General features: G+C 41.4%; 2 protein-coding genes across 4 annotated transcripts in view; both read left to right on the top strand.

Annotated features, from left to right (window-relative positions):
- Positions 1-33,847: 33,847 nt before the first annotated feature.
- On the top strand, positions 33,848-117,634 carry CHST9 (carbohydrate sulfotransferase 9). Its single transcript, XM_059815740.1, has 3 exons — positions 33,848-33,947; positions 98,014-98,051; positions 116,537-117,634. The coding sequence occupies exons 1-3, from the start codon at positions 33,848-33,850 to the stop codon at positions 117,632-117,634; spliced, it is 1,236 nt and encodes a 411-aa protein (XP_059671723.1).
- Positions 117,635-135,243: 17,609 nt separating this feature from the next.
- The window catches only part of AQP4 (aquaporin 4), a 9,277-nt gene continuing 341 nt past the window's right edge, over positions 135,244-144,179 (top strand). Inside the window, exons 1-4 of one of the 3 annotated variants that reach the window (XM_059836369.1) lie at positions 135,244-135,317; positions 139,655-140,069; positions 140,994-141,158; positions 141,528-141,608. In XM_059836369.1, coding sequence (XP_059692352.1) covers positions 135,244-135,317; positions 139,655-140,069; positions 140,994-141,158; positions 141,528-141,608 — 735 coding nt within the window. Of the gene's footprint in view, positions 135,318-135,446; positions 135,479-139,654; positions 140,070-140,993; positions 141,159-141,527; positions 141,609-144,179 lie in introns of those variants that run through there. The other 2 variants (XM_059836370.1, XM_059836371.1) reach the window with 2 other exon arrangements.

Below are 144,179 nucleotides of genomic sequence, written 5' to 3' on the forward strand. Positions count from 1 at the left end.
GGAGCATATTATTAGATCTTAATACTTAACTGCATTTCCCCACAAACATTTATTTGCTGTTGTTATTATTGTGACTGCATCCAGGTGGTCATATAGTTTGAAAGAAATATTCAATTAAATTGATATCACAAAATTATACTTGGTTTATTTGTGTCTGCCTAGGTCTCGGACTCAAAAGCAAGTCATCTGATTTTTCTTCAGAAATGGAAAACTCAATTTCCTCTTATGAACTCCTTGACTGTTAACAACAACCAAAAGTGATAGAGAGAAAGGCTGCTTCTAACCGAGAGACTTGATGGGGGGCAGGGGGCTCTTCCAGTTCTTCAGCAGCTGCCAACAGCATGGGAGACATCCCATTTTAGATTCCCACACACATCTCAGGGAAGTGCCACAATCACCAGGCATTGTTTGGGTTGGGGGCAAGAAGGGAGCGCAAGGCAGAGGAGCTGGAGGAAGGTACTGTCCCACTCTAAATGTCCCTCTCAAAGTGCTTCCCACTGCAGCCCAGGAGTCTGGGCACACGTCTCTGAGTCTGAGGTTCAGGTCCCTTGACGAAATGAGCTATAGCAAGGACTTGAGCCTTTCTATGACTCCTCCCCAGTGGGGCCTGTAGCCAGTGGATAATTGGTTGTACATGCACTCTGACCAGAAATTCTTTCCACACGGAAACTGTATATAAAGTATTGTAGAGAGCTTTCTTTCATAAACTGATTTTTCTGTCTGAAAAATGGCTTCCTCTAAACATGGCTAGCCAGCTCCATTGTGTATTTGCTAAAGACATGAATACATATGCATTTTTGCTTCATTATTACTGTGTTTTTCTTTCCATTGGCCTTTATTCTGTGTCTGTTCTAATATCAGAATCACAAAGACCATGTGATGTGAATATTAAAGTATCCTACCTAGAACACATTAAAAGACCCTGATTTTTAGAACATCGGGTCCACAGTTTCCCAACATCAGCCGTATTTAGAAGTTCTGCTGTCCATTTGAGCTTTTAGGCAACTAGTCACTCCATACATTTTTACACCTGTTGCAGCAAGGACATGAATTTTAATTTTCCTTAAATATCCCCATGAATTTTAATTGCACAGTAGTAGGAATGTGATATTCTTTCTTCTGAAAGATTTGTTCCTACACATGAAAATTCATTGCAGTCAACAGAAGCCTTGTCCAAGAAACTATCATTTAAACCAGGCCTTAGCTCTGTGGTCTCTGAATGACAACATTGCATCTTGTTATTGCATCTTGTCTTTCATCTGCTAGTGCAGGTGATCTCTGCTGACACTGAAGAGCGGTGGGCGCAGATTAGCTTTTGCAGAATGAAACTCCGTGCAAACTCTTCGATTTTGTTCTTACTGTAGGATTATGCCCCTGCTTATAGACCGCTCTCTGTAGTGCCACAGCTGGACACTTAACAGTCCATGAGCAGGGATGGGTTACACTGAACAACTGTGTCGGTACTACCCTCAACCGTCCATCCTGGCCATGGCAAAGAGATAGTTCAGCTTCTCACGAGGCAGCTGCTGAATGGCTGCAGTTTGCCACCTGGCCCGCTAACGAAAATGGGCTCCATTAACATGGGCAGGTCGCGTGAGCTGAGGTATCGATGGCCGGGCAGGCAGATGGGCAGGAAGGTCGATCACTCCGGCTCATGGGTCTGGGCACGCAGCGACCACGCTTGCAGCTAGCTGGAGTACATCACGCTTCCTGGCAGGGCTTCAACTTGCAGAGTTAACTTTACTCAAGAGAAAACTATGCCAGATTCTGGCCTTTGAAGATTTCGGTAAACTTCTTTTTTCAGGGAAAAAGGGTTGCCAACTGGGATTTTTCACGAGTTGACTGCTTTTCAAAGATCTCTCTGAAAAGGGCTTGGTTAAGGGCATTGCTGGGGGAAACCAATTATAATTTTCAAATATGTTAGACTTAAATAAACATTTAATTAAAATAAGACCATCTCTTTCAGCCTCTGCCTGTCTTCTCCTGTTTGTAGAGTTGGGGAGTTCTGGGGAATTCCTGATACTACACATTTTTTGACAGCATCAGCAAACTTTTCAAACTAACCTTCAGTATTTCCTTTCCTTTCTCTTCCCTCCCTCCCAACTCCTTTTCTCAGACATTTTAACCTACTTTTTGGTTTCTTAATTTTCTGTTTTCCCTTATTTCTTGCGATCTCCAATTTTCTTCTAACCTTTCCCTCCTTGCCCATTACTCCTTGGTCCCTTTTCCATGTTTTTTTTTTCCCCACTCCCTCTTTCCCCAGACCAACTGAACCTCACCACAAACTGGGTTATCTCCACAATAGCCTCTGCCTAACAATAGAGAGGAATATTCTGAAACATCAGCTTGCAGCATCTGGGAGTCAGGAGGGTATATGTGACGTAGCTTTTCACCCCCTCCCGATTTGCACCATTCTTCTTCAAATGTCTGTCTGTCTTTGGTAGCACCAAAACGTGTAGCCAGGCTAGCAAGAGGCAGAATGAAAAAAGAGTATTTTGTCACTTGTTGAGCAGTTCCAAACAACTGCCAGGCAGGCCAGGAAGACCCGCGGGGAGCAAGGGGGTGACAAACGGCCAGAGCCAGGGCTGTGGGAGGGGGGCACCACCTGAGTGACATGCAGCATGCAAAAATCTGTTTCCACTAAGGTATCATAATGCTGTATTTATGGCATTATCAGCATTATAACCACAACAGAGCATGTAACGTTAGATGCTGTGCGTGGGTCTTTGCAATTATTAAAACCTATAAATATCTTCAGTAAATTGAAGGGAAAATGTTGGCCACACGATGTTTTTCTTTCAAAAACATCCAACCGATACTAGTTTGCCCCAGGTCTAAAGTTCCCCCAGCCTCCAATATAATTTGATTTCAAATTGTCCTGCTTCTTCTTTTCATTCTTTTTAGCTCTTCCTCAAGGACTTCCAATGCTTAAGTGTGCTTGCTTGGTAGGACATGATTAAGAAGCACGATACGGCATTCAGATAAAGTAAATGTAAACAGTATTATCATCCCTATTTTGCACAGGGACAAAGAAGGTATTGTGCAGTAGCTGGTGACACTGGCTGATAACAGACATGCATTAACGCTGTAAATTGTGACTATTTTTTACATATCTTCAACAATACAAAAAATACATCTTAGCAATCACAGGCAGCAAATACACATGCTTACCACCTACAAACAAATAAACAAAGCATAGCTTTAGCCATTTCTATAGCTTTGTTAGAGTTATGGAGTTATTTGAAAAATAAAAACTAATAATTAAAATAACCCAGTAAAAAGCTCCAATTATATTTAAAAGAATGTGACCAAATTCTTACATACAGCTCCCATATATGTTTCTGCTCAGACATGTCTTTCTCCTGCTCCATGCTAAACACAGAACATGATTTTTCTTTGCTATTTTAAAGTATGCAAACTGTACAACAAAATACTGTAAATTTTGCCTGTCAACCTTAACTTCTAGGCTTTTCTGATTTTTAAATGTTTGATCTCATAAGTCTAGTTTACCATTAATCTCAGCATTCTTTGTCCTTTAACTGTAATTAAAGTTTTGGAGACATTTTCCTTTACATCTGCGGGTATGCTGTGAACAGCTATCACTTTTTCACATGTCAATTCATTCTCAAAAGCAAAAGATCTTTCTAAATTTTCATAATGTAGAAAAGTTACTCTAGGAAGATTCAGCAGACTGAGGATTCAGTGACAGTCTAAATTAATCTGGATCAGGTGAGGAGGTGTTTTCAGAGTCACACCATGAGAGCCAGCCTGCTTACCAATTCTGTTTCAGCTGTGAGCAGACTTTTCAGACTAGAGGCATTTCAAAAGCGAAGAAAATATTTAGATCCTACTGAAGATAAAAAATTTCTAGACTTCAAGAAAAAATGTAAAAACACATTCAAAGTAACAAGTTCCTCTGCTGGTTAAAGTTCTTCAACAGAACTAGAAAGATAAGCTCAGGTGGAGATCACACTCAATGTCTTTCATGTCATGGATTTGGTAACGGTGCTCTGAACTTTGGAAAACAAATAGTTGCTTGATTGGAGGTTTGGCTGCAAGCACATTTATCTTTGTTTTCAAAGAATCACAGAATCATTAAGGTTGGAAAAGACCTGTAAGATCATCAAGTCCAACCACCAACCCAACACCACCATGCCCACTAAACCACGTCCCAAAGTGAAACATCTATATGTTTTTTGAACACCTCCAGTGATGGTGACTCAACCACCTCCCTGGGCAGCCTCTTCCAATGCTTCACCACTCTCTCAGTAAAGAACTTTTTCCTAATATCCAGTCTGAATCTCCCCTGGCACAACTTGAGGACATTTCCTCTTGTCCTGTCACTTGTCACTTGGGAGAAGAAACCGACGTCCGCCTCTCTGCAACCCCCTTTCAGGGAGTTGTAGAGAGCGATAAGGTCTCCCCTCAGCCTCCTCTTCTCCAGGCTAAACAACCCCAGCTCCCTCAGCCGCTCCTCATAAGACTTGTGCTCCAGACCCCTCACCAGCTTCCTCGCCCTTCTCTGGACGCGCTCCAGCACCTCTATGTCCTTCTTGGAGTGAGGGGCCCAAAACTGAACACAGTATTCGACGTGCGGCCTCACCAGAGCCGAGTACAGGGGCACGATCACCTCCCTGCTCCTGCTGGCCACACTGTTTCTGATACAGGCCAGGATGCCGTTGGCCTTCGTGGCCACCTGGGCACACTGCTGGCTCATCTTCAGCCGTCTGTCAACCAGCACCCCCAGGTCCTTTTCTGCAGGGCAGCTTTCCAGCCACTCGTCCCCAAGCCTGTAGCGTTGCCTGGGGTTGTTGTGGCCGAAGTGCAGGACCTGGCACATGGCCTTATTGAACCTCATACAATTGGCCTCGGCCCATCGATCCAGCCTGTCCAGGTCCCTCTGCAGAGCCTTCCTACCCTCAAGAAGATCAACACTCCCGCCCAACTTGGTGTCATCTGCAAACTTACTGAGGGAGCACTCAATCCCCTCATCCAGATCATTGATTACTATATTAAACAAGACCGGTCCCAAAACTGAGCCCTGGGGGACTCCGCTTGTGACCGGCCGCCAACTGGATTTCACTCCATTCACCACAACTCTCTGGGCTCGACTGTCTAGCCAGTTTTTAACCCAGCGAAGAGTGTACCTGTCTAAGCCACGAGTCGCCAGCTTGTCCAGGAGAATACTGTGGGAGACAGTGTCGAAGGCTTCACTGAAGTCCAGGTAGACAACATTGACAGCCTTTCCCTCACCCACTAGGCGGGTCACCTGGTCATAGAAGGAGATCAGGTTGGTCAAGCAGGACCTACCTTTCATGAACCCGTGCTGGCTGGGCCTGATCCCTTGGTTGTCCTGCACGTGCCCTGTGAGCGCCCTCAAGATGAACCTCTCCATAATCTTCCCCGGCCAACTGAGGTCAGGCTGACAGGCCTGTAGCTCCCCGGATCCTCCTTCCGGCCCTTCTTGTAGATGGGCGTCACATTGGCAAGCCTCCAGTCGTCCGGGACCTCCCCTGTTAACCAGGACTGTTGATAAATGATGGAGAGTGGCTTGGCAAGCTCCTCCGCCAGCTCCCTCAGTACCCTTGGGTGGATGTCATCAGGCCCCATAGACTTGTGAGTGTCCAGGTGCCATAGCAGGTCATTAACTGCTTCCTCCTGAATTATGGGGAATTTATTTTGCTCTCCATCCCTGTCTTCCAGCTCAGGGAGCTGAATACCCTGAGGACACCTGGTCTGGCTATTAATGCCAGAAGGCATTAAGTACCTCAGTCTTTTCCTCATCTTTGGTGACAATGTTCCCCCCCCCCCCCCCCATCCATTAAAGGATGCATATTATCCTTGGCTCTCTTTTTCTTGTTAATGTATTTGTAAAAAGATTTTTTGTTATCCCTTACGACCATGGCCAGATTGAGCTCTAGCTGGGCTTTTGCCTTTCTAATTCCCTCTCTGCATGACCTAACGAGGTCCTTGTACTCTTCTTCAGTTGTCTGCCCCTTCTTCCAAAGGTCATAAACTCTCCTTTTTTTCCTGAGTCCCAGCAAAATCTCCCCATTCAGCTAGGACGGTCATCTTCCCCGCCGGCTCCGGCTCTTCTTACGGCACATGGGGACTGCCTGCTCCTGCACCTTTAAGATTTCCTTCTTGAAGAAGGTCCAGCCTTTCTGGACCCCTTTGCCCTTCAGGACTGTCTCCCAAGGGACCCTCTCAACCAGTGTCCTGAACAGGCTGAAGTCTGCCCTCTGGAAGTCCATGGTAGTGGTTTTGCTGACCACCCTCCTTACTTCACCAAGAAATGAGAATTCTATCATTTCATGGTCACTAAGCCCAGGATGGCCTCTGATCATCACTTCTCCCACCAGTCCTTTTCCATTCGTAAACAGCAGGTCAAGCAGGGCACCTCCCCTGGTAGGCTCACTTGCTTACCTTCCACTCACTCCAGGAACCTCCTGAACTGTGTCCTCTCTGCTGTGTTATATTTCCAGCAGACGTCCGGCAAGTTGAAGTCCCCTACAAGAACAAGGGTTTGTGATTGTGAGACTTCTGCCAGTTGCTTGTAGAATGCTTCGTTGGCTTCTTCATCCTGGTTGGGTGGTCTATAACAGACACCCAGCAGGATATCTGCCTTGTTTGCCTTCCACATCATCCTTACCCATAAGCACTCAACCTTTTCATCACAGTCGTTGATCAAAACACTCCCTAATATACAGAGCACATACAGACACAAAGATTCTGTAAAAAAACCCAATTTGATGATAACCTTTTAGCAGATATATGTTTAGCTATAATAAAGAAAAACAAAACACAATACTTTTCATTAATCTTCTTCACACCATAAGACAACTACCAGTTTCTATATAATTCCTGTCCTTCTGATGAGGATTAAATTCTGCCATCTGTTAAAATACAAAATGTAATATAGTTTAAAACCTCATAAAGAACAAGACATGGAGTGTAACTCATGTTTTTCAGTTTCAATTGTAAATTGATCTATAATCAATGTGGCGATTTTCATCACATTCACAGCTTTTCAATTGAAAGAAAGTAATCATTTCAATTTTCTCTGCTTTCTAGACGCCACTAAAATACAGATTCAGTGTTCTGCAAATGGAATAAAATTATTTATTTTACCTATTAATATACATATGCATTATCTTGAATTGCACATATCAGTTATTACACAGTACAGATGAATCACTAAATACTTAGATGAATCACTAAACACTTAATATATTGTATTACTTTTTCACCTATGGAAAACATTCCAATGCATTATATTTACCAAACTACAGATATTTGACACACTAAGTATGTTTGAAAGCGTCTGTCCTGTCTGATCAAATCAATAAATTAATGATGCAATCATGTAAAATGTCTCCTTCTAGTTAAAATTTTCATCGTATCTTAATAGACCTTTTATATGTCATGTCCATCACTGAGAGGGGATAATTTCCATACAGGCCATGAAAAAAAAACATTTCTTCTGCATTTAGTAATGCAGGTCTTCATCTCATATCACCTAGTTCTTGCTACTAGGATTTCATGCATGTGAGCGAAGAATAGCAACCTTACAGTATTTTTAAAACCTTAAATGTCTTCCCCAATATAAGGAATTAATAGCCAGTGGGATTTGCTATATTTTAAAATATGAATAAAGACACAGAGCTCTGCCTGAGGAATTAGACCTTGCAAGCCATGTGCTTCTCTGATTTTTATATATTTCAGTTTTGTCATAAAAGTTCAGAGAATATTATACCCATCTCTGAGGATGTGTTTTGTTTAGCTCTTAAGTGTCTGCACTCATATTTCACTTACAGCACTTTTGAAAAATACTGCCTTCAGCAATCTGAGAGCTGAAGCCTCCTTGCAGCCATAGCAGAGGGGCAGCTCCAACAGCAGCAGTGGGAGTTTACTTTGACTGCCCCACAACTGCAGATATCCTCTCCCCACAATGTTTTTGATGTGTCTTGCAAAGTTGTAAATAACTCTACTATTTGTGACATGGGGCTTTTAGATGCTGAACACTGTGTTAAGAACTACAAAACTGTCTTTATCTAGTAAGAGCTCCACTGGTTGTCAAACTGCACTAAATTTGCGCTAAATTCTGACTGCTGGCAGCAAAGTATCTCAGCCAATGCTCATATGACTCTAGGATTTTGTCTATAAAAGAAAAGGTGAAGTTGGTGTATTGGGTTTGTGTGGCAAGGTTTTGGTAACAGGGGGACTACAGGGGTGGCTTCTGTGAGAAGCTGCTAGAAGCTTCCCCTACGCAAAGTGCACTTGCAGCCCAGAAAGCCAACCACATCCTGGGCTGCATCAGAAGCAGCATGACCAGCAGGTTGAGGGAGGTGTTTCTCCCCCTCTACTCCGCTCTCATGAGACCCCACCTGGAGTACTGCATCCAGCTCTGGGCCCCCCAACATAAGAAGGACATGGACCTGTTGGAGCAAGTCCAGAGGAGGGCCACAAAGATGATCAGAGGTCTGAAGCACCTCTCCTATGAAGACAGCCTGAGAGAATTGGGTTGTTCAGCCTTCAAAAGAGAAGGCTCCAGGCAGACCTTACAGAAGCTTTGCAGTACCTGAAGGGGGCCTACAAGAAAGGTAGAGAGGGACTTTTTACAAGGACATGTAGTGGTAGGGCAAGGGGTAATGGCTTTAAGCTGAAAGAGGGTAGATTTAGATTAGATATTAGGAAGAAATTCTTCACTATGAGGGTGGTGAGGCACTGGAAAGAGGTTGCCCAGAGAAGTTGTGGATGCCCCAACCCTGGAAGTGTTCAAGGCCAGGTTGGACAGGGCTTTGAGCAACCTGGTCTACTGGAAGGTATACCTGCCCATGGCAGGGGGATTGGAACAAGGTGATCTTTAAAGGTCCCTTCCAACCCGAACTATTCTATAATTCTATGATTCTATGTCTGATAAAGCCAATGCCAGCTGGCTCCAAGAAGGACCTACCGCTGGCCAAGGCTGAGACAACCAGTGATGGAGGTAGCACCTCTGGGATAACGTATTTAAGAACGGGAAAAAGTTGCTGCATGACAACAACCTGCAGCCAGAAAGAGGAGTGAGAATATGTGAGAAAGAACTCTGCAGACACCAAGGTCAGTGAAGAAGGAGGGGAGGAGGTGCTCCAGGCAGCGGAACAGAGATTCCCCTGCAGCCCGTGGTGAAGACCATGGTGAGGCAGGCTGTCCCCTGCAGCCCATGGAGGTCCACGGTGGAGCAGATATCCACCTGCAGCCCGTGGAGGACCCCACGCTGGAGCAGGTGGATGCCTGAAGGAGGCTGTGATCCTGCGGGAAGCCCACGCTGGAGCAGGCTCCTGGCAGGACCTGCGGACCTGTGGAGAGAGCAGCCCACGCTGGAGCAGGTTTGCTGGCAGGACTTGTGACCCCGCAGGGGACCCTCATTGGAGCAGTCTGTTCCTGAAGGACTGCACCCCGTGGAAGGGACCCATGCTGGAGCAGTTCATGAAGAACTGCAGCCCATCGGAAGGACTTATGTTGGAGAAGTTCATGGAGAACTGTCTCCTGTGGCAGAGACCCCACGCTGGAGCAGGGGAAGAGTGTAAGGAGTCGTCCCCCTGAGAAGAAAGGAGTGGCAGAGACAATGTGTGATGAACTGACCGGAACCCCCATTCCCTGTCCCCCTGTGCCGCTGGAGGGGAGGAGGTAGAGAATTCAGGAGTAAAGTTAAGCCCAGGAAGAAGGGAGGGGTGGGGGGAGGGTGTTTTAACATTTAGTTTTTATTTCTCATTACCCTACTCTGATTTGATTGGTAATAAATTAAATTAATTTTCCCCAAGTCAAGTCTGCTTTGCCCGTGACGGTAATTGCTGAATGATCTCCCTGTGCTTATCTCAACTCACAAGCCTTTCGTTATATTGTCTCCCCTGTCCAGTTGAGGAGGGGAGCGATAGAGTGGCTTTGGTGAGCACCTGGCGTCCAGCCAGGGTCAACCCACCACAGTTGGCTAAGTTTTGTTTTAGGCATGTGCAGTAGTGGCAGATGTTCTTGGCAATTGTTAAATGAGCTCCAGATGGTAGCTTGGAAGTTTGACCTTAAACATTTTCGAACCTTCAGCTGTAATTTTTAAATGAAGAGATGTGTAGATGCATGGCTTGTTCAGTGTTTCTCCTGGATTTAGACTGAAGATAAAATGATGAGGTTCATCAAGAAGATGGATGATGATATTATCTTGTCTTGAATTCATCGCAAGTGAAGTTTGAAGGAATCATCTGTTCACCATTATCTATAAAAAGATTTTAAGGGGAAAGAAACAGCCCAGCAATTTTGCTCTTTTTTGTCCTCATAGAAACTAAAGAAAAACAATTTTCTGTCTGAATCTTTTATTCATTGTCTGATAAAATATCATCTATTTATGCAGATTGTTTTCTGTTAGGCTGTTCAGAGCAAACCCTAACTTAATGTGTGTATTCTAACAGGTAGCAAACCACTCAGCTTTCAGGTTTAAAGAACTGTCTTAATTTGCGTTCTCCTTGAAAAGATGATTTACATATTTTTAGATAATTTACTACTCTTAGCAGAGTAATCACCAGATAGTTTTCCAGAGACTGTAAGAAAGTTCATCTCCACAGGAAGCTTTATAATTTAGAAAATAACATCTAAAATCATCTAACTCTCCTGCCTACTGGAATTGTTCTCTATGTACAGAGTTAAAGGAGGGTAACTCATTGTTCATTTCCTCATTAGTAAAAAAAACAACCTGTCATTGCAGTAAAACTTCTGTATGTCACTGCCAGAACGGATATGTGTAGTAAGTGGATGATTTTGAATGCACGGTAGGCATGTGCTGTAAAATCATTGCCTGGTTTTAAATTATTTGGTTTTCTCCATTTCTTTCTTTTTGCTCTAACACACACACAATTCTACCATTTACGCTGAAAATTGTACTCTGAAGTCGCACTCCTTCCATCAGAGAGCAGGTAAAAGTCCATCTCGTTCAGGCAGCAGATGCAGGGCAGGAGTTGGGTCCCTTCAGGGCACAGGGCAAGGTCAGAGTGGTGGGGGCACATCGCAGCTGAGCTCTGCACACCCTGCTTCCCTCCCATGGAAATGATTGTGGTGGGAGCAGATGGGGCTGTGTCCATGTCTCATTTCAACATGGGCTTGAAATCACAGGGGACATGCATCCATCAACAGGACTCCAGGGTATTACTGTGTCCAGTAGTTTAGATACAGTCGTAATAATAAAGACATCAGATATGGTCTGGACCTGTAGGTATCCTACTGCTTCAACCACGTTTGGCACCAGAAACGCTGCACCCAAAATAATGAACTTCAGAAGGAAGGAAACAAAATCTAAATAAAGCCTGCAAGTAGAATCTAGGCCTTCAGTTGTAAAACACTTCTAGGTCCTTTTGAATGAAAGCGTCTGTGGAAATATTGACTTGGAAATATTTAAAGGCTGCCATTGATCATATCTTTGGTCTATAGATAATTCAAGAAAATAAGATCTAATAACGTATCTTATTAAAGCTGATGAATGTAATCAGCAGCTTTCAGCCTGACTGAATATTGAATGCCCTTTATATAGCAATAACTCAGAAGAGTAGGGAGCCATTGCCCAAGGTAAATAGAAATAAAACCGTGAGGCTGAAAAGGATTCCCTGAAGTTAATTGTAAAACAGTCGGGCTGTAGTATTGATTTATGCAAATGCCTGTGCCTGTACACAGGGCAGACAGGCAGAAAGACAGATCATTGAGGGAGTGACCCTGGGAGCAGGCAGAGAGGTTTGGGGACAGCCCCAGGTGGCTGAACCAGGCACCTTGCTGCCCATCACCTGTGCCCCGTGGCTTCAGGGCATAAAGGCAGACCCACAGCGCCCAAGTGGCGCCTGGATGCATAATCCGTGTATCTCCCCCACAGACACACACACATGGGCTTCAGCCAAATATTTCCAAAGTGCACAGATCAAAAAGCTGTAATTAAACTTTTTGCTTTTAGTCTTTGCTACGCTTCACACATTGCCTGTTTGTTGGTGGGGGACTTTGCCCCATACACAAAGTAAGGGGTCCCATACACAATTATATAACCAGCACCAACATGTCTTACCTATCTTTAGTATGTATTGCTCGTATTTTGGAGAGTGCAGGTGCAAGATTTTCTTTACTTTGGTGCAATATAGGGAAAGCGATTGAATTTTTGTTTGAAAAAACTAACTGGTACAATGAATTTAATCACAGTTAGCTGGAGACATACTCATCATTGGGTTCAGACAAACAAAATCAACTGTTCTCTTCTGACTTTTCTCCCCAGCAATGTCATGAAGTGAAGCCTAAGGCCAGCTGACCGCTCTGGGTGAGCGCAGTAGAAGCAGAGGGCAAGTTTGGCCTATGCGGAAGGGAGGAAAAGCAGTTTCTTTCTTTTTAAAGTTGCCGTAGAATGCAAGTTTTTCTATTGATAGTCATGACGAATTCATTAAGTGTAATTTTAAACCAGGCTGATACAAAATTGTCCAGAAGTCTGTTAAAATCAATGTAACTATGGAATGAGTAATTAGAATTCAATCAGCAGGGAAAGCTGCTGATTCTTAAGACAGAGAAATCAATATATCGTTTGGCCGAAATCATAAATTGTAATGGCTACATTCAGAAGGCAACCTATTTTATACTTTTAAGATTACGAATCAGTTACATCTTTCACTTATACTCCCTCTGTGGGTCTCTACCCAGTGCACGTGGAGCTCTCTCTAGCCATACATACATTTTTTTCCTTAATCATGGAAATTTGACTCATGATAAGCAATTTTAACGTTCTGATCAACTTAGGAAAAATGTCAATTTAAAACATAGGAGCAGGCAGAGAGACAACTTTCTTCATGCAAATGAAAAATTCACTCAGGCAGATCACTTTAATACTTATGCTAATCATTAAGGTAAATACAAAGATTTAGTCTGAAGACGTCATCTCACAAAAATTATTCTGTTGGTTTTTCAGGGATTTGGAGCCCGATTTATAATAAAGCTGCATAAGGTTCTATAACGGGCCTAGAGGTGTGGAGACAGTAGCTGAAATGGTTACCACCTCACGGTAGAAACTTGGGTATTTGAAGAAAGACATTAGAATTTAAGTACAAAGTATACAACTTCCAAAGCTGTTAAAATGGCCTTCTGAGATTTCAGGGAGAACATGTTGAGAAGCAGGAGGTTTCATCCAAGCTTCACAGTGAAGCTTTCACACGAACTTTAACACAAGCTTCTGTGTTTTATTTTTGTTTCTGTAATACAAACCCCACTTACAATAAAAGCACAGAAAAACAATGTGAAATTATATGCAAATATATTTTACTACCTGGCCACCTCATCAAAGATGAGCATTAACGATTATAATAAAAGCATAGAAAAAAATGAAATCACATGCAAATACATTGTGCTACCTGTCTTAAGTCACCTCCTCAAAGATGAGCATTATTAAATTTAGGAGGCTTTCTGAGCAAGGCCCACCAATTTCAGTTGCTGAAGTTCAGCTCTGGAGCATGAGAGAAAAGCAAGCAAACAACTTTCTGGAACAAAATAAGCAGGAAAGAGATGAGAGAAGAGAGTGACATGCAGTATGTTGACCTAAAAAAATGCTAAGTAATAGATTTTATTTCTGTGATCTGTAGGCAATCCTCAGTTCATCTGCACACAGTCTTGCAATAAAAAAAAATCCATTTCTCAATCCTGCAAGCTAAGCTTAGCAGCTACTCCATCTGTTGAGCTATAGTAGCAGGCAGAGGCCGTACTCTATCACTGGGTGTTATCTGTATCCTGGGTACAGTGTGAGGTTGTAATTGCAAGTGGTGACCTCCTTTTCAGCTGCCTGTATAGGGATTTGTACCGGGGACCTCCAGACCAAGACAACATTTTGTACTGGGCACTGCCGTCATTCATTTGTTCCCTGGGGACAGGGAAAAAGAGATCGGTGGGTTGCAAGTGGGTCCTGTGTTTCTGTCCTGGGCTGGTCAAGAACTTGCTTTCCTTCAGGCCAGAGTATAAAGCCTCACTTCGTTGCAACTCATCAGTCTCCTATTCAGGTCAACTGCGTGACTAGAGGCTGGTCCCTGCAATTGTGGAAAGTTATTGCTGATCCCGGGATGCCCTGGTTTGGCATTAAGAGTAAACCATTTTAATAATCTAGTGTAAATCTCAGTTTTGTGCGTGTCTTCAGCTCCATCCTGCAGAGAAGCTCTTAAACTCTTTATGAGTCTCTGCCATTTAATATTATGCTAGATAGGCTCAGCTTGCAAAAAGGAAAGTACATTGGCACCAGGCTTTCTTTTTTTATCACTGCTAAACATCAGGCTGACAAGACGGATAATCTTCCCTGATTACTTCCTTCACGTTTTATTAGAACATGTTCCCGCATTCATTCAGATATTTAATTTCACTATTGATGGCTGCTTCCTAAAACATAAACAATTCTGTCTTGGTTTGAAAAAAGGTTTACATGATATCCGACAATTGCCTTAAGTGACTGCAACCACCATCACCAGCTCAGTGCATTCTCCAAGGTTACTGTACTCAAGAGCATTTTCAACTTCTAATTGGTTTTCTGCATGCTTCTTTGTTTTTCCCTTTGTCTGATAATCAATTTATTCATTCCTTCCTCAGGTCTTCATGTTCACACACTAATTTTCTTCGTCAAGCTGCTGAAATGTTTTTGTGTACCTTAACCTCCTGGTAGAGCCACTGTCCTCCTGAGCATACACCCGTTTCTTACGTGGGGTTCTGCTGAACGCGGTAACTCTAGAGCTGCCCCATCAGCCTCAGAAGAGTCCCTGCAGATTTACATAGGTATGGCTAAATGTGGGGTTAGCTGTTTACAGATAAAATACCTTTTCCCTTGCAGTTCCTCCAAGCACGTAGCATTTGATTGGGTCTTGCTAGTGTGCAGTGGGAAGCTCAAGATTTTTTGCACCGGCTTCCTGGCCAGCTACCGTCTCGTTGGAGAAAGCCTGAGGAGCTGCACTTTCGTTGCTTGAACAAGGAACTGACAACAGCTAAAGGAAATTTCTAAATAATTATAACATCACCAGGACTTACACTCCCTCTGAGAAACAGTCCTGGAAGAAACAGATGAAAATCTAGACATGCTCGAAGAGGAAGAAGCAAGGAATTGCAGTGGTTGTCAGACTCTGACATGGTTGTCATGGAAATAATGACTCAGCCCCTATGAATAGGGAGGAGGGCACTGGCTTGGGTGATGAAAGTGAGCTACAGCCACCATTACCTTCAGGACTCTCAACCCAAAGTTTTTGGCAGCATCAACATGAGAGTTACTCATGCTCATGCAGAAGAGCACGGACATTCCAGAACAAAACACATTACCAGGATCTTAATCTCCCAGCACCATAAACTGCTACCACTGCCACCACATGCATTCCCCATAGGTTTTGCAATAGCTGTGTGTAAATACTTGCAAATATTTACACTGATTTACAAGATCACTGTATACAGTGGAAATCAGAAATGTGACATTTGTTGACCTGCTCTGATCAGTGATTAATATAATCTCAAATGAAAAAGTGTGCATTCCTGGAATACAGGATATTTTGTTATCTCATTTAGAGGAAAATTTCATGTTATGAAGCATCAGTCTTTGTGGGCCTGTTGACTAGAAGAAAGCCATTCTGTCTGAATAATCAACCTATCCATACACCCAAAGCTACTCTACATTAAAAGGATGGAGAATTCATTTTATCGGTACGCTTGAAGATATTAAATTGCATGTAGTTGATATAGCAGCTTTTCCTGTCAAATTATCCCATTTTTTGGTGGTGATGGTGATGGAGGTAATGGTGGTGGTTCTGGCTTTCTAACACTAGGATAAGGGGAAAAAAAACCTTACTGAAGCAGAAAGTGTGATCGTAACAATGCAGAAATGATAAAGGATGCTCAGGGGCAAGTGTAATACCTGAAAGGTGTTGTAACTCATTTATTGAAAATGACCAGGTTTCATACTACCACCATCTTCTTAAAGGATTGCATTCAGTCCTCTTTGACAGCTTAGAAGTATCTTTTTCTATATAATGCAATCTTTACAGGCAGCTGCTAGAGAATGCAGCATAATGAAGGCAGGTGTTGAATACAAAATACATTTATGTCATAAGGTGAATTTCATACATTTTATTTGAAGTTGATCCATCAATTGCAAACCATGATCTGATGTAGCTAAATGAGAGGCCCCATTTCGCTGGTAGGGTGGCAGAACAGAAATCATATCTATAGCCTGCAGCCCCAGAATAGTATTATAGCACTATGAGTACATTTTTGGGGGATAAGGAGAGCTGAGCAAATGCTGCTGATTCATTTGCTCTGACCTTCTATAGAGGATACCTTACCCTTATATTAAAAAACATACTCTAAAAGCATGTTTGCAGACAGCTGGAAAGAAAAGATGATCTGAAGACAAACTGCCCCCTATGTCATTTACTAAATACCATTTACTTCCTTTACTAAAACAGCTCTCCTCTCCCCCTCCCTCCTCCCCCACCATGTAAATTGGCAGTTGGTGATAGTAAGACTGGTGATTCAGTGGGAGCCTGAATTTTTCCATCTTGTTAGTCCCTGCTGATGGTGTTGGGGCAGTCCTCCATAAAATCTGTTGTTTCACAGTTGGCAGCTAGCAACTGGCTAGTTACTCCACCTGGAAGAAAGGTTGTGGCAATAATTTTCTGCAAGTCCTGGGATGTGAGAAGAGCAATCACAAGTGAAAACTCTGGAGCAGCCCAGGCTGCAGACACAATAGGAGGCGAGTTTCATGTTGTGGAGCTCTGGACTTCTAGGTTAATAAATCCGAACTGCAGTGAGAGAATGTATTTGGTTCTGTGTGGTGTACGGACCTCTGACAGCAGGGTGTCAATGGGATTTGCTGATAATGTTTCCCTGTGAGCTACCTAAGATATGGGATTTTTTACAGCAGACGTTCCTGAAAATCCTGACTGTTTCCATTTATTTGCTTTTGAACACACAGCTTGGTAGTCGGTCTTATTACACTGACACAAGCAGCAGCTGTGTACCTAACACCAATTCGATGTCTGTGAAAGGATTAAGGAAAATGAACAAAAATTCCTGCTACTTCAATTCACTGCTAGAAGTTTCAGTTGTTTCACCATCTCAGTTCCTCAGTTCTTTTTCGTTGACCTGTAAATTTGAAACAAAGGAACATACAAATATATTTATAAATCAAAAGAGTATACAACACCATGTATGCATCTAGACTTAAACATATGTTGGCCTTAACATGTATGTTTAAGACATAAATAGTTTAAGACAGCTGTAGTTGGAAAATGTGGTCAATGACGACCCACAAATGTTAAGGATGCTAAGTGTGTACAGGGCCCACATTTCTTTCAGTTCCTTCTCCTGTCTAACATTCAAATAAAAAGTCTTCAATCTCTGCTGACCAAGAATTTTGCAGTTTATAAGCAACACAATAAATAGTTTTATCCGTGCTTTAGTTCAATCAGTACTGTCAAATATTTGCCACGATGACTGTAAAGCTTTCCTAAACGGTATATTTTGTACCTAACCATTTAGCTTTAAAGGGATAATTACGAAGTAGAGCATTTATTTGTGAAGTCAACAAAAGAATAATAGGCCGCTTTGTTTATTCTACAGCTGTTTTCCCATAGTAATTAAGATAATCCTGAAAATTACAAAGTAAGAAAAACATTTAAGCTTTTCCATTTCCAAAATTTGATTCCCAAGCACACATTTAAAAAAAATAAAAATAAAAATAAAAAACAATCATTCCATTTGTGAAGCCCAGATCAGGTGTGTACTAGGAAAGGCACTTGAGACTATGCTACTGTTCCATTGGTTATTAGCAAGTGCTTAATTGCGCACATATATTCTTTCCTACATAAATATGAACCCTAGAATTATTTTAGATTCTCTCATGGATGGGGTGATAGATCATATTCCCCTCTCCATATATGGAATAACAGTGTCTAGCAATGAAAGCACTACAAGAGTGCACTTACGGAAGTTCATAATCTATCCCAAGTTAATTATCAAGTATTCTTAAATTTCATTCAAAAATTGGAGGATGGAAAATTATGATACCATCTGGAAAAGGTGAGTTCAATAGTCACAAATCTAAAGAAAGTCCTGGCCAGGAGAATGGGTCATTTAAACCATCATTGAGAAAACCACCTTTGTTCAACAGGTTACAATGAGACAGAGACAGAAGAAGGTGGCTTACACTGAATTCATGAATGAGATAAATTCATTGCAGAATTCAAACATAGGATATGGGACAACTGCTTCCTATTAAGGAAACAATTTGCTCTGGGTAGTGATTCCCCTTAGTAGGAAGCAATGATTTACCACGTAACGGGTTACCACAAAGTAGTAGTGAGCTATTTCGTGTCCTTTGGGAAAAGAACAAGAATAAAAGGGCATGAAATCAATGACGGAAAACCAGATTCGTTATGAGGAGAAGTTTCCTAAAAATAAAGAAAAACCTTCCTGTGAAACCTAATTACTAGAGAGAAAGTAAGCCAAATCCTGGTTTGTATTCAATCGAGCTGAGCTGAACCGGGGGAAATTAGCACGAAACCTGTGAGATATGTTAGGATTTCATGATCCTGGGGCTCCATCATGGTGTTCACTTGCACTTTCTTCTACAGCATTCTGCAGTAGCAGAGCCTGAAGGCAGGAAATACACCGTGGGTATGTGATAGGAGGGAAATCGCCTCGGCTAGAGAAATTTCTGCTATCATCCCTGTTTCCAGAATAGCTCCAAGCCTAGTTCCCAGCCTGAGCTGAAACGGTTCTTCCAGGTCTCCTCCTCTTTGACCAGTCCAACATTAGAGGCATATTTAGTTTTCCCAGGCTACTCTTCCTTTTAGTGTGTAAAGCTATGCACTTTAGTGTTTGGAAAGCTTGATTATGCTATTATGAAGATACAGAGTTTAATCGCCCATGCATGCTGCTGACTCCCAAATCCATCTCATCTTGCAGTCTTAACTAAGAGCTTTTAATATGTTCCCAGAACCAGGAGTACACATAATTCCAAACAATGATCCAGCTAGGAGGAGGGATAAGAGAATGAGATGTGCAGCTTTATCTACTCTGCTAGATCTCATGCAAAACAGCACCACGTGATGGTCAACTCCATCAAATACTGCCAATAGATCTAGCTACATTAGCACAGTAATTAGACTAAAAGTTTATAGCTAAAAGAAGATGGCCCACCAGAGCAATTACCGTTGTCTCAGTGTAATATCTTTATCTAAAAACCCAGCTGTGAGAGTATTTTTGGCAGAAAACAGGCAATAATAGGCTCCTTTTAGTTATGCCCCCTCAAAAGCTCTCTTTTGTTTTATATGTATCTCAACTTCCAGCTAAAGGGACGTGTGTGATGAGCAGTGAAATTGCTTCCAAATCTCAGGCTAGCCAGCATGCATCCCACATCCAATATAGTATATGTGACCTCGTTTTCCTTAGACTGCCCCTATAACAATACCTTGCAGAGGTCCAAAGGCACGGGACAGTACTGACACTTGGTCACATGTGAATTATTACACGATGACCAAACACTTGGGACTAATGCCCACCCTAGATTTTTTTAAAAAAAAAATCTGTAGTTCTCTTTCTGTCTCTCTCCTACTATACACTGTCTAGTTGTCAGTCTGCCTAGTCTTTATTCTACTTTCCACCCTCAATTGCCCTAGAATTTCTCAGTAACTTTTTTTTTCTGGCATATGAATACCATAATGTTATGATTTGCTCAGTGTTTGAATCCAGGCTGTCAGAATGGGTTCAAAATACGTCCATTGGTCCTAATAAGCAATGCAAACATTCAACATGTACTACAATGCTGTCACTGGCTAAGAGAACTATATACTGTTTTATTTCATTCAATCCTTCTTTATCTGTACTTCAGGGCAGCTGCCAGACTGTCATGTCACCATATTTCTGCTTTTTATTCCAGGTATTTTAGGATGGAAGAGGAACCATAACACTGGAATTACATGTTTAATGATATGGTGTCTTGTTTCCACAGATTGTGAATCACTTGCGAGGCACACTCAGTTTCATGTATCAGTTTGTTTCTCTGTCGATTTATACAGACAGCTTGTCAACACATGTTGAATCAGTGCAGAACTTTCTACCATCAAGAGTGCTGTTGGGAGTAAGAGAACTTTGTTTGTCTCACATTCAGAGGATGTGTAGAGACCAAAGCACAATATTCAGATTTTACTCCTCTGACATTCAGTAGTCATGTAAAAGATAGTAAAATTGCTCTAAGAGGGGGTTTGGATGGGGTGTTTTTCAGTCTGTGTAATGCCTAAGAACAGTCCATTGTAGCTGAGAAATACAGACTCCACAGTAAGGATGGAGACGATCTGCTGATGTCCCTTCAGTCAAAACTGAAAGACAAGCATGAAGAACATATCCTTCAAGATCTTCATGAATGTCCTTAAGGCATTTAAATCAGTTAAGAAATTCACAATTATGTGTGAACACTGTGATACCGATAACTGAAACACCAAAGAAACTATCTCCCAGCTAGGCACTCTAATACAATACGCTATTCTTTTCCAGGAGGTACCATAAGACAGCATTATTTGGCAGGACAAACATAAATGTTTCCCCTTCTCTACAACTAGGCGAACTAGAAATTACAGTGTTACATGGCTTTTACAAACACTGTTCAAAAGGCCTGGTAAAACAGACCTCCTTTGGAATTTTCTCAAGAAAGTGATAAAGGCTTTCAGAGGAACTTCCTCCTCGCTTTACAAACCACATTTCAACAGAACGCCTTCTGATGCTAGTTAAGGACCTTGTTCATTCACTTGTGGTCTGTTATTCTCTGGTAGGGTGGCAGTCTTCAAATCTCATTTTTGAAGTGAGATGAGACATTTTTGGTGAAAGTGTGACCTCCTAATTTTTAGATGGGCTATCCAGGAAGACAGCATAGGACAACTCACACAGGATGGGATCACAGGAAGCCTGTAGTCCAACCTCCAGCACACGACTAGGTCAGCCATGGTGTCAGGCCAGGTTGCTCAGGGCTTTATCCAGTCTTGTCTTGAAAACCTCCATGCGTGGAGCCTGCTAAACTGGGTATACTTCTATCTAAGGTGTAAACGTATCATATAATAGCATGAGCACATACATACACCCTGCTCACCCAGTGCTAGGGCAGAGAGAGTAAGAGTAGGGGAGCTAATCTTAACCTTCCCATTTACACCTGTGACTGGAAGCCCTCACCAGCCTTTTAAATACAGAATGAATTCACTTTTTCAGAAAATCAATTTTCAGGATATACCAAGGCATTTTCCAGCCCTGCAGCACTTGACAGAGTAGTAGCTGCCATTTGAAGAACATTGTAGAATTGGAGTAAGATAATGCGCTAACCTTCAGAAAAAAAGATTGCAGCTGCTGTTTTCTTTTGGCCGCCTTTTGAGACAGGAACCCATTAGAATAAAATAGTTTCACAGTTAACTCATTGAAGTGTTTAAGTCAAGTTGGGTTTAGTTTTAGAGACTTCTTAAAAACGAAACTTTGTAATAGCTGAAGAACCACAGACACTTTGAATTGCCTAATATTTTTGAATGAGCACGCAACTTGCTCTGAAAGGCTCTGATAATTACCCCAGCATGCCAGTTACTGAGCAAATGAATTTTCTACCAAGTTGCTAGCAGTTTTTTTAAAGAAACAAGCAAATGCCCCATAGCAGTGCTTAGTAGAGGCAAATTTTACCCTCCTAACGGAGAAAAGGAGCATGTTGTAGGTCGTCTATTTCTAGCTAATTAGCTGAAAATTAAAAAAGCTCAAGGAAATAAAATGAAACTACTTGCTGAATGGTTTATGCCCTGGAGCAAAAGACACCTTCATAATGATAAAATGCTTTTAATCACCAAAGGTTTGTCTAATCGGCTCTGTATTGATATATAACACACAGCACTGAAACTGTGCCAGTGTGGCCCGTCCCAAAATTCACTGCAGTAAATGATAATGGCACTTGGAATGAATTTGCCTAATCTAAAAAACCCTCTGAAGGTCTAATCCTTCCCTTTTGCAAAAGGATCAGGCCAAACAGGCACAGTTTTGTCACAGCTGCTATTTGAGTCGTGGTTTTCATATTAAATTTTTCTTCAAACATAAGAATCCCGACTTCTGACTCCTTGAAATGTGTGTATCTGTGTAGGTGGCTGAGTTAGCTTTGCCATAAACTTCGAAAAATGTCAGATGGAAACCTGGGCTGCGTGGAAAGTTCAGCAAGAGCAAGGGGTTTCCTAACAGCTCACAGCGATGGTGCCAGTAGTTTCTGTCGCACCTCTTGTGGGGGAACAGTCCAAGCACCCACAGGGGATTTATGGGGCTTACGCAGTGTGCACTAGCAGTCCAGAGAGAAGCAGTTGTGAGCGTGGGTAACTGGGACCTACCCTCCACACCAAACTTTCCTCCATGGCTGTCGCTGCTAAGCTGAGCTGAAAATCTACACAGAAAACGTGCTTAAAGAGCCTAAATTGGTCTTACTGTAGAGTAAAGGTGGTTTTATTTCAGCAAATTGACCGGTAATTTTTGGTTTCAGTTTCAATTCATGACCTGTTATCTTTCTTCTCTAACAGCACTGACTACTCTGGTTACTGCGAGGAGGCATCACCACCTGAGGAGGCATCACCACCTGGCCGCTGCCCCAGTGCTTTCAGAAGATGACTCTGACACTTTAACCATTGAGCTGCTTGTCTGCCAGAAGACACAGGACACATACAGAAACCTGCCAAGAACAGGGTTTCTGATGCAGGCGCTGGCTCCGTACCAGCCCTGCTGACACAGACAGACTGCCGCCACCCTTTCATAATTCCTTTCTTTTTTGCTACATGTCAGGCTTCAGAAGGTGCAGATTGCATTTATGTAGTTGATGAGCTTCCTAACCCAGTGTCTAATTTCACCTGCATGTTGAATTTTTAGTCTTGTAAAGATTCTTAAATCCATAGCTGGAATATGCCCTCTGCACTGGAAGAACCTGTGGTGGAACAAATATTATATAAGCCAAATGCATGGCGTTTTTTTAATTAAGTTGTAAAACAAGACTTGGCTTTATCCCAAAGCAATTAATTTATTCCTTTAACTGAAAAAAAAAAATCAAGACACCTGATCTTTTCAGTGTAATATATAACTTAAATCAGTTGATGGGTACAGCCCGAGTAGATCAATCTGAGGAAATTTGTTTGCAGCATGTAGTTACCGAGTGAAATTAAATCTACAACACTCAGAAGGTTTATCTGTATATCCTTATTAGAAACTTCAGTGACCTTCTTTACAATCTTCTGAGTGTATTAGCTCAGGAAACTAAAATTCAGTAGGCATGTTGTTTTTCTCTAAAATTTAGGCCATTAGGGAGTTCTAATTTAAACATGAGGTTGCATTTTTTTGTTAGGGCATATGGTTATCTTAGTATCACATGCCTGCCAGGTTGTCTAAAAGGGGAAACGTGCTCAACTTGTGTGAAATAGTAAACAACTAGCATATTCTGCTATCAAACCTATTTCCCTCTCTCCTTCCTCCCCTTTTTTTTCTACTAGGGAACCAGAGAAGCTACAGGTCTAAGGGAGAGCCTTTACTCCCCAGAACTTTAGAAGTGGATCCATGGTTGACTTAAAAGAAGGAAAAATCTCTGCTCCCTGGGTCTGCTCTGAGCTGCTAGCCCCTATAGTGAACTGTGACTAGGGAGATCGTTAAGTGAGATAAAAAGAGGGAAAATGTATAGCATGACGGTGAGGCTGTATGTACTCACACAACCCAAACTAAGCAGGAGCAGGATGACTTAGCACTTGGATTGGAAATCCATAGGGAACACCCCTGCACACAGGTCTTGGCGGCCTATGGTTGCTTCAGATCCTGGAGCACTTTTCAATGAACACGTGTTATCCTCAACATCTAAACTCTGGTTGGGGTAATTACACTCTGCTAAGTTAAGCCCCCCTGGAAATCAGAGCAGCACACAGCTCTTTACTGTCGGTTCTGAACCACCGTCTCGAGCTGGTTGGCGATGCTCAGCTTCACGACGAAGGTGGTTGCGCTTCACTGGCTGGAGAAGCGATCCCTGTGCACTGGCTGTAACAGTGTGTGAGACGATTTGAGACCTGTTAGGGTAAAAGATGTAAAAACACGAAGCGTTACGTTACCTCTGTTCCCAGAAAGGGCTTATGGCATAAGCGAGCGATAGGGCAGTGACTCATGGAGTGTTTCAAAAGTAAGTGCTGGGGTAATTCCAGGGACACGGAACCGCAGCAAAACGCCTAAAGGGGAGAGAGAGCCAGGTAGAAGTGGTTTCAGCGCAGCTCAGGAAAGTCAGAACTCCTCTGTGCTTACCCCACCTTAGCAAGAGCTAGAGCTATTTCTTCAAGGACTTCCTTGAAGAAATGTAAGCAAAGTGATGTGCCCGTTGAAGAGAGATGTCGTCATTTACCTACACGGCTGGTCTCATCACAATAAACTGATAATGTTCGCAGGACACATATGAAGTGCTAATAAGCACTAATTAAATATTCTTCTCCGTCATCCCATTTCCCATAGACGACAATAAAGTTTTTACGCTACCTGTTTTAGTAGCTAATTCCAGCTACGGCTTGCCTCTACCTGGCAGCTTAGACACATTTATTTGCTAGCACAGGGAGAGCCTACCTCTGGGTACGTAACAGCAAACAAAGCGCTTAATCTCCGGGGCGCTCGGAGGCAGGAACGGGCGCAGCTCCCCGCGCAGTGACGCGGGCTGTGCCGACACAGCGGCGCGGGGCAGGCGGGGGAGGAAACGTTGCCTTTACCTGCCCCCGCGGGGACCCGCCCGCCGGCGGGAGGAGGGGGGGGGTCCCGTTCAGGCGGGGGCCCCTCCGCAGCCCGCCCGGCCTCAAAGTTTTGCTGTGGAAGTTTGTGTGCCTCGGTGCCGCTGCAGAGACACCTCCCGGGAGCGGCGGGCAGGTGAGAGGCCGCCGCGGGGGCGGGGAGGGCCGGGGGCCACAGCGGGGCGGGTGAGTGGGTGGGTTTGCTGCGGGGTTTCTTCCCGGCCCCGCCGGCAGCGGCTCCCCCGCGGCAGCGCCCCGTCGGCAGCGCCCAGCCCCGGGGCGCCGGGGGTTTCACGGCGGAGAGCGGGAGGAGGCAGCGCGGCCGCCGCGGTATGTTTTCGCGGACCGCCCCTGGGGAACTGGGGTGGCCCGGGGCGAGCGCCTGCTTCATCCGCCCCTGGCTCTCCGGCGCGGCCGCGGCAAGGGGCTCCCACCCCCGGGACCGGCCGCCGAGGGTCGCCTCCGCTCTGGCAGGGGGGCTGCAGCTTGTCTTGGGAGCCCAGGGCTCTGGAGCGTCCCCCAAAAGTTGAGGGGAATGCTCAGCCCCCGCCGCAACTTTTCCGCGCGCGCACACACACGCACACACAGAGACACACCAAACCCGCACCCCCCCCATCGTCGCATATCGGGGATTCGGGGCACGTCTCCCAAGTGGAAAACTGTCTAGTGGTGCCTGTGCGTTTTCAAGCGGTAGAGTGAATGACTGGGGCGGACTGCAAGTCTGCTTGGCATGCTGGTAACACTTCGGCTCGCTGCAGTCAATAAACAAGAAAGATCGACTAATTTCACCGATGTAAAAAGGGGAGATCTTGCTTTGACACAGTCCTTTCTCTAATCTTCCCCCATCGTAAGAGGGGAAAAGTCCACCTCCAACCCTGCTGGAAGAGTGAGAGCCATCAAGTTGCTGTCTCCTGAGCCCTGTTCCTGTTTAACTTCCCAAATTCCAGGTGACTTCCACGGGACTGCTCGCTGACTTCAAGCAATGCTACAGGCAGGTAAGAGCTAAGCATGCCAAACCTGTCTTTGTCTGCTGAGGTGCAGTAGGGTCCCCCAGTCCTGACTGGGAGCAGGTATGAAGAATAATAATGCTTTTTCCTTTTTAAAGAGTGATGTCCTGCTGCTGTAGAATGAAACCCTTGGTATTCTGGTAAACTGGTAAAATTCCAAACCCATCATTTTTCTGTACAACTGGAGTGTCTTCTGTGGTCTCTTTAAGCAAGCAAAACTTTTCCTGAGGCTGATGTGTTAACCTGCATACTCAGGGGTAGGACAACTCTGCATTCATTTGTTGTTAAGCACAGCTTTTGTTTCTTTCTTTATAAAGAATAATTATTAGAAGTGCAGCTTTAAACTAACCTGCAAGTGGCTGAGGGTTGCTGTGTGGATTAAACTAATATGGTCTGAAGTGCAATAGGTTTTATGGTTGAGGAGCAGGACCAGGTAAGCGGTTGTATTTGTTCATGTTCTCAGAAGCAATGCAGGTGCTATGGACTGCTTTCAGGCACCTGGTACAGTTCCTATGGAAAGATTTAACGGCATCAGAAACCAATAGATGCTTCTTTTCTAAAATGAGTCTTGTTTACATCCGTTGCTTCATTAAGTGGAGTTTTTTCTTTGGAAATATATTAAAAGGATAATGAGGAACTAGTGACTTTAATAGATGAAAATGGCCAAATCAAATGAAAACCATGTTTTCTTTGCCACGTTATTAATTTTGTATAACATGTTGTATGCTATAAAGTGCATTAATAACAAAACATAATTGCTATAACAACATTGCGGTCTGCTATGTAACAAGGGAGAGTGAAGTAGAACAATGTTAAATATGTGCAGCTTGGCTGGGTGGGAAGTTACTTTGGTGATGCTGATGTTTGGAAGTTCCTGATTGCTCCTGAAATTTTAAATTCTTAAGCTCTTTTTTTTTAAAGGGGCTTTATTGTTTCAGGATCTTCAGTGGGTGAGTGAAGGATGCTCATTTCATTTAAACAGCTCTCTCCTTTGAAAAGAAAACCCTACGTATTTCATACAAAAGATTTCATTATTTTTGTCTTACGGAACTCTGCAACAAAATTATCTTAACTTGATTTGCAAGGTTGGTAGGTAGTAATCTTCTGTTATTACCTGTGATAAATGTTGTGCAGGCCAGATGTTGTCTTCAGTTACACTTTGCCACAGCCTTCTTATAAGCAGCTCTTCAGGTGAGGGAGTTACTGATGTGTCAGCAGGACTGATGTACCAGTGGGCCTGGATGCTAGGTATCTCCCTCTTTGGCACCAGGTACCGAAATACTGTCTGCCATGGGGTGAGAGAAAAACGTAACTGCACTGCCCTATCTCTACTCAATCCCTGTGGTGATGCCTGCCAGATTTTTGACCATTCGCCCCCCAGTCCCTCCAGTAGATTCCTATGGACAGGAAAGGCTACATTATGGGAATTTTGGATTGGTTTGGTTTTTTGTTTGGGTGGGTTTTGTTGGTTGGGGGTTTTTTATTTCTACGAACTTTCTCAGCAGCACTGACTTTGGTTATCTTGATCTGGTTACCCACTTAATTCAAATTTCTGTAAGGACTTTGACTTCACCCAACCATAATACTCAGTGTATCTTGCTGGAGAGAGAAAATGGCAAATGTATGTTTATTCCTAGCAACCACTGGAATAAAGCAGAACGAAGAGTAGCGCTGCTTACTATGAGGACCTGTGCAAGCCTTGTTAAGAGCTGGAGCTGTGCCTTGCTCTAGTTGTTGTGAAGCCAGAAAGTTGACATGTGGACAGTGGAAAGGCGATCCTGGAGGATCACCTATGCGTGAAGTAGGACACAAGCTAACAGATGAGAAGTGAGGGAGGAGGGGAGGCATTGAATTGAGAGGATATCCTTGCCTCCTTCCGCTGACAGAGCTGAAAGTAGCCTGGGCCAGTGTCCAGCAGGACATTCCTCATTGCAAAATTTTCTTGCCGTGATACTCCAGTGGAGGCATCAGAAAATGTGTTGCTTCTTGGGGTAAGGAAGGAAGGAGGGAAGAAAAAAAACACATGGGGTTGCAGTAGCTTTCTGTGTCCTTTTTCTCATTTTGCTTTCATTAATTCAGTTGTGTCTAAGGAGATGCTGAGTGGGTGGGAATTAGTGGTAACCCATAGTAATACAAATGCCTTGGCCATTATAAAGAGTATCTGATTTTTTTCATATGTATTCTGCTGGCTAACCACTCATCTGGATGATTTTTTATTTATTTTTTTTTTGCAGGTGAAGGAAAAAAGGTGGAGAGGAATTAAAAAGAAAGGTTTCTAAAAAGTTTGAGACAATCTAATGTTTTGCTTTTATATGTTTTTGATTTTGGGATTAGGTGATGGTGAGGGTAGTCTTGGCAAGGAAATCTTAAGTTAGCCAAACATGCTGTGACTGGATGGCATTGGTTTTGTGTGGTCTGGAATAGGAAGAAGCCAGGAATGGTACCTGAGTGCTGGAGGTGCCTCTCCTCAGCTGCAGGTGTATTTGCTTGGCAGGAAGAGAAAGGTGGACGATGTACTGAAATGAGGAATCATGACAAAAGCAGGAGGTGCACTCTTCCCCATTTTTAGGTGGCTGTGCTATTTCAATTGCTTGTGTTGGCCCTGTACAGGAATGTGCCTCTTTGAACTGGACCCAAAACACAAACAGGGAAAAACGCAATGATTTTACATTAGTGGAGCGTGGATTCCTGAAGCTCTTAAACTTGGCAATGGAGTTAAACAATTTGGCCGCAGAAGCGAATGATTATAAAGTTGTCAAGTTTCTAAATTTTTGCTGCAAAGAGGTCTGTGTTGTCATCTAAGGCGTGTAGTATTTTTGTCTGCTGGATTAGCTGTTTCTCCATGATGGATAAGAACAATATGTAGTAATCTCTCTCCACTACTCAAAAGCACTTGAAATTTTGGAATGCGTGGGTCACTATGACTTTTTCTGTGCAGGCTTGAGTCTAAATGGGTAGGACACTGGGGTCCATGCTTCCAAAAGAGATTGGGGGCGGGGGAGGTTGGGCTAAAGAAAGAATCAAGCTCAGCATAGGTGAGAGGGACACCGCAGTTTCTTAGGCTGCATTAATTTCCCTGTAGCAAGCATCCTATCCGGCAGGATGGTCAAGCTATTGCCCTGTGGGGCCATGCTGCCCAGGACTGGGAGCAAAGAAAGATTTATAGCTTAACTAGGGATGCTGAATCTCTGTCTGGATACAGCTGATCTCTTTTGAAAATACTTAGGTTGAAAGTAATTGCTTGTTGGCTGTTCCTTCACAGCCACAAGAGAGCATTCATCTTGATTAAAGAATATTTGCAGGTATTTCCTCTTTGCCAGGATGCTAGATAGTGTTATCCATGACCATTGCTTTTTAATACTAAAGGAGCAAATTTATCAGTGTTGTATGGCCATTTTTCAAGTTCTACTAGAAGAATTGTAGACACAGACTTTTTTTAATGCCACTATCATTTTTTCATATGTGGGTTACAAATCGCTATGTTAAATAAATTAAACTACTTAGTCAAGCTTAAAAGCCTTTAAAAATCTTATAAGGTAGCAGAATAGCTTCAGATTTTGGGTAGGTTTGACGTATTTAGAGTCTAATCTGGGCTAAAATAGGTAGTCTTAATTAAAACCAATGTTACTCTTGTTTAAAACTAATCTTAAAACTTAGCTAGTACAAACATAGCTAGTATAAACAAAGAATACAGTTTTGTATAAATTAAATTTCAATAAATGAAACTAATTGCAAGTAGCATGAAATCTTTGTATTAAGAGTTAATTGTAGTGACTGTGATGGAGGTGGCTTTAGGGTGTGTTTGGCAGTTAAAAAAATGCACCTTGAACTGCTGTTTCCTTTTAGGAACTTCTGTCCACTTAAAACTGGCTGCTCATGGCTTGGATGGGTGTACACTTCACTGGGTCAAAAACTGGCTGGATGGCTGGGCCCAAACAGTGGTCGTGAATGGAGTTAAATCCAGTTGGTGGCCAGTCACAAGTGGTGTTCCCCAGGGCTCGGTACTGGGGCGAGTTCTTTTCAATATCTTTATCAATGATCTGGATGAGGGGATCGAGTGCACCCTCAGTAAGTTTGCAGATAATACCAAGTTGGACGGGTGTGTTGATCTGCTCGAGGGTAGGAAGGCTCTGCAGAAGGATCTGGACAGGCTGGATCGATGGGCCCAGGCCAATTGTATGAGGTTCAACAAGGCCAAGTGCCGGGTCCTGCACTTGGTTCACAACAACCCCAGGCAACGCTACATACAGGCTTGGGGACGAGTGGCTGGAAAGCTCCCCCGCAGAAAAGGACCTGGAGGTGCTGGTTGAAAGCCGGCTGAAGATGAGCCAGCAGTGTGTCCAGGTGGCCAAGAAGGCCAACGGCATCCTGGCTTGTATCAGAAATAGCATGGCCAGCAGGAGCAGGGAGGTGATCGTGCCCCTGTACTTGGCTCTGGTGAGGCCGCACCTCGAATACTGTGTTCAGTTTTGGGTCCCTCACTCCAAGAAGGACATTGAGGTGCTGGAGCGTGTCCAGAGAAGGGCGACGAAGCTGGTGAGGGGTCTGGAGCACAAGTCTTATGAGGAGCGGCTGAGGGAACTGGGGTTGTTCAGTCTGGAGAAGAGGAGGCTGAGGGGAGACCTCATCGCTCTCTACAACTACCTGAAAGGGGGTTGTAGCGACGTGGCTGTTGGTCTCTTCTCCCATGTGACAAGTGAGAGAACAAGAGGAAATGGCCTCAAGTTGCGCCAGGGAAGGTTTAGGATATTGGATTGGATATTAGGAAAAATTTCTTCACTGAAAGGGTTGTCAGGCATTGGAACAGGCTGCCCAGGGAGGTGGTTGAGTCACCATCCCTGGAGGTATTCAAAACGCATATAGATATGGCTCTTAGGGACATGGTTTAGTGGTGGTCTTGGCAGTGTTAAGTTAATTGTTGGACTCAATGGTCTTAAGGGTCCTTTCCAACCTAAATGATTCTATGAAAACTGAAACTCCCCTAGTAGAAAAACATCTATTTTCTTATTCACAGATTAAATTGCTTGGAAGCTCTCCTGATTTTACGGTGCATCCGAAAGGTGATGATGCAGGGCTTGTAGATGGTGCTGCATGCCACCATGATGGTGTTTGGGCAAGGTCAGCTGTATATCCTATGTCATCATGCATTATGGATGCATGCAATGGCTGGTATTGCTAAAGGAAAAACCATGGGTGCTGTTCATTGGGTATATCCTTTGTGGGCTGTAGTTTGATTAAACCAGTGTCTTCTGACTTCCTTTGGCAGTAGGGTCCCCATTTCTTCTTTCTGGAACGGTTTTTAGCTGGATGAGCTTTCTGAATGTTACTGTGCAGGTGTGTAAGCTTCATGGTGGTGGCAAGAGCTGGGCAGTCAGGGATGAGAGCAAGTGACTGGAGAGGGCAGCAGTGCCAGCCTACACATGTCAGAAATGTTCATGGAGATGTAGTGTGAGATACTTTGCTTTCAGCATCATCCATGTGGCCTGAGAAAGCTTTTATTGCCCAGTCAAAGACACTGGTTTTCAGAAAGGAAGGCTGAAAATGTGAGAGTTTTGTGTAGTCAGAGATGGGAACAAGTGACAAAACCACACAAGTGGGCTTCTTTGAAAGCATGCCACCATTCATTGTGTGTCTGGCTTGCTTGCTTTTTTTATTGTAAGGAAGTTATGAATTCCAAATAACTTTTCCAAAAGAAACGGATTCCTGCTTTCTAGTACCTGCAATTTAATTAGTTTCTTTCAAAGATACTCATTCAGACCTCCGTGTCTTATTTACTTGGCTTTTTTTTCCTAATCCAGATGCTGTTGATGTCCTGTTACATGAACAACACAACTTTTGTGTGGGGGAGAACAGAAGAGGTTTGTATTCTTTTGTCCTTTAACTAATGGTTCTTGAAGCATTGCTTATGCTGGGAAGCTTCTCTCGCAAGCAGAATTATTTCTGAAGACATGCAAACAGTGCATTTGCTGCAGGACTGAAGTTAGGTGCAAAGACCTAAGTAAACCTTTTAGTGTAGATAAGGTAGATTGCAAGTCTGAGAATGCTGAGGGCACTGTAGAAAAACGTGCAAGTGATAACAGCTCATGAAGAGCTGGCTGGAAGGAGGCTCCACTACCCCCACCCTTGAAAAAGGCATTTCACAGAGAATTTCCCAAGGATGTTGCATGCTTTTGCCCTATTTTCCCTGCTTCCTTCCAATCCCATGCATCATGATAGCTGCAAACAGGTACATGTGTCTAATGTGTGGGAAATTCTATCTCTGCAAAATCCAGGTAGAAAGAACTAGATGGAATAATGCACCTACTCACCTTCCTTCCGTGGTCCAGGTTCAAACCAGATACTTCATGACCCCTACAAAAAAGACTTAGGACAGAACACTTACATTCTGTTAATGTCTAGCGATCTGTCTTCTACAGGACAGTTACATATAAAATGATTAATAGTTAAACTGTGGTTTACATTTTCTGCAGGCAAGTTTGTGCTTCAGAGAAGTATATAGTTTTAATGGCACAGAATTGGGGAAAAAAAATCTGTAAAGTTCTGAACACAGTTTTGTTGTTCTTGAAACCTGTCTCTTTCTAAAGTAGTTACTTTGTTCATTCAATGGCTGTTTTTAATGTGAGTTCCTGCTAAGCCTTATGTGTTCTTGTATTTTTAGAAACTCAACAATTACAGATGTAACAGTGCTGAGTTACTTAAAAATACAAACACGCAGTACTTACACGTTTCAAAATAACTGTTAAATGCCTGCATTTTCTTTTTTCTGTTTATTTGGATGCATGTGTACTTTAGCTCTGTTCTTTTAACAGGTTTCTCTTTCAAATATTTTTCAGTAGGCTGTCTTCCTTTAAAAGCTTGAGTTTTTCTTTGCATTCGTTGCAGTAGTTTACCAGACACTTCTATCAGATACTCACTTACAAGGGTGTCCATTGTGTTGAATTTCAACACGTTTTCTCTTGCTGTGCAGGCCACTTTCAACAGCTGCTCTTCAGCTTCTGGTTAACATGCTTTCAAAGTGAACGCGTTCTGATTCAGACTAAGGAGTTGGCTTTTTTATGAGCCACAGTGTTGTCTATGTTCTGTTGTTAAAAACTGAATTTTATGGCCCCTTTATGGCAGGTGCAGGGTATCAGGTAAATTACTTCCTTTTTCTGAGCCCTGTGCTGTGCAAGGAAGTAATCTTTTTGGTAAGGTTTTATGTTTGATCTGACTTCCATTTAAGTTAGTGGCAAGAATTGGGTTCTTGACAAGTCTTTCCCACGTGGCAAAATAGCTGGATAAAAAGATGATCCATTAATTCCCTTTCTGCTGCATTATTGATATCATCCTATGCTGACTTTCTCTAACCCCGCAAAGCTCAATTTGGATTCATGTTTGAGGGTAAACTTCAGAGTATGACACCCGGAACTGTAGGCTGAACCGATGCTGAGGCACTGCGAGCAGAGTCGTCGTGTTGCGGGGGTGACTGCAGGCATCCTTCCTTGGGCACACAGGGTCATGCGGTCCAGAAGCAGAGGTGCTGGCTTGCCCACCACAGCAGGCTGGTAGCACCCGGGCACAGCCCGGCCACCTGGAGGGGCCTCCAGCTGCTGCTGTAGCTTCTCAGCTGCGATGGTTGGTGGGCAGTGGTGTACTGGTGTGACACCCGGGCATCTCATCTGGGGCATCACCTCCCTCCTTTATGGCAGCGGGCAATGCCCAGCAGTGAGGAGGTAGAATGGTCTCAGCAGCCACTTCGAGAAACACTTCAGCTTGGAACTCATCCAGGGGTAGAAAGATTGACAAGATCGTGAACGCAAATCTAAGCGTTGAAAGTAATAGCTTCTAAGAGCTCCAGCTTGTATATAGTATGCTGTTTACACAGTCTCTGGTGAAGAATAAAAATGTAACATGAGAACTAGCTCCATATCTTGTTATTCCAGGTCAGTGTCTCAGGGGAAGTTACTGAAGAAGATGCAGGCATGCTGAAGACTTTAGAAAAGTGAGCCATGCGTCCTTCTGAAAGCTGAAAAGTAGCCCTCTGGTAGGGTCATGAACCTAAGACAAGTCTTTGTGTCCGTACTGATGTTTGGAGTAGCTGGTCTACTCCTCTTCATGTATCTGCAAGCTTGGATTGAAGAACAACATACAGGTACAGTAGCTTTTCTTTCTTTTTTTTTTAAATCTAATTGCATCCATTACTTAAAAGATGATTGTGAAGTCCAAATATATATGAACAGCTGGGGGGAGTCCCCCCATTTGGCAGTAGAATGGCATTGAAAACAGACTTGTTCTAAATGATACACTTCATATAAGCATTAAGAAATTTCTTGAGTCACATGAAAAGATGTCCCCAGCTACCTAATTGCATTGTATCAACCTCATTTGCAAAATCAAGTTTTGCAAAAGCATATTGTGCATGCGTGAAGCCAAGCAAGTCCAGTTTAGAAATAATTCTGTATGCTGATTTTCTCTGGGTTTTGTACATCTTACTTTGTGTGGCAGAGCAATTTTCGGAGAATTACTGCTATGTCTTGTAGACAAAAGTGGGTTCTGAGCAACAATGGTCATGTGGATTTATCCTATCCTGGTTTTTTTGCTTGAGACAGAGTTAGATACTGGATTTAAAGCCTTTTTTTGGATATAGCATCAGAGCGATACTGCAACTTTGGGTAAATCTGTGTTAGCATTGACTCAGGATTACACTTCTGAGTTGAATTTCTGCTACTCCCCATTCACCATATTTCAGTTTGCACCACAGGTTGATCTAGATTCCTCTTTGGATGAAACTAAAACAGACTATTCACCTCAACCTCTAGTGGATGCTGAGTTCATAGGACAGTCTAGAGCTAGTCTGAGGTAAACCCCCTTGGAAATGCGTATAGGGTGGATGTCACTAAGGTCCTTAACGCCCGCTGTTTTGCTCTGCAGATCCACTTCTGTTGTGCCATGTTACTTGATAGCATATCCTTGATTTTAGTTGTATACCTGTTTTGTTTTGGGGTTTAGGGGTTTTTTTTTGGTTAGTTGGTTGTTTAGGTTTTTTCCCCCATTAACGATACAGAATGTTCCGAACTTGTTAAGTCCTGACTTTTATGTCCTCTTGTCTCTATTGCTCAGCTTCCATTTCCTCTGTAAAACTCTTACTTTATAGTATGCTGATACCATTGTGGAGAAATACATCTGTAAAACCACATTAGTCTTCTGGCTTTATTGATCTGTGCTTTTATTCTGTATGAGCTCCTAGGCTCCGGTATGTTTTAGAGAGCAGTGGTGAGGGTGGAATCTAGTGCTTCATTCCTGCAATTGTTTGACAATGACCTTGAGGTTTTTTCAACTAAGTGCGATGATCGCAACATTAATTTTGGCTTGTTAATGTTTCTGGGCTGGTCCAAGGTATTTACAAGCTTGTATTAACAAAACTGTTGAAAGAGGTAGTACAGACTCCCTTCGGAAAGGCTTCCTTGTAATCAGCTGTTGACACAAGGGTGCTGGCAGAAACAGCGGGTGCTGCAGGGGTTGGGGGGGGAGTCTTCCTTGAAGATCTCTACTGTTGTCAGGGCAGATATCCTTGCTTTCAAGGTAGTTCAGGAATGTAGATGATGACTGTAGATTATTGATTTATTTACTTGCTGACATTCTTCACATTCCTTGCGTCTTTTCTTGTGCTGTAATTAACCTTTCTTTCCTTGCAGTGCTCCTTGTTGCTATTTCTCACTGTGTTTTTTCCACTCCTTTCTTTTGTCTGTACCTATCTACCATTAAAAAGAAACAGGAAAAATATAATAAAGGGGGAATTAGAACATACTGTGTTCTTTTGGGCAACCAAATGCTTTCTTTGGGGTTTTCTTTGATGTATTGCCATAATCTTCTTCAGGAGAGAGGCTTCTCCTTGTACACATAAGGCATTTCCATGTGAAAACATTTCCGTAATAAGATGGAAACTATTGGAGAATAACAGAATGGTTAGTGAGCTTAAACTGTGACCACAGTTTTGAGTGCCCTTTTATCTCACTGGACTGCTCTGTGACAGCACTTCAAGATCCAAAAAAATGAATTTTGGTACTCTCTACAGTCGCTAGGTCATACATGTTGGAAAGAGCATGGCAAAAAATCGCTCTTTGGTGTCTGCTCTTGCCTTTTCTTCCAATTTAACATGTAGAGAGCCATTCTTTTTTATTTCAAACACCTGTATCTCCTCTAAACCTTCTGCAGCTAAATTCTCTAATGTTCTCCCCTGTATGCTGCTTAAGAGTCGACATGAAATAAAACATATTTGCATATTCACAATATACATCAGTTTTGCACTTTTTTTCCCCCCTCTTCTGCTGTGTTTTTCATATTGCCATGTGTTGTGTACTGTTGCTTTTTTGGGGATGAGCTGTGTCTGGAGAATCCCAAACTGACAAGTATCTGTACAAGGATTTTATGTGCTCTTTTAATCATATCACTAGTAGCACAGCTGTAAGACAGCTAGTTTTTAATCTGCAAGTGGCTGAGCATGTGATTTGACGTTCTATTAAGAAATGGAAAGTGTGCCTCATGCTTCTCAACTGCCGTGCTATGAGCCTGTAGAGACAAGTGTTTGTTGTAGGCAGAACTATTTTTATCTTCCACGATGACCTGCTCAAGACCTATTTGTGTTTTCATCCTTCAGCAACCAAATACAAAGTTGGATGTGTTTTGAGTTTAGGGAAGTATCTGTTTTGCACCAGTGATGTGCTGCTGCTTACCATGTCATTTCTCTGAATATCTGACTTGGAGCATTTGTAAATCACAATCACTGGAAGAGGTAGTACATTTTACTTGATTGGTGTTTGCAATGTTCATACTTATTTCTCAGGCTCTCCTAGCTGTGGTGTGAATAATTTCCAATCAGATGTAGATTTTGTGGGGAATAGGAAAATTTTATGGTAATTAACAATTTCCTTATTAGTGTTTGTCCTACTATAGTAAAGTCAGACTATTTGCTTTCACACTTGCCACCTTTCCTCTTTCTAGCTGTTCATGATTTTTCACACTAGACTTATTGCCGCTTTTCTTTCATAGTTTGACTTCTTTTTCTCTTTGGCTCTCTTCTTTCTACTTGCTCTTTACATCTCTGAGATCTCAACTGTGATTTGATTCCCCTGTTTGTCTTATTTTCCTCTAGACCTGATCTTATCTATGCGTATTTTTTTTCTGATTTACTTTTGCAAGCTTCCCTCATCACTCAAATTTATCCAGTCCAGGAACACCTTCCCTAATCTTTCATCCTATCTGCTACTTCAGATGCACCCACCAGCTCAGCAGCTGGATGCATGTCTCAGCGCAGCCATGTCTTCTGCTCCCTCCCACTGTGCTTGGACTCTTCAGGTTACTTCTCGTCACATTCATCATCCCTATACCTTAAAAAAGAGAAAATCTTTCATTTAGCAATGTCTAAGAAACAGCTGCTAGCTACATAGTGATCCTCTAATGGCTTTTCAGAGACATTAGCAGCCTGAGAGAACAGGTGAGTTTCTTGGTTTGACTCTATGCATGGAGCGTATAAAGACAGGATGATATATCCTTACTTAGATGTAGCAGAGCCCTTCCGTCAGGTGTCTTCAGTTCACCTCAGTGGAGTAGTGGGGAACAGAGTTGTCAAGAACAGTGTAACATGAGTGTCAACACATGCAGACTTTATCTGGCTGAAAACTTCATTGACCTCAACATTGATAATGTAATACATATGGAGCACTTAAAGTTCTCCATATATAAATAAATTCATATACATAAATGAAGCTTGATGTGAATTCAACTAAATCCTACAGCTTTACTTGACAGTTCTCCATACAGTCTTGAATTCTTCAGTGAAGGCATCAAATATTGCGGCACTGATTAAAAAGGAATTACTATTTATTACATGCTTAGTAATTTCCAGCACTGTTAATCTTATATAGGGGAAACAAACTGCTGGGTCTTGTGAAGCTGCTGTTGAGTTTTATACCATGAATCACCTGAATTAGGGGGTGCGGGGTGCAAAGGACACTTGCATTTTAATCCGTCTATGTTATAGATGTGAACCGGAGTTTTAGCGGTTCTGATTTTGTACTTTAAAACTCTTCTTTTGGGGGGTGGGGGGGAGGGGCTGATAAGATTTAGTGTGACTGATTATGACAAAATAATCTGAGAATGTCTTTGTGAATAGATCTGTATGCTGGGCTTGTGTGGGGTTTTGTTGTCGGTTTTGGAGTGGTTTTTTTCTCCTCTTAAAGTCTTTTTTTTGTGAAGTATGCCTAGTAAATTCATGATTATGAAGGGACTAGTTCAGTGTTTCATGGGGTGCAGTATAACCACTAGTTAATGTGAAGAAGGCTGCACTGCCTCTGTCCTCCCATAGATTTCTGGTTCCTGAGGGTAGGAAAGTCTGCCTCTTCTCTTTCTCAGCAGCTTTGTATCTCACCTTAAGGATACTGGGGGTTTTCTGCATGCTTTCTCCTCCCTTTGCGGGGCACCAGTTTTGTAGTAGCCTGTGGGTGCCCAGGCATCCTTCTACAGCCTGTGAGCCTTCCTGCAGTTTTGTAGTTTCATCATACAGTTTGTCCCCATTCCTCAAGCCACAGCTCTTGTTTTTGTGACTAATCAGAATAAAAATTCAGATGAAAATCCCATTTTAAGAAGAGTTTGAAATTCCATGAACTGTCATGAGCTTTCTCAATTTAGTCTGCTATTGCTGTAGCTATCCAGGCTGTATCCATGCTACTCAGCATAAGCAGGTGGGCTTTTTTCGCTGCTTTGCCAGACTTGGTAATCCAAGGGGATCTTTTGGGTCCCTTGGTAACCTGGTGAGGTATTTTGAGACCATGGAGCCTTCTTCCTTAACTTGACGCTCTAGCAAATGAATGTGTGCATACACACGGTTAATATTTTATCTTTGCTGTTTGTGTGGGTTGATTTATTTTTTTTTTAATTAAACCTTGCCTAAATAGAGCAACATTCATGTGGCTTAAAGGACAGTTCACATGCGATGAATCACAAGGCAACTGTTTACACAGAAGTCATAGTTTTGCCAGACAGGCTTCATTAAATACAATAAACTAATATATTTGTATAAACCAGGTTTGTAAATAAAGGAGAAAAGGGCACTGCTCAATAACGGTTATTAATCATGAATAATTTAGTTCTTCTAGTAACCTTGAAATATTTCTGTTGCAGAAGTCTTGGGTAGCTTATGGGAGTCTTGTGAATTTGGCTGGAGAATGCCATTGGTATAGCAAAGCGAATTTTCCTGGTTTACAATGCCCAGCTATTAATGTTGGGCTGTTCTAATGAGGCTGGGTGTGTTCAGGATTTACCTTTCTGGTCAGAATATGCTGTTTTCTCTGTGTAAAGTGTTTTTGTGTCTTTTTTTTTGTTTTGTTTTAAATCTGCCTTGTTACTGGCTTGAAGTACAAAAGAAAGAGGATTTAATAGGATCAGTAAATGCTGCTTGGTGAGCAGTTATAAAGTTGTTGAAGTCCCAGAAATACTACAAGATTTTATTAGGTGAATTTTACCATATAAAATAAAATGGGTTTGCCGCCGCCCCCCCCCCCTCCCCCCCCCCCCCCTTTTTAAGCAGATGCAAGATGTAGGGAGAGAACAGTTGTCTTTGCACAAAAAATTCTATTAAGAAACAGGTAGAGACTGATACTTGGTCAAACCATAATGATCTAAAAACACAAGTAAAAGCTAAATATAAGAAACTATGGTTTTCAGAGTTAGGGATTGTAGAGTCTCCACCTAACTTCAGCAGTCACCAAAACCAGAAGCTTTAAGAAAAAGAAGTTAAGATTTTATATTGCAGCACATAACATTCAAGACAGTATTTATCTGTTTGAGGAGGTTCTTCCTAGGTCTGGATGTGTAGCAGCCCTCAATCTTGCATCTCACTCATTTTACTTTTATCATTCCTACAGCTAAATTGCATCTAATTTTAGAAATCCTTCTTTCTTAAAAGAAATTCCTGCCATGCTGTTTTCTTGAGGGTAATATGGAATAGCGTTTCTGAGTTGGTGATATGTTTTAATCCTTTGGTATTTAGCTTCCATGTACCAGTGGTATGAAAGAAACTAAATGAGAGAAGGTTTTTGGGGCTCCTCTCAGCTGTATATTCAATAACATGTTTGAGCAGAAGCTGATGACACTTCGTTTATTGTGTATAAACTTTTAACAACCCACCCAACCTTGTTCATATCTAGATGACAAAGGTCTACTTCTAGAAAGCTGTAGCACATATCTTAATTGTACCGAGGACACCTGAACACACTCTTGCCTATTTTCAAACAGGACTTTCAAAAGAGGCCGCTGTAACTTTCTTACAGATATAGGTACGTAACTGAACTCACTTCAGAATTTGTATTGAAGCTACTGCTGGAGGGCTTTTTGGCTTGATACTGGAACACTTACGAAGTGGCGTGTCCTCTGTCCTAGGAAGGCTGAGTGTCAGTCACACTGTCGTCAAAATGCTCTTTTGAATTGGATACAAAACATGCATAGGTAGTCTTCACACTGTTTTGCAGTTATTTGGATCCGTGGAGCAGAACATCTAGATGACATTTGTAAGTGTGATTTTTACATGGAGCCCTTAGCAATCATTCTTTCTGTTAAGTAGCTATACTTTTTTTTCATGAGGTATGAGTTATTCAACTTTTGTATAATTTTCTAACAGATGCGCTGTCATTGAGTTAAGCGGTCAGTTTTCAGTTATTGTCCATCATTGTTGATGCTTTTAATAACTTTCAGTTCATAGCACCTCTTCAGTTCCAGAAAGCCCTTTCCTTAAAAGCTGATCATTCAGGCAATGAAGCCCTGCAGTCTTGTCTCTTCAGTGCACTGATTGTGTGATGCAGTACCATTTAAGACATACAGATAGCCTTACAAAGCAAGAAGGCTGGAGAGGTAATTTTTACCTGGCAGGTCATCATTTAGAAGTAATGCTAGAAAAACTTTGAGATAAAAGTTTCTCTGTTGCTGACTTACTCTGTTTTTCTGAAGTGTACTGCACGCTTTCAGAATAGCAAGCGGTTGCTGCTGGAGTACGTTTAAGGCTGCCTACCTCTGTGTCTGATGTTGAACTGCTTTGATATGTCACTTGATTACAAACAGCCCTGTTAGAGCATGTGATGTGGTTTCTGCAAAATTCCAAGGGAAACCTTTGGTTTCTTACTAGAATTAAATTAGAAATTCTGGTATTTGTTTTTAATGTGTGTATTATACATATATGTACACATGTATGTTTACTTTTGGTATCCTCTTTATTTCCCTTCTTTGTGTAGGAGTAGGGACTGCTGGTAGGAGAAATATTTTAGACAGAAACCTATCTTCTCACCACAGTCAGATATTTGGATACATGGCGATCAGTTTATATGGAAGAATTGTTTCGGTGTTCAGTCTCAAGAGCCTTTGTTTCTGCCTTTTTTTGCTTCCATTTTAGTCATTTTGTGTTACTGTAAACAGGTTATTTCTATAAATTAGGGATATTTCTTGATCATCTTGCAACATCTGTGAAATAAACATTTAAAGATCAGGAGGCTGACAGGTTACAAGTAATGGGAGCCATTTCAGTGTACAGGAATTAATGTCCCTTGATCACGTTTATGATTTAGCTGAAAAAAACGTGATGTATGTCTTGGAGAAAAAGGTTCAAGGAAGAACATTAACTTTTTGTTTTAAACATGGAAAAACTGGTTTTATTTTTGGTTCTTTTTTATTTTTAAAGGTAATCATTATTGCATGGCAGCATGGAGATGGGCTATGCTTTCAAGTTTGGGTCCCTGCTGCCTCAGACAACTGTCTCACTTTTTGTATTTGTTATATTTATGTTAATGGCATATTCAAAGAAAAAGAATGTTTCTACATTTTTACAGTATTTCTGTGGAAGGCATTTCATAACTGTCAGTTTGAAACTGGGAAGGTTTATGTCACATCAGCATATAGTGTTTTACTTCCCAGCTTTTCCAACCTTGAGCTTTGTGGCTATATCTCTGGGAGTGAATGTTACTGTCTTCAGTCACAAAGGAGAGTTAGTTGGGTACTATCAAATGCTATGTTTAAACAGACAAAAAAACCCCACCAAAATCCCCTCCAAAGTTTGTTCATTACTATCTAAAGTCAGGGTCAATGACCAAATCAGCTTAAAGGCTCTTCTTTTTGTAAAACTGTAAATATTTATTATTCAAGAAAACTGCAAAATACGCTGTATTTTAAGCATTGTCCTGTGTATACATGAAACTGGTCACGGGTGTGTGTGAACCTCACTTGATGTAAAGTGATGGGGAATAAAATATCACACACATCCATTTGGTTTGGATTTTGATTGGTTTGACCTTGATTTAGTGAAGATGTGCAGCAGCGTCCTGTACTGCCTGGAAAGCCTTAGCTGGCAGCAAGTGGCAACAGTATTTTGCAGCCTAGAAAATATTATCATCTTCTGCAGTGGTTCTTTAGGAACTCCCACTCCAACTCATCTCCAGCAAAAATGGTTGTTTCCTTACCGCATTGAGAGCCTCCCCATGGTAACAACATCCAAGACTATTGCTGACCTCTGTTAAACCTGTGTGATACCTGCTAGCAAATATAGTTTGTCCCTCACAGCTTTGTTTCAAATGATTTTGTTTATATTGACCTTGCAGCTTTCTATCACATGATCCTGGCAGGAATTCACGGTGCATAGCTCTAGTAAAATCAGGCTGAATAGGCATGGTTTTTGTCTCTTAATCCTCCAGCTTCCTATGAGCTACACTTAGCACCATCTGCAAGGGACGATGACATGAGTTATCAAAATATCTGAGGAATGATAGAAATATTCCTTGTTTTTTTGAGGTGACTAAGGATGCTAAGCAAAGAAGATTCAAGACTTCACATCACATATTTAATAATCATTTTCCTGTTTACAGTTCTGTAATATTCTAATAAAAAAAGCAGGACATTGTCAAAGCTAGCCCTTTCCAAACTAACAGTAGAGGAAGGGCATGTAGAGACAGTTGACTTAAACTTACTTATTCACTCTTTGTTTGTTTGTTTGGGTTTGTTTTTTTTTTTGGCTCAGGGATGCTGCAGCTCAGAAGCTCCTGGAATGGCAGGGGTGGGTGTGGAATTTGGATAATGAGGTGGAACCAAGAACTGTTAAGACTGCCCTTGCTATCTCTTGTGAGACCCAGGGGAGTGGAGACTCACCTGGCTAACACAGGGTGCAGATAAGGAGGGGGCCCTGTGGAAGCAGGACAGCCCTGCTTGTGGTCAGCAAAGATAGCAAGATAACAGGAACCTGCGTGGTTCTTTGTTTCTTTCAAAGGCTTTGTGTCTAAAGATCAGCAGCCTAAGGTTAAGAATAATCAGAATCACTATTAAATTTCACTGTGAGCAAACGCCAGGTGAAAGAAGAGGTGTTAATTGATTTTATATTTAATGTGATTGGAATGGAGCAGGTCATTTCAGTACCAAGTACAATCTAGCAATAGAAGAACTTGGCCCAGCTGTACGTATGTGTGTAAGGGCGTAGATGGAGGAAGACGCTTTTAAAGGTTTGTAATACTTTCTGCTACAAATATATTATAATCTAGGCTTAATACAAGCATGTACTTAGAAACAGCTCAAGTGAACTTGAGGTTATTTAGAGTCATCCAGTTGTGCCCTAGGTATGTGTGTATTGCCTCTTGGTAGATTATTTGCAGGAGAAAAGAGGGTTTGGGGATTGTTGGTTTTGATTATGATCAGCTAGGGAGATGTGGTGCATGAGTTCTATTAGCTGCAGCTGGAAGCACTCAGTTGTATCAAATAGAAACAGGAAAATATCAGTGCCTGATGCTTCACCATTCATCCAAAAAATAGCTCTGTTAAGGAAGGAAAATATGCCTAATAGGAAATAATAAATGTAGTAAACATTGTGTACAAAGGCAGTTTTCTCTCTGACTTTTGATCATACTTGATATTCTTGCCTAAACTTTTAAAAAGAACAGACAGACCCCAGGAAGAGAATGAAACACAGTCATTCCTGAATTCTTCTTTTTGTTACCAAAACCTCATAGTTTTTCTTTTGTTCAGAGGTGTATGCCATGAGAGGTTACTTTGACTTTGCATAATCATACTGTGTTTTCGGAGAATGGTATAGATGGGAGATAACATTATGTTTAAAAAGTATGTTCCTGCTCTCATGCAGCTGTTGATGGTTCCCAAACACACGTCTGTGCAAGCCTTAATGTGAACAAGGGTCTTGCTTTTGTGGGTTAGGATGGGGGCCATGGATCTCCAGTGAAGAGACCCACTTGCTGTGATGTGCAAACTGTGTTCTCTGCATAGCTGTGAGCTGCGGCATGATTCCCACCATTCTCGTTTGCTCGGGAAGCGGTCTGCTGTGGCCGCTCTTGGCAGCGTTTCAGTGGGAATGAAAATAGTGGTGTGTGTGCTATGCAAACTTTGTGGGAGGGTCAGCTACTCCACTGGAAGGGGCACAACGTCAGGTCCATGTTCTTGAGGGACACAAACAGTGACACTGCCAAAAAGCTGTTATTGATGGGCATTGGCAGGGCAAAGGCCACCAGCTTTGGCTTTTGTAGAGGGCTTTGGAGACAACAGTGGAGTAAGAAAAGCTGTAGCCCTGTTGTTAAAGGATGGCTACTGGTTGATGGAAGCTTTTGGTTTCTTCCAAATATCCTTAAACCCTGTTATTTTTCAAATTTATTCTTCCTGACTTTGGAGACAGTGGCAGTTGGAGAGGCTTTAGTTAGCAAAAGCTTAATAAAGCTGGGTCAATAGAATTTCGCTTTTTTCTCCGCTAATCTATACAAAATTATTTCTTTACTCCTGGAAAAACATTTAGTGGCCAAATAATGCAGTAGAATCTGTGTTGCAATAGTGTTATTGTATTAAAAAAAAAGCATACTACAGTATATTAAAGTATTACAGTACACTTTTTAAGGGAAGCATGACAAGATAAATGAAGAAAACATATGTAGATGGATTAATTTTATTTTTGTTTTTCCTTGTTTCTGGCTCTTTCTTGCTATCATTAAAGATTGATTAATGCACAGTATGCCTTGTCCACTACTGTTAACTAATGAGTTACAGTCTGTTGACATGGGTCATGACACTTGAATTGTGTGTAAAATGCAGCCTGTTACTTTAAACATGTTATGTACATAATTAAGTGTCATTGCTTTAAGATGATTCTGCAATTGTGGTCAAGAATTATGGTACACTTTACAGAAAGTTCTGCTGCTCTGTTCTTGATGTAGGGCCAAAGAATCTAGACTTTTCATGAACTTTGTCTTGATTTATAAGCTTTAATTATTAATGCAATAATAAAGTCCATTTGATATGAATAGATTCCTAATCACTAAAGAAATTACTTGTAGGAGCAAAATCATTAGAATGAGAGTTGACTGACTGGCCTCTGGTTAAATGATATCCAATGAAGCAACAAAATGTAAAACAAATGCATTTTTACAAGAATCCTTTGATTTTTCTTCTTTGTGTGTTTGATCTTAGGTAAAAGATTTGCTATTGCAGTCTTGGCACTGGTGGCAGAGAAGGAGATGATAAACAACTCTCAAAAAACCCCTGGTTTTGCCCCTGACTTTCAAATTAGTTTCATTGGGTTGGTGGGCAACACAAAGTATATGTAAAATATAAGAAGCAATATGGACATGATTATTGCACTCCTTGGATTTTTTTTTTTTAATTTGCTTTATCCTCTTACAGATGGCAAAATTAATTTCACCCTACTTCTGCTACAATTTTTCACTTCAGTGTGAAGATCTTGAAGATGAATAGGCAGATGAGACTGGGCTTATGTAGGCTGAGGTAGTTGCCGTGAGATATAAATACTTCATGATTTATTTAACCTTTGAGCAGAAATTCTTTTCTGGCAGAATTAATCTGCAAATAGCTGAGGTGTGCTACCTCATAAGTTATGACTGATCATGCACTATAATGAAACTCTATTGGCATCAGGTTTAGAACTGATATACATATAAATATAACCCAGATAAAACTGCCAGATGCTGTGCCTGACAGGTGGGTTCAAAATATTCTAGGCAAGTAGTCAGCCTTGCCTCCCCAACTACCAAAATATGCATACTGTATGGCTGGCATTAATATGCTGTAAATAAAACATAGTTGAACGACAGTTGGGAGTCAATTTAAGCAAAGACTATTCTGTGATGACCAATGTCACACTACAAATAAATAATCCACTTTCTTGAAAGCTAGAGGTTAATCTTGGTATTTTAAATGGGCTAATCCACATGGACTAGTATCTGCTTAAGGGAATCACATTAATTACTTGGGAGGTCATCTGTTTATTTTGCAAATCGTTGCTATCGTTGTGGCATTCATTTGTGCCTGAAGACTAGGTATTTCCTCTGGGTCAGAAGAATGCCAGAATATCTAACTCCAGAGCTGGTATCAGAGCACCTTTTTAGTTTTGTCCCCCCCTACAAGGGCCAAAGATCGAAGAAAGGATCAAAAAGTTCAGTCTGTTCAATAATGTGTTTCTTAAAGTTGACACATTCACTAACAAATGTGTTTTGTTACTGTTTACCACCTGAGGTAAACCGTAGAAAAATGAGAAAGATTCCAAAAATGACAGAGAAAAGTGAATGGTTTCTTCCTCCTTGATGATAGGAAAGGCGGGTAAGCCAGATTAGTACAGCTGTTTAATTCTAATTTCTGTTATGATTTCTGTTATGAGAAATGTGCTAAACTTACTTTATACTATTACATATTTATTGTACATGTTGATGTTTTTCATCATTACATATTACTTTGGTCCAACTACTTCTTGGCAGTTCCTATCACTAAAATATTTTTTGCTTTTGACTGTGCTGCTTCTCACACATCAATCATTAGTTAAATGCTCGATCATTAAATCATATTCCAGCGACGCTGTTAAAAGAAATCTGTCATCACACAGTAAGCCATTTTGAAGGGTGGGAAATGCAGAATTGATATGGCAGGTGCATTATGACTAAGCTGGCCAAAACTGTGTTTTTGCCTTGAGAAAACTTCTGATATTTCAGGTTTTTCCAGAACTCCAGTTCCCACTGCTATTTCTTTTCGTGCCCTCCAAATATCTGGAAGAAGCTAATGCAGCTGCAGTTTGCAAAGGCTTACGATGGTGAATGTATAGGTCTATCATCTTTTTTTTATGGTGAAAAGTAAAAATACCTTCCTCATGTTAAGATCACCCTGTGCCAAAAAGGTCTATGCTTCAGAAAATGATGATGCTTGTACTGATCATACAAGTGATCAGTAGAATTAACAAGGAGTTTTTTTGTGCGAGGAACACTGAAGTTTGACCAATTGAAAGTACTTAAGTATCTGTTCCTGCAAAGTCCCTAGCCTTCTTTCTAAATATTCTTTCTCTTTGGCTTTTGTTGTTTTCCTCTGATGTAATAATATACTTGTGCAGCAAGTATTTGTGCCATAGAGGTAATGTTTCAGGTAGTTATATTGCTACAGACAGTCACATTTTGTTCTTAAATAAATAGCAATAAAACTGAGCAAATAAATATATTTGCATTTCATGTAATGCCAAATACTTTATCATCAGAAATGTTTGCTTGAAACTGCACCTATCTAGGAATGTTTTCCAGCTACTAATAAAATATTTGTTGTGGGGGAAGGAGGCCTAATCTGATGTCTAAACATCTAACGGAAAGTAGCAGTAAGCATTTGTATGTGGAGGCATTCCCTTGTAATGGTGCTGTGAGCTGGGGAAAGAGAAATGATGGCAGGGAGGGAAGGCAGAGCCTGAAAGGGAGGTAAAATAGGTTTGGTGGTCTGATCTTGGGGAAAAAATGCCTGGGACAGACAAACTAGGTGGGTCCAACTAAAGCAAAAAGCCCAAGTCAGACTCCTATGAGTTTTCTCCTCTGAACAGGAGAGTTTGATCAAGTGGTTCATAAATAGTCTTTTAAATGAGGAATGTTTATAGGACGTCATGAATTAGTCTTAAAATACTGGACTGCCATGAATACCAGTGAGGGGAAGCATTCAGGCTGCTACAAACCTGAAAGCTGTAAATTTCAAAGAGGGATGCTACTTGATCTAAGCAGAGGTTAGTGTGGTAGCGAGGTGATCATCCTCTGCCATGTATCTCAAGCAGACTTAAGAAGCCAGTTTTCTTTGGCAGAGCTGAAGAAGAACTAAACCAGCTCTGCAACAGTGCCTAGAATAGACTATGTAAAAATAAGGTAAGCTAATAATAATAATTCAGAGAATTTTCTTTGCCCTTTGTGATTTATTGTTTAGAGGCTTCCTGGATGGGAGATGTGTTCAGTAGCCCTGGATTATTCCTTCTTCCATCAATTTGTACAGTGTCATCTTGAGTGATATGCCTTTCCCCTGGGATTCCTCTGTTGAGGAGTGCCCAGCTTAAGTGTACTGGAGACTCCTAGTAGCATTTTTTATATGATGCTGTTTAATTCTATGGAAGTATTCACCAGAGTGTGATATCATAGGATCACTAAAACAGATTTTCCACCTGCTGTCCCAGTAAGAATGTCATTTACCAATCTTAAAACAAAAAAGTGACTAATGGGTGGTTGACTCAGCAGAACATCCTGGCTACTTTTTTTACATTTTTTTTCTTTGAAAAGCACTTTTCTGTGCTTTTATTTAGCAAAAACTGTAAGTCAGGAATGACTGATTTTATCACTTCAGCTTTGTACCTTTCAAAGAATTGATAGTAACTTGGGGAATGTTGTTTTCCAATTATTTTTTAAAAGGGGGGGGGGGAAGATATCTATTTAACTGTACTCATGACTGTTCTGGGATTGAGTTCCCCCATGTGTAAATAAACTGTCTTTCAAGGAGAGAGATTTTGATAAAAGCAAGTCAGAGATCTGATAGACATTTGAAGGGAGAGAGGGTTGGGTATAAAGCACTTCTTCTATAAGAGGAAGATGAGCATTTTTTTAAAAGTGAGTAACAGGTGGAACTGCACTTCTCTGCCAATGAGGTCAGTAACAGGACTGAAATAATGATTAGGTTTTTTATTAGATGGATATTTTTTCCATGCTTTTGACAAAACATGCATCTCTTGGTGCCTAAGATTGAGAAGGAGAGAAATAAGTGAGGATTTCTGTGTTTTTGTATGAAACATCAAGTGTTCTGAATGCCACATTTGCTTAACATTGCTGGTACAGTGATTAGAAATGAAGCTGACAGTCTGAGTTGGGCAGAACATTTGCTGGGCATGGATAGCTAATAGAATAGTAGGATAGCTTGGGGTTTTTTATCACCATCTAGAATCAAATTTTAGTGTATCAATCAGCTGCAACACCTTTGGGAACAGAATAATGATTAAACAGTGTTTGTGCAGCTATTGCCATCGCCCTTTTGACTGCTTAGAGGAAAGGACCTGCTGCCACTTCCATCTTGGAAGAGCTGTCTGTCATTAGTGGGTATAGTTATGCCAATTCACCTCTTCAGCTTAGAAAAACTGAGTATCTCACAGCAACTGAGGGTGTTCTAGCTATGAAACTGCTGCCTAAACTTTACCAGACAAAAATTCAATTTTCTTTTCTTAGCTGACAATTAATGAGAAAGGTGACAGTAGTGTCAAATGGTCACAGTTGAGTGAAATTTTTCAGATGTGAGGGATGCATGAATGGAAAAAAGTAACTTTACTAATTTGAAGCAGTTTAGCTAAACACCAATAACCACAAACTTTTTGAGGGAAAAAAACCCACAAGCCTAGGTGGGTCAAAGAAAGGCTCCAAGAGGAATTATGCTTAACACGGAGTAGATGGAAGTAACTACATTAACTTTCATAAAAATTTTCACTTATTTTCCTGACAAGAGTTTACACTTGGTAAAAAAAAAATTGGAAAATGAAATTGTAAATAATTTTTTAGATTTTTGTAAGGTTATGTTTTACTTTGCATCCCAGAAGAATAATGATTAAGTAAATTAAGGTTATCTGAAAATCTTTCAGAATTATTTTTACTAGAAGATACCATTTTATCAAAGTAGAAACTAAATGCAAATAAAAAATAGAGGCTCTTTCTTGTTTATTTCAAAGAACGATGTAATAAAAATAAAAGTTACATTATTGAATCTCTGTGTTTGCCTTTTAAGGAACTGTTTGAATCAAAGTAATATATGATGTGTAGCTTAAATTCCATGTCCTGTTAAAAATGGAAAAAAATTAGAATGTCAGCCTTTCCTTCAGAAGAGTAATTGAGGTTTTTACTACCTGTAACAAAAGCCCCTTAAACTCATAGTGATATATTGGAGATGCGTTATAGGTTACTGTATTTGAATTTAAGAGTGAGAAGGTAAATGATAATGTATCACTTAATTTATTTGACAAATGTACTTTGTTTAACTATGTACAGTACTTCATAGAGTATTAGCAAATATTTTGCAGTCTGTCCTCTAAAGAATGATTTCTCATAAAGGGACCTTGCAACAGCAATCAATTAAGTTTTGATTTGAGATGAAGAGACCTCAGAATTTTGTGAGCAAAGTCTGCCTGTGCAGTTTATTGAAGCATGAGTTGGAGAGTCTGATGGAGAAATCAGTTTTGTCCTTCCTTCACTGAACTTGTGGGGGGTTTATTTTAATTCTACAAAGTTACGTTTTCTGATAGCAACTGTACTGTCATTTGTTGGAACTGTTAGATAAAGGTTGCATTCCTTTTTAATTCAATTCCTGAAAGTAAGAAAAAGGCACCATTCAGTCACAGATTAAATAATCTCCAAAGCAGATCTGATCAAACGTTTTAAAGCTTTCAGAAAGTAATATAAGCCCTCTCACTCTATTATTCCTTTCTTTTATGCATTTGTTGTTTGGAGAAACCTTGTTTGTAACAAAATATATCCTTCTTCAAGAGTAAATTTTCTTGGGGAAGAAGTCCTCAAGAGTCTATTTTTAGTAACTGTCCGGTTAAGAGGTGCAAGAATATGTATTTCGGATTGCTGAATCTCTGCTGCGGAAGCTCAAACACTTTGTTCAGTTAAAAAAAAAAGTCTAGCTGCCGCCTAAGCACATGGCAACTGTTTTGAGGACAACTTCTAACCTGATAGTTTCTATCAAACAGCCTGTCCTAGTGGGTACTATGCTGAAACAGTAAAGGCTCACTGTTGAATATAAAAAAGCATTTGAGAAGATACAGAGAGCCATGCCTCTGTATGTGTCATGCAAATGGATAGGGGAAAGTGACATATGCACTTGCTTTTCATTGATACAGTGACAAGTGGTAGATGGGACTGCAGGTTTATGCATGCTTCATACTTTTTTGCCTGACAGTAGAAATGCCAGTATAAATTTGACTTCTCTCTTGCTTAAATTGCAAAATGTCAGTTAGTAGTTGCAGTGGTTTATGGAAATGAGGGTAATGTCAGTTTACTTCAGTGTTACGATTTTCATGCTGTAAGCAAATAAGACCATTTTCATAGCTCACTTTTAGTCTGAAAAGTTTGAGGTATTTTGGGTTTGAGCAATAACGCATTGTAACATGTTTCCCACATGGTACTGAACATGACATGGCTGTTGCCACCAAGACACCTGAATGCTTTCAGCTCTTGATTATAGAATCCCAAAATGAGCGTCTCTGGATGCCCTTGGGTGTAAATAATCCTGTAGTGGATGGCACTGCTCTCCTGCCCCTGCTTGGGTACATGCTGTTCCTCTTACAGGTCCTAAGTTAAAAAAATAAAAATAGAGATTTGCTGTAGTATTTTAGCCTAGGACATTAGTAGATTATGGTTGTGGAGTCATTTGACCCCCGATTTAGTTGCAGAAGATCAAGATTTTCCATGCTCTGTTAAATCATGGCGGTGACACAAGAATAAGGGAGAAGTTTTGTATTGATCTAAGGGGACTTACGGAAGGCTTTGCAAATTGTGTATGGAGATTCATCAAGGAAGATGTAAAGAGATTTCAGATCATGCTTTGCATTTTAAGCCTAGGCACGTGAGTCATGAAATACAGGAGAAAGGAGACAAGCTGCGTAGGAGGGAGTTTAGAAAAGAAATGTTAGGGTCAGTAGGCTCATCTTCCTGACCACTGTGGTTTTGCCCTGATGCTTCCTTTTGCCCTCCAAGATAACTTCAGGCCTCAGTCTCTCCTGCGGTGTAGTGTCAGCACAGTTGGTGTCACACGCTGGTTTGGACTAAGGCTGGGCCAGAGAGCTGGTAGTATTTGTTATTTGGAGCATGGGCAGATGGGGGAAACAGGAACATTTGTCTGGGTGAAGCTGAAAATGAGTTGAGAGCAGGCAGGTACGGTGAGTTACTGGTTTGAAGTTTCAAAATAACAATGGGGTGTTTTCCTTTGTTTTTTGTAGGTTGCAATTACAAATCCAGTTTAATTATCCTTTTCTGAACATCTCCTATGGAGCCGCTGTCTTTCCAGGAGCTTAAGAGAGAGTCTAGAAAGAGGCTGGTTTCCTTTGCCTAAAATTAGCCTTGTGAATACCCCTTAGAGGTACTACAGTTTGTGTTCTCTCTATATAAACATTTTAAAGAGGGTGTGCGAAGGAAATCTAGCCAAGAATAGAAAGGGGTTTCATGTTGCTGGGTTATATAAAACTGCAAAGGTTTGCCAGGTTCTTCTGTGGTTATGCAGCTTAGTTAACCCTTTGTATGTCGTATAGTTCAAGTTAACATTTTTAAGATCCTTTTGAAAGATCAGTTCAGGTGCTAATCAACAAAGTGCAGATACTCCTCTATGAATATAGGAGGGGAAAAAATAATGCAAAATAGATGTGCAGCATAAAACGCTGCAAGGAGAAGGGTTATAGTGTGCTGTACCCTCTTTCAGCCATTATACATTCAGGAAGCTTCTTTCTGTTTTATGAAGGTAGATGGCTGTCACTTGACATGTGATGTGCTTACCTGATAAACAGCAAATTCGGAGATATATGGCATCGAACTCTTCTGCCTCCTTTTCCTGTGGGAGGAAGCGTGATCTCTTAATCAAGCTCCTAGATAAGGTGGAAGATAACATGTTCTGTCTGAGCTTGCCATAGACTTCTTAAGAAACCTTCAACAATACAGAAAACTCTTATGCCCCAATTCCCTGTCTACAAAGCAGGGTTGATGCCAGGTCCTACTTTGCAGGTTTCCTCTGGTATTTGGATCTCATACTAACGGAGACATATCATCTTAAGTTCAACAGAGGTTTTATCATGTTTGGTGTGCTTTGAGACCCTTTATTACAAAGGCAAGAAAACATTCCTCACAGAAAGATGAAAATCTCTTCATTCCATTTCTTCTTAGTAACTCTGAAAACCTGGGTCATTATGAATTAAATCCTGAGATTAGCATTTTGCCATTCCTCAAGATTTATGGTCTACTTTCATTGCTTTCAAAGTTCTTATAACCAATTCACTTGTCTTATCAAAATGTATTACCTAGCCAGATAAAATCACAGAATCACAGAATGATAGGGGTTGGGAGGGACGTCTGGAGATCATCTACTCCAACACCCCCGCCAGAGCAGGTTCACCTAGAGCAGATTGCACAGGAATGCATGCAGGCAAGTTTGGAATATCTCCGGAGAAGGAGACTCCATAACCTCTCTGGGCAGCTTGTTCCAGTGCTCTGCCACCCTCAAAGTAAAGAAGTTCCTCCTCATGTTTAGATGGAGCTTCCTATGATCAAGTTTGTGCCCATTACCTCTTGTCCTGTCACTGGGCACCACTGAAAAAAGACTGGCCCCGTTGTCCTGGCACCCATCCCTTAAGTATTTCTAAGCATTCATGAGATCCCCCCTCAGTCTTCTCCAGTCTAAAAAGACCCAAGTCCCTCAGCCTTTCCTTGCAAGAAAGACGTTCCAGTCCCCTAATCATCTTTGTAGCCCTTTGCTGTACCCTCTCCAGCAGCTCCCTGTCCTTCTTGAACCGGGGAGCCCAGAACTGGACACAGCACTCCAGATGTGGCCTCACCAGGGCAGAGTAGAGGGGGAGGATAACCTCCCTCGACCTGCTAGCCACACTCTTCTTGATGCACCCCAGGATGCCATTGGCCTTCTTGGCCACAAGGGCACATTGCTGCCTCATGGTCATCCTGTTGTCCACCAGGACCCCCAGGTCCCTTTCCACAGAGCTGCTCTCCAGCAGGTCAGCCCCTCACCTGTACTGATGCGTGGGGTTATTCCACCCCAGGGGCAGTACCCTACACCTGCCTTTGTTGAATTTCATAAGGTTCCTCTCTGCCCAACTCTCCAGTCTGTCCAGGTCATGCCAAATGGCAGCGCATTCTTCCGGTGTGTCCGCCACTCCTCCCAGTTTTGTGCCATCAGCAAACTTGCTGAGGGCACGCTCTATCCCTTCATCCAGGTCATTGATGAATATATTGAACAGGACTGGACCCAGTACTGACCCCTGGGGAACACCACTTGTTACAGACCTCTTAATTTCTTGTAAATGATAATGGCCACTGCATACAGGCTCAGAAGCTGTGGTTGCAAAGTGGACAGGTGGTGCATAAAAACTGAACTGTATAAACACTTCCTTATTTATCCTAGTTTAAGAAGTATCAGTAACTGGTATGTCAGTATTAATATTTAGTTTACTGCATTTAAAAGTCAAGTCTGTTCACTGTCTCAAATTTTCTGTTTTGTATGTCCTTTTATATTTGGCCCCGTAAAGCAAAATAAAAAAACCCCCATCCTCAACAAATATATTGTGTATTGCTTGTTTTAAAATAGTAAATTATATTAAACATTTAATTAAAATAATAAATAAAACATTAAATTGAAATACTTAAGTATAATAAATTCACAATTAGAGTTTCAGTAAATGTCAGTATCTGTAAGGCAGTTGTGTGTAACTTGAGTATTTGCATATTTAAGAGCCAAAAGAAGAGGAAAAAGTCAATTTATAGTTCACTAACTATTTAAACTAGAAACACATACGAAGGTTGCAGTCTTTATTTCAGCATCCACTCCCTCCAAAGGAGAGGTGGTGGTAGATGTTTCAGTGCTGTTTATATTAAAGGTATGACTGTTGATCACAGTGATCTAACCAAGAGTTGTTTCATAAGCCTGGTATATTCGTCTTTACATACCATAGATCTGTATTGTATGTTTACTTAGGGGGGGTAATGTTAATATTTAAACATTTTGCATCAGGTAGATTAAGTCCTAATAAAAATCTGAATATTTCTGCATATAGTAAGTTTTTACCACGTTCTATTTCCTTTTTTGTTGCCTCGCATTATCAAAAGCAAAGATGTATTTTTTGATGGTTTTTTTGAGCCTAATATAGAAAAATGTATGGATTTGTTCATATTTTCTACATACTTGAGCTGTAAACTGTTCACTTGAATGAAGGATTTTTCTAAAGAGGCAAAGAGCAGAGCAAAGACGGTGGAAAATGCACCTTGCAGTGGTAGAGATGGTAGTTTGTGTTAACACCTCAACTAGTCATGGCTACAGATGCTTCTTATTATCAAGGATATACCTTCTCCAGATAAAGTTGTTAAATTTTCTGTGCAATATCCAAACTATCACCCATAATTCTCTGAGCATTCTTTTTATCTGAACTTGACAAATTCACTGTTTCTTTTTGTTCTCCCATTTCTCTTGCAATTCCTCAGGCAGAATGTTCTTTTTTTTATAATTTTAATTCCAGCAGCTATATATAATAAGGTATATTAAAGTAGGAGAAGAAAAATATTCAGAACCAATAGGCACCAATAAATAAAGAAGAGCAAGTTAGCTTAAGCGCATTAACTTCCTTTGCTTTTCTTATCTGCACCCAAGAGCCTCAAACTACCTCCTTCTCTTACATAAATGTTGTAATATTTTATTGCTAGGATGTTCTTTTGTACCAAAAATACTTTAAAGGAAAATGCTTACAATATAAGGTAACGTGAAAAAGGACTCCAGTTATACAATAATCAGAGTGGGGGAAAACTATGTTCTTATTACTGGTCAAAAATACAAAGCATAGCTATTTGTATGTGTCCTCTTGTGCTGTCCAAAGTACTGTCATCATAAAGACCTTACTTGTTGCAACAGCAGTTCTGTTTGAACAGGACAACTAATTCTGTCCTTAAATTGAAAATAAATGGTATTTGACCTCTGAAGCTGGTTTCCTATTATTTATTGCTTTGTATGCTAGTTCCGTATCTGGTTAATTTGGTGATATGAGGTGGAAGCCCTTCAAGGCTTTTGGTTTCTTGGTAGCTGAAAGTATGGATTTTAATGCCCACTATCCATGGGCACTGAAGTTCCAGAGAAATCTGTACCTAGAAACCTTTACCAAGTTAAATTTACTCATTAAGTTACAGAGCATGAAATGATACCGAGGATTTACATATACAGACCTTAATTAGAAGTAGAGTGCGGTTTTGCTTTGAACATTGTTCTACCTTTTTCTAATACCAGCCATTTGATGCCTGGCTTGAGATCTCCGAGAGATGTACAGCTGCTTTATAATTCTGAAGATCTCTATTGTCCTCGCAAATGAGCAGCAGTACAGAAGGGCACTAGGAGCCTAGCAAATGGCTCCATCTCATGTGGACAAAGTACAGATGTCATTCCTACAAACCCAGGTTTTTTGCTTGTTCAGGGAGACCTCAACAGCTCAGCATTTTCTGCAGGTAATCCCTGCACTTCTCAGTTTGGAAAGAAACATGGTGAGATATGGACACGGTTACTAAATGGAACGTGTCAGAAGTCTTGCCCATGTTGAGTCCACAGTGGGAAATAGAAGGAAAACTAACTGTCCTAATTCAGAAAATGGGTAGACAGCAAGAGCATTGAATTCTGGGTAAGAGAAGAATTCCATTAGATGTTTGAAATATAAGAAAGTAAAAAAATCTCTGGGATGTATTTTTCTCTTGATTTTGGTACCAGGATTTTTTAACGTATATACACTGTTATTTTATACACTATTTCATGTCCCTTTAACATGTATATGCAGTAGGATCTTGGGGTATTGGGAAGAGAGTATCTTTTTGTAAGTAGATGAGATGTGGATAACTTTTTTTCCTTTTTCAGCTTTCCCGGACTTTTCTTTCCGGATCAGCATGCGTTTAGCACAAAATGTTTGTGGTTTATTTTCTCTGCTCAGGTGAATCCCTAACTTAAAGCTGTTCAATGATTTATTTTATTTTTACTGTTTTGTATACAAGTGGATATAGTTCATTATCTTGTCATGCTTACTGAATGAAAGTGTTTATTCCTTATCAAGAGTTAAATAGCTTCAGCCATGCTTTTAACTTTTTACGAAAAACAACTTATGAAGTGTATTGCAAGTGATGTAAGAGTTAGAGGTTGGCAGACAGAAGTACGCTTTCCTACCCTAGTAATTGCAGGGTCTGTTCTTCCACACCCTTGCTTTATATATGGAGCAGGAGGAATGAATGTAAGAAGACACTTTGAATATTAAAAGACTAAACTTCTAGTAGTTTAGTGGTTGGTTGGCTGACATAAACTGAGTACGCTTTGCTCATATAATGAAGTGTAAAGTATTTTCGCAACTCCTTTTAAAACCAAACAGCAAAAAATGGGGATGGAGTTATTCACAGATGCTTTGTCATATTATACTGCATTCTTCATGGGTTACTGAGCTCTGCAACTTCATAGGAGCATGAGCGTGAGGGTATATAGGAACAAATCAATTAAAGTGCTATTCGTACTCTTCTCATGTCTTCAAATATAAATAATTTATGCATTCAGTATTTTGGCATCTTAAAAATACATAATTTGGGTAAAACATCTTAGTAGTGATTCAAGCTTTCCATGACATTTGAGATCTAAATCATCTTAAAAATTATCCCTGTGTTAAAAGAAACCTGAGAAGCAAAGTACAAAAAAGTTCATCTTTTCCTATACATGGAACGTAAAGTTGTTAGACTGCTAAATTCCTCACTGGATGTTGAAACCTCAGAATACAAATAGGGATTTAAATCTCCCCCTTTCTTTCCTTTAGAAGATGGTGGCACACCCCTTTCCCTTTCTGGGAAACAGCTAAGCCATAGTATAAAATGTGGCTTTCTTGATGTTCAGTTAGTTGTTTTTCTTGTTTTGTTCCACACCGCCCCCATCTTATTTATTGGCATGGCTTTGATAGTCTATAGGGGACTACCTATATTGGAAAGTTTGCTTCTAATTTATATACACCATTTTTTTATAGTTGTCTTTTTGCAGTACTTTATTTTTCAGAGTTGTTTTTTCTTATAGATCTTCGGGTTTTTTCTATAGCAGCAGTAAAATCTCATGGGTTGGAAGAATCTGCAGGACACTTTAGGAGTTCGATGATAACATCTACCTACAACTGGCATATTTGATTTTCAGCAGAGTTTCAAACATTACCTTAAGGCAAGTATTATCGACATAGATACAGGTTCTTGAAATTTGCTTAAAAAGGTACTTTTAATCAGACTGAGTCCTATTTTGATGTTTTTCACTTAATGGGTTCACTGATGGTTAGATGATGTTAGAAAAATTGAAACCCTTTGCTCTTTCTGCATTGTCATTTCTCTTTATGTTATAAATTATAGAATTGCTATAGAGGTATACTGACAAAAATGTGCTGTAAATCTGAAAAGCTATGAAGAGAAGGAAGGTAGCGGCAGAAAAATAGCACTGCAGATATGACTAATTAAGTTAGTCATCAGTGCTACTTCAATAAACATTTTGAAGATGTATAGTCCATACAGTGACCTTCATGTTTCGCAATTAACAATAATTGAATTGAAAGTGTGTTTCAAAGCATGCCCTGAAACGTGTATGCTTGTAGAGTACTCCAGAGATAAAAATCTTTTTGCATTTATTTTATTATGCAGAAGAGATCTGTTATAGTCCTCTGCCTCTTAATAACAAATATTTGTGACTTAAATTATAATCATCAGTTCAGACTACAAGTACTCTGGTATGAAGAGTAGTACATGGCCATCAGAGCTCAAATGCAGTATCTCGAGGCCAGATCTCTGCAGCCAGTGGAACAGGGATTGTTTGGATGGATAGTACAGGGAGATGCTGTCAGGTGGAACCAGAGTGGAATTCAAGCAGAACGAGTTTTCCAGATGAGGAGATGTATTTTACAAGGGATGAAGATAACAAAAGTTGAGAAGGACAAACTGTATTTGAGAGAACTCATTTTCAGTTAAGGTAGAAGAAAAGAACCACTTGTCAAACTTGGGGCATGCCAGGACATCTGGATCTTGCTGTAAGATGGCCATAGACTGTAGCTGTGGAAAATACACTTGTGGTATTTGCTGAAATCTTACTCCTGTTGCAGGAATCTGGAACTGTTTGAGATGTTGAGCTGCATGCACAGAGCTAGCAAGACAGGAGATGTTGAGGCTTTCCTGAGGAAACAGCGAAGGGAATAGGCCTGAAGTGTACTATAGGAGAAATGAGAATCTTTTAGACAAAGACAGGAAGCAGATTTTGTTTGATTGGTTAATTGAGGAGTAAAGAGCAACGAAGTCGGAAAGATGTTGGTGATGTCTGTGAAACAAAAAGCTGTTCTTGGCCCTTAGAAAAGGGCAAGTCAGCATTTTTAGCTGAATGGCAAAAAGTTGAATAGAAGTTGTAAGACGAGAAGTCTGTCATGAAAATAAGGCATCGTTACTTATATGGAGAACCTCAATGCACTCACAAAATTGAGTACTTGCAGGTAGGACATTAAATTGTAGAAGTGAGCACTAAACCTGCATGCTCAGCATAGTAGTATAAGGAGGTTCATACCGCAGAGCTGAGTCTGTAGAAATTCAAGTCAAGTCTGGTCATTCAAAATACCAGCAGTAGGGGGATTACTCACTAATCACATTAGTGAGTCATCTCATTAGGTGAAATAGCAGGTGTGGTGTGTTTAGGTTCTTGAAGAATGAGCTGCTCATTAGGAGAGAAAGTAATTTCAGTTAGTTTTAAATCACTCTCACAGGCACCTGATTGAGGGATGCTTTTTTGAGGAGCCACTGGCCATAAATTGAGCAGTTCTGGAGGGCTGTACAAGTTACTGTAATATTCATGGGCTACAGAAGACTCCATGTGACATTGCCTACAGCAGCGCTGCACTGGTGTGGTCCCCATGTTCGGGGCTGTGGGATGAGGGGAAGTTATCTTCTGGCTGGGGAGGAAATTGTCCACTGCTTTCTCTCTATTGTATTTGAGGATGCTGAGGCTGCAGCAAATGTGTCCTTTACTGAATTTGTCCTGCATGCTTTACTTAGGGCTCCTTAGAACAGGATACTACCATTCAAAATACTGCCACAGTTCCAAATATTGTCATACAAATAATAGAAGGGACAGATGACAATTGCTTTTTATTTTTTTCAAGCACTTAAAGCAGAGCAGCTTTTAAACAGAACAGGATCCAGGTCTCTTGTCTACTCTGTTCCCTTGCCCCTTTGACAGTGCTGCCTCTTGACAAACTGATGCTTCTTGGAAAACAACTTAGGTATCACTGCACCTACTTTTTGAAGTGCTCATGTCATCTCTGTCTCTGACATCCTAATGTCTTATTGCTGAGACAGCTACCAACAGTTATAGGAGAGTATGGTAGCATGAAACCTAAATTTAGTGAATGAGATAAAAAATCTGCATGCAAAATCTTAGGCTTCCTTTCTCCAAACCAGTAAATCCTTTCCAATAAAAGCCATGTTTAGCTTTTCCCACCCATTAACCACGGTGCTACTGAAGTGTGGGAGAGCAGCCACTAACTTAGCATTGTAAAACTTTAGAAAGTTCTAGCCTGGACCCAGGCTAGTTGCGTACTGTACTGGCAAGAAGACCGAATTGTTCTTTGGCTTTTTAAAGCTCAGCTGACCTATCCAGTACAGATCAATGGACGAGGCAATTCAGGAAAGGAAGGACAGGCCAAAAAAGAGCAGTAAGCTATCAGGTGTTTTCTCTAAAGACAACGTGGGAGTGGAAACCCAGGAAGGGAGTGTGAAATTAAACAGTGTATTTGTTATCTATACTGCAAGGGTTTCCCTGTGCTGTACAGAAGCATGCAATACTTGTTCCTGTTACATACTACCAGACCAGATGTGGGATAGTATCTTAGTTCTCATATTTCTTAGTGGTAGTCTCATGAAAGCTTTTTTCTTTTTCCTACGTAATGTCAGACAATGTTAGTACATTACTCCATCATTACTTTCTTGCCCTGGAACCTTAATGCTACTTTTGCTATGCTGTAGCATAATCTTTATTTATGCTCTTGGTTGAGGCATCAGGACATGTGGAGAGGTATGTTTCACATGATGAGTGTGGCAGCTGTGGTTATCAGACCACCAGGCACAGCAAGATTTCAAAATTTTTTTAATTTCTTTTTTTTCTCCTTCTGGTGAGATGTAATTACCAGAATGTATTTGTTGCCAGCTTCAAAACTAAAACTAGATTACACATAACACAGCTATCCTTTTTAACTCTCCTAAGTGGGATGTTTTGGTATACTTTTCCTGTATTAAAACTGACTGTAATAAGTTAAAAATGAAGGCTTTTATCTAGTTGTATCTCATATCAGGAAGGGTTTTGTTTGCTTGTTTGTTTTTCTTCTCCCCCACCCACCTGAAATCTGAAGTACAAAGGAAAAAAAACTTGGGTAGCAATGTGGAGTTAGTACTGCTAGAAAGCATTATTAAAGCAGAACTACCAAACCAGAAAGCATAGTCCTGTAAACTTAAAGCAGTGCCACATTTGTTCTAGGTGTTTTTCTCTCTGAAGAAATGCTTGATCTTCTAAATGAAACCTGAACCTCTTCTTCCTTGAATGAATTTTTAAAAAATGCTGTAGTGTCAGAACAACTTATTTGCAAGATTTTAAACCTAATAGCTATTTCATGAATGAAGACCTATCTGGTACCCTTACCATGAAAACCAGTGCCAGGCGTACAGGTCTTGATCAATGTGACTTTTAGTACAACGTCAGCAATGATGTATATAAAAGTGTTTGATCAATAAAGCATTCTGAGGTTGGCATGTTCCACTTTTAAAACGAAATCTAACTTTTTTTTTAAAATCTAACTAGTGATACTTTTATATATTTGTATGGAAAATAGTTTTTATATGGAGCAAGTGACTTAAATGATTTGTATACATTTGTGTTACTTCGGGCTGCAAAACTTATTTAAATACATATGAAGGGTGCAAAGTAACAACCAGGATGTTTGGAACTAAATACTTGGCAACTACTTCATGCTCTAAATTGCATCCACAAATAGCAGCTTCGCTGTGTTGGAGACACCTTGAGCTAGCTTCAAGCTAGGTAATTTGTGTATAAGTAGCAGTCTTGCTGCAGCATGAAATAATTCGGGGCTCATGACTTACCCTACTATGTGGTAGGCATGACTCAACTTCAGTGTAATCTTTCAGTCTTTTGGAATTGCTGCTCCATCTCTGTGTATACCAAGCAGAAGGATTTTTGAGCTGCCAGAATTTTTCCCCCGTTCAAGACAACCAACATGTTACAAGTTACCGAGCCTGTATTGCATCCTTTTCATCTTTTTCCTAAAAAAAACTTAATAAGACATCATTTGGTCTCCTTCCCTAAACTGACATGGCTTCTGTCCTTCTGGCCAGTTCTGAAGAGTGGAAGAGAAGCAGTTCCTCCCTATTTGTGTTAGGCAGCCAGTCTTAGCTTTGTGCAGACGTTGCACGTTTTCACTTGACGTTTTTGAATGTCAGTATCCTAAGTAGAAAGTATTACCTCTTTCTGTGTTTTTCACGCTATTTGCATCTGAGAATTTGACCATGGAATGATGTGAATACCTCTCTAACATTAGGCACTAAACATAGCCTAAGACAACAGATGAGGTACTGTGAACAAGACACCAGCCTCATGCTTTTGATACTCAATTTGGGTGTCTATAAACTGGCCAAGGTTTCTAATTTACTTAGGCATATATGATATTTTTCTTGAAATTATATGCAGTAAATATGTTTCTGCTCATTTCACTGAATATTAGGTAATGCTCTCATTGCTGAACTATTTCTAAATAAAGACACTGTAGTGTCTTTAAAGCTCTTCCATCAGCTATGAGGCTGAACTTGGAACCTTGATTTTAATTCTTATTGTGCAACTCAGTTATCCAAAAGGTCCACGTTCCAAATGAAGCTGTACTATGCAAACTGTACACTATGCTGGGTTTTTTTAAATTCTTGTTCATGCATATTCTGTTACGAGAGTCTTGAATTTTTTTTTTTTTTTTTTTTTTTGTCTTTAAAGCAGCTTCTGCAGGGTAGTTGTCTTGTCTCAAATCTGTGTGTTCCTCATGGCACTTTTTAACAAAGAGAAACATTAAGCTTAAATGAACATCTTCAGGTAGCCTAGCAACAGGATATGATTAATAATACCTTTCACCTAACTGTATGCAGATAAACGTCTGAAAGTGAAAGCAAATTCAGAATTGGTTGGCCAGAGCCTGGCAGTGCGGTGAGAGAGAAAAGGTAATATGATAATATCTTGTGATCTTTATTAAAAAAAGGAGAGAAAATAAAAGAGATATTTAACGGGTTGGATCTGCCTTACGGAGTAAAACACAAGGCATAATGGATTTTTTTAGTAACAATTAAATGGTGTACTAAGAGAAAGTATAAATGCCCTTGCTTCTCATTATTGGTTATCATCACTAATTTACCAGCCATGCTTTTTCATATGTGAGAGATCAGAAACAATCAGTAGTAATTACTGGGCCATCACAGCTAAAATGAAATTTCGTATAAATGAAATGTAGTATAATTCAATATACAGTTAATGGCTTTATAGTACCATACCAGTGGTTTTAGGCCTGAAATGGACTTTTGTACTGAGTGCTGTACTTAAAATATACAAAACATTGGATATGGCAGTTAGTTTATAATTAAAGTTTTCTAGCAGAGAAAAGAAGGGGGAGTTGCTATGGACGTTCTGTGTTAAATGACACTGCATTATTTAGCTTTTCCTTAAAACTTTGTGTGTGGATATATAAAAATAAAAGAAATTTGAATTTTATTTGTATATATTTGAATTTCATATATGTATAAAAGATTGGAGATACTTACTTTTCAGGCACTCAAAAGGTCTTAAAATATGAGTTGGCCGCAAAGCTTAATTCTTTCCCGGTTTGTATTCATTCTTTATAAAGAAGCAGCACTGTAGGAGTCAGGTGAATATGGGATTCATTGTATACTCATTTTGTAATAGTGGGAAATTGCTGTTTGTATAGGAATAAAAAGGAGTAATATATTTATGTGCTGAATGTAGAACATCTAGTTATCTTGAGACAATCCCATGGACTGGCATAAAATCATAAAACTTTGCCTTTAGAGGAGAAATAACTTATTACAATGCAGAAGCACAGATTTCTGTCCTGTGCTTCAAAACCTGCAGAACCTGCTTTTTTCTATTTTCAAATTGCTTAATTATACTGATTGTGCACTATCTTCTGTGTGAAATCAGTAGGGATGTTTTTTCGAGTTCATAGGATGGTATATATTTGTATTTGCAGTTCAATGATGAAGTGAATGTTTTGGTGTATTACAGAAGTTGTAGGGGAAATACTGTGAAAGGTTAACTGTTTACAGTGCTCCTTGTAACTGTCTTGATGCATTTCCATGGGCTAATATCCACCAGAAATCATTTCAGTCTTCACTTATGTTTCCTTTACACAGTTTAATTCTTTAGTGCCTGGTGGTATTCCAGGTTTTGTTGCTGAAACAGAGAGGGAAGACTTCCTGCATTTAATAGAAATTTCCTTTTTTGTTCATATTTGGTAGTCTACTGTCAAAGTATGATTGTTCTTCTGAATTAGCAAGTAGGTCTATTTAAGTTCTGACTGTTTTCAAAGGGATGTTGCTGCTTATTTCTGTAACAGCTGCCACCCCCCGTTATTGTGCAAAGATGTTGGTGTGTTACGGTGTTCGGGGGTGTAGTGGGGTATCTCTGCCTCATACCTCAGAGGGTTGCCCCTCATTAGCTGAAACGCTCTCCTGCAGTATTTGGCTCCTGTTAGAGCTGATAATATTCTCTGCTGGAAAACTTTCCTTCTCTAAGATTTCTCCCCAAAATTTGGCTGTGGCCTTCTCTTGGACTCCTTCCTTGGCTAACTAATGTTCCCTCCTTCACCTTTTAGTCTTCACCTGAATCCATTTGGGACTTGGCTGAGACCAACAGCAGTACCCTCCCCTGTACCACCTGCTATGTCTCCTCTTACCCCCTTGTGAACATGTCACTTAGTGGCTCTGCAGCTCCTCAGCCATCACAGCTGGAGTGGGCAACAGGAGGCATGACGGGACCCTTGTGGAAGAGGAGATCTGTTTGCCTTTGGTTTGTCACCATCACGCTTGCAGCTGGTAACTGTCAGTTTGCATCACAGGACTAAATTACGGGGCAAAACACTATTAAATGCTGCCTAGTATTACTCCTTGCGCCTTCTTGAATGTGGAACTGGAAACCATTGATCCTCTTATCAGTCACCTACAGCTACCTGTTGCATGGCAAGCATTAATTTTGTTGCCTGGTATTCACCATATTATACGTAAGGATGTGAATTGACAGCATGGTGATGACACAGGCATAAAGGCATGTCTTTAGTTTGTCTTTCTTCATTTAAAACAAACACCAAACCCATAATTTTTGAGGGATTTCTCTGACGTGTCTCTCTAGTATTAGTAGTATTTCCTGGTTAGGAAACAGATACCATCCTTATTCTTGAGGTCTGAGACTCCTCTTTTTGAAATTATTGTAAGTTGTGCCACTAATTTACCTGAGATAAGATGGTGCCCTTATTTTTCTAGTTCTGTTGAATGAAATCTCTTTATATCTCTGGTTGTAACCTATCCTAACTAATTGGTTATGCAACCAACTTTTGATGCTTTTACTTCTTTAAAACCAGCATTCAGCAAAGACTGTTCACAGAACTAGTTTGACTTGTATCTCATGTAATTATTTATTTTCTGAGAATAATTACAGCTTCTGGTCAGTGCAAGCTACTCATGCAGCTGTTTCCCAACTTTACTGACCTTCTAGTTTGAGTCAGCTGTGTTTGCCTCGGTCTTCTTCCCTTAAATACATTTGTAGGTTTTTGGTTTAAAACCACCAAACAAGAAAAGAATGAAACTAAAATCACCCTTTCTTTCTGGACTGTAGTTTCAGGGCAGCATTTATTTTGCTGGTGAATCACATTTTCAGCTCAAAGAAGGGAGACTTTCATAGGGGGTTCTGTAAACTTGAATGAGATCAGAAGTTATTGTTTTCAGACAAACTTCATTTTCCAACCAGTCAATTTTAAGATGGAGTAAAAGTAACAAAACAGCTGTGCACTACAATTTTGCAAATGCATAAGATTTTGTTGTATAATGCAGCTCTGAAATATAGTACGCCTATGCAAGCAAAACAGTTCTGAAATTAAAAATGACTAAGGCTTAAAAAAAATACATATGGCTTTACAGTGACTAAAGCCAGACATGAAAATGTTTGCGTGGTTCTTCTCCACAACCCATTGTATTTGAATAGATGGATGCAATAATCGTTAATGAAATAGACTGTAATTAAGTTTATGCCCCCTGAGTAATTACTAAAGAAAGAGTAATTACATGTTTATTACACATTACCTAGTCTAAATTTTCAGAATTCATGTGCGACCTGGAGTGTGTCTGTCTCTTTTGTAACTCAACTGAGACACTTCATAGGAACCTCTTTTTGAAAGTGCTGTAAATCTTACCTGAATTTAGAGGCAGAGTGATGAGTGTGTGAAGCTGCATCCTTTCTGCCTTTTTGTGTGAATTAGTTGTGGGTCTTTTTTCTTACAGAACTGAAAAGGGTGAGGAGACTTGTTTGGCTGAGAAATGTAGAAGGAATTTATGAGTAGGATTTCTTGCATTCTCAGAGTGCGTGCATGCGTGTGCTTTGCCCCTCTCTGCCCTCTACCTCAGCTGCCAAAACACTTTAGCATAAAATCACAGAATGGTTTGGGTTGGAAGGGACCTTAAAGATCATCTAGTTCTAACCTCCCTGCCATGGGCAGGGACACCTTCCACTAGACCAGCATGTATCTCTCTGACTAGCACTGAAGTGCTCTGTACTTCCATCAGTGAAACAGGTGTCCCTGTGTTTCAGTTGGCAACTGCTGTGTTGCAAAATAACCTCAGGATCCCTACACTGTGAGAAGGTGTTGCACCAGCCAGGAGATAGTCTTCCTAAATTGCTTGTTACTGGGTAGCATCACCCCACGCTCCATGTGTCTTAAGTAGCAGGAGACAGAATCGGAGCAGCTTGTTTCCTCACCCTGTTCAAGGGTCCACTGATTCTAGTTGATGGTGTAACACTTATGATGCAATCATTAATCTTAATATTTTCATTCTTGTGGAGGTCAATGACATCCACATAAGTCTGAGCAAATCCATTTTATTCACTGAATCCTGCTCAAGATATCCACAGTGTTCCTGGATGGCCTTGCAGAGTTTTCAGTTTCACAGATGTCTGAAATACTAAATGCTTGTTTCTTTTTCCTTGGAGTAAGCAGAAATGGTTTATTTAATAAAAGAAAAAGGAAAAAAAAAGAGAGAGAAAGTAAATACAGTGGTTCAAATTGCTTTGGCATTCAATTCAGGCTTGAACACTGCTGTTCCTCTTTTGTCAGTGCTTGTTCGTTAGCATTTGCTTTAGTATTCCTTAATTTCAACTGCACTGTATTCCATTTTATTTGGGTGTATTTTCTTCTAGATCAGTCTCTATCATGATTATTTTTAATATGATTATTTTTTAATGCCTTAAGAGTCTGATGTCTTTTGACTTCATCTCTTCAGTCTTCTTTCTCCTCTTCCCTCCCCAACTTTGTTCACACATTTCTTTTACTTAACACTTCCAATCATTTGCTCTTGTTGCTGAAAATCCAGCTCTTGGTCAGAGATTCTCTGACGGATGACAACATCATCCTTCTGCTGCCAAGAGGAGAAGCTATTTTTTCATGTGAAACTGAATTGACAGATGTTGTTACCCTTTGAGCTTATAACAATTGATTTATTTTCTTTATTTTTTCTTGGCTATTTGAGAAGCGGCATCACATTACTATAGTGTGGTAGTGGTGGGTAGGTGGTGTTGTGGACTGCGGGGCTGGGTTTGGGGCTTTTAGCAGGGTTTTTTTTGTTTTTTTTTTTTTTTCTGGAGATGGCTTGGTTTTTTGCTGGGAAGATTTATTTTGGCTCAAGGAAAATATACTTAAGGAAAAATGCTCTAGCTGTACTCAGTAAGTCTTAAAGTCTAGTGGGACTGGCAAAATGACAAAAAAATACAGTTTTTAACTATCAGCCCTATTTGATTGAGTAAATGTTCTGTGGACAAAGTTGACATGCATATTTAAAACAGAGGCCCTCAATTCCTTTAGTTTTGGTCTTTTTCTGGGTGACTGAAGAACCTCTACTTGGTCTGCAGTACAGACGATAACATCTCAAGCCATTTCTGCCATTTGCAGGTGCAGAGGGGGATTGTGTGCTTGTGAACTTAGTAGCAAGGGGAGAGTGTAACAGGGAGGTCATACAACAGGTCTTACCAGGGAATTGCAAAATCTAAGCTCAGGAACCCAAAAACAAATAAAGAGAATGAGGAATATGAATGAATGCTGGTCAAGAGGCGTAATGGAAAAAGGCATGAGAAGAACTCGATTGTGCAGAGCCAGGTGTGGACATCATTGCTCCTCAGCGGCACCAACATCCATGCTTTGTATTCTTGCTTCCCCCATCTACAGGAGGTAGGCCTTCAGAGCTATAAATGAGGTTTGTGATTTACTGTAGTTGATTTTTTTTTTTTTTCCTTCTGTGAAGCTTGTGCTTAGCTTGTGACACTTGAGTAGACCGTGAAGTCAAGAGAGACTTTTCATGTGGTTAAAGTTAGGGGAGTGCTGAAGTGCTCTGGCTGGTTGATTTGTGCTCCTTGCTGCAGAACTAAGTTGTAGCACACGCAGTTTATTAAGGTCAGAAGAGGCAGATTTCGGAACAAAATTTGCTACATCTTGGCTTCTGTTTCTGGGCTTCTTTCCACAAACCTTATCCCCATTGTGGAGACATTTCTTTTCCCATGGCAGGGTCCATTTTTGAGAGTGTTCTGTGACAAACTGGAAGAGCTAGTGAAATTAAAACCGTAAAAAGCAGGCAAATGATAAATGCATTGGGAGGTGGAGTAAAGAAGATTATTTTCCTCAGCTTTAATAATGGAACCATAAGCAATAAGACAAATAGGCTTAGAAAGGATAAATTCTAGCCAGATTGCTTTTTTACCTTTCTGATAAGATTATAAAATAAGCAGATGAAAGGCAAGTGATATAATACATAGATTTTAGTAAACCTTCTGATACCATCTCACCAAAGTGTACACGAATAACTAATACATGTTGGCTTGGATAGAAACATGGTCATACAGACTTTAGATGAGTTGAAGGACTGTAAATAATGAGCAGTGATGAATTGAGACGGGGTGAATTATACTAATGAGGCTCTGCAGGAGTCAGGATTTAAGCCCAAGTTTTTACCTTTTAACATCTTCATTACAGCATCTTTTCAGCATGCTGTTGATTTCCCCCCTTGTGAAAAATGCCAGTGAGGCAGATGAGTAAAATACTGGCACCTACTGGGATTAGACCTGGGCAGAAGAGAAAATCAAGTATTTATTAGAAATGCTCAGACTTTAGAAGTAAGGAAGCTAAAGAACACTTTCTTTATTTGTTTTGTTTCAAGAGGAGGGACTGAACTTGCTACTAACGCTGATAGCCATAGAGAGGTGTAGTGAATAGTGGATTAAATGACTGGGTGACTTGAGGAATAGCAGCAGTGTTCAGCTGGGTTCCAGAAATCCTTAAATTAAAGGGAGTTTACTTCTCTGTCAGGGATGTGTCACAAGTTCCTGAACAACTTCCTAAAGAAAGTTACTTAAAGCTTTGCTGCTTGAGACATTCCATGCTGCACTGGAAAAAAAGCAATAAAATGTGCTGAGTGAAGAAAGATGGTGAGAATAACTCTGTCTCTTCATAGTCTTTGTCTACAGGTCTAACCCCGAGATAACTGGCCAACCATGTCCTATATAGCAAGTGCTACCTGCACCCCAGCTCCTACCCCTGAACAGTCCTGTCCTCCGTATCGACTCTGATGCCAGTAGGTGTGACACCCTATAGCAGAGCCAGATGTTTGGTGGTCTTCCCCTGGTGTTTACACCTTCTTTCTCAAAGACATGGAATGAAACGGAAAATGTCAGCACATAGTTAGCATTTCATACACGCTTTCTGCAGCACAGCAAAAGCGTTCAGCTGTGTTATGAAGAATGACTGGGAAATAGCTTAGGCTGAAAAACCAGTTTTGGAGTGCTGTTGCTCAAAGATGTTAACATCAATAATATAGCCGAATGTCTACAAAATGATCCCATGCTAAATAACATCAAAGCAGGCAGGAATGGATTAGGCCCGCTCTGAATTCTTTGGCAGGTTATTTTCAGTGAAAAGTGCTTTTCTTGTTAAAATCAGCACTGCTGGAAAAACTTTTTTTCTTTGACAGATTGCCACAGAGTGTTGAAATAATGATTTCAGTTTTTCTGGAACTTGTTTGTATCTTCAAAATATTATTAGACAGTAGCTAATAATTCACTTATAAATCACACATAATGGTCTGTTACATATGGTCTAGAAAAAAGCCTGTGTGAATCTGTCAATGATATAATAATCAACACAGTACTGGCTTTTTTCACCTAAATCTGTCCTTCCTGGGTTATGAAAAGTTATCATTTGCACGTAAATAAATGTGTACAACTGCAACTGATGTGTCATGAAATAATGGAAAATTGAAGTTGGCAATAAAATTTTTCTTAAAATTGTCGTACGGAATACTGTGGAGATTATTTTATTTTTTTATTTCTACTCAGTTTTCATGCCCAGAAACCAGCTTGTTTAAAGTTTCGTCTGTGAATGAAATTGTGTATTTCAACTAGTTCTGAAATGACTGTTTCACTTAAGTTGGCTTATAGAATATCTTGTCTATGCATTGGGAATTAAACAAGGATATCAAAGGACATAACAATAGCCATATTTTATCCTGAATTTAAGAAAAAAGGGCAAACCAGTTGCTGCAGAACTCTGAACTTGTAAATGCAGGCTTTCAATTCCCTAAGCATCTTGAGGAAATTCTAGGTTTATTATTACAAAATTCATCAAACTAATTTTGTTATCCATTTCTTGTGGCAGTTGTGATAGGTATATCAGCCTGAACAGCAAATATGAATCCTGTATGCAGGCAGTAAGCAATTAATAGCACTTCTGTACTAAAAGTTTGGGAAACAGGGTTGATAACTTTTCTCTAGCGATGAAATGTTGCAGGTTCTTTCTGCCACTTCTTTTAATTAAGCCTGTATGAGATGTAATTAAGCCCTATTATATGTGTCTCACGCTGCTGCTGCTGCTTGTCGTCTTAAATCTAAATCTAAGCTAAAAGAAAAACAAAACTGTTTTCCTCCACATCTTCTAGGTTGAGTTGGAGCAGACTTAGCAAAATTATTATGAAACTAATCAGATGTGAAAATAATAGCTTTAGTTTTGTGTATAGCTTGAATTTAGAAAAAGGAAGAAAATACAATTAGAATAGTAAAAGATGTGAATTGCATATAGATTATGCATCACTATAATGCTACAAGGAAACTAAATAATTAGTTTGAAAGACTGGCAGACAGTGACAACTGTTTTGTATTCAAAGTATATCTGGTAGTACTGTACACTTCTACAATTTCAGTTGTGAAACAAATGATTTGTTTTGTGATAATTTACATTGGCACCATTAGAAGCAGTTGTTCGATGACTTTGTAATGCAAACAACTTGGTGTCTAATCTAATAAATTAGCATGAACATTTTGCTTTCTTTTTCATGGATATTAAGCCAATTATCATCCACTGTCTACGAACAGCAGAGTGTAACTGATGTGGTCCTGTTGTACATCTCACCCTTGCATCCTTTTGAATTCAGGAGAAAATTACTACCGTCTCTTACAAATTTGGTACTGCAGTGTGTTGTCTACGAAGCTGTTCAGCAAATGAAGCCCCATATTTATAGTTTCTGAAGAAACTCAGGTATACGTTAATGCATAAGCTAGTTCTTTATCTCTTTAAGGCTAGAGAGGCTTGTGAATGAGACTATTTGAGATTAGCTGGAGTTGTGGCATATAACCACTAGCGGTCAATGAGGGCTGCCTGTTTTCTTGAAAGTGCTTTGGAGAAAGTCCTCCCAGTTCAATGTTAAGTAAAGGGAACTGGCTGTGTTCATTTTGATCTTGGCTATTAAATGAGAGGTCAGAATGTCCAACAGAAGAACAATCCTATTTCTTGAACAAAAGCTATGAGAGCAAATGGAATAATCTTTTATGTTAGTGCAGAGCCAAACCCAGTGCAGGGCCTTGGCCATGATGAGTGTTATGACTTTGGTGTAAACCTTTCAACCTGGTCTGCTTTTGGTCATCTGGAAGGTGCCTTATTCCCTGGACATCCTTGAAGTATTTCCTTCCTTGCAGAACATGCTGTAGAGTCCTGGCCAGAAACAGCCTCTCCCATTCAGCCCCACAAACTGTGCTCTCCCAGCTAAATCTAGATGTCTCATGACCTGGATTGTGTGGTGGTAATCGACCTATTTGCCTGTCCTGCCCCATCTTCCCTTAACATTAAACCAGGTTTGGAAATGACAGATTTATGTGGTGACCAGTAAGCTTTCCTAAAGCAAAAAAGAGTTTATTCAGAAAAGAGAAAACATGTTATAAATAAATAAGCTACGCATATGCTCAGTCAAGAGCAGGTCACCTATCTTCTACAGTGGGAGAATTAATGAAAACATTATTTAATAATGCATGTCCTTGTTGTAGACTACTCTGGGTACGGTGTAGAACCTGCTTTTTCTGGTATCAGTATCCCCAGCCTCCGCTGATCATTTGTTTCTGCAGTAACTCATCTCCTCTAACCACTTAGGCAGTAATACAATCACTAACAAGCCCATGCAGATACGTGTAACACTTATAAAATTAATGCAGTAATCTTCAAATGTTCGGTGATTCCATAGCATCTGTCACATAGTGCCCCTAGCCACACTGTATTGTAAGTGCTTAAAAATAATATTGGAAAATGTGTTTTATCAGGAAGCCACTAGATGTACAGATTTACCATAATACATTCCAAGCTATGAAATGAGGATATAGGATAAATAATGCAGTAAGATGAGAATAATCAGGTAAGATTAGACCCTTGATACATAGAAGCATGAAGCTAAAAAATTAAGTATGATACCAAAAGATTATTTGAGGGTAATACTAAATACTGGTTTATACATTTATATATAGTGAATATCTGCTTTAGCAATGGGAAATGAGTTAAAATTATACAGATGAACTAATACTTTAGATTATAATTGAGCTTTCACTGCAGTCAGTTTAGTTTTTTATTTTGTGCATTTTCTTTTTAAATACTCATTAGTTCAGGAAGTTAGAGAACAGAGAGAAGCAGGTAAGATGCTGTACTTCTCTTGCACCCCCTAAGTACTTGATACATTTTGATGTCAGTGTGTTTTCTCTGGAACCCCGTAGCGGCGTCCATCCCCAGCTCAATACTGTGCCTCTGTCTGCAGTGCCGCCATTCTTATCTTGCGGGGCTCTAGCCTGCACGGTTTCACACATCCCTGCCTCACAACTTTGCGATTTTCCCAGAAATCTGAGCCAAGGTAGCACAGCTGTGCTGTACCGGCCTTGGGCCTGGGATCACAGGCAGTTGGACCCCAAGGAGGAGGGTTACAGTACTTACTGTAGAAAAACATCTTTTCAGGTCTTGATTCTCCTGTTGCTAAAATACAAGCAAGCACAGAGCCCTAGAGCAAGTCAGGGATCTTTCTGACAGAATATTCTTCAGAAAGAAATGCTGATTCAGTGCAACTGTAAAACAGTGTGTGGGAAAGAAAGTTTCAAATGCACTTGCTATTTAAATTCATTTCTTTGGAGAACTGTCTTGACATTATTGTTTTGACATCTTCTGAATAAAAGGATCCTTTTTTAGTTATTCTGAATTTGTCAGAGTCCACAGCCTAAGAAAAAGGACAAAATGTTTTAAAATTATTTGGAAGTTTCAGCTAGTCAAAAGTGCTTTTTTTTGTTCTAAAATCGTTGTAATCTTAGATGCTTCTTCCAGATTTGGAGCAGAAGAGTTATTGAAAAACCGCAAATATTTTCCCAGGATACAAAAAGTGTTTCTTAGCTCTCAAGGTACCTGATAATTAGGAACATTCTTGATAATACATTTTTTTTTTTTAATAAATGAAGACATTGAATCTGGATTTTTGTCTAGCAGATATCAAGCAGATGAGAGACAAAATTTTCTGCTACCTTAAAGTGGAAGGCGGAAGATAAGGGATGTATATGCAAACTCCAGAGCTAGGAGGCTCTGAAAGACTGAGGTCTTACGATGATGCAAAGATGAAAAGCCAACCATGACTCTGCTCATTTTCGTATTATAGCTTCATGCCAGAGCATTTCTGTCCAGCATCCTGTCTTTTTAATGGGTTTGAGTATTTGTTCTCTTTTTGCAAATTAAATTATGCTTTCAGGCTTACTTACGGAAGAAGAGTAACAGGGGGAAAACTGGGTCACCATGAGCCTGTTTGTGATAGAGACTGAAAATTGGGAACATAGAAATGGGCAAAAAGAAGGATTAGCAGATTTGGATCTGGAGTCATGCCCTGCATTTCCCATCTAGGGGTGTGGGATTGCCTGGGCTTAGCTCTGCTGGGCTGACCCAGCAAGGCGCATGGCCAGAGCGGTCCAAATTGGTACTTGCAAAAGGAAGTGGATTGTCTATGACGGGGCTGTTGATGTGCAGGTAAAATCACTTAGCACAATGTCTAAAGCCACCATCCTTTCAGATAAAAAGCAAACCTTTTGTGGTTACATGACTATTATGGGATGTATTTTAGTTTATGAATGAAGTCTATAGAGACTGCAGGTGAGATCTTAGGCAGGGCTGTGGTATGTATCATGCCTGCATAGAGGACTTTGCATTTACACATACTTGCTTCAATTTTCTCATATTCTTTCTACTTGTGGCCCAAAAATTACACCCCAAGGAGTGATATGCTCATGATAGTGTTAGAGAACATCGGTTAGGCTGCTTGGACCCATGCAGTGGGACAGGCTTTTCTCGGTGGAGGGCACTTCGTGCTGAGGTTTCCCTCCCTTCTCTGTCACGGAAATCCTGAGGCTGGACGCCAGCTCATTTTCCTCTGTTGGCTTTCTGCCAGGTAAAGGGATTTGATGTAATTGTGTTTTGGGTTGGTGCTAGTGAAGGGAAGGGTACAAAAGGAGGGCAAAGTCTACATTTGAGTGTTGCTTGAGGCGGCCCATGACTGTTCGTGGCTGGTGTCCTGTTAACAATGCTCAGGAGGACACAGGCTGACCTGGCAAGGGTGGGCAGACCTTCAGACTCCTCTGTCCACACATTGCTTCATCTGGTCTTGGCAATTCATAGGCAGTTTTGCTTAGCTGAACAGCCTCTTGGCTAGAAGAGTCTCTCGCATCTGGGTAGCTCAAAACCTGTGTTGGGAGGCTCTGGTAGGTCACGTCGCCTCTCCCGACTCAGTTGCAGTGTGTCAAGGTCGGATGCCACCTTGCGTCGCACATCTCCGTTGGAGAAGAACAAGAAACTGTCCAAGCCAGGCCTGGAGTTGACCCCATCAACATTCACTTACAAACTCAAAATTAGGAAATTTGCTGAGACCATTGTTCAGAAACGTTAGGAAATCAGTAGGAAAACTCTGAGACCATCTGGGGGTTTTTTTCTTTAATATTTCCATTCCTTCTTATCAGAAGGAAGGAAAACGTTATATTGCTTTATTGTAACAGCTGTACTCTGAGATTGTAAGATACAGGTCTCTGTCTGCCTGTAATGGCTGAAAGAGCGGTTTGTACCTGTACTTAAGGTAACAGGGGTGGATTTCTTTTGTTAAAAATGGGGCTCTGGACTACCAGTTCTTCTGTTAGATACCCCCTTGTTGATGGCTTGTCCCCCTGGCATCACACTGGAGAAGCAACATCCTAAAATTCTTACACTGGGTGAAGAATTTCTCTCTCAGACTAGTAAAAATGACAGCATTTTTTCCCCGGTATCAAATTGACCTCTTTCTTCTGTATCCAAATATAACTCCTCTTGCTTTTTTGAGTTAAATTATGCACAATTACAGCAAAACACTATGCTGAGTTTTGTCATGCATAGTAATTTTATGATTAGTACTTAGGATGTCTTCACACTTGGGTATTTACAAGTTGATTAAACGTCTTGGTTACTTGCTTGGGTAGTAGTTGTTACAAAGCTTCAGCATTTTGGAGGGAGGGGGGTTCTTGTGTCTTTCTAAAAATCTCACAGGGGTGTAGAAAAGGTGTGAACATGGGAGCCTTGGCTGCAGTGATGAACTGGGTGCAGGCAGCAGCTTTTCTTCTCAGCTTTGCTTCTCTAGTGCAGCATTTCTCTGCTGGGGACCTGAGATCCTCTGCTCCGCAATGACTGGGCTGTAGTTGTGTTGGGCAATGCCACTGTTCAGGCGTCTGTACCTTATAGTAGTACAGAATTGAAAGGGAAGAGCAGGCATGATGCAGCGAAGAGGCAGTGTCAATGCTCCCTCTTCTTCTCCCGTTGTGGTGGGAGCTCAGGCATGTCCAGCTCTTCCTTTCGTACCACAGCACGGGCAGGTCTGTGTCTGTGCTGTGGGCATGAGCATTTAAAAGATCAGCCTACCAGCAGTTATAAAATGTACTCTTCTATGAAAGTGCCGGTTATCTGCCCCTAACTAAGAAATCCAGAAGTGAAAGCCTGCTTTAAGAAATTTCACCTTCTACTTTCCTTAGCAGGGGTTGCAGTTCAGGCTCGAGAATGCTTCCGCCCTCCTGCCTACTGGCCCCAGCAGTTTATTTTCTCAGGAAGCTAGAAAGCATCTCCTCTTCCCATAGGAATATGTAGTCATTGCTATTTAAAAGGAGAAAATATATTAAGAACAACATTCTCGGATTTGAGAGGGGTTTATCTTGCTGCCCTGGGTTTTATGTTGGGTGGCATATCGGGGCTGATCCGAGACAGTTTATGTGTGCTTCCACCATTTCAAAAACAAATAGCGTTGTAAGACTCTGCTGTGTTCTTTTAATTTCTCAGTCTTTCAGTTGAATAAATGTCCCTTCCACTGTCTATACAGCCCGGCATCAATATTCTATACGTTATTACATTTATGTGTAGTTTACTATCGCTGAAGACAGACGTTCTCAAAGTGTTACTACTCCCCTTGCTGGCGTGTTGTAGTCATGGCACTTAGATACTTACCCGGCTTTCCAGTGGTTAACTGCTTGCTATTTGCATTCATGAGGGTGATTTTATGGAGAGACAGAGCAAAATTTAAGAGTATAGTTTTTTGTCGCCTTTCTTAAATCGTGTGACTATTAAATGAATGGGATGACTTTCAGCTGTCTTCTTGATTTACGCAGGCGTGGACCTTGGACATGTGTAGACGTGTCAGCGTATTTTTATTTGTGGTGGGAGCTATTTAAACAATGGCATGATAACTGTTTTAGCTGTTTTGTTTTTCAGAACTATTTATTCTCCCGAATGAAAAATCAAAAAGGCTTGTAGATATTTTGGTAAAGATTTACTGATATTGCTGTATTAAGGGATAATAACAATAATTAATTTTCCAACACTTAAAAGTTGGAATTGTTTAACATGGTGACTACGGGGTTTTTTCTGTCCCCATGTGACTGATGAGATCAAGTGTTACTACAACCTCACTTTCAGGTAAAATCAGACCAGGTTTTTAGGGAAATTGGGATCTTCACAAGGAACTTGCTGGGATTTTTCTTCGGTTTTTTTATACCTTGACAAAAGGTAACAAACAATGCAGAGCTACATTTCAGGAATTCATCTGCTGCAGCCCAGAATAATGGTCTCCTCCTGGTGTTGCGCTGGAATAACTTTCACATGATTTTATATAAGGAGGACATAACTTGGTTGCTTGTTTGCCCAATGATAACGGGCCGCATGGGGCCAGACAGAAAATCTGCCGAGTACATTTACGTGGTCTCCAGCAGGTAACCAAAAGAGGATTACAAGGGAAGAACACAGGAATAAAGCAAAAATTTGTGGTCCCTTCCCCCAGGGCTCTCCCAGTTCCACTTAGGTAATACTCTAATGAGATTTCAGAATAACTGTTTAAAAAACGATTTTTGTCCTTGTTCCTTGGAGGGCCCAGCGTGGAGGGAAGTTGGTGTTCTTTCTGGTAATGGCACTGAAGTGTAGCAGGGCTTTAGGGAAGGTGCAGGCAGCTCTGCCTATGAACTGCTGGTGCCCTGGGCAGTGGCATAACATATACAGTGAGACAAGATGAGGGGCGTTATAGAGTCTAGTCTCACATGGTGTGCCTGTGTTTCACATGGGTCTTCTATATCTCGGTGTGATTGTTCTCATTTCAGAGGGTGGGTCTCTGTCTGAGGACAGCAGGGTGGAGCCCCAGTGAGCCACTAAAACAGACCAAGAATAGGCAAATGCACTTTCTCCATGCTCATCTCTGTGAACAAAACCAAATCAAATGAAACGTCGAGTAATGGTGGACCCACGTCACAGCTTGTGATGTGCGCACCTCTGGCTTGTGAATATTGAGTCTGAGATGTAAAATCTAAATCTCAGCCATTAATTTTCATTGTAATAAGCCAATCCATTTCATTCAGGGTGCTTTGTCTCCTTCGTATAGGCTGTCCAGACGAGGTGTCCTGACCGCGTAGGGGCTGTGGAGACGCTTGGCAAGAAGCTTTTGTGGTTAAAGCAGGTGAACTAGTAGGGGGAGATTGTCACCTCAGTACTGTACCCTGCAGGATACACTGCCCTTACTCTGCTTTTTGCTACAAGCAGTGGATTTTCCTCTGTGAGGACCTGACGCGATGCCCATCTGCAGGAGAGTCTGTTCCTTGCACCTATTTAAAAACATTCCTATTTAAGGAACGACATTTTCAACGTATATAGTTAAAATATAAGTTGAGACCTTTTTTTATTCTTTTTCTGGCTGCCTTTGTATGGCATACTGGAAAAAATATTTAAGAGATCTGTGTCTGCAAAGGTTTCTGTTTGAGTGGGCTACATTGCCTCTTTTTTGGAAAAAAACACTTTTTTTTAATTAAACCCCCTGAGGCTAAATGTGGCTAGTTGAAGGCACTATGGGATTGTAATCCAGAAACACAGAACTAATTTCCTTGTTTTACTTTTAAATTAGTTTTTTTCCTGTTAACTAAAATTGAAATGTTTCAATTATGAATAATGCGGGGAAGAACTAGCACACTTGAGTGGGCTTAATGAATTGCATGTGTTCTTGCTGCTTTGTGAACGTGTGTGTGGCGGTGGAGTTTCTGAGACCTGTCACTTAATATATACTGAAATGTATGTTTTATTTATGATATATTAATTTTAACTATCCTAGCTTTCTTGTTTTATGAGCAGCGTTTCTGTAGAGCCCTAAGATCATTTTAATATGTTCAGAAGAAATTTCCACAGACACTGAACTGCAGAACTTTATGTCTCATGAAAGTGTAAGAGTAGCATGTTTCTTGTCTACATTTATTAGCCTTAAGAAGGCACTGGATTTTTCTGTCATGATTGAGAAAATACTAAAGGGTGGTTTATTCCTTCCCCTTGGTAGATAGTTAGTCTACGATTACAGTCCTTGGTATTATATGTTGATTCTAACCAATACTAGCCAACGTTGAATATGAACAAAGAGACAGCGTGTAAGTACTGTGCTAAAACTTGGGAACAGGTGCTAACAATAAAACTGTACCTTTTTTGACAGTAATTTGAAAGGTCAAATTGCAATTTAGAGCATCTTAGTATTGGTGTTTGTTTTTGAGAAAGCAAAATTTCCGTAGGAGACTTGAACTAACTTCGGTACGTTTTTATGTTGTCTGCATTTGAACAATTTGTCTCTTTCGCCCTGTCTTTTTTGTTTTATGAGCTGTTCTTTATCTCCTGTAAGAAACTGCTTACTGAAAAGCTGTATTTTAAGCCTTCAATTTAATGTTCCAGAGGAATATAGGAGTACTTTTGACTAAAACCCTAATTTTGCAGTAACTTGGGAGCATACAGGCGAACTGCTTTTCTAGCTAACATTGTTGATTATAATAGTGCAAAGACAGTGAGTGCAGCAGAGAAAATTAATGTGGTAAGGTTATTACTTCATTAGAAAAACTGGAAAATATAATTCATGCTCATTAAGTATGGAGACAAAAAAATATGTTTTCACTAAAGTGACATCCTCTTTAAAAACAAATCCATAGCAGACAACAGTATTACTTAAATTAGTCGTTGTTGGTCTTTTGAAAAATGACGCAGAGCTGTTTTACAAACTGAAGTGTAATTATCAGTGTGAGATCCTCCACATTAAAAAGCCAGAGACAACATTTGAAAAAAATGGTAGAACTCTTATTTACAGAAGAGCAATAAATAATTTTGAAGTGGCGTCCACCGATTTGATCACGAATCTGCAAGGGGGGATATATATACACACACACACAAACACACACACACACACAGAGTTTTCTGCTGTATTAAGAAGTTTGTGAATCTTCAGCTTTCGCCTTAATGAGTAGCAGTACAAAGTAAAGACATTGGTATCTTTTCTGGGATTTCTCTAATTTCGTAAATGTAAAATGTTTGAGGGACAAAAATACCGGGACTTTTGCTTTTGGAGGTGTTTTTGTTTTCTAAGAGCTCATTTGTAAGCCAAGCTTCCCTAAGGACATGTTTTCCACTTACATCTTTGGAGAAGATAACTGAGCAGGTGAACCTACACACGCGTCCTTTAGCCATGTTTGCTCCAGCACGTGGGTTGGCTGTTCTGGGGAAGGAATGACCAATTTGAAGTGGCCTTCAGTGTGGGGTGAGGGATTTGTAGCAAGAGGCAAGGGTTGCAGGACTAGCCCAGGGTTAATTCTCTCTTCTACTTTTGCAGCATCACCACTCAGTGGCAGACAGCTCTTAGAAGCCACAGAAGTGCATCAGTTCATTGGATGTTGTGTAATTTAAACAACTCTCCACGGAGCTGACTATGCATCTCTCTTGAGTTATAGGAATATTCACATTGACTTTGATGCTACCTGTGCAGGAAAAGACTGAAGCATTTGGAATCCTGTTTCAATAAATAAGGTTGATTTTAGGCTAACACAGTGATTTTTTAGTTTTTTTTTATTCTTACTATTTTATTTTTTTGAGATAGTTTGTTTGGCTGTTTTGCTTCATTTTCTTTCAACAAGAAAAAAAAAAACCACAAGCAAAAAACCAAAAAAGCTGTTTTTTATACTGGGAACCAAAACTCTGTAAGAGTTGGAAGTGGCTGTGAAAGTTATTTGAAGTTGGACTTTGTCACTAGGGGGCACTTAGTCACACAAAATTAGCTGTGTTTAGGTTGGGGTTTTATTGTATAGGCTTCTTTCTTTAAAATATCTTCTAAAAATATCTGTTGATGTATGTTTTTATTATTGATTCGAGAGTATGTATGTATAGCCATAAATATCTGCAAACAGAAGAGTTTCAAGGCTGTGATCTGCAGTGAAACGTTTCCTCTGGGACAGGGGATGAAGGGGGAAGGCTAAGGAGAGGCTACAGTGTACAGGATTTAGCACAAAAACCACTCAGGCTAAAAATATACCAAAAGGCTGCTCAATTAGTATTAATTAATAAAACCTGAAGTGGAACAAATTATCATACTTAGCAGCGGGGGTGGATAATCACAAACACAGAGACATTTCTTGAGTATCAAAATCTCTCTGCTGTAATTTTACAAATGCAAAAACTCCTGTTGTTAAACAAAAACAGAGCCCTCATTTACACATACCAGTCATGAAGCACCTAAGATACGAAGTGGAGTGCACTTTTATAAAAGGGTTTAAAATGCTTGGCACCTTATGTTCGTTATGCTCCGGTGGTTTGCTTTGCCAGACCCCACTGTACCCCAGTGATCTTCTAATGGGATGCTTAAGGTTTGCTGGCAGTCTGGCCACACACGGGCATATTGGCAGCTCCCAGTACACCTGTAAAGTTATCTTTTGTTGAGAAATAAGGCATTTTACCTCCTGGCTGCATGGCTGTGAGAATTTGCCATGGGACCTCTTTTCTCTGTACCCCTCTGAGGGTTAAACAATCAGTGGGCTGGAGAGTGAACCAAGGGGTGTCCCAAGCGGGTGGGGTTTGCTTTATTTTTTTTCTGGCTGTTACTGCCAATCACAGAGAGTAAAGAAGGCACTCGAGGACCCGTGTGTGCCAGGCCAGCTTAATGCTGAGGCACGCAGAATGCAAGTATTAGTTTACACATACTTTCAGCAAGCATGGCATGCGGTCGTAGTGTGTCTGTTTGTCAGCATTGTCCTCAGCTTCTGACCAAAGCTTTTCATAGAAGGCCTCAGTCCAGCATTACTTGGGGGTTTTTTAGATGTCTGGGCAGTCTGACAGGTTAGTTATCAAATTAATCAGCTGTAGTGAGAGGGTGGAGCCAGGGGTGAATATTCCAGGTGTGAACCTGAGTCTGGGAATGGGAAGGGATAGTAACTGTCAGACCACTGGTGACAGAGCCAGGGAAGAAGAAGAAGCAGTGACAAGGACCTAACATGCTGGAAGCCTATGGGTTTGGGGTTTTTTTTAACTGAATTGCCTCAGATTAAGTCTTTATTGGAAGCATATTGAAGCTTGGAAATTGAAACAGTTTCAAAAACACAGGTTCAAGTAGCTACCTATCTAAGTGGGCATTTATATTTCCCTCTACCTCCTGTCTCACACGGAGGGAATGCTACTGTCATGCGTTTTGGAAGACCTGCAGGTGGGATAATAAAATTGTAACAGCTTGCCATAATTTCCTGTATCTTTTTTATTTTAGAACCATTGCTCATGATTAATGGACATGTATACCTACAGCTACAGCATTGCCTTTGCATTCATGAACTTGAGGCCAGGTCTGGCTCTCTGAGTGCCCTCTGCATGGCTTTTGTCCTTCCGCAAATGTACATGGCAATATTTTCTGTTCTGTAGGTCAGAGGAAAGCAGCATTAAAGTCCATAGGTTAGTGCGTATGTGTACCCTCTAACAAAAAACAAGAGAATAGATTTCTGTCGATTCTCTATAGCTAAGGAATTTCAAACAATTCTCTGGGGCAGAACTGAGAATTTAAAATGCAAGTCAGACATGATAACTGTGGATTGTAGTAGCATCACTTAGGCTGGATGGCAGGTCAAAACTATTGAGACAAACATTTTCTGGGTCCCCTTTCATGGTGCTGGCTATCTGCTATGGCTTATAGGAACTTTGCCCTTTATGGTGCAGTCTTATCTGTGCAGGCATCAAGGTCTGCCCTTCTGCAGTACGTGCCAGGTGCTCAGATGGCCTGTATAAGTGTTTCACTGCACGGATCGTATTGCAGGAGAAAGATTTACAAGCTGAAATTCTTTTTTCTCTGTCGTGATGAACTTCACTGCAGTGTGGCTCCCACCACATTTCCTGGAAAGATAAGGTGGACACCTGAATTCACAGTCCCACTGAATGTTGTTAAGGGAAATTTAAAATGAGGTTTTATGAAAGCAGGATTTAATTACGCAATAAATAAATATCTGCACATTTTGTAATGGCATTCCCTCATGTAGCTTGCAACCTAGAGGGGAATAACACTTCTTGCTCTTGTAATTGAAAAAAAAAATAGATTAGAAATCAGTTAGAGTGGTTTTGACCAGCTTACTTATAAGACTGAGAATTTAAAAAACTGGAAAGTGAAGTTTTCTCTGTGTTTTTGCTGCTTAGGCATTTTAAGTGAAGCAGGTAGAGGGCAGTAGGTGCTAACATTCAGGGTATCTTCTCCATTGTACCCGTGCTGGGCAAATCACTTGGCTGGTCTTCAACTGTGATTGTAGGTAACCTGATTTTACATCGAAACAGAATGGGAGCACTCACACAATCTGTTAACACAACTCAGCAGTTGGAGTTGTAACATCTTAGACTGCTAAAAGTGGGCGTCCTGGTAGGACTTAAGAATCAGCAATGAAAATAGTGCACGCATTGACTTGGGGATTCTCCATGCAAGTCAACTTTAAAGCTGACATGATTTTGCCTAACACAACTGACATACTTAGTGCCTTTTTGTTTTTCACTTTTAAAATAAATGAAATTAGAAGCATTATTTGCCATGAAAATGAATCTCTAAAAGAAGAGATTCATTTCCTCCTCTAGAAGGAGAAAAACCATAGGAGGACTACTACATGAAAAAAGCTTAATTAAAATATAATTGTATTTAATCAATGCAGTATAATTAGAAATAGTGCTTAAGACTTCATTTTAATGGCTGTTGGGCTATTTGTATTCTTTAAATGAATATCTGCTTTATGAACAAAAATCCAACACAGCTCAGTTCTCAGAAAGGCTCGTTTGTTTTTCTCTAGCGATTTTTGTGCAATTCCGAGGGAGCAAAACCAGAAAACCAACAAATTGACAGGTGATAAAAAATTCCTGTAATACCTCCTAAAAACGTGGCGTTTCCAGCCTGTGGCGTGGAAGAATGGTCTGGTGTTAGCACGTGGCTTAGGATACTGCAGGTCAATCCCTTGCTCTCAGTACACTTTCTAGGTGACTTTGGAAGTCCCCGAGGCCATTGTGTTTCTTTGTTTTTCATTGCACACAGAGCCTAATACTTTTAATATTCGGTAAGTCTGTTCTTCCTTTTCCTTGGAAATTTATCTAAGCACTGGTCAGTCTCCTGTGGTTGGAGGCGTGTGTATCAGCTCAACAGGAGAGGTAAAAAGCATCCTATGTGAGGACACTGTGGTAGGTAGGGCATCCTCCCAGAGCAGGAGGACATCACTATGCCCCTTCGGCAAAGGAGGGAAACATGCCCTCCCATTCATAAGGTCTCCCACATGTGCTCTGAAAACAGAACTGTGGGATCAAAAACGAGCATTGCTTGGAGATCTCCCTCTCACGTGGTCCCTGAAAGCACAACAAGCAAAGGGGAAACATTTCATTTTTGACACCTGGAGGAGCTTAGGTATAAACAGGCTGCTTCACTGCTCAGCATTGCTAGGGTTTAGGGGTCCTTGGCAAGACCAGAAGACAGCTTTTACATGTGCAAAGAATCTGAGTGGTGGAAACCAGCATAGTAAACACTTTGTGTGCCCAGGGATCAAGAATTGCGAATGATTTCACCGGTTGTCTGATGTACCCCCGCTGTTCAGAGCAGTGCGAGATAAAGAACACAGCTTTACTCTTCCCTTGCCTGCCTGCCGCCAGCAGGCCATGTCGGTAAGCTGTGGTGGATGTAGTTATTGAGGGTGTCCAGTCTGTGAAGTATTTTAAACTCGGGCCTTTTTTTTTTTTTAGCGTCTTGTGCTGTTGCACATAGCTGCAGCAATACTGGGTGAGGCCAGAGCTCTGTCTTGCTCCATATCCTAGCAGCAAAGTGAAACCTCCTCACGTGACTTTCCCAAACTCCAGCAGTTTGTGTTTCAGGGACTTCCTGTGCCAGAGGTGGTTTCTGTTTGCTTATCAATCCCCAAAGGATTTCCCATCTTTCAGCTTGTGCGGTTGTCGCCTGAATCCATGTAAAATTTTAGCAGCCGTTACATCCCCTGGCGAAGAGTCCCCGAGTTTCCTTTCCCAGTTGTGTGGAGAGCTGCTTCCTCATGTTTGTTTTGAACCTGCCATCTGCCTGCTTCATCTGATGCCCCCGGCCTTGTGTTCGAAGAGGCAGCGAACAGTCAGTTCTGATTCACCCCTTCCATGTCACTTACGATTTTATAGATCTCTATCCTATCTCCTCTGGATCATTGCTTTGCCAGGTTTTGTAGCTGTTGCTCCTTGTAAGCCAGTCTATACTTTCAGTCTACCACCTTACCCTCCTTTGTTCTTCTCCAGTTCCGCCCATGAGCGGAAGGATCAGGATTGCATGTAATATTTAAGAGGCAGGTGTGTGTACATACAGAAACATACGATTTCTTTTTGTTTTTTCCTCTAGTCTTAAATTTGCTTTCTCTAACTTGTGAGCACAGAGATGATGTTACACAGAAGTTTTACCACCCCAAGATCTCATTCCTGAGTAGCAGTGAGCTCAGAACTCAGTTCAGTCCACCACTTTTGAGTTCAAATTGAAAGTTTTCCCCTAAAGTTTCCTAGCATCATTTTGCATAAAGTGCACTTCACATGTCATTTTATTACCAACTTACTCTAGTAAAAAGTTCTTTAGCCTCCATCATTTCTATGCCAAATAAATTAATATCACCAGCAAACGCTGTCATTTCCCTGTTTGGTCCTCTTCTCGGGTAATTTTTAGAACATGTTGAAGAGCATGGGTCCTCAACGTGAGGGAGGAGGACTCCACTGGTGACTTTCTTCCATGGTGAGAATTGACTGTTCTCTCTCATATTCCTATGCTCTGTTTCTTATCTTTTAAATATTTTCTTTTAGAAATCCATGCAGAGATGTTCCCTCTAATTCTGTGCCTGTTAAGTTTCCTTAAGAAATCTTGTGAGAGAGGAGTTATCAAATACCTTTTGGAAAAGTATTAAAAAAAAAAAATGGAGTCCCATACAATGCAAGCCCTGAAAGAAAATAGCAGGCAGTCAAGAGACGTGTTATTGTTGCTAGTCTGAACTATTCAGTCATTTGTGACCAATCTTGGTATTCTGGTGCTGATGGTTCAGTAGCAGCTGGGCAGGCAGATGAGGGGTCTGAGGATGTGGATTTACAGCAGGTTTACGCTGATCCACGTGTGAGCTTCCCCAGAAGGGGACTTCTCCTTGCCCCCACTGTTGTTCCCAGCCACACGTCTCCATCTGCACAGCTGAAGTGGCTGATCTGAGCTGATGCGGTTGAAAATCAGCCTATTAAGCAAGCTGAGAATTTTCAGCTGGATCAGGACTGTGATGTGTCTTGACCACGCGATGCAGCTGCGCTAGTGCTGGCACAAGGGAGGAGGAGGAAGAGCATGTCACTATGCTACGGCAAGAGCCGGGCCAGACATTGAGTAGCTTAAGCCAATCATTAAATCAAGCCCTAAGAAAAGTTGTGTGCGTGTAACTTGTCTAAAGTGGTATTTTTAGCTAAGAATATCTGGGTGTTGAGTATGAGTAGGTGGTTGCACGATGGCATTTGTTTTCCAACAAAGAAATAGGAGTCCACATTGTATTAATAGAATTGGTCTATTCCCTTCTCAGAAATGAGAATTAAAAATTGAGGGATTTCTTTATGACTTATTTTCTTTGTGTCTGTATGGCATTCTCCTGTGATCTATAAGCCTGGCTTCCATTATTCCAGTGGGTTTGTTACTATGTTTAACTTACGGTTGATGCTATACAGTAGCAACCAGCAGTGTTTCCTTTTTTTTTTTTTTACTGTGATCCTGGGAGCTGTCTGTCTGAAATCCAAAGGGACAAAAAATATTGTTGAAAGTAAGGACATTACTGTTAGGTTTGTATGAACAGAAGAAATCCCAAACTCTGAGCTGTTTGCAGGAGTGCTATTTGGAGTCTCTGGCTGTACATCTAATTAACCATCCATTTAAAAACGCTGGCCACTCCTTTCATTCCCTGTCAGCAACATCAAGATGTAAAATGAATTATTCTGAAGATTTGCTTCTGGTATACTTGCAATAATTGGGCCTAGTCTTTATACTGTAAACAATCCAAAGTACACAAATTACTTTAATTATAGCAATAGGTCAATATGTTAGTGATGCCCAAAAGTTGGGGGGGGTGGATGCTCAATTATCACATTTTCTTTTTTAGATCCAACAGACAGCAGGAAATTCAGTCCTGTCAAATTACGTTTTTTACTCTTCACTAATTATTTAAGTAATAGCAATTGGTGTGGCTTTAGTCCAAAACACTTTCTAATCTGAAGATAATTTTTCCACATGTCTTTGTGTTTCTTTTCGCATTCTTAAATTAGATTTCACATACATAATTGTGTTATTTATAAATAAATATTAATAAGATAAATGGAAATATGCCTTTTCACCTTAATCTGTGGAAATATGTGAAGACCTTTCCCCTGCAGTTAGCAAGAAACCAATAACATGTTTTGTTGATAATCAGATACAATATTGACTGTGTTCCCCTGTCAGAAGAAAAGAGAAATGTCTCATCCTGAGTGCTCAATACAGTAGAAATTAGTAATTTACATGTGAATAAAAGCACCATATTATGACTATGTCACTTAGTACCTGCTGAAGCTATCTTGGTCAGTAATTCACATGCTGATTCATGTTGGGCATGCAGGATTATTTTTTAATGCCTGAAAAAACCCACAGTTCACTGGGGAAGAATAAACAAGGAGGATTTTTTTCAGTCATAATAAAATATTTTGAATCACCTGGTGCTAAGGACTCTTCAGAATTCCTTTTTCACCTTTGCAGAAGACACATTAATCTTACCCTCAATTTGGGGTATCATCATCCTACCAATATTAGTACACACCCGTGCTTTGCAAACCAGGACTGGGTAGACTTGTCTCTTCAATTGGTCTGCCAGTCATGAACGTGGCTGCAACTTCAGCTGTAAAATTCTGCCTCCCCTTTTTGTGCCTGGCATAGTACATCCTATGAGAAGATTACGTAGCTGCTTGTCTGAAGGCTGCTATGTAAATAGTAGTTGTGTGCTATATGGTCACGTTCTTCTTGTAGGTCTCCATAAAACTGCACCTGCACATTTTATGGATGCAAATTGTACGAGCTTTTGGTATGTACATACGGTCTTTTGCAAGCAGCAACAGTGTATTTTGTGGGCAGAAAATGCTTGTGTGTACAAAACCTGCAGGTGTGGCTTTAAAGCTCATTTGACAATTTACCCTCTGTGGATGAAAAAGGTGCGCTGTACCTGAGAACATCTACTTAGGCTCTGACCAAGTGATCAAATTGATACAGCATCTTTTATGCTTTTGGCACTGGGGTACTTTGCAGTTTCTGGGTACTGGATATCACCTTACCGCTGTTATTTTCAGTCTCTGTTTAATTAAAAGGAAACATTTAACCATGTTTTCAGTGACATATGTGAGTTCAGTTCTCATAATGATTTCGTCAGCTGAACTTGCTTCATCACCCCTGCAGCTTTCCACTTTTGAGCACTGCCAATATCCAAGTTGGCGTAGCAAGGATGGCACGTGGAGGGAGACACAACAGGCATTTCTAAAGCAAGCAAAAGGCTCCTGCCAAAGCAGAGTATGGTGCTGTTTGTGAGGCTTGGAGCATCAGGGTGGCAGGCCGTTGCAATTAGCCACAGTAAGTGCAATATACCTCAGTTGCTACTCAGCTAGCCAAAGTTAGTGGTAGGGCAGATTACAAGCTTGAGCTGCAGGTTTGGCTTTAAAGACATTCAGCCTACAAGAATTTTTTTTGCAAAAGCTTAAATGTGGTGGTGAATCCTTTGCAGACTGGCCTACAGAGTTGATTTTGGTTTTTTGGGGAGGTGGTCTCATAAGATCTTGATTAAATAACTACTGTCAGTTCTCTCTTACATGAATTTTCTTTTACTTCTACCCATAAATTATTGTGTCTTTTTTTCTTTTCCCATAGTTGACTACCTTTTCAGTATGGAGGATACAGTTTGAATTTTGTGATGTTCAGAGAACATGACTAAAATGTTTTAATATGTCTGTTGAACTTTTCTTGTTGAGGATTGCTTGTACGTCATTATAGGCTCTTCTTTTAAGGAGGTATTTAAAATATCAGCTATGTAGTACTGTTGGGGGAAAAAAAAAAAACCCAGTACTAAAGTTGTGTATGCAGAAAGACAGGTATAGGTGTTTAATATGGCTGTAAACTCCCATCTTTATCTGAGAACCTTATTTCTTTGTAACAATAAAAACTGAGCATCCATACTCTTTTCTTAGAATGGAGAAACAGTGGGAAGAAGAGGTTTTGTAGTGCTCTGGACAACAAAAATTGACTCAAATTGCAGTAAGCAAATAAAGAGCCTTATTTGGTAATATAACCTCCTTTGGTAGTGTTTCAGTCACATAGGCATCAATGACAAACATAAAAATTGTGTATTCTCTAATAATTCACATTGACAGATTGGAAATTGACTGCTTAGGTGAAATACTCTTGTCAAACTATCCAAATCCATTTGAGAACCAAATCTGTAGCAGTGGTTGAGCTTCCCATCCCCCTTCTCTCTCCCCAGTTTCTTTTGAGTAGCACAAACCTGAACCCGTGTGCATCTTGGATTCATATTATATTCTCAGTCATGGATGACCTTTTACAAATGACTTCCAATAACTACAGCTGAATTCAAGCACAAGAGTTGGTCACAAAAGGTCATACTCTAGTTATACAAAACGTAGATAAATTTGTACTCCCTGCAGCAACTGATTGCTGTAGGTTTTTGTTTTGTATCTGACCAATCTTAATTCAGAGCCATGCATTAGGAAAGGTTATGTGGTAGCTTTGTTTCTCTTTGCCTTTCTCCTCCTAGTTTTCTTTCCTTGTAAAATTACCCTGTTTAGAGAATTTTTTGAGTTTTCCAGGTGTTAAGGTTCTATTTCAAAGGGCTCCTATTTCACCTTTTCCTTTTCCACTCTGTCTTTGCTAGTCAATTAATTGCAGATTCTCATGCATGTAATCTTCCTTGTAAACGTGAGTGGTGTCTTTCTGTGAGTGTCACATTCTCATTGGGGAATATTTTACTTCCAAATGGAATAATCTCAGAGAAGTTATTTGAGGCCAGTGTGCTAAGAGCATGCCTTAGGGTGGCATATTTAGACCTTAAACAAAGAAACATGGCAAATTCAAACAAGTACAGTTTATTTATGTAGGCATAACTCAGAATGAGTAGTAAATTGAAAGAATATTTGCTCTCATCACCACTGGTCACTTCCTGGCCTTATGTTGTATAGACAATTCATCTCCTTTTTATTTCTGAAATACAGAAACTGTAGACTAAGGCCTCCCATGGAGACTTTGCTGTGGGACTCTACTTTGTAATTAGCGCCAAGAAGCTGGATTTTTCCACCCCTGTTTGGGCTTGCTGCCTGCTCATCTTGCACACCACTGCTTCTGATGCACACCACTGCTTCTGATTCACACCAGAGAAGCTTTGTAGCTCAGCTGTTTGTGGTGCAGTTGTCCTAGCAGGTGAGTCAAAAATAAGGTTCTGTGGGCGTAACCCTGTAGGAGCTTGTGAGCTGTTTCCCATTGGTACCGGCGCCTTCATCTTCATGTGCCGTTTCCAGGGTGTTCTAATTAAGATTATATGGGGGAAATGTGCTTTAGAGCTGCATATCAACTCATCTTCACTACAAGTGAAAACCCAACAGCTGACCTTCTTTAGGATATGCCAGATTGGATGGTCATGACTCCATGTGGCTTTGCCTTAACATGGTTAATCTGGCTGCAAATTTCAACTGCAGTCACATTCCTCGTCTGGGTGGGGGCGGCCATATGTTCTTAATATGGACAGAAACCAAGCAGGAACCAAAACCAAAGCCAAACTACTGCAATGTTTCAGCCCTACTGTGAGTGCAATGCAAAGCTTCAGCTGCCTAAGACCGTAACAGGGTATATTAAAGAGGTAGCTGTATGTCCACGGCTTTATTTCTGTGTGGAGCTCTAGTTGCTCTCCACGGTCTTTTCCATCATGACAGCTCTTACCGTGCTGTTCTTAGAGTAAATGCCAAGTAGTTTTCCTTCAGTGGAAAAAAAAACAGGGTCCACCATCCCTCATTTAACACATACTACGAACCCTGATACAGGAAACTGCAATGCACCAGCTGACAAGTGGAAACAGCTTCTTTTGTGTGAAAGCCCAGAAACCTATTTTGTCAAAAAGACATTTTGGCAGATTATGTGACCTATCCTCTAGACGATCATAATATAAAGCACCATACATAACTAGCAACATGAAAGGAGGCTGGTGGTCCACGTGATTTCAATGAAAAAGCAATGGCCCTTGCAGTGTAAGAACTGAGGCAGTTTCTACCTTAGGATTTGGATCACATTGTGACAGTTTGAGGAAATGCATCTGCTAAGCCATAATTATCTGATCTTTGCCTGCCTAATTGCAGATGAGTAGGAATCCATTATTTGCTCCATTCAGTTCCTTAAGAGAGCAGGAACCTGAAAAACTCATGAAGTAGTTAGATAGAAGGAAAAAGCATTTCAAAGCAGTTGCGTAGTGAGCTGTAAAACCAAACTGAAACAAACTAGTCTTGTTGTTGGATACAGAATGAATGCCAAATAGGCATTGAAAATATACATGACATTCAGCTGGAAACCATCCAAACCATGATATCAATATTGTGTTGATGTTAAAAACAAATATGGTGTCTGGCATGTTTCCGTTATCTCAAATCTTCCATCCTTAAAGGAAAAAGGTGACAAATTTTTACTTTCCCTTTTCCCAGATATATAAAGCACAATCTTCTAGAAAAAAACCTGGCAAACAAGCCTGCCTACTAATTCTGTGAGTGGGCATCCTGGCAATTCTGTGTCATTTGAAAATATTTATCAATGCTGATGAGGCAGAGGGCAGGTAAAACTTCAAATTTTGAATTACCTTATATTCTAACATCTCCTTGCCATAAGTACAGTAACACAATGTTAGTCAATGCAGAATTTGGTCCAGGAATGGATTCGAATTACACACACCCCCCCTCCTTTTTACGCACAACAGAATTAATGAATGAGGGCCCTCAGTCCTATTAACGACTGATGTTTCTTTGTCAGTCCAATTATTTCTTTTTTTTTCCCTTTGGGGTTTCTTCTTGTTATGACTTTGTTAGGTGGAAACTGAATGGTGTGTGTTAATCAACACAAGACATTTCGCTAGTTGGGCTTTCGTAAATGTTTTGTTTCCCAGGGTCCTTTGAACCTCCCAGGGAACAGTTCTGCATCCTTATTAGAGACTGACAATTAAAGGTCTGTTTTCATATCAAAAGTAATCACGAAAAATTAGCTAGGGAGACCTTGGAATGCTGTGAGAGTTTCAGTGTTTTGAGATGGCCAACTTTCCTTCATTTTCTTCAATCAGTATCAACTTGGGTTTCTTTTTATGTTTCCTAATGCCAGGGCAACTTATGAGTTGGCGTTGTGACAACTGAGAAGGATTATGCAATACCGTGAAGATGTGATTAATACATTTTAGGCCACTGTAATCATATTCAGTTGCATAATTATCACAGAGGTGCAAAAGTAAGCTAAACTAGGTTTTGAAGGCAATGCTATAAATGAGCAGTTTCAGTTTTCTGAATTCCTTGTTAGAAGGAGGAGGAAAATGCAATGCATATCTGCAGGAGCTGTGTTGCCTACGGATCTCAGAGATTCTGCGGATAATTTATAGGAAATGTATGGTTCTGTCCTAAATATTTTAATCTTTGTGTGCCAACTTACAGGCTTTCACAGAAGATAATCTGTTAGTGTCAGACCTTCTCAGTTATAAGTCTGAAAAACAAATCTGAGTGTTTCTTCCTCAGGCTCTGGTGCCATGGGAAATTGCTGCAGAAGTTTGTCACGAATGAGTACTTTGGTTTCCTTTCATTTCTCAGAATCTGCTCTGGTAGGTTAGGAAACCAGTAATGAAAGTGGGGTGGATCATAACTGAATAGGTTGCATATGTTTTTATTTAGGTCTATAAAAATAAAGTAAAATCCAAAGCTGTTAGTGTTTCTGTCACGAACTGGAAAAACAAAATTAAACCATATCAGAATATCAAATTCCCTCTTCAAAACTGATTTCTTATTTAGTGCTGTTCCCACTTGCAGTTAAGTGAATATGGCTATTTCAGAGCAAGGCTGAGGGTCCCCTTTGTGCCCTGGGATTCTCTCCACTTTTCTCAGTCTGCTTGGAAACCCTCAAACACTTCGGAACAGGGAGACAGACCCAGAATTTCTATTCGTCCCCTGCCGTGCTGCCATGCCACAAATATTAGTAGGATTATCTGAAGACTTAAGGAAACAAACTTTTTATTCCAAAGCCTTCATTTTATTGATGATGGTTGCTTAAAGTATAAATTGGGATATGATTTTTGGGAGGAAAAAAAAATAAAAAAGAAATCCTTTGTTGCTAGGACTTGTAGCAGTCACGTCACATAAATTGGCAGATCTGTGTATTTAAGGGATTTTACACTCTAATTAAATGCAGTAGTAGTCTTTTGCCTTTTGAAATTAAACCTTTTTTTTCTTCTGCAACTTACTTAGGGAACAAACATGCTGTCAAAATCCTTAATGTATCCAACTATTTGAACATAAGAAACAGCATCAAGCTGTTATGTGTTCTATTGGAGTGTACACATATTTCCAATCTGAATCTTTTTGTACCTGATGATCTTAATAATACTTGAGCTGGAAGTAGTTTAACATTAAAAGGAATTACAGCAGATTAATCTGTAAACCTGCACAAATATCACATTCCTTTGTATGGAGGTAAGCAGGGCATAGTGTGCATAATTACGTGTTGTTCTCTGTGTAGGTTGTGTGCGTAAGGCTGAGGAGTCGGTATTGCAGTTCCTCATGACAGCATCAATTATGGCACGCTCTTGTGTCTTGCAGTGGTCAGTTACATTAGAAAACATACATTATTCCTTTCAGTAAGGTAATCTTCCTTATAATAAGAACAAGCAAGCAAAAAAAAATTGAAAAACCCAACTTGCCCTGTAAACAGGAATTAGTGTACTCATTAGTGTATGAAAATCAAGAGGAATCTTTTAAAGAATGTGTGCTGTAATTTTTTTTTTTCTAGTGATATAGCTTGAGGTCAACCCAAGAAGGCCATTTATCTCAACCATCCAAAACCACATAAAGGTATTGTTTTATACTTTTTGCATCTGGAGAGACAAAAGAAAATCACTAAAAATGAATTGGGGAAGGTCTGTTTCTCCAGTCCTCGTGCAAAACCATCATTGGAATCCAGTTGCACCAGTTTAGCCTCAGTTAGAGTGGCAGGAGAGCAGAGCCTCAGCAAATAAAAATTGTGGTTTCTACTGGTAAATACATCTTTTGACTCAAAGTATCAGTGAAATGTAGTTGTCTGTGATTAAGGCCTTTTGATTTGCTTGTGTTTTCAAGGCCAGTCAGATGGCACTATTGAGCCCATTTAGGAACAGTTTGCCAGATGATAGGTAGAAAAAGGAAGTTTCAGGAGAAATATAGGAGAAGAACAAGCCATTCACATGCAGTCTGAGTTGCAGAAGGTGTGTCTCTTGGACTACACCAGCCACCTGCAAGGGCAGCTTCCATATAAATTTCCAGATGTCAGTAAATGTCCCAGTTAGTTTGATGTCCGTGCATCCATTCATCTTGCATAAGCTGCTACCTCATTGCAGTGGCTCTGGAAAAACTCGTAAATTTTGAATTTAGCATGTGTAGGTCTACTGATAATGAAACTTCTGGCAAGTCTCAAGAATTACCTGCATTTCATGAGACTAATGCAGGTGTTGCCTGTGGGACTGGCTGACATCTTCTGACAGTTCTGGTTTTATCATTGTCCCATTGCCTCATGTCCTTTAAATATGAAGCACTCTCTTTAGTGGTGGGTGCTTCTTGAATCCCTGTAGTGAATGCTGGTAGTCACCACAAGTGATCACAAGGCACCTAAACAGAAACATCCTTCTTGAAAGTGAGGGTGCCATAAATAAAACACCGATTACTGACTAATCACTGTAAGAGAATTCTGGGGATTTAAAAAAAAAAAAGGGCAGGACAAACAAAATTCTGGTTACTTTCAGTGACGAAGCCTTCCACTGCCCTACTGTTAGCCATCAGCTGGAAACTGAACCCCCTTTCAGCGCTGTAGGTGTTGTCCCGCTGTAACATTCTTGTGCCTTTTAAAATAATTTCTTTTTTAAAGCTGAATTCTGGAGGGACATTTTTATTTGATAGTTGCTGTTTTAGAAAGAATCTCTCTTTTTAACTTAATGATGTTCTATTAGCAGTGAGAAAGAGGGAAATAAGAGACTATTCTATTCAGGCTAAGAAAGAAGGTGTTGTTTCATGTGTTCATGCTCCTAAAACAGAAGTACAGTACACACCAGCACCTTGCAGGCTTCTCCATATAATGGTGCCAATGTATTTCCACCCTAATTTGCAGCATTGCTTTTATTACAGACCTTGGCCTCTTCTGAGCACAACTGCTGACTATGCCGAATTCACGTAGTTGTTCTGTGATGAGGACAAGGATCATCTAGCGAATAAATGGAGAACACAGTATTCAATTTGCTAGTGACCTTGAATTTGATCTCTCTTCTATCCTTAACAGCCTAGTCAATCTCTGTCCTGTTTAACCCATGTCATCATTACTGGTATATCATACAGACACTTTGGCAACTGCCTTTTCCTTGATACTATAGTATTTAAATCACCAAAAAAAAGACCTAAGAGTGAACGAGGAAAGAACTACCATAAATTCTTCTTCACCTTTTCCTTAGCAGTGTCAGGAATGGCCACAACGGTCTTTCCCAGTTTTTCTGTTCATTTTTTATATTTGTCTGAGGTAGAAACCACAAGTTTGATTGATAATGCAATTTGCATCTTGAGGCATCACTGCAAATACAATGGCATGAAAGGCTACTCTGGCGGAGCGCACTTTTCCCCCTGGGCTGACTTTAAAAACTCATTGATGTCACTTCCTTCCTCAGTCAGCAAGTGAATTTTCACTAATTCTCAAGACCAGCTGTCCATGCTGTCAACAGAAAGTTATTAAAATTCCTTTAAAGTGAATCAAAATAGCCTAAAAACAAATGCACTGGGAAACAGGAAAGCATCAGTATTCAAAGTCCACAAACCTTTGAGCAAAATAGTGTTGATCTAACCAGAGATTTCAAACACTGCTTTCCTAGCAACTAGTATATCATTAGAGAATGCTAAAAACGCATACTCCTTTAATCTTCTATTACTAACAATCTATTTGGTTAAAATAGTAGTTGCAAGAATAAATTCTGTTTCCCCCAAATATGAACTCAGTGAACAAGGGAATACATTTTGAGAAGTTTCCCCTAAATGACAATTGGGTTTTTGTGGGGTTTTTTTAGCCCAAAAAGCATGATTTTTATATTTAGCAAATAAAAACACAACACAAGCATGCAGGAAATAATTATCGTAAGAGACAATCTTGTAATATAGCCTAAAGTGATTATCTGAATTATCTAAAATGCTTTCCTTGAGAAGAGGAGTATTCTCGGGGACAAGTAGGGAAGATGATTTTCCTTTAGTTAATAAAGTCTTTATACTGTATTTTAACACTTAAAATGATTTCACCTCATTTTAAAAATTCTATCTTGTGCCACACATACCAGTATGAAAAAATTCTGTTTAAATGGAGTATCATTTCCAGTGCTGGACGAAGCAGCCACCTGTGCTACGCAGAAAGAGGCTCCCCTGACAGTTAGTAGTGATACTGACAGGTTGTAAACAGTGTCCTATCATTCTTACTTAAAAAAAACTCCAAACACTCTGGGTACATGTAGCCTAGCTGGATAGGCAAATGTGAAATTCCTGACTTTGCCCAATACACGTGGATGGTCTCCAGTAGCAAAGGGCAAGTGATTGATACCAGCTGCCCTTTTGACAACTAGTGCATGGGAACAGTAAATGAGGCAAAATTACTGTCACTTTTGATGTAAAAGGAAAGAACAGGTTTGAGGTGTCATTGCTGCTAGAGTCCCAGATGGCTGTAGAAAAGCAATGTTCTGTCTATGCTTCGACCATGTCTTCAGGAGCACACTGAAGGACACTGCAGAAGGCGGACAGAATAAGGAAGCAAGACCGTAATTCAACTTGCCACTTTGTGGATATTATCAGGGTAGAATTTCTCCCTTGAGCCAGCTGATGTCTAACGTCAGTCTTAACACAGGCACACCTAATTTTATTTTAGGGTAATGGCAGAAGCTGCTTTTCTCCTCCGATGGTCAAATCCTGAGCTGGATGCTACTAGTCTCTTAGGCGCATATACATGCAGCAGTACATCTCACAACAGTAAGATGCTTCATAGCACATATTTGAAATTTGTTGTCTTTGCTTTGAATGTTGTAATTCCTTGTGGCATTCCAGGTTAGCAAGATAGGCTACCTTTCTCAATCTTCTTTTTGTCACATCTTGATTAAGAGGGGCTTGTGTTCTTTTAATTTAGGTGGATTTCCATTTTGAAGTTTCAAGTCATTTGTACGTGTTAAATTATATTTCTTAATTACAAGGTTTGTTGGTTTTTTTTTTGCTGAATTCACTGTTTTTTGTTCTGTATGTACCTGATCATGTTCATTAAAATATGTACAAACTAATTATTTTCTTTCTCTTTCAGGGTCTGGAGAAAAATTACAACAACAGATAATCAATCAGGTATTGTGACACTTTCATATTTTTTGTTACTTGATTTTTCTTGTAGAAGAATTGTAGCAATTACAAAGAGGAGAACTTCACAGGGCAGGCTAATATTAGCTATCTAGGTGTGCTAAGGACCACATATCAGACAACTGCCTGGCTCTGCAGCTGTGTTGAACTCACAAGAGTAGCCATCATTTTTATTTAAACATAAGATTTGCCATTTAAGCAATTTAGTTCATCTACTTCTCAGTGTGTTGATGGTGAGGACAAAGCCTAGATGTAATTTGTTCATTGGTATCAAATTTTGTAGCACAGAATTACGCTTTTTAAAAAAGAAAAAGTAATATTTCTCCTGTTCGCTAGTATTCCTTTTAAAAACCAGAAAACTATCGACATGAAATACGTTCGCAGCACATGTAAGCATTATCTTTGAATGTTGTTTAGGTCTTCATTTCTGCCATGTATTTTCACTGAGGCTTCACTACACTGTGACATAGCTTGTGGAGGCGTTTTCTGTCTTTATTACTGTATCAGTTAGGAGTAATTATTTAGGAAAAAAAAAACTTTCTATATTGCAATTTAGCATTTCACCATCAGGAAAAGGATATAGGAACTATACTGAAAAAAATTTTCCCCTAACCAGAAAGAGAGGAGGAAACCCAGAGTTTGCTTTCCTAAATTACATGTTCTTCCAGATTGATAGGACCTGACTTGTACGGAAGTGTTCTGTTGCTTCTCATTCTGGGCTTCTTTTCCTCTTGCTGAATGCTGTTATACAGATAGCTTATAAATGGGTATCTATATTGTCTGTGAGATTTATTTGAAATGTCACTTAAAAAGCAGTCATTAAAATGTTTGTATTCCAGCAATTACCCTCCCTTAAGCAGTCTTCCTTCCAAGCTATAAATTGAGACATCGGCATTATTACATCACTGTTATCTGTGAATTGATCATCTAGATGGAGGACTAACCCGCCAGGTGACTGACCATCCAAGGCAGCCTGGTTTGGGTCTAACAGCATTTCACCTGCCGTGGCAGAGCATGGCACACATTGTCACTGTGTCACTTCCAGTGGCCTGAGCTAGCATCGCTCCTGATGGAGTAAGCTCTTGCGTGGGGGTCTGGAAGCTTATGGGAAGCCTGGTCCTGAGACACCAAATAAGAGCCAGAGGTTTTTTTCTATCAGAGTTGTTACAACCTTCCCGTTATTATGAGTGATTGATGGGTGAACTTATTTAGCCCAGAATATGGCATTACCGAAGCAAAGGAAAATCTTCACTTTTTCTAAATAAGTGTAGAAATGTTTTGAAACTTAATGGAAGTTCTTCGCTTTGACTGAGAGTTTATATCCTAAAACAAGCCTAATTAACTTTTAAAAACTAAACTGCATTTGAAAATCAGCCTGAAATGTCTTGCAAAAGCACTTTTGGGAGTCCTTATTGGCCAGAAGGGGGGGCAGTTGTATTTTTAAAACACAACTTGAGGCTACATTGTCAGGGCTGTGAATGGCTGGTTGGAGACCTAATTCTGCACACTTTCTGTGTGACAAAATCAGCTCTGTGGATGACATTGCCCTTTTCTGAGGAGGAGCATATTGTGATAAAAAGGACATTTGTCACAGTTGCAAAAGGTGGATTAGGTAACCCTGCTTTGTGTATCCAGTCTTGGTCTTTTCCTGCATGCCACTGCCTTGCCCTCCTTAAATTGCTCACCTGCTCTGTCTCTCTGCAGTTAACTATCTATTATTAACTATCTATATTAACTATCTAATTTTGCAGGAAAATTGCATTGTCTTGATATGTGGAAGGTGTCTCTAAATAAAGCTGTAAAAAGTTCATTTTGGGACAAATGGTAGACACTTTTAAATGGATACTAGTGAAGCTGGTGATGGCCCTTTCCATACTAACTTCCTTTGGACTTCCGAGAAGTGGAATAATGTTTCAAAGTAGAAATCAATTTCATTTTCAAGTCTATAATTTAGCGCACAGTTGCAGAAGCACTGCATATTTGATTTGTAGTAATATGACCTCAACAAAAAGATTGGAACTGGGATGGATCCTAATAGAATATCTCCCACAGAAGGATTCTGTTTATTTTCAATACTGAACTTGAAATTTTATATCCAGGATAAGATACTTACCTGGCTTAAGATCCTGTAGTCCCCTTTAAGTCAGTGCAGCAACACTGAGTTAAAACTGGCTGCCAGAAATTTAAGTGAGGGAGAAGTGGCTCCACAGAAAATGAATGATGTTACAACTTGACAGGAGCAGGAGTGCAAAGGGGCAAAGATCAGGAAATGTCTTGTTGAGAGGTGGCTGAAACAGAGAGGGGATGGGGAAATTATAAGGATGCTGTCCTGGTGATCTCCTGCTAGGTAAACCCCTCACTATCTGTGGGGATCTGGGACCTCTCACATCTTGAAGACCACTGTTGTTCCTGTGTGGTTCTTAGCTCTTTCTAAAGCCTAAGCAAAGTTTGGTGAAATATGACACAGATAAAACGCCAAGGTAGTATCTGCTTCCAAAAACCTTTGGCTACAGTTATCATCTTCACTGGGTCTTGTTCCCTTTGATCATAAGACATTTGCTCGTTTTCCTTGAGCACCTTTTTTGTCATTTATGTATATATGTATACATGTTCATTTAACAGCAGCAATAATCTACCACTCTGCCTGAGCAGAGACATCCAGAAATGGTATGCACTCTGCTTTCCAGTACCTGTTTTTAACTACCTTTGCAACTTCAGGGTAAATCCTGGCACCAACGTACAGCCTGATTAGCTGTAGCATGTTAACTACTGCTAAGGGAAATGGAAGGAAACAAGAACAAACCTTGTGCTTCTAACTGTGTAACAGCCTTGGCTAAAAAACACATTACAGACCGCCAATCAAAATGTGTCTGAAGGCAATCCTTTATGTTTCATCCTTACCACTCAGATTTGTCTGTGTTGTGGTCTTAACATATACTCCTACATGTGGTTTTGCCCAGTGCCTCTCAGGAGCTCTGAAGAACTAACAAGAATATGCGTACTTGCGTTTAGAAGCTGAAGTTGTTTGCACAGTCAGACTTTTGGGTTAAAATCCCACCTGTGTTTGAGCTCAGACTTGAGTCTGTCCCTTCTGCAGTGAAGCTGCAGGTTGGGTCAGGAGGTTGGTCAAAGTGCTCCACAATATCTGTCCCACTGTTCTGTCCCTGAGGAGCTCTTTCCTCAAGGCAGACTCCCTTGCAGTGGCATATCCAACTCTTAGTCTTTTAACACCTCTGACAGGGAGCATTTCCCTTTCCGCCCATGGAGTTGGGAAACAGTAAAACAGAAAGGACTGTGATGAAGCAGTGTACTTGCTAGAGCTAGGCTTGGACCAGGGATAACTGCAGCTCTGATGTACTGTCAGTATGTATACACCTTCTGCCAAAAACTCAAACCTCTATTAAATGACTAAGTTTGTTGCACAGACCATGTTGGGGAATGACAGGATCTGAAGGATACTTGAAGTACGCACATAGTGTAATAAACCTATATTAATATGAGCCAAAACGTCACAGTTCAGTCCAGACTCCTTGGTTTTCCTTGTGCACTGCTGTAGTTTACTTCACTACTCTCCTCTGTCCCCTTCATTCTCTCACATGACCTAGGTAGGAAAAGTTATGTCCATGTATGCCAGCTGCCAAGTGCTGCTACTTTGAGGTTATCCAATAGGTACGTCCCTTGCTCCTATTTTCCCAGTTTGGGGTCATATTCCTCAGCGTTACTTACTTTGCTCCCCCAAAATTAAGAGTTTGAAAATCTTCAAGAGAGCTAATCCATTTAGCCCACTAAACAAACTGAACTATTATTTCCCTTTCATGTGCTTCAGAGAATCACATAATGGTTGAGGTTGGAAAGCACCTCTGGAGATCATCTAGTCTAACTCCCTTACTCAAAGCAGGGTCAGCTAGAGCAGGTTGCCCAGGATCATGTCCAGCTGTATTTTGAGTACCTCCAAGAATGGAGACTCCACAACCTCTGGGCAACCTGTGCCAGTGCATGATACTCAGACAGTAGGAAAGTATTTTATTATATTTAGATGGAATTCCTTGTGTCTCAGTTAGTGCCCGCTGCCTCTTGTCCTGTCACTGGACACCACTGAAAGGAGTCTGGCTCCATCTTCTTTACTCCCTCCACCTCCCCCCATCAGGTTTTTATATACATTGATAAGATCCCCCTGAGCCTTCTCTTCTCCAGGCTGAACAATACCAGCTCTCTCGGCCACTGCTTGTATGTCAGATGCTCCTATAATCCCTTAAATACCTTTGTGGCCCTTCACTGAACTCACTCCAGTATGTCTATGTCCACGTCCATTTATACGCTGGACTCATTCCAGTATATCCATGTCTCATGTACTGGGAAGCCCAGAAATGGACACAGCATTCCGGTGTGTCTCACCAGGGCTGAGCAACGGTGAGGGATCACCTCTCCTGATCTGCTGGAAATGCTCTGCCTAATGCAGCCCAGGAGGCTGTTGGCCTTTTTTGCCATGAGGACACATTGCTGGCTCACAGTCAACTTGTTCTCCAGGACCCACAGGTCCTTTCCTACAAAGCTGCTTTCCAGCTGTCCAGACCCCAGCATGGGGTTGTTCTTCCCCAGGTGCAGGACTTTGCGTTCCTCTTTGTCAGATTCCATGAAGTTCCAGTTTACCCATGTCTCAAGTCTGTTGAGGTCCCTCTGAATGGCAGCATAACCCTCCGGTGCATCAGCCACTCCTCCCAGTTTTGCATTGTCTGCAAACTTGGTGAGGGTACACTCTGTCCAATCATCCAGGTCAGTAATGAAGACGTGAAACAGTTTTGGACCCACCATCAACCCTGGGGCACTAGTGATTGGCCTCCAGCTGGATTTCGTGCACAACTGTTTGAGCCTAAGCAGTTTAGCCAGTTTTCAGTGCAACCCACTGAACACTTATCTAGCCTGTACTTCATGAGGACATTATGGGAGTCAGTGCCAAAAGCCTTACTAAATTTGCAATAAACAACATCCAGTACTCTCCCCTCACCCACTGAGCCAGTCATCTCATCGTACAGGGCTATCAGACTGGTCAGGCATGATTTCCCTTTCATAAATCTATGCAGCACGAAGTCCAGCTGGTGGCCAGTCACCAGTGGAGTACCCCAGGGGTCACAGCTGAATAAAATACTGTTTAACTTCTTCATTACATACCAGGACGATGGGACGGAGTGTACTCTCAGCAAGTTGTCAGAGGATACAAAACTGGGAAGAGTAGTAGAGACATCAGATGGGTGTACCACGATTCAGAGGGACCTCAACAGGGTGGAGAAATGGATAAACAGGAACCTCATGAAGTTCAGCAAAGTGAAATGCACCTGGGGAGGAATAATCCCCTGCTCCATCATGCTCCCAGGAACTGAGGTGAAGCTGACCAGCCTGTAGTTTCCTCAATGCTCCTACTAGCCCTCCTTGAAGACAGGAGTGACATTTGCTTTCTTCCAGTCCTCAGGAACCTTCCTCCATCACCATGACCTTTCAAAAATAATCAAGAATAAGCTCACAGTGACGTCCTTCAGCTCCCTCAGCGCTCATGGGTGCATCCCATCAGGTCCTGTGAACTTATTTATGTCCTGTTTGTTTAAATATTCCCTAACTTGATCCTCCTCCACTAGAGGAAGTCTTCCTTGCTCCAGACTTTCCCATAGGTCTCAGGGGTATGGGATTGCTGAAGGCCAGTCTTACTAGTGAAGACCAAGGCAATGAAATCGTCAGGTATCTCAGCCTTTTCCATGTCATCTATCACCAGGTCCCTACCCCATTCAGCAGTGGGCCCACATTTTCCCTAGTCTTCCTTTTGCTGTGGATAGACCTGTGGAAGCCTTTTTTGTTGCCTTTCACACCCCTCCCAGGTGGGTTTGGCTTTCCTAACCCCCATTCCTGCATGATCAGACAGTGTCTCTATATTCCCCCAAGTCACCTGTCCCAGCTTCCACCTGTGGTATGCTTCCTTTTTATGTCTAATTTTTTTCAAAGCTCCTTTTTCACATATGCAGACCCCTACTACCTTTGCTTGATTTCCTCCTCATGGGGATGAACCATTCCTGAGTTTGGAGGAGGTTATCCTTGAACTTCACCTAGATGTCCTGGACCCCTCTCCTCTCCAGGGCTGTATGCCGTGAGTTTCCTCTAAGCAGGTCCGTGAACACCCTGAAGTCTGCTCTCCTGAAGCGCAAGGTTGTGATCCTGCTTTTTGCCTTGTTCCATCTTTTCAGGATCTTGAACTCTGTCTTCTCATGGCAACTGCCGTCACCTGACCTTCACATCTCTGACCAGTCCTCCCATGTTTGTAAGTGTGAGGTCCAGCAGCCAGCCTCTCATTGTTGGCTCTTTGATCACTTCCGTTAGGAATTTGTCATCAGTACACTCCCCAAACCTGGATTGCTTGTGCCCTGCTCTGCTACTCCTCCAGCAGATACTGGGTTGGTTAAATTCCCCTGTGAAAACCAGAGTCTGCGAACGTGAGGCTTCTTCCAGTTGTCTGCAGAAGACCTCATCTACTACTTCTTTGTGATCCGGGCCTCTGTCACAGACACCCACCACAGAGTGAGTCATGTTGGTCTGCCTTCTAGTTGTGACCCACAAGCTCTCCACTGACTCTCATCTGTCCAAAGGCAGAGCTCCATGTGTCCCCACTGCTCTCTGAAAGGGTGACTCCCTGCCTTGCTGTCCCAGCCTGCCCTTCCTGAAGAGCCTGTATCCATCCATGGCAGCTCTTCAGTCCTGTGGGCCATCCCACTGTGTCCCTCTGATCCCAATGAGACTGCACACAGACCTCTAATTCCTCCTGTTTGCCCCCTGTCCAGCGTGCAATAGTGTACAGGTACTGTGGAGAGGCACCCAGCCATGCTGGTTTCCCAGAGGAGGTGTGAGAGCTTCCCCTGTCATGCTGTTCTGTAGGTACTCACTTGTTTACATGCATATGCTTGAGGTGGGCACCTCTGAGCCCTGTCTGGTTGACTATGAGATCCCTCCTGCTCCCCCTGCACATTTTGTTTACCAGTAAGCAGAAGCTGCATTTTTTAAAAATTCATTTTCCATTCATTATGTGATATCTGATCAGCTAGGAAAATCCGACGGGAAAAATTGTTCAGGTTTGCCCTACACGTAACATTTTCTTCCTCCTAGGCTGATCAGGGCTGCTCCTGATACCATGCTCTGCCCACTTCAAGTTCAGATAACATAACAGTCCTTCGCTAATTAAATAATAAATAGTACCAAGATGGTGAATCTCAGAAAAATTCAGGAGTAAGTATTATTCAAATAAGAACAGCAGACGCTTTTATTTGAGAACTTTTTCAGTATCCATTTGGAGGAAACCATTTCTCAGGCTGTATAGACAGGAACATACACGCAGTGTGTAAAGATAAAAATATCTTCAAATTTATGAAGAATGATTCTTCTTGTGTAAAAAACAAGCCTTACAGTATGCAACAGACTAAGACGACTGGATTTTCAACAGAATTATTGAAAGAAATGGTGTGAGGTTTGAGCAATTAAAGTCAGTACAGGATGGGAAGTTGGCCTGCAATCCTGATTCTCAGATCTCTGAGTGTCCCTTCTCGCTCTGTAAAATGGCAAGGGTTTCTTACCGATGTTAATCAAAAATTAGGAATCACAATATTCACATGGGGTAGGCAATTATTATCTTTCCTTGTTTTGCAGACATGGAAAAATGAAGTGTGAAGGTCAAGGGACTTGCTCAAAGTTACAAAACCAAACACTGAGGTCCTGGCTTTTGCGCCTACTCTTAACCACAGCGCCGTTCTTTCTCATTATCCCTCTGCTTCAAGAATGGATGGTCCTTGAACTAGTTAGTGTTTGGATGGCACAGTGATCACCTGTGGCACTGCTTGCAAATTAATGCATACCGAGTAGATAGCTATACAAAAAAACTGCTACAGAATAAACTAGGGTATTTTCTTTTAACTATGATAAACATGAGTTAGCCCCTGTCAGTGAAAATAGGGTATGCTACCTTTCAGTCAGTGTGAGGAGGGAGTGTGCAGTGGGTAATTCCCTTTGTCAATTTACAGCCAATTTTGTCCCACAGTAATTTATGAATGCAATCAATTCTCAAGTATTAATTTTTTTTGTAAAATTGAACACATTAATTTGTTTAAAAGTGTATTAATGTAGGCAAACACAGATTTGAGATATTTGCCAACCTAGACTGCATTATACATTTCTATTTATTTTTATTTACCAATAAAGTCATCGAATTTGAATTAAATGCTAATTGTGATTGAGGGGAAAATGCTTTGAGACCTCTAGAGATCTTACTGTGTCTTCCAAAGCAATTTTGGGGAAATTGAATTCTTCATGCCTGAATATACATTAATATTCTTCAGCTGAACCTAGTTTAATTTGAAACTTTTCTTACTATTTCTAAAAGATCGAAATGTCTCATTTATGGTGGAAGATAAGTGTGTTTACCTGCAGACAAGATAGAAATGGATTCTGTTTACCAGCAAAAAATCCCTGTGGATCTTACCACAGCCACTAATGTGAGAAATATTGCCATGTATGCAGAAGCACAGCATTACGTTACAGGCCTCTCTTCTCAAAGGGGATGGTGGGTTTTGTGGGGAAGGAGTACAGTTGTTTATCATCTTCATTTTTCACATTTCGCTGGTTGTAAATGCCCTGGGTGCCCTAGGGAGACCTGTCTAGTCACGCTGCCAGGCCATCTCCCTCTCAGTCCTCCTGCGGTAACGTTTGAAGCCTGGGACAATTTTAGCCAACTTTGACACAGTTACAGGAGAAGAGCTCAGCAAAGTGAAGGGTGATGGCTGGTCAGAGGGGAAATTTTGTCCTCACTGGGGAAAAGGCAGTCGTTGGTATCCCAACTCTGTACCCATTTCAGGAGAGGGCAGAGGGCTGGCCGGCGAGCATAAATGCAGGTGGTGAGCCACTGCATTGCCCACTGTTGCCTCTTGGGTATGGGCAGGAACTGGAAGTGCTGGCCAAGGAAAGATGGGATGGGGAAACGTGATTGAAACTTCTCCAAAACTAGGCTACCACTTGTGTCGCCGCTTGTAAGAACATCTTGTTGAACAGCTTGTTTGTAGCTTGACGTTTGCAGCTGAATTCCTTTAAAGTAATTGAGGAAAGGATTTGGTACCCAACTCACAGAATCACTAAGGTTGGAAAAGACCTGTAAGATCATCAAGTCCAACCATCAACCCAACACCACCAACTCGAAACCTTTTGGGCTTAGAATCACATTGTTTCCCCGTATAACATGTGCTCTTTGCCTCATTTTTATTCCAAATATCCCAATGGGCATCCAAGCTCCACATTTGGCTACTCAGAACAAACATCTAAGCAACTATTTTAGTAGCTGTTTCTTCACTGTCATTCGGAGGGGCAGGTTTGGAAGGAAACCAAATTGCCTAAATTCAACTCAAGTCCAGATCTGCGACCTCATTCATCACCTCCCAGAGGAGGCAGCTGAGCCTCGTAGGCTTGTTCCTCTGTGGGTACAGGTGTGCCTCAGTGTTGGCAGGACTGATCCAACCCAGGCACTTCTTATCTCAGTGTGGTGGAAACCCAGAAATGGCTGTCTTGCCAGGAAAGCTCACACCTGCCAGACTGGACAGCATGAGGTATGCCGGGTAGTCTTCTTAACATGGTGTTGGGATATCTGTGAAAAGTAAAAGTCAGTGATTCCCTGAAATAGGGAAGTCCAGGTTCATTTTCTTCCACTGCCCAAGCAGATTCAAGCCTACAACTTCTGCTGCCTGCAAGACCCATGTTATGTGCCTCCTGTATAAAAAAGTGAACAAGAGAGACAGAGAGAGAGGCTTATCTGGTGTCAGGTGGTTACAGCACTCCCTGGAAGAGGGGAGCCAGGGTTTCAGTCCCAGCATGCAGGGCTAGTTAACCTCCAGGGTTAATGCCCAGCAGTTAGATGACCCTCCTGGCAAATATGTCTACCCATGCAGATGGGGCACTGGGGACTGGGTCTCCCCTGTGCAGGGTGGGTGTTGATCAGCACGTGCCAAGACATGGTCCCTAATACCTCTGGATAGAAAGATGTTGGCGTCCAGCCTCAGGCATCAGCCCTTGTCTTTAGAGAGGAAAACAGATGCTGTTTAAAATATGAAACGTGCTCAAAAATGCCTGCCTGGCTTGAATTGTGAACATGCAAGAGGCATTATTTATTTTCTTCTTCATAAAATGACTGTGTATATGAATTACCATGCACTTGGAAGTAATGATTTTGAGAATTCCATTTGTCAACAGAGGGAACTGTTTAGGTTATTTGACTTGCTTCTGTGCTTTAAGTTATGAAAAAGTAGGCATGTTAACATTATTTAATGAACTCAAATAAGAGACCAATATGTAATATACAGAGATTACCTAAAAGTGTCATCTTCAGATTTAAACTCCTTGTATACATATAGTAAACCTACCAGTCAGTGGAACCCAAAAGTCTTTTTCTAATATTATTCTTCATAAAATGAGTATTGTGTGCTTAGTTTGAGTCCATTTTGAATTTCAGGTTGTTTAAGCTGCTTTGCTATGACTTTGTCCTGTACAGAAATAAGAGTGAGTGCTGATGAAGATTTCTGGCAGGGGAGATTTCAGGAAGATTTCTGACCGCAGTGGATGACTTAGGTTTTATTAACAGCGTATTCACAGAGGAGGAGGACTGTGCTCAGAATTAAATGCTGTTTGAACAAAGTGGTTTACCTGTACCGAAAACGAGTGCGACTTCCATAGGAAGGAGGTTGAGCTAAATATGGCCAAGTATTAAGTGGTCCATGATCTCAAAGTTGCCTTTTATTAACGGTACATCTTAGCTACACATCTAGAGACAAGCACTCGTGCAAACTGGATGCAGACTCTGTCCACACACAAGCTCTCTGGGCTGCAATGGCTCCGTGCTTATTTACAAGTCCGTAAGTTATACTGCAAAGAACCAGCCCCATGAAACTGTTGTCAGACAGCTGGAGAAGCGTCATCAGCATTGCACTATCCAGAAGCCAATTTATCATTTATCATCGATCGACTTTGACAATGATTTCATTAGTAATGAGGGGGTGGAGTGCTTGTTTTTATTTTCAATACTTGGTTGCACTTGTCTTGATGAATCTTTAATCTGTCACGCAAACTTACATGTTACTTAGTTTCTGATAATAATAGCATCTTCCTTGGTACTTCTTCTATTAACAGTGCTTTGATCTTTCTTATCCTTCCCATTCTGAGCGTGTTTTGGAGAAACCAAATGTTTTGACTGCGAGGGCGGGAACAGGAGGGAGTTAATTCCAGATTTGAACAAGAATTGGCAAGTAAAATTAGAGATTAATTTCCTTCATCCAAGTTGCTGACCATATGAATCAGCTTGTGGAAGTGGCTCGTGCAGACTGTCTTGCCTCATTAGCACGGGTGACTTTGTGCTTTCTGTAGATGAAGGCAGGGGGCAGGGAGAGGGGGGGAGCCCTGTGCAAAGCCAGGAGTCCTGTATCTGTGAGGGTCTCAGGCGAAGACAAATGGGTTCCTCCTGTCCCCTTATTAAATGGGGACGGGACTACTACTATAATCCTGGTAATGTTACTGTTTATCTTACCCCATTGGGCCTGTCCACTTTCCCCACTGCCTGTGGGCCTGGGTTGTTCTCCAAAACCAGCTCTGGATTGGTGCTCTCCTTTCAAATTTTCCACACCAGCTCATTCCCTGACACTTGGCTGCACCATATAAAAAACCATAAATCTCTTTCTCTCTGCCCTTTCCTTCTTCACTCGCTTTGTCTGTGCGCTTGCCATAACTCCAAGTCACCCCGCAGTCAGATGCCAGACTTTCCGCTAACAGATTCAAGGGGCAATAGTCACTGATTCACAAAGCCATGTTTTGAAAAGCAGTACTTAAAATTATTGGTATCTGTTAATTAAAATTTACCTGCAGTATTTTTTTTTTTACTATGATCAGTTATTCTCATTTGTGTCTGGCTCCGTGTTCACGAGTACCTCCCTTGAACCTAATTGTATTTCAGCTACAAACTATAAAGTTTGCCTCTTAGTCTCTGCAGGAAGCTCTGAGCACCTCATATACTCGTTTCTTTTTTCTTTTTTTTTCCCCCAACTCATTTAGTAATCTTAGAGATGCTTGGTACAAGTACATGTGTTTTAGGGATACATATCTCATAGGAAAGTGTGGTGTCTGTTACAGTAAGGTTTTGCCTGTCAGGACTGATGGCCGCACATACAAAATATTCCTAGATCTTAATCCAGAGGAAAGATAAGCTTGATGCTATTTTGTGTTTTTTTGGAGAACTTCAGGGGCAGAAAGAACTATGAAAGTTCAAAGCACAGTTGTTTCATTCTTCCTCTTCCATAATGGAATTGTGTGTGAGGTATCTCTGACAGAAGTACCTCCGCTAAACTTGCAGTGTTCACAAGGAATACATATGTCAACTCTGGCTTGTGAGGAATGTAGCAGTGGTGATTTGCCCTGAATAAATTAAGATAAGCCAAAAATTCATGACTCCCCTGGGAGGTGAGGGGTTTGTGGTGCCTATATCTGGAGTAGCTGTTTTAAGCACAAGTGATGAATCAAGAGATTTATCTCCACTGCACAGAAGGTGAAGCACCTCATCAGCAAATGTTTCCTGTCACTTGTGGCCAGCCTGGATAGTCTCTCCATTGGGAGCTCCTGTAGGGATTTGTTTAGCTCACCAATGTTACACTACACAGCTGCTATGATACGAGAAAGTTGTGAGCATATTTACGTGTTAGCTCAGGTAGCATAGTAGTAGAGGAGTCTGGCCATTCTGAATTATGCTTTGCAAATAGTCTTCTAACACAAAAAAGTTAAGGATAATCCCTCCTTTTGGCAGGCTTAAGAAAACTTGCACATACATGCGTAAGTATAGTTCTACATGTTTTTACAGCTAAAGTGTGAGGTAGTAATAGCTCCAGGCTTCACTGGCTTGCTGAAGATAGGAGTCATGCAAACTTTTCCTCATACTTCAACTACCTATCAGTTCTGAGCCATCTGCCACAATTGTGGACGTCTGCTGAAGAAATCCTTCTAACTGTGCCCAATTAATGTGAAAAACTTGACATTTTAAGCAAATAAGGTTTAGGCTGAAACTATATACTACCTTTTCAAAGATTCACACATGCCTACAATCCAAGTAAGAGGATGTTTGGTTTATAGCCCTCCAGTATTCAAGCTATCTTCATCTAAATACCTACATTAAGAGACTGATCTCCATGTGCTCCCTGATCAATATAGAATCAGAGAGTGAATCAGAAAATGAACTTTGTCTCAGAAGAGCCTTTCTCTGTCTGTTTTCTACAGAAAGATCCTAGGTAAACAAGTAAGGTCTTGAAATTATATGGTCATTATAATACAATCCTCACATAAGAAGCAACGTAAAGAAAGACATTTATACAGTGAAATGAAGTGTCTAGTGCTCTCAGTTCATGCTGAACTTTGGCAATGCCAAACATGTCTAGTGCCAAAGAAATGGGATGTAAGCGAAGATACAATGTACTCCAAGCATGTATTTCAAACTCCTGTCATGTCATCACTCGGGGGCCTTTGCTTCTTCTCATGGGCAAGCTTCTGTAAGTATGGACTGCAGAACCCCTGCCTAGGCTGATCAGAAAACACAAATGTTCTGTCCTTCTAAATAATTGTTTTTCATAAGTTTCATTTGCAAAAAGGTATTTCAACCCATTCTTGTCTTAGGGAATGAAGCTTTTAATCATCTTTGCATATCCATGTGTTTGCAGAGTGCCCATATTAGCTATTTAGTGTAATAGTGCTGAGAGTGTCCTCAGGGCACTCGAACCTGCAACAGTCAAGTGCAAGCCACAGTAAAAAGCAGAGTGCAGTAGGCTCCCAGGTGATTCATGCAGTTGCTCCTAAGAAGCATCTTAGAGGACTATTTCAGGAAGCGTGTTTTAGGACAGAAGACATATTAGCTAGATGTTGAGAACCAAACCATACATTACTAATAAATACTTACAAAGTAGTTATTTGGCAGCAAATAAAAACATGATGAAATAGAATATTTCTTTCCTGCACTATTCTTTGTCCTACGTTTTCTGTTGGACTCACTTAATTTTATTATTCTTGTTAGTAAAAATTAAGATCCAGCACTAAAGCATTTAGGAAACACAATACTGTCTGCACTGCAGGCCATTAAATCTTTGTAAATCAGCCCTGGAATATCATCCTTTCCAATACATCATTATCTTTTTGCATGGCGGGTTCCTCTAATTGCAAACTGTCTAGATGAGATCCCACCCGTGCATTTTAAAACCACCACAAAGAGTAATTGGATGAGTCTTAACTATTCTTGGCAGTAGTCAATCTCTTCTACCCCAGTGGCTTGTGAAGGTATTAAAGGAAAGGACAGCTTCAGTGTGTGTAGAAGAAGGTATTGGCTACATATTTTTACAGTGAGCAGAAATCCATTTGTGGATGGGGAGGAGCAGGATATCTCCAGCAATAAAAATGTCAAAACAAATCCATGAACCCATTAATGACTCAAAAATGCCTTTTGTTTCAGCAGCTTCACTGAGTTGCCTGCCAGTAGCCAAACACCACACTAACACTGTTAAATTCCTTTTGCCTTGTAGTTAAACTAATTTTTAAATCTGTCTTCAGTTCCTGCCTAGCTAAAGGGAGACAGAGGTGATGTGCATACTCTTCTAAATTGGACTCATAACCATTTCTTAACTTCCTTTCAAATGTGTTAATACAAACGGAGAACAAGGCACTCTGCATAATTACTGGCAAGGGTGCAAAACTTCACTGGATTTTAATTCTCGGATGAAATGTACACAACCTGCTGCATAGGTTGTCAGCATGTCTCAAGGACAGCCATGCATCTATCCAAAGTGACCATGGAGTTCATTTCCCATGCCAGGCAGCTGGTTCCCAAACTTAGCAGCTCTTTGGAAAGCTATGAATGGCCATCCCTGCACTTGGACGCTTGGCTCAAAGAGTTTGGTAAGGACTGTTTGCATGGGAAGATCTGGATCCAGAGAGACCGATATGGGATTACCTGCGTGCTGCCTGTTGTTGGTCTATGTTCAGGCGTTTTCCAAAATAATGGTGCTCAGCAGCTTGTGGGGTGGACTGTTAGGAACATAGATATAATGGACAAGTTTTTTTAAAAAAATGTTTATTGCTTTTGCAAGTTTCTTCTCCTGTTCCCGCTGTGAGAAGAATCAACATAACATGGTTCTGATCTTTGAAGTGTCATAAAATGGGCATTGAAAAGTCACTGGCACCAAGAGGAAGCCAAAGAAGGTACCTCACTTTTTGTAAGCCTAGTATCATAAAACATTAAAATCCTTTCAGAGTGTGTGGCTTTCAGCTCTCTCATGCACATAACAGTGGTAGCTCAACAGGCCAGACTGTCAGGTAGTTTTCCATAAGAAATATGGCACTATCTATTCAACAATTTCTGTTAGTTTCCCAAGAGAACTTTCTAGTTAAACATTTCTCATAAAAAGTAAAGCTTGATTCATCCCTTCATTCATCTCACCTTTACTAGCTACTAACCTAGTTACTCAGGCAAGTGTACAGGAAGCTTTGATCGCTTCTTTTTTTTTTTTGAGTTGGAAAACTTTCATGGCAATGTAACAGCCATTTATGCCTTTGAAAATTATCACTATCCATTCCCATTCTTAGATAGAGGAAGTTACAGCCAGCATTTACTGCAAGCACACTATCCCTCGTGGAGCTTATAATACCATTTACTAGCCAATACTGTTGCATTCACTACGGGATATGTGTCTCAATGAGAAGGGGAAGTGGAGAGGGGAAGCAACTAATAGCATTTTACATATTTAGATAATTTTTTTTTCCTCAGAACTTCCCATGTCATTGTTTTTCCCCTAGGTCTTTTTTTTTATTTTCCTTCTGTTTGGGGCTTTTTTTCCTGATAGATTCTTTCTTCTTTTGCCTCATCTCGCTTGGAGGGAGCCCCTTTCAAGTGACTCCTGCTGTGCATATGTTGTTCCTTTAGGGTGTTACCTGAGATTTCCCTGAATAGTTCTGCCCATCCTTCTCTGAAGTCTTTAATCCCATGAAAAATCCTTCAGTAGTGGTTCCTACAGCTGCATTTACAGTTTCTGAGTCTGAAATGCAATTCTCTTCCGGTATCTCCTCAGGTTATCCCCTGAGGTTGGTCCTGGATCCCAGGCGGACTGTTTGAAATGGAACAAAATCAAAACCACACACCTTCCGGTCTGTCCTTTTCCCTCCTAGCCTGGTGGAACCAAGGCATCTTCCACTAGTTCAGGATGGCAGGCTGAATTCAGAAGGTTGAACCTTCCTCTGAAGTGTAGGGCTCATTTTAGTGACTTTAGTTTGAAATTCAGATGGTTTAAGTGTGTTTGCACTGAAATATCTCCTGAAATAGACTGCTAAATTCAGATTACATGCCATAGGAAATCATGAAGTACTGCTGCCCTCTCTTGAATTTTCTCTGCATTGGGGAACACCAGTACAGTCACATATCACTGGAAGATGTCTTCTAAATTATAAAATTCCCCAGAGCCACACCGATGAGTTTACAATCTTTGGTTACTTTAGCATTGTAGTGTAACTTTATTCCTACTTCTGTCGAGCCTGGTATTGTGTGGTTGATTTCTGTGTAGCCCTTATTTTTCATTTTCACCTTTTTAAGTTCCAGGTTTTCCTTTTAAGGTCAAAGCATTTAATTTATTTGTAAGTCTGTGGTTTTGCAGTAGCACTTGTGAGTCACCATTCACTGTGATGCTGAAATTCCCTGTCTAATCGTCATTCCCTGTTTTACTACTACCACTGCCTTCTGTTATTGCACACTAACTATGCTCCTGAATTCTTTCCGTCCTAGGGCAGAAGGGATAAATCTCTAGGCACATGTGTTTCTTTTGTTTTAAAGAATGAAATATTAGACAAGAGAATTAAAAAAATAGATGATATTAGAAAAACAGACCAGGACAAGCTGAAAGAATTCAACTATCCTTTTACATCTCTAAAAACACTGTGACAGGCACTCTCTCACAGATGTACAAATCCTGCGTGTCTCTGTTCTTTTATTTGCTTTCACCATTGCAAAAATCATTTTGCTCAGTTCAGTGAAAACAAAGACCTGATCATCAGGGGTTTGCAGCAATACAGAATAGCCTGATCCCCCGGTTTTGTTTTTTGTCATTGGAAATTATTACACTGCAAGGTAGGCTAGCTTTTCTTGGAACTGCTTGTTTTTCTGTAGGCTTTATTTCAAACTGGAATTCAAATTGTGTTCCATGCATTACCATTTCTTACATTATTCCTCTGAATTTTTAACAGCCTTATTTGAGTCGGCCTATGAACTTTCCCATCCCCCCAAATCCACACTTATGGTCTGCCAGTCCACAAATCAACTTTCCAGTAAATGTTTAATCAGTTTATGGCAGAAGAGCCTTTTTATGTAGGTTTCCAAAAAAAGTTAGACATGAAATCAGGCAGTCTGTGCATGTGTGTCCATCTGCCCGTTTGGCTATCTGATATTTGCAACAGGATTTTAAAAACGTGTTGACCAGCATTCCCCCCTCTCCAGAAGTGTAACGAAAACAGGCAGCTGTATAGATGTCCCAATGCAGCAGCCTTGCCAATTGAAAGGAGAAAAAATCTACAAGCCTTAGTAGACACACGAGAATCCACTTGGGAATGAGAGAACAGAAATACCCAAACTGCAATAAACTCTTCAGTCAACTTGCATGATACAAGACCCTGGAAAATTTGGCAGCAAAACACAGATCTGAGCTTTGCCATTTCTGCAGCTTGTGGATTGCACGGTGGCTGGGGACATTAGAAGAGATGTTTGGGAGGAAAGTCTCATCTTTTCACATTCTTGGCAGGGTCACTAGTTGATGTTTAGTTAGTTGATGTCATTAATGTTGATGTTTAAATAAGTCAGATGGAGTAGGCTCTAAAGGCACCTATTTTGCCTTATCAGCTGTGAAAGCAGCTAGCTCAGGTGCAGACATCTGTGTTGCAAACACCTGTACGTGCATGCAGCGTGCTGCTTCCCGCTGCCATGATCTACCTCTAAAGGGACAAGAATAAGACCTTTTTGGAGGGGGGATTTCATCTGTTCAACCAGTGCTGTCGCGAGGGGAAGATGTGTTTGATAGAGAAAAGCCCCTGGCCACCCCTGCCAGGACTATCAGCCTCCCTGTATGAACCTCTTCTCATTTCTTAAAAGGTGTGGCTTAAGCTATTTATTCTTGTAGGAAGACCTACTGTGCGCTACCAGGTAAGCTTCAGAAGCATGTATTTCAGTAATCAGCCCAGCTCATTGCTAAATTAGATGTCTCAATCAAGTGGTTCAAAAGAGACCTTGTAGTACTAAATGTGGCTTGGTCGCGAGCACGCACCGCTATCCTTGATGCTATTGCAATATGAATGGGCTGGGCTGGGCTGCGCTGTGTTATAAGCTTTGCTGCTTTCCTTGTTTGCAGGATTTCACACTCCCACCTCCAGGGACACCGAGGAGAGCAGCATGGAGCAGGAGCACTCCTCCTGACCTCAGTAAGCACGAGATGGCTGTCTCGGGTGGCAGGCACCGGCAGAGCAAGGCTGACGCTTTCAGTGTGGTGGCTGCCTCCTTGGTGAGCCAACTGTCTGACCGGCAGAAGATGACCGAGTCAACTTTCAGCCGGTTCAGAGGGGTGTATTTAGCTGCTGCACTGCACCCTTTAAACAAGACGTTAGTCAAGGGTGGCAAGTGGAAGGATATGGATAGCGCCCAGGAAAAGCGCAGGTCCTTCCTGCATGACTTCTGTAAGAAATACAACAGCAGAAAGAAGCTGCGAACCCACCTCGTGCACCTGGTGTCAAGAATTTACGTGGAGGACAGGCACAAGGTCCTGTACTGCGAAGTGCCGAAAGCAGGCTGCTCCAATTGGAAAAGGGTCCTCATGGTGCTCAATGGACTCGCCTCTTCAGCGTACAACATTTCCCATGATGATGTGCACTATGGAAAGCATCTAAGGAAACTGGACAGTTATGACCTAAAAGGGATATACACACGCTTGAACACGTACACTAAGACTATATTTGTACGTGATCCTATGGAAAGACTGGTATCTGCCTTCAGGGATAAGTTTGAACATCCAAACAGCTATTACCATCCAGTATTTGGGAAGGCAATAATTAAGAAGTATAGACACAACGCAAATGAAGAGGCATTGAAAACAGGATCAGGAGTTAAGTTCAAGGAGTTTATCCAATATTTGTTAGATTCCCAACGCCCAGTAGGAATGGACATTCATTGGGAGCAAGTCAGTAAGCTGTGCTATCCCTGCCTCATCAGCTATGATTTTATAGGAAAGTTTGAAACCCTGGAAGAAGATGCCAATTACTTTTTGCAGCTGGTAGGTGCTCCAGCTGAGCTGAAGTTTCCTAAATTCAAAGACAGACATTCCTCTGATGAGAGAACAAGTGCAGAAGTAGTGAGGCAATACTTAAAAGAATTGTCTAAGGAGGAGAGACAGCTGACCTACGACTTCTATTACTTGGATTACTTAATGTTCAATTATACGTCACCAATTGTATAGCACCAGAATAGCTTCAGGCTTCTATCAGATATTTATCATTTTGGGATTCAAAACAACTACTTTGAAATTAGTCTTGAAAGGAAACAAAGTTACTGCTAAGTGGAGTTGTCTTGACTTAGCGGGGATTTTACAAGCTAGAGTGACTTCAATTGACATTAAATTATAGGAGAATGCACCAAAAAAGACCTGTAAACAGCATAAATTGCACTAAAATGCCTGAAAAAGCTGCTTTTACCATTATGGATTATACTGTGGAAGCAGTAGTGCAGCCAGCTGTTGCACTAGCTTACCTAATGTTCGCTTAATGGTTTAAGAAAAAAGCATTCAGAGTAGCATGATTCTTTTTCAGTGTGTCTGGTTTTTGAAACTATTTTTGAATGTATTTTTTACTTTCTGTCACTTATTAATAAAGAAGCCTTGGCTAATTTTCGAAAATGTTTGCAGTGTTCTCAGTTGCAAGACTTGGTTGTTTGATTAGCATTAGACTGTAGCTGGTTTTAGACCTGATTGGTTTTTATTGAAGGATGCTCTCGAATACAAATGCATAAAACTACAAATAACACAGCAGCTCAACTTCCTGAAGTCATTGGTGTCTTCCTGTCCTTCCTGCCTTGTCAGCAGCCAGCAAACCCCAGAGGTTTGATGCTGTAGTGTTATGTAGTGGGATGGGTATTGGTGATTAGTCCTAGAGGCAGCTGTGTCCAGAGTCCCACAGTCCTGGTTATAAAAGGAAAAGGTACCTTCTCTCCTCCTCTTCCCTCTCCTTCCTCAAGTGCTGTCTGACCAATGCATGCAGACATTCCTGCAACCAGCAGTTGTTCATGTCGTTGTAGGATGGGTGGCCAGGGGGGTGTCCCAGGAGGAGGAGAAATCTCTGCAAAATGGATAGGGAGAAATCCCTATGCCCTTCCAAAATAAAGATGACACCTATTCTTTGCTTCCTGGAGTGGTTTGGGGCATTTTGCTCCAGTGTCGTGATATAGCAAGTTGTAGAATAAGGAACCAGCCTAGCAGGGAACTGATGCAAGTAGAATGTCCTTTTCCTCTGTTCCCAATGACTGTTCACGACAAGCACTATTGCTGTCCTTTCCCTCATCTCAGGCAGAGGTACGGCTTCAGTGCTCCCACAGGAGTAATTGTGGGTCCCTGCTGAAAGAAGAGGCCATTTCCTACGTACTCTCGTTGCTCGTTTCTCCCTCAGTTTTCTCCTGAGAAGAGGAAAAAAGTCACCTCCAGCCTCTGTGATGCCAGTGTGTAACCGAGCAGGCTCTGCACGTCTCTCCTTGCAGCAGGACGAGCCGCTCCGAGGGGGAAAGGTGAAAGCACACTGGGCTGCCCAAGCCGGAGGTGGTGCTGTATGTGACTAGCAGCACTCGTAGCCAAAGCCAGCCTGTTCCCTGGGGCCGTGGAGCAAAGAGGAGGAGAAGGAAAAAGCCCACAAGCCATCATCACCATGAGGTGTGGAGAGGTGCAGGTGTTCAGCGCCAGCGAGGAGTTGCAGCAATGCCTTAGACAGGTAAATGCGCATACTGTTGGATTCTTTTTATTTGGCCATGCACTTTCATGACTGTTGCTCTCAAGTGGGGCTATGCGTTAGGACGTTAAAGAGCAGCTCCTGCCAGAGTTTTGCTTTTGTGTCATCCAACCTCCTAACTCATGTGAAAACTGCCTTAGATTTCACTTGGATTTGGCCTTGGTGTAAAAAGCATGTTTTCCACGGATGCAGTGGAGCTCTCCAGATCCTCTGCTCTTGTAAATATTGATTCCCACCTCAAATCCTGAATGAATCTCTCTTGCCTTGTAGAAAGGCCATTGAAGATGTTAAATAAATGTACACCAACCTTTGCAGGTCTATGTATTTGCTTTGTCTTGTCTGTTGCAGATGTGTGTTAATTAATTGTTAATCTACAGACAAAAAAAAGGCTCATGTACCAATATCATCCAAAAAAACATATGAGGGAAAAAAGTTTAACATGTTAATAAAGAATGGAGGCCAATTTATATATGAGTTTTGTATGAATTCTTTAACGCAGAGAAATAAATAGTAGTAAATGACAAAGTCTCTGAAGAACTTAAGCTTCACCTTGAGCTTGCTTTAGTGACAAACTTTCAGCCTATCCGATCAGGGAATGACAGAGATTCAGGGGTGGGGGGGATGTAATTGTATTGAAAAAGCTGTACAGTCTCATAAGAGTTCATCTACTAACTGGTCTTAGAGAAAGTTGTTGATTGAGTTGGGCGGGGGGGGGGGGGGGGCGGGGGGGCAAAGAAGTTATTAGCAACCGTTTGGGTTCCACAAAGGGGAGGGAAAATGACATTGATTTGCATGCATCCGTGGACATAGACATCAGGTCCCTGGATCGTCATCTTGAAAATCTGGTACGGTTTGCATTTGTGATTTAAAAGGGGAGGACACTACTTAAGGCCTTTAAAGCATGTATGTGCACAGAAGCGTAATTGTTTTAGCCGCACTGTTGTTCTATGGCTCTAGTGAAAGTAATTTTAACTTCTTTGTATGCTCAACTTCAAATTTCATAGCCCCCAACTGCACTTAAAAATTCATTTTCTGAAAATCTAACACAGACTTTTGTAAAGAAGAGCCTCTCCATAGTCATCTTCAGCAACCTAAGGGATTCAGATGATCTCAGTAGCAGAATCTAGATTGTACTTTGCCTCATTAACCACGTTTTGAAAATCACCAGCCTGCTTTGCCAGGAATTAAGTTACATGATTTAAAATTAACATAAGAGTTTAGCATAATTGAAGTGGGACTGTGATATCTGACTTATGGGATTATAAGAGATAAAGGCATAATTTGCAGCATAAAAGATAACCTCTACTTTTAAAAGTAAATTTTAAAAGGTCAAAGTGTGAGGCTGGGTTGTAACTTGGCTTATATTTTGTAAGACTGCTAGGCCGAAACAAAAACTGAAGGTCATCTGCTCTAACTAGTGTAAAATCCCACCTCCACAACTGTGCACAGATGTTTGTTTTACTCAGAAAATGATATTGAATGTATGCAGAAGAGGAATGAAAATACACACCACAACATTCAGTGCAATTACAGTTATACTAGAGATCAGCTGCGGCTTGCAGAGCCCCTTTTAAGGGGCTTCATTACAGTAAATGCTTTTCAGTTATGAACATTTCTTCATTTGAAGATCTCTAAGCACTTCTCTAATGCAGATCGGTTGTTAGGGCAAGTCAAATGTTCTGTAAAGGCAATACAGCAAGTCTGTGGGAGGGCTGGAGCGGGAGGAGAGTGCTCCCTTGGCTCACTTGTCTCTTCCAAACACGAGACAGTCATGCCTCCCTCCTGAAACAAAAACTTGATTTTTAGAAACTAATGTTCCATATTTGCCTTTCTTCTAAAATGAAGAATAAAGTAAAAATAATTTTAATTAATAAATAAATAAAAATAAATTAAAATAAAAAATAATTTAAACTGCATAGGTGTACATTCTCAAATTCTGATATATTTGTCAACATAAGGCAGCTTTGTTTCTCCAGGTAGGATTTGGCTTGCAAAGCTCAGACACAGCCATTATGCCCATCTCTTCTAAAACTGTTGGTAAACTGTTGCCTGCTGAAAGTCAGAGGTGTGCAGCCACAGTGCAATCAAACGTGGCACATCCTCTTGAAATGTCCTCTGGTGTAACTCCCCCAAAAGGCCAAATTTATTGGAGCTACTCATGCCTCGGGCTGTTCTATCTTGGTGATGTGTCATTGGAGATCACCACTTTAATTTTAAATGTAGTTTAAATTTAAACGAAAATTATAATATGACACTTCTCAAAAGTCTGAGAGGAAAATATTTTACTAGAGCTTTGTATTGTATATGTAGGTTATATATAAAAGTCTTTGTTGTAAGTGCCTTCAGGCTAACAATGCATCAGATAAGTCTGTTTAACTGTAATGTTAATACCAGTTTATCAGCTGTATAACCTGTTGTGACGCTTTCAAAACTAAATTAATTTGGCCTTGGAAGCGAATGTCCAAAATCAGACCATAAATTATCATACTTCATAAAAAACACAGATGCGCCTGTCCTCTATCAACCAATTCATTTACAGTTCAGAGGGCAGGGCAGGAACACAGAGTACCAGGCGTGTAACTGACTGGCTCAGCAAAGGCAATCTGCCCATAACCCCAGATACCTGGGACTGATTTGCCTTCTGAAATGGGTATATGTGGGTGGGTGGGTGGATGGAGAAAACAGCCATATTATTTAGTTTAATGAGAATGTCTTCGATTGAATTTGGTATGCATAAAAATATCTATTTGGGGGGGAGAACTGTTGAGCTCTTGGCTCTGTAGCTAATTGCAGTGAGTCCCACAAGTTTCTTGTATGTTAGATGTAGCTCTGCTTGTGGCTGGAGTAACGGACTTCAGAGACCTGGATCTTCCTCTAAGTTCTGTAGCTTCATGGACGACTTGGACAAACATGAACTTCTCTCTGCCTCAGTTTCCCCACTGGTAAAGTGGTCCTGTAAATGGAAGGTAATTACACCATGTGCTTTCCTCTAAAATCATTGAACTATTTGGATACATAGCTGCAGTTAGAAATGAGGTATTAGTATGGAATTTAACTCATAGGATGTTCATGGCCTTTATGTTTTACTTCCAGTGGCTTGGAGGAAGCCAGGGACTTCCCAGCTTTGTTCCAGCCGAGAAGTGCATCATTCAGCTCTGTTCTGGGCAGTTGGCAGCCTTAAGAATGCAAGCTCTGTTTCAAAACACTGTGCATCTGTCAAGCCTGCCCAGGCACTGCCTTAGCATAAAACCAGTGCCAGGTTGTCTGACCAGGGGAAAATGCCCCTCCGGTTCCTTTTGTACAGAGGACAGCAGACAGAGACAGGGTGAGAATCTTGCTGTCTCATTTTATTCTGAGTCCAAATACAGAGAAGCTGTTTTATTTTGGTGCGGTAGCCCTAACTAAAGTGATGCTCAACTAGACAGTTCTGCAGAAGCAGTGGATCCCATCCACATACGCAAACTCCTGCCTTCTCCCAAACACCCAGGCTGCATAACCCAGTACCCAGGGCTGTGTTCCCCCAGCCCTTCCTGAGGTCCTGCCAACCCTTGTGACAGTTTCCAGTTTACCAGGCTGCTAGAGACTCTCAAGATTTATCTCCTGCCAACACAGCCACTTTTTCTATGTCTCTGTGGAGGCTACTAATAACATGGAGACTGTATTGATACAGACTATGTTGCTTTCTTCTATTTGTCTTCAGAAAGTGATGGGATTAACAGCCCCGAGAGAGGGGAAAGAGTCCTCACAAAAGGAAAGGGAAAAATCTCAAGGCCACAACCATAACTTGGTTTTTTAGTATATGTAATTGTTGCTTCCTATCCTCTGTCTTCTCACATAGAATTTCCTGCCCTCTTTAAGTATGTCAGCACAAATGGGTGAGACCAATTGTCGGTTCGCTTTCAGCTGTCAAGTGTAAGCCAGCTCCAGTCCAGCACATCTATGTTATCATGGCACTGAGGCTGCACTAATAAGCCTGCTTGAGAGTATGGTACTGTCAGTCACCATCTGTGCACACGTATCTGTCTTGTCCTTGTCATGTAGAAATTCCTCCTATCTCGGGGGTTTTTTCTCAAATACCTTCCAGAAACCACAGTTTCCACAGAACCTCCTAATACTGCTCATTTCCCAAGATCTGCAAATTTGAAGTGTCCCATATAATTTGCATTCAAGAAACGGCATTCTGCGACATAAGGTGTAAGAGCAGAGCAGGTTTATCTGGGCATTTCAGCACAGAAAGATGTAAATCCGCATTCAGTGCATTGTAAATACAAGTCAGTAGGATATTAAATGCTGGAGGTTTAATTTTCCCAAGCTAGTTACTTGGGTGTAGGAACTGGATGTAGGCAGACTAGCACCTGCCTATTGAATTACCTCATTCTTGATAAAAGCAGACACACACAGACAGATTTTTAAGTTTTAGGAATGATAATGAGTTTCAATCCATCTGAGAAACAATGTGTGTTCAGAGAGCCAAGTTCAACTACATAGCAGTTCCCTCCCCACAAACTTGCACAAATGCATATATAAATGCAGGCACGTTTTATAAATGCATGTGCACACACACAGCATATATATGTGAGTCTCATAACATTCAGCCAAATGTTTCTCAACAACAGTAGTGCGAGCTACTTCGCTTAAGTCCTGCATTTGACTTTAAAAGTGAAGTAACATATATACTCTCTAAAGAAAGCTAGTTCCCATCACTCGGGATGTACAGACAAGTTGGCCTCAGATTGCGCCAGGGGAGGTTTAGGCTGGATATTAGGAAAAATTTTTTGACTGAGAGAGTGGTGAAGCATTGGAAGAGGCTGCCCAGGGTAGTGGTAGAGTCACCATCACTGGAGGTGTTCAAGGAATGTGTGGACGTGGCATTGTGGGACATGGTTTAGTGGGCATGGTGGTGTTAGGTTGATGGTTGGACTTGGTGATCTTACAGGTCTTTTCCAACCTTAATGATTCTGATTCTGTGATTCTGATTCTGATTCTGTGATTCTGATTCTGATTCTGTGACAGAACTTAGCTCTGTTTTCATCTCTGGCTATAGCAGAGAATGACTATCATGTATGCAAAGGTATCATATGCTGTACAGGCACATAAACATTGTATTAGCATGTTGCAGAGCCATGACGTTACTCCAAGTGAACCTAAGCTACTTGCAAGGACGGCAGATTTACCTCTTGCACAGGTTTTCTTGGAGCGAAATCCAGTTGGCGGCCAGTCACAAGCGGAGTCCCCCAGGGCTCAGTATTGGGGCCGGTCTTGTTTAATTTATTTATTGATGACCTGGATGAGGGGATTGAGCTCTCCCTCAGCAAGTTTGCAGACGACACCAAGTTGGGTGGGTGTGTTGATCTGCTTGAGGGTAGGAAGGCTCTGCAGAGGGATCTGGACAGGCTGGATCGATGGGCTGAGGCCAACTGTATGAGGTTCAACAAGGCCAAGTGCTGGGTCCTGCACTTGGGTCACAACAACCCCATGCAACGCTACAGGCTTGGGGATGAGTGGCTGGAAAGCTCCCCCGCAGAAAAGGACCTGGGGGTGCTGGTTGACAGGTGGCTGAATATGAGCCAGCAGTGTGCCCAGGTGGCGAAGAAGGCCAACGGCATCCTGGCCTGTATCAGAAACAGTGTAGGGAGTAGGGAAGGGATCGTGCCCCTGTACTCGGTGCTGGTGAGGCCGCACCTCAAACACTGTGTTCAGTTTTGGGCCCCTCACCACAAGAAGGACATTGAGGTGCTGGAGCGTGTCCAGAGAAGGGCGAGGAAGCTGGTGAGGGGTCTGGAGCACAAGTCTTCTCAGGAGCAGCTGAGGGAACTGGGGTTGTTCAGTCTGGAGAAGAGGAGGCTGAGGGGAGACCTCATTGCTCTCTACAATTCCCTGAAAGGGGGTTGCAGAGAGGTGGGTGTTGGCCTCTTCTCCCAAGTGATGAGTGACAGAACAAAAGGAAATGGCCTCAAGTTGCGCCAGGGGAGGTCCAGATTGGATATTAGGAAAAATGTCTTTACTGAGGGAGTGGTGAAACACTGGAATAAGCTGCCCAGGGAAGTGGTGGAGTCACCCTCCCTGGAGGTGTTCAAGGAACGTGTGGACGAGGCACTGTGGGACATGGTTTAGTGGGCATGGTGGTGTTTGCTGGTTGATGGTTGGACTTGATGATCTTACATGTCTTTTCCAACCTTAGTGATTCTGTGATTCTTTGTGCTTCTTTAGCTTGCCTGGGACAGGATGCTGCTAGGTCTACGGGTCTGCATTTGGGCAGCTGCACCTGCTTCTGATCATGGGTACAGATGCAGGTTTTGGGGGGAGGTTCCCTGTTGGGGAACTTTGTAGGGGGAGAAGTGGGCAAGGGTTTGCAGCATCTCTCTGCTTTCAAGGAAGTTATGGTGTTACCACCTACAGTGCCCTCCAAGCCATAGACACCAGCTGTCACCTTCGCTGTGACTTCTCGTAGTCACGTAAAAAGAAAAAAAGAAAAGAAAAAACAAAACAGAAAAGGGACAGAGGGAAAACCTCTAATGAGAAGGGGAGATGTTAATTGTGGCTGGAGGTGACAGGGCACAATAAGAAATTGCTGCTTTGCTGTTGTATCTCTGATGGAAGTACCCTAAGACTGCAGCACAGCAAAAGCTCAGCTCCAAGGGAGGATGATGTTTCTCAAAATCCTCGTGATCCCTGCAGGTCCTCCTGAATAGCAGGGAAAACACAAACAGAGAACCAAAGTTAGACAAAATTGTTCTGTGTCTCAGCCATGCTGCCAACAAATTCCCTTCTCCCATTTCTCCCTGAATCTTTTCGGCTGTCTCCAGCTGAGTGGCTGCAGTGGGTCCAGGACACTGAGCTGCCTCTGCACACTCCCCTAATAGAGGTGCTGCTACCAGGCAGAATCTGGCTCACAATTTGTTTTCTGCCTTGCATTACTTAAAAGTGATGCTAAGACTGACACTTCCAGCTTAAGCTGATATACCTACGGCTACTCAACCCGCAAGTCGGCAGTCGGAGGAAGCACGCAAAACTTTTCAGTTACTGCTGCCAGGCACATCAATAGGAGCTACAAGGGCCACCTCTGAAAAGCAGGTTGGCCCTAAGGGAGACTCCTAATTGTGGCTGAAGAACCCAATTCTTAGGAAACCATGCCTAACAGCTTTTTAGTTTAAAAAGATATCCCTAAACATACTTTAACTGGAAGCAGCAGAGGCTACTTTGCCAAACTCGTACCTTCCTGAGCAAGCCATGGAGAAGGAGAGGGAATATTTTGGGATATTTTGAGAGAGTCTTTTTAGCATTTGCAGTTTTTCCTCCCTGCCCGCCCCACTGCCTCAAGCACTGAGGCATTTCTTTAATTTATTGCAATTTACCAAAGGAAAACAAGCTCTCCCACTGACAACTTTATAGCTGAAATCTGCTCTCTGTGCTGTCTTGGTTGCAGAACCAGGCACAGGCTGAATGAGAGAGGCTGGGAACTCGTTATGTAAAATTTACAGCAAGTGAGCTTTTCTAGTGCTATTATGCCCTGACCCCTTATTTTGGCACAGTAACAAAACCACTGAGACTGGACAGTTATAGGGTTTCCCAGGCTCTTTTTCTTTTTCTTTTTCTTTTTGGCCTCATCACAAAACCCAAGTGAATCAATGGTGTGCCCAAACTTCTGAAATGGTCTAGGACTTTCAGTATCTTCTACACACAAAGAAACAGTGGGGAAAGATGTGTATTTTTTTAATTCATTATTTAATCAGGACAGACTCCTGTCTAAAAATTCATTGCTCTGGATCACAATAGAAATCTCTGACACATTTTTCTAATTGTTTGATATTTGGGTTACACTATGATCCCTATTGCTTTACATTCATTTTGTTTTCTGTATGTATGTGGCTTAAATTCTCCATTTTTCCAATAAATTACACTTGCCTGTAACTCAGGTGATTATTTTCCCCTCGAAGACTTGATCTTTGTTCCACTTCAGCATCTTCACTTGAGTAAAAAACAAAAGTAAAAATAAATAAATAAAAAAATAAATAAAATTAAAATAGAGTAAAATAAATTAGAGGGAAGGGAAGGCCAGGCCAGGCAAGGCAAGGCAAGGCAAAAGAGCTTTTTTTGGCTATGGGCTACTAGGACTTTATATGCATTTTTATACCTCTTCATTGTTTTGGAAACTTTGAGATATCTACAATTTCTCAGGTACACTGACAGCTCTTTGAGGCAATGCAGTTGGGATCAAGGTGAACTTTTAAGGATGAATTAGAAGTTTCTGACATTGGACAGCAAAAACTGCATTGCAAGACTGCGTGGAAGTCCCCTTCTGTGCTTTTCATACCAAACAGGTTCAGTTTAGAAGTCAAAAGTCATTTTCAAAGAGCCCATTCTGCAGACTCCACCCTGCAACACTGAGGACCAGGCTGGGTGGTTTTCTGCCCCCTCTCACACCCCAAGGACCGGCCACGCTGCAGTGGGAGGCTCACCGATAACAGTGCCAGTGAGGCGTGTAGCTGAAAAGAATCCCTTTCACTGGCGTGTTGGTTCTGCCGTGCTGCTGGTAAGAAAAATGTGCTCATGTCAGTCAAGTATGCAGGGTGAAACTGAAAATCAGAGGGGTATTGTAGATGTTTTGCTTATACAAAAGGGGACATGTGAAACCATAAACCCCTCAAAAATTTCTCTGCGTGCATTCTTATAAAGGTAGACCTATTTTTAACAGGGAGCAGACTTTTTTAGCTTGTATACTTGAAGAGGTGTGATTAGCCATACCTGCCTCCTTTTTAAACACTGATTTAATACAATAGCTGTCTTCACAAAAATAGTTCTCTCCATGAAACTCACAAAACCCACTGTAAACTGTAACTTATAGCAAGGCTATCTACAGTCTATCCAAAGCGTGGATGCAGGAAAAGAGAAGACTCATGAGTCTAAAGAGGTAAGCCATGAAGAATGGTCTCAGACTAGTTGCTCTGTATTAGTAACTCTGCAAACAAGTCAAAAAAATATTTATTATCCCCAAAGTCTTCTGGAATAAATGTCATTTGGTATTGTTTTTAATTATTCACACAGCTCGCAGCTTTTTTTCCCTCACTTGGCTTTGCAAAAGAGCAGTCTGCCAATCTATAAGTGCCCATAGAAGGCAGTCATGGAGGTTAGATTAGAAAATGTTGCTTAGAAAGAAACACGAGATGTGAAAGTCGCATAAAGAAGGGCAGCCCTCAGGCCCTGTGCGTGGTTTCATCCAGCCTTTGTGGATTGCATCCGCCACTCACCCTCCATCCCTGGGGGGTGCCAATACATGCAAATACTGGACTAGAGCTATGGGCCTCAAAAGACTGCTTTTTATGGCTGCATGTGCTCCCACAGCACGTTCACTGGAGTTCAGTAGCTGAAGACAAAACATGGTTAACCGATCAGTTCTCCTATGCTCACCAACCAATCATCCATCCATCCATGCAGTGGCTATAAGCTGGTATCAGTAAAGCTGAAGATGGCAGCAAGAAGTGTTTGGTTCTTTGTATTAATCTCTATTATCTTTGTTGACAATTGAGGCAACACAAGACTCTCCAAAGCAGCATGGCTTCTGCCGTAAAAGTGACTGAAGAATTCCAACTGCCGTGTCTGAATTTAAAACCTTTCTCCTAGTCCAGTAAAAATGTGGCATCTGTATCACACGTTATTAGGCTTCATCTAATTTTTTTTCACGCTGTAAACATGGAAAACTGTCAGAAATGAAACCAATGTTCTACAAAGGATTTCAAGAAAAACATGCTGTCAGATTTTCTTTAGAAGCTTATGGACAAAAGATCTTGAAGTTGTAAATATTCATAGTCAGACCCTGCTTTTCAGTTAGTTCAATGAAAGATGAACCTTTGCATAGAAAAAAAGATCAACATTTTCACTTCTATGGCCCGAGGTTTTAGCTTTTAGAAGGTATTGATGTTGAGAGGGAAGAAAACCCCTGCAAAATGCATAGTATTAAGAAGACAGTTACTATTGTAATCTACAAAGATAGCCTGAATGATCTGAAGCAAAACTGTCTTTCTCAGAACATGCTGCATAAGCCCATTCACGGCATACATCTTCACTAGGTGTATCAATTCTATGGCTATGAAGCTATATATGTATTATGTATGTTATCATTCTATTACATACAGCAAATGGCTTGGACAAAGAACAAATTCCTAGCATTGGGCCACATGTCAAATATACTATGCCACTGAGCCTCAGCGTCACCAAAAAAAAAGAAAACCACCAACAACACAGGACAGATTTAGTTTTTAAAATCACACATTGGCTGATAGAGGTAGCGGCACAGAGCAATGTGTTTAAGTGTTACTAGAGGCTCTACTACAATACCGAGTGACATTTGCTTAAAGTATTAATTACCACCGTACGTTAGCCACGGAGGGGTAAAGGGATTCAGACCTGGCTGATAGATCTCTGAAAGTAGTTAATGGAGTCGTAGTGGCAGCAGTTGGCAGGGATCTGTAGGGACCGCTGTGAGGGTTTTCCTCAGTAAGTAAATCTGGAAGTAAATATAGAATCACTGCCAGTATAGTTTGAACATGACTTAAATTCGTAGCTTGAGAAAAGGATGGCCAAACACAGAAGACTGGATTGTTCTCTAGCATGATCCCTCTCAGACAGCATATCTGCAAAATTTCATGTCTCAGAGTGAAACAAGACTTACCTACAGAATGAGATCTGTATCCCGCGAAGGACTGAGGGGTTATTGTGGAGAAGTGAAGAGGAATACCTCCTTAATGCGATGCTGCGGTAAGAAGGCCTAACTCAATTCCTAGGTGTCCTACAAGAAAGGCTTTTACTTCAGAACGTGTCTGCTGAGAGTCCAATATTAAAAATGCATTTTAAAAAAGCATGTTGAAAAAGTGGTGAAGGCACAAACAAGAGCTGAAAAAAAAAATTACAAAAATTTCTAGAGTGAGAAGCTTCGAGAGCTCAGTCTGCTTAGCTTATCAAAAGGATGACGAAGAGATGACTTGCTCACATTATATAAGTATCCTCATGGGGAGACAGTAGAATTACAAGAGGCTTTTTAATCTGGGAGAGAACAGCATAATAAGAACCGCTATATGGCAGATGAATTCATACAAACTCAGTTTAGAGACAAAGACCATTTTTGGTGACGAAAATTATTAGTCTTGGGAATAAGCTACCAAGGGAATGGGTGAATTTTCTATCCCATGAGTTTTCAAATCAAGCAAGGATGCTTTTTGTAAAATACATTTAATGAAATACACGTTATTGAACTCATGAAATATGTCATGAGGTAAAGTGTAATGGTCTATGATATATAAAGTTAACTAGAAAATGTTTTGTTGCCATCTAGTCTTAAACTCCACGATTCTTTGACTGAGCTTCATTTCTGTAGGAAACTGAAGGCCTGAAGCAGTGCTGAGGGAAGAGGCTAAGCATTTGGAGGTGAGGAGCTTAGGAACAGCAACAGCACTGTTAGAGGGAGCAACTCAGATCAGTCAGGAAAGCATGGCTGGATGTTAGAGAGCATACCACAGTGGTAGATACAAAGTGGAGTACTACATTTTCTGTGGCTGATAAAATCTGTGAGCGCTTAACCAAACTGTAGTGTCTCACCTAGCAAGGTCAGACAAATTTCTTTGGTCCCACTGGCTAAGACTACACAACCCTCAGCACACAGGCCACCAGCATGTTGGACTGTTTTTCCCTCCTGGCACACGGAGACTCTCCTGCACCCTGCCCTGTGCTGCTGCATGTCATTGCCCCCCTCCACGAGAGTGCTACTTCTCTCCCCCATTTCCAGCTGACCTGGGATTCTTCCCTCGACTCTCCTGTACACCCCATGAGTGCCCAGGGCTGCCTTCCTGCTCCTCCCCTCCAGCTCATCAAAGCCTCGCTGTCTCTGCCAGTGGGGCAGCTTTTTGCAATTGGAGTTGCAGCAGTTTGTGGTACAGAGAGAAAGTCACTTTTTTTCCCATATTCCCAGTAAAGGGCCTGTCCATGCCGTGTTGAAATTAAACTATTTCTAAAGACGAAAAGCCTCCAGGTGGTTCCTATACTACCTAGATCTTAATTTTGCTTTTCCAACTGTAATTGCTGCCTATTGAGGTGCAGGGAGAGAGAGCAAAGAAAAAGCAGTCAATCCAAATTGTCTTGTGAGAGAGGTAATAGAGCAGGGCTAATGAAGCTCAGCCATCATCTAAGTGCACAGCTTCTTGTAAAACCTTTCTGAAAAGCTTGAATGAATCCCCCAAATGAATGGCCATTTTGTCCCTTTCAGTTGTCCTTCTCTAGCACGGAACTCAATGTGCAGCTTGCGGACAGACAGATCCCACAATAAATAGAGAAGGAGAGTAAAACTAAACCCGCTGGAGCTCAGCCAGCAGCAATGTCAAATCTCTTGACTGATTTCCCAGGGAATTCTTGCTCTAAATGTCAGGAGACCATAGCCCTGCAGCCAAATCTGGACCAGACTGATACCAAGGCGTGACAAAACGAATGACCTAAGTAACAAGATTACACCGCAGGAAAATTAAAACTTCAGAAATGTGCAAAGATCACATTTCAGTAAGCGGTGTTTTATGTAAGATCCTTTTAGTAGACAAAGCTTAACCCAAACTTATAAAACATAAATTGGTGAGGGGAGGGGGATTTATTAGAGACAACAGAATGAAACTTTCAGTCAGTCAGAAAAGAAAGTCTGAGAGTTTCTGCGAGCGTCAATGGTTTCTGAAAGGCTTCCAGCCTGCTCTCAAACACTCTTGTCGGCAGGAGCCAAGGAAGGTCAAAGGAATTTAGTCTCCTAGGAGTCTGCACCACTTTGAAAACAGCAGTTAAGTCCCTCCATCGCTCAGGCACTTCTGAAAATCCTCCTGGAGCCTTTCCTGCTGTGGTTACCTGCAGCCCTCCCTGGCCACTCATGCTCACAGGGCTTGCAGGAACCTAAACAGCTTTGGACTTCTGATCCTCCATCAGTTATCACTGAAATTGGCCGGTGGGTTCAAGATCTGTTGGAAAAGGCAGGAACACCCAGAGCAAGAGAGGGGAAGAGAGCACATGCATATAAACCTCATTGCTTTTGGAAACGGGAAGCCTGAAGCGGTGCTGAGAGAGGAGCCAAGCAAGCTGAGGAGCTTAACAGCAGCAACGTGAGGGAAAACAGTCCAGATCCGCTGGGTACAAGTGGAAAAGGACTAAGGCACTGAAAAAATACACAGTGCTTCTAAACTGTGTCCTTTTTTTGGATTTTGGTCCTTCTTTCCTCTGCTTCAGTCTTGCCTGACAAACCCCATGGTCTGACAGAGTTGCCCAGGATGGATATCCATGAGACTTGCCATAGGAGCGAAGGGACTCTTCCCACACTGCTATTCAGTGAGGTGACAGAATCTAGTGCTGGGAGTTTTTCTGCTTCTCTCCCTCATATTGTTTTAGCTGGAATTAGCTGTTTGCACATTCCTCTCCAACTTTGGCAGTGTGCCCTCTCCTCAATAACAGACCAAACCAAAATCCCAGATCCAGCACACTTCAGCTGCCTGGGAAATCCTTGTTTAGAATGGGGATGTGTCTTACATGTTGCAGCATCTTCTCACCATGGCTTATGTTCCTACAGAGATCTTTAATTCATGACGCCCTAAAAATGACCACAGAAACTCAGATTTAATGTTCGGTGAAGGAGAAGCAGAGGCACAGCGAGATTCCACTGCACATTCCCCCCCTCCCCTGACATGGATTGAGCATTAACACCATATTTAAATTTTTCATATACATTCTTTCGTAAGTTATTTCCTTAACTGTGTTGAGCACAGCAGCAGGAGGAATATTTCATCCTTGGGCAGAGGTCCAAAATGAGGTAACCCAGTTTTTCTAAAGATGAAAGTACATAAGCAAAAAAAAAAAAAGAACCTATGTAGTCCCAACTCCCAACATTGACAAATTTATCTGTGGACAAACTGGGGCAGCCTTCCTCTGTTTTTCAGTGCCATCTCAAGGGATGTCTTCCTTGCCTTCTGTGCTTTCAACAGAACATAGTCTGTGTGTTTGAGCAGAGCTGGCGCAGTGCCGTTTGCTCCAGGTTTGTGCCCAAAGCATTGCCTCACTCTGTTTATGTGGCCACAACCTTTGTCTAATTCTCCAGAAGATCTATCGCAATAAGAGTGGTAGCAGTGACAGAAACTATTAACGTTCTGGCTTCTCTATGTGGCAGTGATCTGCTCTGCAGATCAAAAAGAGCAGATACATGCTATCTGAAAGAAAAAGAAAAGTATTTACTGGTTTTGCTAAGCGAATTTTGTTTGTGAACAAACAAATGGGCTGCAGGAGCTGAGTCCGTAAGGTGCCAAAGAACAAGCGTGTTGTCAGGGCAAAGCTATGAAAGCAACCTCAGCCCTGATTTGAAACAGCCAGCTCCAAAACTGCAAAGAAATTTGAGTTTTGTATGTGTGCCTTTTGTAGCTTTTGGAACGACAGAGAAAAGGATTTGTATGACAGAAGTAGCTGTGCTGTAAAAGGCTGAAATAATCAGATAATGACTTCACCAAATGCAGGTGAGAAAAGATGTGGCACATTCAAGCCACATCAAGGGAAGCCACAGGTGTTTGAAACAGAGCACTAAAAAGGAGCTTTCTGTTCCTGCCAGAGGGGAAAAAGGCAATAAGGATAGGAAAAAATCTTATTCAGAGGAACATCCTAACTGAAATCCTTTCACTGTGAGGAACTCCTCCTGCAGCTTTGACATAAAAAGTTGGTCTGTGAGTATATGAAGTATATGATGGGCTTATGTGTCAGTAAGACAGTATTAGAACTTGAAGTTTCTGGAATCACTGCAGCAGGTTGTGGAGGGCATAGATTGGAAAACCAAATGCACCAAATGAAAGAGCAGAGCTGTGTAATGCTGATTGCACCCCTTCTTGACTAAGCTCAAGACATAAGCAAATGAAGCAAAGCTTGAAAACAAGAAAGGCAAATATCCAGCCAGCTGTTTTTCTTTTCCTGTCAAATTGTGAATATCTCTTGGTATCCTTTATGGCACAGCTTTAGGGGAAGTGCAGGTAAATGTGAAAGAAACACCTGCATTTGTATTTTATGATCATTTTGCATTTACCATAAACTCTGATCAGGAAGTATTTAACACACAAGCATGACTTCTTTTATTGCTGTGTGTACAAATTTGTCCAGGGCATCCTGAATGGGCAATGTTATACATGATACTTGCTTTTCACTTGTGTAAATTAGTACCTACAATCTCCTAGCAGAAGCTAAGAGAGGGCTTTCTGTCCATGGTTTCCATGCCCAAAGTAGTTCTTCAGATTTTGGGCTGATTTCTAATGATCAGAAGGATTACCTGGTATAGTGTGTCCTGTACAGGCTGGCTGATCATCATGTCAAACTTTGATTCTTTCTCTGTTGCTGCATGGACGCATGGCAGTAGACGTAGTTTCTCTGTGCATGCTATTTTAACCTCACTTAACACCTGAACCTGTCCCTTAAAATGTTTTGTATATAACTTATGCACAGATTCTTTTACTGCATGCGAAGGTCTAAGCCACTGGGGAAAAAAGGATTTTCTAGATGCTCCATTTTCACTCCTGTCTTCTTCAAGCATTGCTATGCATTCTCTAACAAAATAACCGTGCCTGGAAACACAGGTAACTTTGTTTTTTTTTTTTATTACGTGAAGGGCTGTTTTTTCATTGGATCGTTTTCATGCTGTAGAGTCACTGCGTTCTTCTCAAGGTGGGGACCATCTGAATTTCCTCAACAGCATCATGGTCTCATTTCAACAGTTCTTTTCAGCGGCCTCCATTGGCTTTCCACACCAGGCAAAACTTTGTTGAACTTAGCAACTTCCAACAAATTAAACGCTTTGCCTCTTGTAACCAGTAGAGTTCTAACAGGCATTTTAGATGGATAAAACTCCCTGGCTGCAGAGTTGCTTAGACTTTTTTCCCTTTGATGCAGCGTGTGGCAGAGGAGAAACGGAGAAACCCGAGTCCTTCCCAATGCCGCGCAGCCCCCGCCGCAGCCGAGCGGGCTCCCTTCGGCCCTGGCTCCTTCCTTTAGCAAGCAGCCGCGAACCCCCTGATTTAATCTGCATATTCACATGACCGCAAATGAGCCGCAGCCGGTGCTCCGGCGGCAGTTGCTCGAGTACCCTTCGCCCGCACGGAGCAGCAGGTAGGGGAGCGCGGCGCTGGCCAGCCGCATGCCCGGGAGCCGTGCCACCCCCCCCGCCCCGCGCCCCGAGCCCACCCCGGCGAGCGCCGCTCGCCCGCGCTGCCGCGGCTCCGCGCCCGCCCGGGAGGCATGAGCGACGGAGCGGCCGCTCCGCGCCGCGGGTGAGTGCGCGGCCCTCGGCGGGGCGCGGAGGGAGGGGGCGCGCGAGAGAGGGGGCGGCCCACCCCACCCCACCCCACCCCGGGGTGACTTGATGGGAAAGCTGCGGGAAGAGGGGAGCGGGGTGCGCGGCTGCGGGAGGGGCACCCCTTCTCCGCGCCCGCGGGGCCCCCCCCGGTTGTCCGGCCCCGGGAGGAATGCGCGGCCGGGTGGCCCTCGCTGCGCCGGCGGGGAGTCGGGGGTGCTGCGGGCTGCCTCTCCCTGGCGTTTTGCACGGAGGGGGAGCTCCCGGGGCACCGGGCAGCCCCACCGTTCCCCCTCCCCGAAGGCACTAAGGGAGCCTTGCAGTCGTCCTTGGGTTTTAGCACTGGAGGTGCGAAGGGGAGCAGAGGGTTGCAAACCCCCTTCCTTTTCCACACCCTAAAACTTTGGTTTATTTGCCACTTGCGATCCTGCGATGGAGAGATGTGCATGCAGAAAGCCCAGCTCCCGCACAGCCAAAAAGCCGCAGTACTGGGCTCCCAAGCCTCCCCTTCCCACCTCCTCTAGACATCCATGTCAGTCGCTCATTCAACATCATACTGGAAAATGAGAGGGAACGGTTATAAGCAAGCCCTGCGATAGCGCATTTGTTTTGCAACAGTAGCCTGTCCCCCTCCTCCCCCCTGGCTGGCAAGCGGGTGCCTAATGTCCATTTGAGCTACAACCGGCTGTGCCAGTGCAGGTCGGGGAGGATCGGAGTTTGCTGCAGAGATGCCACTGTAAATAGCTGCCGCGCACAAAACTTCGGCGCGACAGTGGTGTCGTGTGGAGTGGCTGGCTGCGAGCCCGCGTCCAGGCTGTTTGCCCTGCTTCTTGGGATGGTGTTAGTTAGAAAAGGAAGAATTTTAAAAATACCGTTTGTCTTTTGTACTGAAGCCTTTGTTATTATTTATATTGTTATGGCTTTGAAGCCATAATCGTGCCTGCAGCCCCGATGGCAACATGACCTGTAAAAACCCACCTTGCATCCTATCAGACACAGTCCGCTGTGTAATCTTGTAGTCCAGACCAGAGAATTTCAGGTGTGGCCACACGTGAAATTTAATGTGTGACCGTAACATCAAAGTGTCTTTCTGTTTTTTTGTTCTGTATTTATCTAAGGCAACCATGAAAAACAACTACTCAAAAAAATAGTTTTGCATCTTTGATGGCAAATCTTAGCTGCTGGAAAGTCCCGTTTTGCTTTCAGACCTGGCACAGCCATCATTCATTCTCTGTCTCATCTCAAGCCTTTAAATTAACTTCATGTTGAAAAAATAGTGGATGTTGGAGATGGTGTTGATTTCCAAGTTGCTGATGGTCTTTGGATTTAAGTGAAAACCTGGACTCAGGGCTCAAACACAGTATTAAGCTTTTATTAACATTTGTAGGGGGTTTTGCTGTGGGGAAGAAAGGTGTGCGATTTGAAAGAAAAATTTGGCCGTGACAGCTGGGCATTTTGCTGGGTGTTGAAATCATAGAGAAACAGACTGCTTCAGAAAAACATGTGTGCATTAAAAATAGATGTTTAAATCATAGCTATCAAAGTATGGCTGACAGCGTAGTTGTACCATTTTGGGTTTTTTTCCACGTAACGTGCTGTTCTAGAAGAACAAAAACTTTATGTTGATGAGCAAGCTTCTGTGTTTGAGTTATGCTTTTGGCTTGCATGCACCATTTTTGCATTTTCAGGGCTGTAAATAATATTGACTGAATTGATTGAATGTGGTCTCAGCCGGAGCAGCAGTATGAGATCTGCCCTTTGTACGTGGTAGCCTCCTTCTAGATAGGCCCATCAGCAGTTCAGTAGAAGGTGTGATCTTCCGGATCCTCCCCGTCTCTCTCTTGTACATGTGCGTGCAAGTGCACACACACTCACTCTTCATGTGTTCTTCCAAGGTGTTCCATAACTAGAGGGAAGCTAACTGCACAATTTTAATACCCAATACAAACACCCTTTTCTGTCCACTTCTATAGGATGAAGGAATGCAATTAATTTGCAGATCTCGCTATTCACTCCATACAGAAAGAGATGGGCAGGCACACTCAAACAAAATCAGGAGTTAACATACCCCTCTCTCCCATGCTCCAAAAACTTAAATTCCCCCCATAGCGCCCGCGGTGGTTGGAAATTTTGCAGAAGTCTGGAATGTATCACCAGGGCTTGCATTTTGCTTAGCAAGTAAAAGCTCAGGGAAATCCAGGTTGCATCCCAACTGAGCTGGGAGTGAAAGGGTGGATAAGTGCCCCTTCGCTTGTCTGTGCATCCAGGTTTCTTTTTCATAGGCTTCAGGATATGCTTCATCCCTATATGAAAAATTCCTAGGACATGCCCTGGGAGAATGAGCTTTTCTCAGTATGGATATAGCACCTGTGTCTTACTCGGGCCACTAAAATAAATTATTAGTGAGGCAGTAGTAAGGGTGTCAGAGGTAAGCCTTTAGGTTTCAGTGAGAATCTGGGCATAGGGTTCAAAGGTAAGGACAACCAAATACCTGTAAGCTTCAGCTCTGGGGGAGGCAATGATTTTGGAGCCATTTTGAACAAAAAATCTAGTCTAGATATAGTTGGTCATTAACTGGCTGTTAATATGAGATCTTACAAAAACATCTTTCCGTTTGTCTCGAGTTTGACCCAAAATCAGAAGATTTTGGGGATGACTTTATTCTCTTTTGAGGTTCTGGCTTCAATTCTTCTCTAACAGAGCAAGTCCCACTCAAGTGTCTCAGATCACTTCACAAGCACTTTACAACAGCCATTTGCAGGAGATAATGTAATTCTTGCTCTCATCTGAGAGTCTAGAGAACTGAGATAGAGTTCAAATGACCTATCCAAAATACAGAGTAAATTAGCATAAGGAATGAGACAGGGAAAAAAATTATTTGCTCCAGTCACAGGATTAAATTGCCTTTCCCTAACTCACTGCAACTGTTAAGAAATTCATGGGCCATTCCTCTTGCAATAACTTGAAAAGGGCAGACATGCCTTTTATGCTTCTTTCTGATGTAAGTGGTATTAAATATGCATTGTAGCTCAGTTACCTTAGATAACTGAGCATAAATTCATCCATCTTCCACTTGAAATTCTGTTCCCAAATGTAGCAGCTGAATATTCTTTCTTTTGTTTTCTACTTTTTGGAGGAGTTGGAGGTTTTTTTGCTTTTGTTTTTAGAGAAGAATCGTGTTATCATTCCTGGGAAACTCATTAAAATGCTTCCCTTTTGGCTTACTCTCCTAATTTATTAATACCACAAATAACTTTTCTTTGGTGACCCACTTTCATAGGTATCTGAACATCTAGTAAAATTGTAACTCATCAGGAAGGCAGTGTAGACTAATAAATAGCATCTCCAGATAGAGAAGAAAATCAAGACACTCCTTTCTTTGCCACACAGAGTTCTACACACCACACGTACAGAAAATACTGGTCTATTCCACAGCTTGCTCAGCACTCTTAGCCCAAAAGAAAGCACTTTACTGGTTGCATGATTGATTTAAAGGTCAGAATTCAGGATTGCATCTATTCATTCAATTCAATTTTTACCCTACATCCACAGTGAAGAAACTGCTCTTTGCATAAATATAAATTGAAATATTGGTCTGTGTGAGTGTTCAAACAAATAGACTTTCTTTTACAGCTCCCAGGGCAACCTCCCAACACTACGCTGTTATCAAAACCATTAGGGTTTGTCTAAGATACTGCTTTTTATTGAATTATCGTACCTGCTTTGTGAGAAGTACAGATTTGCTTAGGAAAAGAGGATACCCACTGATTTAATGAGCATGATGGTCAACAGACCACTGGAAGTGGTAGGGCTGTACGGATTCTAAGTCAGGCACAGGTCAGCTCGTGTAGAAGAATACATTTATTTTCATAAGCACTTATTTCAAAAGATACAGAGGTGGTTTTTTGTGAACTGAAGCTATACAGACAGACTTATCGCAAGGGGTGATTAATTACCCTGCGTCCTGCAGACAGTCAAACACTGGTCATCTTTTAAGGGTGGTCTGCTCTGAGAGTGCAGTCTGTGGTTGTCCCAGCCCAAGGATACTCAGCATGGCCACCTTCTCTCCAAAGGCTGCTGGATAGCAACCCCCTAACAGGAGAGCATAAGGCTTATTCGGTGACTTCTGATGAAGCTTTGTTTTCCTTTTCAGTAAGTGTGGACGTCTGTGTAAGTGTGAGAGCATCATGGTGGCATTTAAAGGAGTCTGGACTCAGCCCTTCTGGAAAGCTGTTTCAGCAGAATTTTTGGCCATGCTCATTTTTGTCCTCCTTAGCCTCGGCTCCACGATCAACTGGGGTGGAGCAGAGAAGCCCCTGCCTGTTGACATGGTCCTTATCTCCCTCTGCTTTGGACTCAGCATTGCAACTATGGTGCAGTGCTTTGGACACATCAGCGGAGGCCACATTAACCCTGCTGTGACTGTGGCAATGGTCTGCACGAGAAAGATCAGCCTCGCCAAGTCTGTCTTCTACATTCTTGCCCAGTGCCTCGGAGCCATCGTGGGCGCAGGCATCCTTTACCTCGTCACACCACCAAGCGTGGTAGGAGGCCTGGGAGTCACTGCGGTAATCACTTCTCCTCTGGCTCTTCAACTAGATGAGCTTAGAGCCAAAGAAAATATAATCAGTGTCACGCAGAATAAAGGGAGCTCAAGTAGAGATTTTAAGAGCTTGCTGGTTTATTTACAACATCTAGACAGGGCTTAAAGCTCTCCTTAGGATGGGTTTATGCAGGGTAATATCTATAGCCATTCTTTTTATAGAAGTTCTCTTTCCTAGAACTTCCCCAAATCTGATGACAGCAGGTGATGTTAATTCACATACAAAATTTAAATAATATATGCGTGAAATGCCATTTTTATATGGGCTGGGGAGGGGGAAATTCATTCTGTGCCATTGTGATGGGGATTGAAAAAACATCAATTTAAAATGACATACTTTTGAAATAGATTGTGGCTTAGATTTCAGCTTTGTTCTAAACTAATAAGGAATGCCATCAGTTAGCCCTGTTGCAGGACTTATTAAAAATGCACTTGAGCCGCACACTGCTTAATTTTTAATTGAAATTTAAATTAATTAAGTCAGGGCTAATTAATGAATTTATAATTGAATAGTAAATTACAGTGCTCCCAAGAAAAAAAACGGTGAAGGGGAAGTGCAGCATTTGCAAATCCCTGTGTAAAAAAATAAACTATACTTCTGCAGTCTAACTTTGAAGTTCTTGTTGGATGTTACTGTTAAGCCTTCTGTTCTCAGTCCAGCAGTAATTTTCCATGGCTCTCAAAATAAAAACCAATTTAGAAATTAAAAAAAAAGGGGGGGGGAGAAGGGGGCGGTGGGGGGAATCTGTACCTTTAAAGTTCATCGTTGTCTTTCACTGTGTACCATTTAGAAATACCTTTCCTTGAAATACAATTAATGTATGTCGTGGCTTTCTGATTTACAAAATCACCTTTTCTTCATTTCCCGTGTTTCTTTCCCTTCTTCCAGGTACATGGAGAACTTTCTGCTGGCCATGGACTCCTGGTGGAGTTGATAATTACATTCCAGCTGGTTTTTACTATTTTTGCCAGCTGTGATTCAAAACGAAGCGATGTCACTGGTTCAGTAGCATTAGCAATTGGATTTTCTGTTGCAATCGGACATTTATTTGCAGTAAGTTAATGGCTTCTCTTTAAAAAATAGACCCCTTTTCCCTTTATGACTGCTTCAGAAGTAAATGGAGACTTCTGTGGCCTTTGTAGCTGCTGTAACTATATAGCTGATGTATTCTTTATGGATCCACGCCAAAACCCTTTGGAGCAGCAGGAGGGTCCCCTTGGGTAGGATGTTGCATCAGAGCTTTTCTGCCTGTTTACATGGCGACTTTGTTAACTTTGTGATAAGACTTGGGAGAGGGACAATACCTGCTGTCAGGGTGAGAAGCCATGCAAAACCAGGGTGTCCCATAGTAGAAGGACTAGCAGAAATTGAGTAACTACCTTCAAGACTTTAATAACAGGTAACATTTTGTCTCTGCTTTAGATCAATTACACTGGTGCCAGTATGAACCCTGCTCGATCATTTGGTCCTGCTGTCATCATGGGGAGATGGGAAAACCAATGGGTAACTCTGCTTTCCTGCTTCCTTCACCATAGTGACAAACAGCTATCAGGATTTTTCATACGTCATTTGCTTTTAGCTATCTATCCCAGTGTGTCCCATAGAGACCATCACTGAGGAAGACAGGTGCTGACCTGCCACAAGCTTTGGTATAATTATGCTCCTTGCCTAGGACTGTGGTGCAGCATGCAGTGCATTGGAATAGCATCCTGCTATTTGGGGGCCGTTTTGTGGGAGTAGTAGCTGGGATAGAAAGGAAATCATACAAAGAGTTCAAAACAAAAAAAGCAATCCAGCGAGACTGAAAGAATTGAACTGCTAGAAAGAAAAAGCCTCCGAGGCAGATTGCAAACCCCCCAGTCATGCTGGTGAGAAGTTACAGAAGTAATTCTGTCGGCTTCACGTTTCACCTGGTTCTGCAGCAAACTGGGGCAGACGTATAAAATGAGAGCAGGGCACCCTCTGTCATCTGGTTCCTGGGGGAGAACCTGCCTCGGCAAACGCTGCAGTGAGACATGAAGGAGTTGCAGTCTGGTCTTTGCAGACCAGACATTACCAGCTTCAATTTGAAAGTGTCAGCTTAACTAGCAGTATTTGCGCAGGAAACAATTTGATAAACAGATTGTGAATGATCCAGTCATTTTCTATAGCATCCCACTATTAAACTTATTAAAAAACAATTCACATTTTATAAGGGAGAGATGGATTGCAGCTCAGCCTCACCTAATTAAAGACAGGGAAAGCACTTAAAAAAAAAAAAAAAAAAAAGGCTGACTGTAAGAGCTGCATATTACACTGCATATAAGGATTTTCTTGATTTTTAAAGTATGAAGCCCACATTGCTCCCACTGCAGCTAATAACAGAAATAGCATTGTCTTCAGGCCCTAAGGCTCCAATTCTGCAAACACGATACCATGTGTAACTTTGTTCCCAAGAGTTATCCTATTGAGGCAGATTTACCCAGTTATCAGTGAATGGCTTGTTCATATGAAAAACTGCTGTAGTTTTTCACAAGATTAATTATCCATACTCTGAGGGAGCCTGTAATTTATAACTAAAGCTATAAATAAAAAACAACTGTACCATGGAGAAACTTGTTGGAGAAGCTTAGCTACTGTCCTGGTCATTTGGAAAGACAGCCTTTTCTGCTCCTCCAGAGCAGTGACGTTGGCATTGCCATTGACAGAAGCCTGTGGGCTTCTGCACCTACTAATGGTACAGAACTGCTGCATGTCATGCTGAACTAGATAGATACCCTACAAAGCTGTATATGTCGGTTATATTTGCTTATTCAAATTAGGTAATCAGGTAGCTGACTGCTTGTTGGATTCTGCGGGATCAGCAGCCAAATTTGGATTATCTTGAGAATGTGAGTCTGAAATACTGAAGTAGAACTGTTTGTGTGTACACTAGGAAAGGTTTCGTTTCCTTAAAAGTTCATTGTCACCTTGGGTGAAAATGCAGAAAGAAAATCAGTTTTCTTCATTGGTGTTTATTTTGTGTGTCATCTTGCAAACAGTCTGTATATGTTGTCTACAGCTGGCAATGAGCAATGAAACTTTAGATGAGGCCTCTTGGAAAGAGGTGGATCAAAAAAACTTGACAAAGCTATTTCTCTTTGAAGATGTGGGCCTGCTTCTCGACCATCTTACCCCTGGTAGTTTAAAAGCAAAGCTATGCCAGAGCAACTGTATGTTGTATGTGACTACAGAGCTCTATTTGACAAGTCATACGTGACTCCACCAGGATCTGTGGCCTTTTTTGTCTCAAGAAAAGTTGTAGCTATGGTTGATCAAAATAAGGATGCTGAAGAACCTGTACTTTCGTCTTATAGGACAAAGTTTTAAAAAAAATAAGTTAAATCTCCCATAAAGAAGGGGGGAAAAGCGGCTTTCTGTTAACAGGAGAAGTCAGGGCAGCCAGAGAGGATGCCTGCATGTCTGTCCGTGGGAGGTGTCCATAGCTTAACTGCCGCTCAGCTGGTCTGCCCCAGAACATTGGTAACCAGACATGTAGACTGACATCTTTTTCAGGTATCAGGGAAGTAGTAACTATACCTCCTGACACGTCAGCATGGGTCTCTCTTCTCTGCTCTGTTGGGTCCACTGCCTGGTGATTCCCTAAACCCTGGCATGAAAGGAGTTTTTAGGGAAGAGCCGCACCCATGGATGAGAGGTGGTTTAGATGCCTGGATTCAAGGTGACTAGGGAGTATTTTTGAAGAGGGTGAAATATATGTGAGAGAGAGAGACTGGGAGGAGGCAGAAAGAAAAAAAAAAAAATTACCTAGGACTAATGCCATTAGCTGCCTAAGAGACTGCCTTTTGACCAACTTCATATGTGAGTTTTAGAGTAGTCGCTTAATTGCTGAGCTCCAGGTCACCATCTGTGAAACCTATGGTAGTTACACTTCTCTGCCTCATAAACTGGTATGATGGCAGATTTCATCACAGTTCACGAAAGCCGGGGAACTATGTGACCATGCATTTCTGAAGAGTTGGTTGTAACAGTTGGGCCAGGGCATTTTCAGAAACTTTTCTGGGTGAAATGTGTAGTGACATGCTTTCCTCTGAG

The sequence above is a fragment of the Gavia stellata genome, chromosome 3 (assembly GCF_030936135.1).
Source record: "Gavia stellata isolate bGavSte3 chromosome 3, bGavSte3.hap2, whole genome shotgun sequence".
NCBI lineage: Eukaryota > Metazoa > Chordata > Aves > Gaviiformes > Gaviidae > Gavia > Gavia stellata.

Coding starts and splice junctions, on each gene's coding strand:
- CHST9 (XM_059815740.1), top strand. CDS start 33,848: ATGAACCTAAGACAAGTCTTTGTGTCCGTACTGATGTTTGGAGTAGCT. Junction 33,948..98,013: donor GATTGAAGAACAACATACAG/GTACAGTAGCTT, acceptor TTTCTCTTTCAG/GGTCTGGAGAAAAATTACAA. Junction 98,052..116,536: donor AACAACAGATAATCAATCAG/GTATTGTGACAC, acceptor CCTTGTTTGCAG/GATTTCACACTCCCACCTCC.